The sequence below is a fragment of the Ambystoma mexicanum genome, chromosome 10 (genome assembly GCF_040938575.1).
Source record: "Ambystoma mexicanum isolate Mex_15411 chromosome 10, UKY_AmexF1_1, whole genome shotgun sequence".
Taxonomy (NCBI): Eukaryota; Metazoa; Chordata; class Amphibia; order Caudata; family Ambystomatidae; genus Ambystoma; species Ambystoma mexicanum.
Window position 1 is genome coordinate 1,501,913,964 of NC_090932.1, and position 144,179 is coordinate 1,502,058,142.

Consider the following 144,179-nt stretch of genomic DNA (forward strand, 5'->3'; position numbering starts at 1 on the left):
GAGAATCTGGGTTTCCTAATAAATTGGGAAAAGTCCAATATAATCCCTGTACAGTCAATAGAATTTCTGGGTTTCATTGTGGACTCGTTACAGGGAACTCTCAGTTTACCTATTGTCAAGGTGAACGACATCAAGAAACAACTGAGACATACTCTAGCGAGAGGCAAGATGTCGTTGAGGGACATAGCGAGATTGGTGGGCCGACTAGCCGCATCAATTCAATCGATTTTCCCCGGGCCTCTGAATTACAGGGCACTCCAGAGGTTGAAGATATCTCACCTCAGGAGGGGCGTTTCTTACGAATCAAGAGTGAATATTTCACAGGATGTGAGAGAGGAGCTAGAATGGTGGCTCATTCATATGGATGCATGGAACGGGAGAGCCATATTTGGCTCATCCCCGGACCTCATTATCGAGTCCGACGCCAGCAGATGGGGCTGGGGAGCCAGATGTGGGAACGTGTCCACAGGTGGCAGGTGGTCGGACCAGGAGACGAGACTCCACATAAACTGCCTAGAGTTGTTGGCAGGGTCCTTTGCAGTGAGATGCTGGACTCAGGAGAAAGCACATTGTTGCGTCCTACTGACGATGGACAATGTCTCCGCAGTCAGATACATCAACAGACTGGGGGGGACGAGGTTCAAGTTATTGGCGGAATTGGCAAAAGAATTTTGGGAACTCTGTCTAGAGAGGAGAGTTTCGGTGACGGCGGAGTATCTGCCGGGACAGATGAACGAGGTGGCCGATTGGAACTCGAGATACCTCAGAGACGCCAGCGATTGGAAGCTGGACAAGGTAGTGTTCCAAGAAATTATGACACGGTGGGGTCCTTGTCAGGTCGATCTGTTTGCTTCGAGGTTGAACAGACAGCTTCCTCGGTTCTTCAGCTGGAGGCCGGATCCAGAAGCGGAAGCGACAGACGCCTTCCTACAACCCTGGGAACATCAGAGAAATTATGCGTTCCCTCCCTTTTCAATGATAGCGAGGACGCTGGCACAGGTGAGACGTCAAAAAGCATCCATAATTCTAATCACGCCAGACTGGAAGGGACAGGCGTGGTTTCCCAGTTTGTTAGAACTGACATACCACAACCCAGTACTTCTACCAGACACAGAATTTATCATTCGAGATCCCAGAGGGGGCAGTCATCCACTGGTGAGATTAGGAGGACTCAAGTTAGTGGCTTGGGCGATTTCAGGAGATCTTGGGCTAGGCCAGGTTTATCGAATGAAGCTGAAAACATCATTAATAAATCATGGGCCCCAGGGACTCACAAAGCTTATAGATCAGCATGGGATAAATGGTATAGCTGGTGTATGGAAAGGGATATTCATCCCGATAGAACAGATGTGGTACATGTAACCAATTGTTTAGCTCAGATGGCTGCGCAGGGCAAGGCTTACAGAATGATCAATACAGCTAGGTCAGCAATATCTGCGGGACACCCTAGAGTAGAGGGTAGAGCGATTGGAGAACACCCGTTGATTTGTAGATTGTTAAGGGGAATAAAGATGTTGAGACCACCTAGTGTTAAATATAACCAGTTGTGGGATGTAGATAAAGTTTTGAAACTGTTTTTATCTTGGCCAGATAATCAAGACTTATCCCGGAAAGCGATTTCCGGCAAATTATCTATGCTTTTATGTCTGCTGGCATTTAAGAGATCTTCTGATGTGAGAGTGTTGGAGATTGACAGGAAGAGTATATCTCCGAATAGAGTGACTTTTCTTATAACTAAAAGGACCAAAACAGGTTTGAGATCTATTTCCTATGAATCTTTTCCGGATCAACCAAAATTGTGTCCAGTCAGGTGTATAGAAGTTTACGAGGATATGACGAGGGAGGTTAGACCTCCAGGTGTGTCGCAATTGTTGATGGAGATTTGCAAACCCTATAAAGCAGTGGTACCGGCCACTATCGCTAGATGGCTTAGATGGGTGATGGTTCAAGCGGGCATAGATGTTGAGAGATATGGCGCCCATTCAGCTAGAGGAGCGATGGCGACTAAAGCTTATAACATAGGAGCTAGGATAGAAGATATTATGAGAGCTGCAGATTGGTCGAATGAGTCGACATTTAAAACTTTCTATTTTAAACCCATGGAAAGTGCGTCATCGTTGGTGGTAAGTAAGCTTTGAACAAGCATAATCCGAGCCTCCGGTCTTGACATAGAATTCAGATTTTCCACACATTCGTTACAGAAAGTCATAATTCTATTAAAGACACGGAGGCGAAGGATTATCCCACCCTACCAATCGTATGAGATGTAATTGATATGCATGTTATTTGTTTATTGGTTGTTGGTTGTTGGGAACATGTGGTCAGTTTAAGGACCTATAGGGATGGACTACAAAATCCGAAAAACCTCATGGTTATTGTAGTTTTTTCTTGGCTTTTGTATGCTATTGTACATGTTGTTTTTCTTTGCTGCTGACAGTAAAGATGAAGAGATAAGCATAATCCTTCGCCTCCGTGTCTTTAATAGAATTATGACTTTCTGTAACGAATGTGTGGAAAATCTGAATTAGCCTACCTTAAATGCCTAGTATGAGCAGTGCTTTAAGTGGAATAGGAAATGGAGGAGGGCCTCTGGAAAGCGGGCGTGTTCAAGTTGTGTTTGGCATAGCATAAAGGAAGGACAGGTGACGTAAGCAAGGGCCACCTGTCCCAAACAAACAATACATTTTCAGGCCCTGCAAAAATGTATTTTGGGCCAGCCAACATGGTCGCAAGTGGGTTGTTTGCATCCAGTCTACAAACTGTAAATAAAACCTTCGAAATATCTGTAGAAAGAATTACTTTCTGACTCTGGATGTAAGAAGTTCAATCACTGATTAAATAACCTTCATTCTGTAAATAAATGAGCCAGACCCAGTGTGCTTAATAGCTATTCTTAAGTGCTCATTTATGGTTTACGACCCCCTGCTGTCCACGTGATAATCTGTAGCTACCGCCTGTCCCATGATATTATTTCACTATTAAAGCCCTTCAAGGAAGGGCTAACAATATACATACATTCCCTAGGGAGGCAGCAGTCTTCTCAAAGGTTCTTTTGGTCCAAAACAGACCTCAAGGTGTTAACTCATCCCTGACATCTTCATCCGGCTCTGAAATCACCCAGGAGAGCAGCCGTGAGAAAGGAGAGAACAGATAGGACCAATGTAAATTACTTGCTGCTTTGCATAGATTAGAGAGAACTTTGGGAACATGAGAACAAACTCAAGTTTATATATAAACCCAAGAACTACTTGACACAAGAGCCCTCAAACGTTCCGCATCATCCAAATGGCAATCTTGCCCTTTGGACGCCACACAAGAAGCTTATAAAATGATTGCCAAACAATACATAAAGGCCACCTCAGTAGCCAAAGCCTCCGCATTCAACCATAGGATTATCAATGCAAAATCACATTCTAAAGTACTGTTTGCTATTTTTAAAGAACTTGTCATACCGCCAACCTCCACACAACAAACAGTGAAAGACAAGGAGTGGTGTAACAACATTCAACATGCCATGCTAGACAAAATAAGTACCCTCCAGGAAAAAAATTAAGGGTCACCTAAATGCCCTGTCCAAGATCACCAATCCTGACACCATGCCTTACAGGCACGGAGCCAATACCAAACGACACAATGAATAATAACCTCATGCCCTTTGCCTTCAAAGATATAACCGAGGCAGAAGTCTTACACATCATGAGACACATTAAGCCCTCTCTCTGCAAGGGTGACATTTGCCCAGCCAGCCCGATCAAAGACTGTGCAGAGACTTTACCTCTGTTTCTCACAGCCTACATCAACGCCTCCTTTGCCTTTGGCATCATCCCACCTTCCCTCAAGGAATCATGGGTCAGACCGTTGCTAAAAAAAACAACCTTAGATCCAGACTCCCCCAACAACTATAGGCCAATCACCACCATGACTTTCTTGCTAAAAATCGTAGATAAAGCGGCATATCTTCAAATTCAGTCCTACCTGGAATCACACAACATTCTGGTAAAAAGGCAACCTGGCTTCCGTCCATGTCATGGTACAGAGTCAGCCTTGCTAGACCTAAAGAATCATCTATTGGAAACAATGGCTAGAGGCAAGCCTGCCCATCTCCTGGATCTGTCTGCCGCCTTCAACCTGGTTGACCACAAGATCCTATGCAGAATATCTCACAGGGGCTGCCCATTTCTCCCACTAAACTACAGCCTGGAACATCTCCTTCTTGGAAGGTTGAGCCATGAGGGTCTTTTCTGATCAGGCCTCGGCCACTCCCTCCCCCATTGACTGTGGAGTTCCCCAAGGTTCATGCACCTCCCCCACCCTCTACAATCTCTTCAGACTACCTCACTTTAATGACTTAGATGAAAACGGTATTGCCTTTACTGACTTAGCCTATGATATGCAAATTCTCCTCCCTCTATTACGAGCAAGACCTCAACACTCTTAGGGAGACGTATGCACTCATCCAAGCTTGGATGGCGGCTAGCGGTTTATGCCTCAATGGGGACAAAACAGAGATCCTATTCGTAGGCCCCAAGGAAATTCTGAACAGACTTGACAGCCAATACAGCAGCTTCAGCATTGAGAATACTGTAATCACGGTCTCTATTGCAGTTAAAACCTTGGGCGTATACCTTGACTCCATCCTATCAATGAAACGTGAAGTCAGCGCCATCTCATCCTCATCAGCTCTCACAATCAAAATCATTAATGCAGTTAAACCTTATCTCTCGGTCAATAATTGCCTCAATATAGCCAGAGCCACCATAGGTGCAAGGCTGGACTACTGCAATGTCCTTCTCTTAGGCACCTCATCCAAAAACCTGAACAAACTACAAACAACACAAAACAACGCGCTCAGAGCGTCTCTCAGCATTTCTAGGAGGGAGCACATCTCTCAGGCCAGATGTGATGCCCACTGGCTACCGGTCAAGGAGCGCATACTGTTTAAGACCCTCGCCATCACCCACAGATGCCTCTCTCAGTCCGACCCCCTACCTGTCAGAACGAATTCACCATGTGCCCGGAGACAGACCTAAACGGGAAAAATACTCACACCAACTATCAGTACCGACCTTCAAAAGAGCCAAAGCTGGTGGCGTCAGCTTCTTGGTGCTAGCAGCAAGAAACTGGAATGGACTACCACTCAGCCTTAGAAAGGAAACCTCTTTCACCATGCTCAGAAAAGCATTGAAAACTAAGCTGTTCAACTAGATTATACATTAAGTAGTCCTCTGTAATTATGGAACATACCTACCTGTATTACTGCATTGAATAACCTTGTAATGTTACGTTTAATCTTCATTCAAGTGAATCCTCTGTAACAGATCCACAATGCCTTGGGGCCGCTGAGCGCGTTATACATTCAAATAAATAAATAAATAAATATCTGTGTCAATGATTCAAGCCGGCAATCCTTCGGAGCACATAATGCGCACTGGCCTTTCTGTTTTGTTTCATTCATGATAACACCCAACCGGTAAAGTGGTGGCAAAATGCAGGTCATATAAACACATTTGGAGAGCATTGCCCTTTGAGAGTTAGGGGCTGGCTGTCCTGCTTTAGCAGGCAGGTGACTTTGGCTTCCCCGCATGATGTTCTCTCATGGTCGTGTTCATTTCCTCCCTCCCGCACACTCAGGCTCTTAGCTAAACTCGTGCTGGGTGATACTTTTGAGGGACTGAGGGAGTCTCCGCTCGAGGACATAAACTCGTGCCGGGTGATACTTTTGGGGAACTAAGGGAGCCTCTGCTCGAGGACATAAACTCGTGCCGGGTGATACTTTTGGGGGACTGAGGGAGCTTCCGCTTGAGGACACATTTGGGAGACTGCCGGGGCTCACTGCCCACTTAAAGCCCTGGGTATGAGCACTTCCCCTATAGGTTCTTTGATGTAGAGTGCAGAAGAGTCTCGGAGCACAAGAGCTGAACTTTCAATGGTTCAAAGGAGCCCTGCTCAGCCAGATGCTGTCATAGAGTACTAATTTCCCACACTCTTTACTTGTCCTAGTCACCTGCATTGAAAAAGTGTGTGACTGCATGTACCAGAACCCTTAGAGACTTTAATGAGAATTAACCGGCCACACCTGAAAAGGAAAAGGAAAACAGCCTCCCTGATGATAGAGTCAAGAAAACGTTTGGAGGAGAAGACTAACTGTTGATTTAGCAGGTAAATATGACTGGGAACCAGAGTGCGCGCCTCATCTCCATTTTTTACTCTTTACTCGTCACGTGTGACTTATAAGGATCTTTGGATCCCAGATGTGGGTGTTAAGCTCTCAAGCCCTTGCATGCAATGTGATTCACTGATGAGCCGAAGCAGATCTGTTGAGCCTCTTCCACAGACTGGAGCAAATCCATTGTGTCCACTAAATCAGAGGGCGGTCATGGAGTATAGCCGGTGTGTGCGTTGGTGGCAGTAGGACAGTGATGTAGCATGATTCATGTTCCTCCAGTGCTTTTCATTGGCAGGTTGGACCATGTCCATAGCGCCCATTACATTTCGATGGGAAGTTGGAACAGGTCCATCGAATCCATTAGATCTTAAGTGTGAGTTGGAGTATCTTCGTTGGGCTTAATGCTTTAAGTTGGACCAGGTCCATCCTGTCCATTATATTTCAATGGGGGAGGGAGTGGGTGGATGGGGGCTGAAGCGGTGCTCTACTGCCAAAAGCATTTCAGTAGAGAGTCGGAGCAGAACTATTGTGCCAACAGCCTTTCACTGGAGTGGGAGGCATGGAATGGATGAGAGCACAGGTCTTGACAGGTGCCTTTCAACGAAGACTTGCAGCTTAACTCTTGTGACTGATGCAATTAAATGGGGTCTTAGGGCAACGTTTTGTTGCTGATATGGTGCAGAGGTTTTGGCCCCCAATGTGTTTGAATTTATTGAGGATACAGCTGATCGGCGCAAAGCTCTTTTGTCGAAGGCACTTAATTGGGGGTTGCAGCTAATATGTGGGACCCAATGCACTGAACTGGTGATGGCAGGTAGGTTCCTATAATCATTGCACTGGAATAGATAGAGTCAGGCATGTCAAGTCTCCGGGCACAACAGGAGGACGCAGGCTTCCACAGTCTAGCAATGGAAGGGGCAGGTACCTATTGCCAGAGACCGTGCATACGCCACTTCAACAGAGCCAGAGACAGTGTGCTCTTTTCCCTCAGTAGACCAGACCCCACCCACGAGACCATTAACTCATGGCCTACAGCAAGCTGCTTTGGGACCGGTCTACGGGTTAGACAACGTGTGGCTCTCCATCTGTTTTGAACTGCTTATCCCATAATCCACATTTATTGACTACACTGAGGAGGGCTGATGGAAGTTCTAGTCCAAAACATCCGGAGAGCCAAAGGTTGCAGACCCCTGGGCTAGAGTAATGACTGAGTTTCATTAATCTCAGTTGTTGAAAACGGTGCAGCTCTGATTCCTGTAGAAAGAATAGCTGCCCCCATCAAGACGCTGACTTACCCTTTTCATTCACAGCTAAAGGCAAATTGGGAGTAAGAAGTAAACCGAGGCCCTGAGAGAGCAGCCATGATACCCACAAGAGAGAGGCAGGTGAGGGGGCGGTCCTCAGGAAGAGAGGCAGAAATCTTTGGGGAGAGCATGACTCTGATATTTGCTCATAGTCTGGTCTCCGTGGGGAGCTACACAAATGGAATCTAGATCGATGTAAATGTGAGCACTAAACACTGAAAATGTATCAATGAAATGTGACAGTATTTGTTACCAGAACCACTAAATCCACCAATGGAGGGCCTTCATCTGAGCTCGTGATAAAAAGCTCGTGGCAATGCGACATTCTCCCCTCCAGTTTCCAGCACCATCATTCTGAGGTGGGTGGAAATATCGGAGGGGAGATGACATGCATTCCAGCAGCAAAAGCTGCTAAAATAACACGTGGTGGGGGAAACATGTGCTCCAGTGGCATTGCAAGCATATCTATCTATCTATCTATCTATCTATCTATCTATCTATCTATCTATCTATCTATCTATCGGTCATGGTTTTTGTATAGCGCAAAATCGCCCATAGGCCTCAGTGCACTCACAGAGACAAACAACAGAAAACATATAGACTGCTACTACAGCAGGTGGGTGGAACGCAGAGAACGTTTGCATATTTCTAGTTTTCTCCGTCATCAAACAGGTGTGTCTTGAGTTGTTTCTTTAAAACAGTAAGGGGACACACTATTCTTAACAAGAGGGGACATGGAGTTCCAGATCATAGGTGCACAAAAGGCAAAGTTTGTGCCACTTACTCTTTTAAGATTTTGTCGCGGTTGATATAAGTCATGATTGTCGTTTGAGCGGAGGTCTCTTCTAAGAGGTACCTTCATTATTTCTTTGACGAGATAGTTGGGCGCGGTACCAGCTAGGCATTTATAGACTATGACACTGCACTTGAATTTGATCCTTTGTTGGACTGGAACCCAATGCATCTTTCTCTTGGCTGCTGACATTTTTTCACGTCAGCTCAGTCCATGAAATGCCTTTTTAATTTTAAATGTTCTATATTGGGCGTTCAGTTTCTTATTTTCTGGGGAGTACTGAGTATCAAAAGTTCGGTTTTAGCTTCGTTGAGTGCGAGGGAGTTTGTTGCCATCCATTTTTGGATGGTGCTAAACACCTCTTTAACTCTTTGCGCATCCTTTTCATAGATTCCTGACAGTTCAAATACCAACTGGGTGTCGTTGGCGTAGTTAGTAAACCGGACACCCAAGGTTTGTAGCATCTCGCACAAAAGTTTTGAGAAAATATTAAAGAGCAGTGGGGACAAACATGAACCCTGCGGGACGCCACAGTTTAGCAAGGTTTTGAGGGACGAGAAATTTCCCTTTGCCACTGCAGCCATCCTTGGACCCAAAAAGGATTTGAACCACTTTGCTGCATGTGGGGAGCATCTGCCGACTGTTGTCAGCCTCTCCGCCAGGTGGTCGGGGTCTATAAAATTGAATGCCGAGGAGCAGGGGTGTTGCTAGGTCTGGAAAAGACCCGGTACTACGCTAATGTCGGCACTGTTGGGACTAGGGCCTAGCTAGCCTTTGGGTTGTAGCTCCTGAGAGTCTATTCAGGGCTACAAACAAAAGACCAGGGGCTATAGCCCGCTTAGCCCTTCCCCTAGCAACTCCTCTGCCGAGGAGAGATCAAGCAACAGACGTACGGCAGTTTTATCTCAATCAATGATTCAATGATACTAACAATATTGGCCTAGAGATCTAAGAGGGTTGTCTCCATGCCATGTTTTGCTTGAAAACCGGATTGTTCACTGGCCAATATGTTATTCATTTCTACAAACTTTTGGTATTGAAGGTACGCAATCCTGTCAATAATTTAGAGCAAGAATGGCACGTTCGTAATAGGCCTAAAATTACCATGAACTGAAGGATCCAAGTTATCCTTTTTAATAAGTGGGGTAATCCATGCCTCTTTAAGGTTTACTGGGACATATGCCTCTTCAAAGGACTGGTTCACAAATTGAACCACCCAGGGTGCTAAGGTCTCCGCAAAGTCCTTAAATAGTTTAGCGGGGAAAATATTCCCCTTACAGGAAGAAGGCCTTAATTTATGAATAACCTCCAGTACTTTTGTCACAGAAACTTTTTCAAAAGTTAAAGATTCCAGAGAGCCACTCTCGGTGGTAGGCACGGCATAGGGCATCTTCTTGGTGTCAGAAAATAAAATGTTCTGGTCTTCGATGGCCTGTTGGTGTTTGTTGTTTTTTTTGGAAAAACCATCATGTATTGCTTGACACCAAGCATTACTCTCTTGTGGTAGGTAACTAGCTGTTTTTTTTTTACTTCTTGGAAGATTGAAAATGTTTCTTTGGATTTTGACTTAGCTTGTTGAATTCTCTTGTCAATATTTTCTGCCTTTGCTTGGAAGATGGTCAGCTTATAGGCCTTTGCGGCCGGTTTATAGTTTGCAATTGAGACCGCTGATGGGTCTTTTCTCCAGAGACGCTCAGCTTTGTGCTTGGTTCTTCTAGCTTCTAAGATATCACTCGAGAACCATTTATTTAAGTTAGTAGATTTGTTTTTTTTCTGATTTAAGTGGAGCCAGCACATCAAAAGCTTGATTAGTTGCTTTTCGAAATGACTCAGTGAAGTTATCAAGGGACGTATGGTGTTGTAACGATGGCAGGAGAGGACAAACCTTCTCCTTGAATGCCTCACTAGTTACTCCCATACAATTCTGCCAAGACCCCAGAGGCTTGCTCCTTTCTGGTCATGGCATCTGTATGGAGGAAGTGTGGCATATAAAGGTAATCAGGTCGTGATCAGACCAAAGATTCTAAAATTGACGTGACTGTTATTTCCTGGTTTTTAACCATGATCCAGTCAAGTATATTGCCGGCAGTATGGGTGGCGTTTGTTTGTTTGTTTTATTTATTTATTTCTAATGCGCCCCAAACCCTGTGGTAACACAGCGCAGCAATAAGAAGATGCAAGGCTTACATAGTTTCAGAATAGTTGGCAGTATAACATCAAAAATGGACAGGAAAAGTTACATACAAAGTAAGAGGGTTTCAGAAAAATATGAATCAATTATATACACTTCCAGCTATAATTTACAATGATGGGCAGCGTTAGCATGATGTAGGTAATTGTAACAATCGAGCTAGCCTTCAGTCTGGTTGAGATAGGTGATAAAACTCTTTCTAAAATGTGGATAGGGTTGGTCAACTCTCAACTCGTGGGGCAGGGAGTTCCACAGTTTGGCAGCCTTCACAGGGAAGCTGTTACCACCAATCTTGGTAAGTCTAAATCTCGGTACCACAAGGCAGTTTGTATTACTAAATCTTGTTGGCCTGTTGGAGGTTCTTCTCATCAGTTTGTCTGTTAGATACCTAGGGGCAGCATTGTTTAGAGCTTTATGTGTCAAGGTAGCGGTTTTTAGCTGTATTTTGTTATGGGTGGAGAGCCATTTGTATTGGTGTCTGATCGGGGCCATGTGTAATCTTTTGTTAATGCCTAGTGCAGCTCTTAGTGTATTATTTTGCAGGATTTGTAATCTCTGGATGATAGCTTTGTTAGCGCCACTGTAGAGAGCATTACAATAGTCTAACCTAGAGAGAATTAATACTCTAGCCAGGATGACGCACCTGTCATTGGAGAGGAACCGCTTACCAGCTCTGATCAGCTTGCATGTGTAGGCTGTGGTCGAGGCCAGAGATTTCACTTGTTTATCGAAGGACATAGTTGAGTCCAGGTAAAAGCACAGAGTTTATACTTCCTTGGATACTCTAATGATATTTCCATCAATCGTGAAAGATGAGTATTCATGACCTAGTTTAGTTATGTTTGAGGGGGTACCTAGAATTATCAGCTCTGTTTTATCATCATTCAGGCAGAGGCCGTGAATGGCCATCCATGCCTGAATGATGAGATAGACCCTATTCACCAACGCCAAGTCCTTGTCATGATCCCCAGAAAGCGGGAGGAGAATCTGTGTATCATCTGCATAGTTAGTGTATGTGATGCCCAGAAGGTCCAGATCATCGAAGAAAGGTTTGGTGAAAATGTTGTAAAGAGTAGGAGAGATGCATGAGCCCTGAGGTACGCCACACAGGATCGGGGTGGGGTCTGCGCTGCTGATGGGGAGAACACTCACATGGTTCTATCACTCAGGAATGATTCTATCCATTTGATAGACTCCATGGAGAAGTGGGCTGCTGATTCCAGGTGCCTGCAGAGGACCTTGTGATCCACCAGGTCAAATGCAGCTGAGAGATCAAGTAATAACAGCAATGCTGTCTTCCCTTATCTCTCAGCTCATCAATCTGTGTTTTCAGATCAATCAAGGCAGTTTTAGTCCCATGTAAAGGGAAGAAGCCTGATTGTCTGGTCCCTAGGAGCTTGTGCAACTCAAGGTATTTTTGAATTTGAATATAAACAACTTTTTCCAGTATTTTAAGTAGAAAAGGTACCGTCGTGATGGGGCGGTAGTTCGTAGCAATGAGTGGATCTAATGTTTGCTTCTTTAGGAGTGGGAGGACCCAGGATTGTTTTAAGTATGCCAGGATGGTGCCCGAGGAGAATGAAGCATTGATCAGTTTAGAAATAAATGGAGAGAGGTCTCTGGCAGCATCTTTTATGATATGTGCTGGACAGATATCTCCTTTGCAGTTGGTTGGTTTGAGGGATAAAATGTTTTTTTCTATCTCTAAGACAGATGTTTTAGTGAAGTGGAATCTATTATTCTGGGCAGTAGTCAAATCGCTTGGTGGGAGATAGTTAGCAGGCTGAGATAAGTTCAGAGCGTTTTTCTTAAGTTCTATTTTGTTTTGGAGGGTGTTTATTTTATTGGTTAGTGCCTGTTGAATGTCAGAGCACCAGGTCTTGTTTTTGTTGCATACGTCAGGTATGGGGATTGGGGATTCTAGTTCTTTTAGTATAGTAAATAATTCTTTCATACTTGAGTTAGATTTGGCAATGCGTTCATCGTACGAATTTCGTTTTGCCAGGCAGACTTCATTTCTATAGTGTGCTGAGGTAGTAGTTATCTTATTTTTATTCTCACTGGAAGGACATAGTCTCCAGGCAGTTTCAAACTTTCTTTTCATTAGACATAAGTGCTTTAATTGTGGAGTGAACCCCTTGTTGAGGTGGGCTTTGGCTTTAATGGTTCTTAGTTTGAATGAGGCAATTTTATCCAGTGTGGAAAGCATGATTTTGTTATATTCCTGCACCAGAGTGCTTGGGTCTAGAATGTCGGGCAGAGAGTTTAAGGTAGGAAGGATAGCAGGAATCACATTGTCCACTGTGATGTTCTTTTTACTTCTGGTTAGACAGGGTGGTACTTTTTGTAAGGTCATATGTTGAGGTCTGGTAGTTGATAATGTGAAGAAAACAAGTGAGTGTGTCAGTCCATGGTTGTGGTGTGATAGAGGTGATAGTACCTGTACAATTGTAATCTGCAACCCAGTCCAAGGTTCTACCCTTAATGTGGGTTGGTTTGTTTACTTTTTGCGACAAGCCAAGTGCGCTAAGGGAGTTGGCTATTTCCAGGGCATGCTTCTCTGTTGGATCATTGAATCCTAAGTTAAAGTCACCTAGCAGCAGTAGTTGGGAGGTGGATTTGAGGTTGTTGGCGAGTATACTATGCAAGTCCTCCTCAAATGTCCCGAGGGGAGCAGGAGGTCTGTAGATTAGGTGCATAGTAAGTGATTGGGAGTTATTTAGAAGGAGTTTAGCAGAGAGGATTTCACATGATTGCAAGGTTTGGTGGGGGACTAATCTCAATAATAGTCTCTCTCTAGATATGATGGCTAGTCCACCACCTCTGGATCCGTCTCTATCTTGTCTGGAGATAGTGTAACCGTCTGGGATAGCTAGCATGAGCAGGGGTCCTGCGGCATTATGTAGCCAGGACTCTGTTATGGCGAGGAAGTCCAAACTACCTTCTGTAATTAGGTCAGCTATATCTATAGCATAGGCCACCAGGGATCTTGCATTTAAAAGGGGTCCTTTGAGGGGGTGATCGTCTATTTTGGCTGAAATTTGGAGTGGAGTATGGGTCTTTTGAACCCTCGGTTTGTTAATGGGAGTCATGGTCTGATTCGCAGTATCGCAGTGAGCAGATGGGGGAATAAGCCGGTTAGTGCTATTGAAGTTTGTACTAGGGTGATAATTTGATTTCTTTGTTTTCTTGCTACTAACTGTTTGAAATTAATGGATTCAAGTGACGATTTAAGATTCTACGCCATTAAATCGGATGGATTAGTGTCCCAAAGGTTAAAATCTCTGAGAATAACAAACACAGAGTTATCTTTAAAGGAATTACCAATGCTAGCCATGGCAATTCTTTCAACCTCAAGCAAGGGCATACACACATTACTCAGAGGTTCACATGGGATTCTCCCGCTTAGATATGATTGTGGTCTCGGGCACACTTATGCCCAAAGTGACGGACATAGAAATTGGAACAAGATTCCTTTGGGATCATGCTCCGGTGGTTCTACATCTGTAACCTGTGACTGTGGCACTGGAGGGGCGGAAACCGTGGCGTTTGAATCTCTTCATACTAAAAGATCCAATGGTGATGGCTCACATGAAGGACACCCTGAGATATTACTTTAGAGAAAATGATACAGAGGGAGCAAACAGGGGAATGGTATGGGACACACGTAAGGCGGCCATGAGGGGAGAATTCATTGCGCAGATGACGGCATACATGAGAGGGAAAGAGCAGGTGAGACTGGCACTTCAAAAGGAGGTCAAAGAAGCAGAAGGACTACATAAGGATAAAGGGTCAAAGAGGGCGAGGAGGGCACTAATGAAGTTCAGAGCCAAACTAGAAGCACATTTGGTGGATAGATCAGCGCAATTAATGATTCAGACCAAACAAACATATCATGTAAAAGGGGACGGGGCGAATAGATTCCTGGCTGCGAAGCTCAGAAAACTGCAGCTGAAGAATGGGGAAGGGAAATTGGAAAGAGAGGAGGGGAAAAAGCTGCAAACCATCCACGATTTCTACTCTAGGGCTTTAGCTGGGGAGGGATTAAGGGAAGCGAACCAAAGGGAATTTTTGAAGGGCCTCTATATGCCGCAGTTGTCAGAGGCGGATAGAATGACACTAGAGGCCCCCTTTACTGAGGAGGAAACGAGTAGGGCGGTAAGCTTGTTAGTTAGGAACAAAGCTCAAGGTCCAGATGGGTTTGGGAATGAATACTATAAAACATTTCAGCCCATTGTGACGGGCTCCTTGACCAGATTATTTAACCATATAAGGAACACAGGGGAAGTGTCAGGGGACACTGGCCCCTCCATGACCATACTACTAAAGCTAGAAAAGGACCCCACTCTGTGCTCTAGTTACCGCCCAATCTCCCTCTTCAATGGCATTGCTAAACTATACACGAAAATTATCTCCCTCAGACTGATGAGTATACTACCCAAAATTATCCACTCAAACCAGGCAGAGTGCATAATGGGCAGACACACTCAAAATAACACCCGTAGGGCAGTGAATGTGTTAGAATAGGGAAGAAGAACGGGGCAGACATTTTCAGTTCTGGCGTTGGATACCACAAGAGCGTTTGACTGCATGGAATGGAAGTACCTTAAACTCCCGCTAGAGCAGCTGGGGTGTGGGGAAACCTTTACACAGATGGTCCTGGCCAATTTGCAGACCCCCTCCATGAAACTCCAAGTGAATGGGAGAAGCTCGGAATCCATTACTATTCGGAGGGGTAACCGACAAGGGTGCCTGCTCTCACCCTTGGTATTTGCAATGGCCATGAAGCCTCTGGCACAAGCTAACAGGGTGGATCCAGCAATAAAGGGAGTAGTGGTGAAAGGGACAGAACACAAAGTGGCATTGTATGGCGACGATGTTTTAATGTTCCTGAGAGACACTGGGAGCACACTACCAAAGGTGCTGGCTCTCATGGGGAACTTCGTTGGGGTCTCTGGGTTCGGCATCAATTTTGTGAAGTCCAGGGCACTCAACGTCATGGAGGACCAAGCAAATGTATTGAGGTGGCGCGAGTCTTACCCACTGGTATGAGAGCGGGATCACCTGGAATACCTGGGGGTCAAATTGACCCCACGCACAAGGGGATCTTTGATATTAACGTCCCAGGCCTCCTGGGAAACCCTAGGGTGGACTTAAAGAGATGGGACCTGCAGGACTTATCCTGGTTTGCAAGAATTATGGAGGTCAAAATGACACTACTAACCAGATTTCTATACGTCGTGATTGCCCTCCCGTTGTGGATTCCACCCAGACAGATAGCACGGCTACAGAAAGAGATATCTCAGTTTGTCCCGTTACCTCACGGCAGTTCAGTTAGCAACAATGCTATACTGGTCCTCACAAGACACAGAGAGAGGGTGGTGCGTGTTGGAACAACAGGCAGCAGACATTCCACTGGGGTGGATAGGGTTTCTAAAAGTTAAATCAAGAGAACCTGGGGGACGCCTGCTAGAATCCACAAGTACCACTCTCCGCTATTGGGATAAAGCACTGGGGGCAAAAAAAACCAGACCTGGGAGGGGCCCCTCACTCCAATGAGCTACAATAAACAGTTCACTCCGGGAAGTGCTCTGGGTTTCTGGGCAAATTGGGAGGGTGGTACCACCCTGACCTTAAAAGATTTCTTTCGGGGCGGAGCCCCTTTGCAGTTCGAAGTGTGCAAAACCAAATTTTCCCTTCCGGAATGTGAAAGGTTCCACTATGCGCAAATCATGCATTGGGTCACATCCAAAGAGTGCAGAGAGGCGGCCAATAGAATCACAGTGGGTCTGGAACTTACAATGAATTAGGGGTCCCAGGCAAGGGCATCTCAAGACTGTGCCGGCTCCTGGACGGGGTGGAGATGGAGGACAAATGACCATATATGGGTAGATGGGAACAGGACCTGGGAATATCCATCTCAGAAGAGGAATAGGGGCAGATTTGGGGATGGACGCAGAAAAACTCCAGATGCTCCATGTTAAAGGAGTCAATTAATTGAATTGAATTAATTGAATTGAATTGATTGTTTATTTGTATACCGCCTATACACAATGGGCCTCATTAAGAGTCCGGCAGTAACCGAGCCAGTAAAACCGCTGGTTACCGCCGGACTCGTATTACCATTCCGCCTCCATGACTCCCGGAAATACCAGGGCATTACGACCCTGGTGTCCCGGGAATTCCGGAGGCGGAATTCGGTTAATCCTCATTCCCATTGAGTCCCATAGGACTCATTGGGAATGGGGAAGTCGAAACACCGGCACCATCTCCTGATGGTGCCGGTGTTTCCACGTCCGCCTGCAGGCGGGCGGTGTTAAGCCCACCAGGTCAGACCTGGCGGGAACATCACCTCCCGCCTGCAGGAGTCGGGATCGGGCGGTCTGGAATTAACAGTGGCGGCGGGTTTACCGCCACTGTTATTTCCGGACTGCCCGACCTGTAATGAGGCCCAATGTCTTTATATTTACAGTCGGCATATAAAATATACATGCAATGGTATATGACCCCACAGAGGCTGTATATGGTGAATCCGGACATCTCAAGGGATTTCTGGAGGGGATGTGGGTAGGTGGGGGACATGGGGCACATATGGTGGGCATGTCCAAAGGCAAAAATCTTTTGGAAGGAGATTCTGAATCACATCAGGGAGATTTTGGGGGTGCAGCTACCAATGTGTCCAAAGGTGATCTTGTTGGGGGCAGTAGCGGAGGGCCTATATTATGCAAGTGGGGCAAGGGCCACACTAATTACTCACAAGCTTATTGCAGCACGGATAATGTTGGCACATAACTGGAAATCAGAGCATGGCCCAATATTAGCAATACGGTGGGTCAGAATGTGGGGCATCACGGCCATGAAAAAAGTGTTTGCGTTGGCAATGGGTAAATACCATAGCTTTGTAAAACTATAGCTCCGATTCCACGAATTTGTAGCGAAAGAGACAACCAATTCCACAAACCAGCCATACTCAGGAACGTTTCGGTGCTGTGAACTAAAAAGGAGCTGATTTGAACGTCAGGAAGGGTACCCTTGGAAAGACAGGCGATGGACTAAGCCTGATCCTTAGAGTGCAATGTGAGAACTACTGGACAATGGGCCTCATTAGGACCCAGGCGGTAAGGGGTTTACGGCAGCGTAAACAGCGCCGACCCTTACCGCCTGATTCCGAGGTCCCTTAGCACCATGGCGGATTTAACACCTGCTTTTAGCAGGTGTTAAAATCCATGGCGCTAAGGGACCATGTTGTTAATTACGCCACCGTAATTTACGGTGGCGTAATTAACGCCTTCCCCACTCCCATTATGCCCTATGGGGCAAAAATGGGAATGGGGAAGGGTAAATGGGGATTGGGGACTTACCGCCCCGCCAACCACGGAATGGGGCGGTAAGTCCGCCAACCACCATGGCGTAAACGTAGTTTACGCCATGGTGGTAAAGGTACCACCCAGGCGGTAACTTACCGCCTGGGTCGTAATGAGGGCCAATGGCTTGTAAACGTACCACCAATGTTAAAGTTTGTTGGGGAGTTGGGAAAACAGGGGAGGGGGAATTGCGAGGGTGTCGAGGGGGAGAAAAACCGGCACCAAAAACTTGACTTTGAGTGGTATTGTATGCATGAATACATTACATGTTGGTGATCACTTCAAAACAAAATAAAGCTTGTTAAAAAAATATATGAATAACGTAGAAACATTGGAAAAATTATTATTGTCTTGTACAAGTATCATTAATAGGAGATTGTATTATTTCTTACATTTTGGATATTCACAAAATGCAGTTTCAGTAGATTCCTTGTGGGTTAGGATATTGTCCGGAATTCAAATTTCTTTGCCCTTAGCTGCAATAAGATTTGTGTATAAATTATTTCAAACAGAGAGTGTAAATAATTTTAACAAAGGATAAGATATAGATTTAAAATGTATGAATTTATAATTATTGTAGATAGTACATGAAGTGTAGTTTCATTGGTTTTAGGAAATAATGATTGTTATGTATTGTTTGTATAACATATACAAGTGTGAAAGGTTTAATATATAACCAAAGCACAAATAAATACATAAAAGTTAGTAGAGGTAGGAGATATGATTTGAAGGGGGTTAGAAGCGTATACTGTGGTAAAAAGGAAAATGAAAAATACCAGCTTAGAGAGGGAGCTCACTGATGAAGGAATAGAGGAAACAACCAGAGGAGACATATACATGGGATTAAGTACAGGAGATTCTAGAGGAGAAAATATCATAAGGAAAGTCCAGATATTAAAAGAGGAGAGAAATGTTGTGAGGAGGAGGATGGAGACCACTGAAGGGTGGAAAGAAATTAGGAATTCAAAGACAGACAACAGCAAGGGATACAAGGAAGGGTTGAAAACGTAGAGAGGGAGAGAAGCATAGGCACACAGGGAAAAGACAATGAAAACATAGGGAGGAGAATCAACACAAATTCTAAGAGGAAAGACGAGGAAGGAGACCTGCATCCTAGACACAGAAGACAGGGAGGTCCTAAAGGGCCCTGTGGATGCATGAACAGACACGGCAGATCAAGGGCTGTGGGGAGCCCAGGCAGAGGCATGGGGAGAAAGTAGAATGAAGGGGCACCCTTCTCTACCAAACCTCATCAGGGCGTACTAAATCCTCATAGAAATATCGATGTGGTGTACCCCCTGGCGGGAAGTTGTGGGTGGTCTGCAATAAGACTTTCCTACAAAAAACACCTAGGAAACAGCAGACAGGAGGACCTTGCATGCATCAGGCTGTGCAAGAGTCATGGGTCAGCATTTGGAGAAAATCTCCAACTCCAGCTAAAGGCCAGAGGGTGCAGTGCCGCCTGCTCCCAATCAGACCCCGAGAGGAGCGGAGACATCCTCCTTCAGAAGTAAACCTTTTCATTTGAACTTTTTAAGTACATCTTTTGAATTGGATTTCTACACTGTACTATTCCGCCCATCTCTGTGCCCATTAAGGGGCCGACCCAAGTGTGGTCTATGCATTGGAGCCAAAGCGGTAAGAGTTAATAGAAGTGGTGGCAGAGACCTTCAGAAATTGGAAAATGCAGTTTCCCAAAGGCTTATCATTCGTGCGGGAGATTTTAATGTTGACTGTGTCCAAAAACAACCAAATCATTTGAGGAATGGAAAGAAAGGATTTGTGAGGCTTAGGGCAAGGTAATGGAGGAGGGCATTAGTAGAGTTTGATCTTACCCCTCTAGTGTTGAAGATGGAGAGGATCAGATTTCGTGGACTAATGGATGCCTTAGTAGCTGTATCGACTTCATCTTTATTGACCCCTGAATCATTAGATATAACCTGGAACTGGAAACGAGGCCTACAACTGCAGGTGACCATGTAAAATGCTGTATATGAAGTGTTCGGGCCCCAAGCAAAACCTAGTGATAGTCTGATCCATAATCCTATGGTTTATTTGCAGGGGAATAGGCTGTGGTGGTCAGCAGCCAACATTCAAAAATGTAACGTGAAACTGGGCCGATCCAGCCTAAGTGGAAAAGACATTTTGAGGAAATGTAATGGGGACCTGGGAAGATGCAGGTTTTATTTGGCCATATGGATTATAGGCCTGTGATTAAGAGTAATCACCTGACTAAGACAGGTCCAAGGTTTGATTACAGAATAGCCAAAGGGAAACAACAAGAGCTTAACGCGCTAGTGTCGGAAATAAAAAGAAGCCTTTCAATAACTTGGAGGGAGAAAACTAAAACTATAGCAGCTGCAAGGCCAAGATGTAAGATGTGGCTGAAGGTGCATAGATTTCTAGTGAACAATGCAGGTTGGAAATATATAAATCTTTTAGGAAACATGATACACAGACATTTTGGCACCTTATACGTAGCCAAGGGGCAGACAATTTGGCCAAGTAGATTTCTGGTATTTCAGAGGAGCAATTGGGCCTCTTTATAGAGAACTTGTGCTGGCGGGAGGCGGAACCTAGCATGATGGAGGAACCAAAGTCTATGTCCAACACATTGGTAAGTGTGCACATAAGGGAGGCTGATTTAGTGTCTAGTATTGCTAAGTCCAAGGATTCCAGGGCCACTGGCCCCGAAGGACATTGCAATATGGTTCTATAGGGTGACCCAAAATGTTGGGCCCTGCTTCCCCAACACTTATATTTGCAGATATGTGTAACCGGGAGCATTCCTGGCTTTTGAAAAGCTCAATCTTAATTCCAGTCCACAAGAAAGGGTCGCATAACCAACCTTTAAACTATAGGCTCCTAGCAATGTTGGACTGTAGTTCCAAGATATTTGCAAACTTATTGCTAGATTTGCTACCTTTGTGGTTAAGAAGAAGGGTTTGCAGAGTATTCAGCAGACAGGATTAAGAAGGGTCTGTGGGACCACCCATTCAATCTGGGTCATCATAACCCCGATATCGGATTTACAGCGTTATCCGGGAACAGTGTTATATTTGTGCTTTATTGACTACTCGGCCGCTTTTGATAGCATGATAAGATCTAAACTCTGGGAAAAGCTGGCAGGGTGGGGTATAGACCCGTCGCTCGTGTACTTCATCAAGGCACTATATAATGATACTCAGGTCAGGGTTAGGCTGTCCCAGAAGCGGGCCTTATCAGGACATTTTTCTACAAACCGAGGGTTAAAACAGGGCTGCCCATTAGCAACCCCTGATTTTTAATCTCTATGTATCAGAGTTACTCTCGCCACTGGAGGCCTTCAATAATCACGCACCGCGGTACGGCAATGAATGTATTTCTTGCCTGACCTACGCGGATGACACACTGATCCAAGCCCGCACAGCAGTGGGCCTCCAGCGTTCACTGAATGCCCTATATATTTTTGACAATGACCATGGCCTAACGCCATTAAAACTATGGCGTGTGGGAAAGGGGTGTATGGAGCGCCAACATTCACTTGGAAGCTAGGTGGGGCCAAGTTAGAGCAGATAACCGAATGTAAATATCTTTGCATCTGTATAATAGCCACTATATTGCCTTCATAGTTAGCAGATAGTACTTTGCACAATGTCTGGCAAAAGTGGCTCCCAATGAAATAAATCATTGATGACTATGGGGGTCGCTCCATCGATGCAAAAATTATTGCCTATAGGACCTCAATCATCCCGGGCATATTATATGCCATTACATGCCATATTATATGCCCTGGAGGTTTTCCCGGAAAGGACGATCACCTGGCTCCCAAAGTGAGAAGCAAACATTTTTTTGTTGTTATTGAGCCTTCTCAGCTTTCCAGTAGGGGGAGCTATAAGGAGTACCTCCCCTTCTATCTCTCTGGAAAATGTTGGCTTGCAGGTTCTGGGCCAAAATGCACTCTTGCTGCCTGGGCGAAGATACCTTGTTAAATCGGGCAACCACTCACTCTAGAAGAGTCTCCACAAGTGTATGGTATAGGGATTTGGAGGCAATGGTGAAGTCCCATTTATTTGAAATTGGTGTGATTTGTCGTATCCTATAAAGCTCTGTTTACCTGCTCTAATCAGATTGATCCTTTCTGTCTGATTGTACTTTCTCCCTGTTTAGGAAAATATGGGTGTTTGGGCGGGACTCCCTAGGGGAGACCGACTGTGTAGACTTTGCAACAAACAGATAGAGACCCCACGACATATCCTCACTCTATGCGCTGCACTTAGTATGGAGTATGAAAAAGCATATAGTAAGTTCATACTCCGCTCTCCGGACCAATTCTGGAGTACGATTTTTGGAGCTGAGTCACTGGTGACAGCCGCCGCAGTCTACCATACATGGCAATTAGTAGCCAATAAATTGTCACTCTAATCATAAGGATTTTAAATTTAGTACATTTTTACGTTGTGTGATTAGTATGGAAAGTTTTATTTTTGGGGACCCGATGAAGTTTTAATAACAGGGAAAATTAAATGTATTTTAATTAATTTTGTGGTATGAAATTGTGATATGTATTTATGGATTATAAATGTTGATATAGTGTAAAAGGTCACTGATATGAAACCAAATGCACTTAATAAAAATAATAATAAAAAAGGAATTTGAACTTGTATCTTTTGTTTGAGACTTTTTGGAACTTTACAACACTTTGTTTTGCACCCTCCACCTTGCTGGGATTATTTGAGTGGTTTTGGAGCTTGATGGGAGGGACCATTACTTTTGCAGAACCCCTTTGAAGTAACAGGAGACGATCCTGGTTTGCTGAGATACTGGCCCCCTCCATCATCTCTTGTCCTGACACTTGGAAACACGAATATTTTGCTTACTGAGTTATGTCATTATATGTACGCAGTCTACTTTGGTTTGTACATGGAAAGGGTAATACAATGCTTTAAAACAAGACTTTTGCGTCTTATTCAAGCTTTAGAGAACATGATGGTAAATCGTACATGTACTATGGCTGCTTTACCACAAATGGTCTTAGAAGAGAAAAGCAGAATGGTAATTAGGATTACCAAATCACCAGAAGGGCGCCTTTGGATTTGAATTTCTATTTGGGATGTCCAATAAGACTGAATATGATACGAACGTCCTGAATGATGGCACCAGTCACCCAGGCAGAGACTGGATGGCGGAGAAGAGTAGAGCCAGTGTGCTGGTCGGAAGGCAAATAACGTGCAGAATCTCAAGATGTTATTTTCCTCCCAGGAAGCAAATACTTTCCCTAGCCACCAACTTTAACCAGCAAGAGTTACAGTGGGCTACGGAGTTCAACAAAGATGACTCTGGTCTTGGGAACCTTCAAAGAGAGATGAAGATGGAAGGAAGTGGAAAGAAGCCCCCCTGGACTAACATATTCAGGAGAGAGAGGACGCTCTCGGAAGGAAAAAAACAGAAGGAATTAGGTTCAGGTGTTCCACTATAGCCAGAGTAGCCCTACTGTCTTGCCTTTCCCTATCAGAGGAGGAGCCTAAAGGGTGTAGCATTATCTCACGACTCCCTAAGGAACTTCCTAAGTGTCCTAAGTGGGCAGTATGATCACGCAGCCTCCCTTTCTTCTGGGTGACAGTCTTCAACTTTAGTCTTCATAAGGGCTATATGTACACCCCCTTTTCATTGTCCAATTCCCTCCAGCCAGCCATGCGGTCACTGTGGTCATTTGTATTCTTGTATTCTGGTTCTTTTCAATCCTTGTTGAGTTACTGTTCAAACAGGGTTGGGGGAGTGTCCCTGGGTCTCTCTTATTCCTGTGCAGTCTCTTGCTAGTTCCGATCCCGTTTCTACTACCCAACTCCACCACTGTAGCCCGTCTGAAGCTTCTGCAGTAGGATTGGAGTCGCTCGTTTGGCTACTGAATGGCAAGGAATAGTTAATTTCATTTTGGCCAACACGTTTGTACCTCCAGTTCTGTGGCGGGTGTTATCCGTTGGGCCCAAGTGCATTGCACCAACCAGAGAAAAACAGCAAGTGTATACTTGTTGTTTTTCTCTGGTTGGTGCTGCTTCCTGGGAACCTGAAAGATCAAACGGAAACACCTGGCCAGGCATTGGAACAAGTGAACAGGTACCAAGGTAGAGACATGGCTCTATGCATACCGGATAGCCGGGATGGCGGGGTCGCTCTAAACTCCCCTGCACCACCTCTGGGGTAGGTATGACTCTGGTGTTGCCCTGGCATGCCACCTACACCAGGTTGAGAGAGGTCTTGGAGCACGCAAGAGGAGGTCGAAAGATACAAATAGCCCTGGGAATGCCCTGTGAGGGAAATGGGTGCAAGAAAGCTTTTTAGTGGAGGTGAGAAAAAAGAGTGAGAAAAGGTAAGAGCGGCATAACACTCGAAGAGACAAAAAGAGAATGTAAATAAGGTAACTCAGAATGGAGAGATGGGTGCAAGAAAAGACAAACAAAGCAGCAGTCGGAAATTGTATAAGGAAGGCCAGAGCATGCAGAATGAGATGTACCAGAGGAATGAAAAGCCAGAATCACACATAGAAAAAAAAAGAAGTTAGGAGTGGAGGGGAGTGGGCAGATTATTGCAGGTTCTGAAGGAAGGAGAGGAGACATGAGATAGAGGGGAGAAGAGAAGCAGTTGTGAAGGGAAGCAGAGAGGTACTCAAAGGGAGCACCTGTTCAACCTGCGCCGCCGACGGTTGTGGCAGAGTGGTTTCCAGAATTCTGAGGGGAAACCCTAAGGTCCCCTGAGATCTGGAGGAACGTGATCCAAGACTGGAAAAACCTGAAACAAATCCGGGCCTCATGAGTCTGGCAGATGGGGAGGTCCCCCTGAAGAGAGAACCCAGCATCCTAACTACGGTGAGGACAACAGAGACTCAAACCAAACACGGAAGAAGTGCAGGGGGCACTTTAAGCTCCACTGGCTGTGACATTTGTTTCACCGCTGGGCGGTGGAGCCTCGGTGAAGCGATGGGTGGAATTACAGATGGACTATGGTCCGCAAATAAGTTGGAAGTGCTCATTTTTAATTCCTTCTGAAGATTCCCAATACTCTCATGAAATCCAACCAAAGCCATGGCTTCATTTGTGTTGTAAAGTAAACTTGGTTGGACGCACATTTATTGAGCCGGGAGTTGTTTATCTTCCCCTGGCTGTGCCAAGACATACTTTTCATGCACGGCCTGTGAAGGTTTGCTGCAGACAAAATAAATGGCTTTCAAAAAATGTAGATGAAGAATTCATGTTTGTCCTTGCCTTGTCCAGCTGCCAAACGCAACATCTGCTTGTTGTTAGCCTTTTAACTGACAGTTTCTTTTGCAGAATAAAAAAGTGAAAAATCTGCTAGCAACATAGCAATCAAATATACTTTATGAAGGAAAAAGAATAAATAACGTCGCTGCGGCCTTCTGAACTGCACTTGCTACACAACTACTTTAAGGCATGAACTGATGCTGCTGGAGTTGCAAAGGCTCCCAGGCCTGTTTTTGGGCCTGCTCCAGCTCAAGCAGGAAATGAGGGGTGTGTTGCAAAACTGCTGCAATCTGGCCACCAGGGTCTCTACTAGAATTGAGTTGGAGACCAAATAGCTGTTTGGTGGCCATAACTCAGGAGCCGTTATAGATAGAGACTTCTGCTCTACTCTTGTGTCGTTATTACTGGTGTTACGCAAAATGTAAAGAGTAATAGTTCGCACTAGTTTAAACCTACCTGATCTTGCATTGCATACTAATGTTGTAACTACCTATGTATGAATTCATTCAACCACCTGTATTCTGTCACTAAGAATCTCTACTGTTGGGCTGCTTTCCATGTAACCATGAACCAAGTCTACTTACAATCTCCTGCAACAGAACAGTGCCTGGATGCCTCTGGGCTGTAGCGCGCTCTACAAATCCAACAAAATAAATAATAGGAATCTTATTTTGCTGTAGCACGCACCAGAAAATACACAACAATATGGGTTTTGTCTATCATTGTAATATAGTATAATTAAATTATTTTCCAACTCATCAATTCATCAGCCAGAGGGTTGAAGGACTGAGTCATCTCTGACTGTATTCACATCACTGATCTACTGGTTGCATCCATATCCGCAGCAGGTCTATATATCCAGTCAAGATGGGAAATACTCCATAATGTCACCCTCATTTGTGTGCCTCCGCAGTCACTGCGACTTTGGGGGCGGACAAAATACCAACTCCCATTACTACCCCCAAAAAGAGTGGTGGTTGCAGGGGTGTCCCCCACTCTCATTGGGGGCAGTAACAGGAGTCGGGGTCTGCGGGGGTGTCCTCCGCGAACCATCGCGGTAAACGGGGGACAACAAAGTTACAAAATAAAATAATAAAACAGCACCTGTGGCGTCAGCTTCGACCCACGCAAGTGGGAGGAACCGACGCTGCAGGGATGGCAGGGAGTCGGCGGCGCACACAGAAGTGTGCTGTCGTGAAGGTAAGTGGGGTGGGTGGTGGGGTTGGGGTAGGGTGAGGGAGGTGGGTAAAGTGATCTATTTGATCACTACGCCGCGCCGTAAATGGCGTCGTCATTGTTGTCACGCAGTTACGTGCGGTGCAGTGATCACATAGATCTGTCAGATGTGTTCCCACGACTATTGAAAGGGTAATGGGAAGGAATATGATATTGATAAACCACAAATGTATACTATACCAGTTTAATCCACGTCCCTGTTTCTGTGTAGTTAAACAGCTCAGTGAGTCAAAGGCTCAGAAGCAGGCATTGGTGCCTTTTACTCTTCTGAAAAGGATTAAATGAGTACCACCGAGTTGGGAAAGCTCTTCTAATATTGCAGCAAGAAACAATTCAAGATAGAAATGTGGAACGTGTTGGGTAACAACTCAGTGGCACGCATTTATTAGCACACATTTTCCACTCAAAGACAAATTGGAATGCGTGCATGACACATTTCAGACATGGGGATTTATTAGATTCCCATACACTGAAAGGAATAGCAGTATGTTTGAGAGCAATCCAATCCTCATCGGCAGCCAGACCTAATCAGTTAGCAAATGCCACATTGAAACTGAATCCAGCATGGTGGGCTGATAAACTTACACCATTACATAGGAAGTATCTCCTGTCTAGAGCATCTCAGCCTCCTAGGAAGTCAAATCATTAAAGCGTGTATATATACACAAATGTTTATCGAGTTGAACCAGACTTGTATTGGTTGATTTCTTTGATAGAGGTGCTGAAAAAGCCTTCTGAAAAATGTTACATTTGAAACATATGGTCTGGGTGGAGAAGCACAGACTTCTTCTAATTCTTATTCAGACAGGATACTTCCAACATTGATCAATTTCCTGTCATCGTTATGTGCTTTCATAGTTAGTCACACAACATTCCCAAGGACAACAGCAGCAAATTGACATATCATTTGTGGATTACTCGTAAGCATTTGAACTGTTAAGAGAAATATTATAAGGCAAACACTGAAATAGACACACACATTATCATTGCTAATTAAATTCCATACAGATCCTTCCTTCCTTTCCAATTTGAAAGAAAAAGAAAAAAGGAAAAGAAAAGAAACTGAGAGACAGCAGGGACAGGGAACCCTGCGGGGGTTCTTCCTCGTCGCCATTGTTATATAGGGGCCTGCTATGGGCATCCAGCAGGCCCCCATGGGTGCAATGTGGCATCTGTACCTTAGAGGCCCAGTGCCTCTGGGGCTTGCCGGGGGACACCCGGTCTAAGTGGGGGCAGGGCGGGCCATACCCATGACCATGCGGACCCTTGCCACCTTTCTGGCTCGAGGGTCCCACAGCATCATGGCCTGCAAACCCATGCTTACACGGTGTGGGCCTGCAGGCCTAAATGAGAGATGGACTTAGTCATTCCTCTTTGGGAGTCTGCAGCCGTTCTGATGCACATGCCTGCAGTGGCTCCTTTTATTAGCTTTGCCCATGGCACAGTATTAGCCCATGTTAAAAGGGCAATACACATGGGAGGGACACATTGCCTTAAAGGGGCAACACACTTGGGAGGGTCACACACCATACTCCCTAGGGACAACCGTATCAACACTCTTACTCAACAAATTATACATGTATATCTGCCCCTCAAACGGTCAAACATGTGAGTGAAAAGCGAAGTGTTATCACTGTACATGATGTTGCTGCTTTTGTGCTACAACCAACTGCAGGTAACTGCACTCGCGCTCGGTGCCGGGTTGGTGGTCTTATCCACATTCTCCTCGATTCCAAACAAAGCTTGTCAGGCCTCAAATTGACAATGCCAGACTCTAAAGTGACACTTTTCCAACACTAGATCTGTGCAACAGGGGTGTTTCTACGTCTGGAAAAGATCTGGGGCTACGATAATGTCGGGACACGAGGCTAGCTAGTCTTTTGGTTGTAGCCCATGAGCTTAATGATCCGGGGCTACAACCAAAAGACCCTGGGCTATAGCCCCAGATAACTGCAGTCACCACGGGGACAGTGGTCTTATCCACATACATGGCAACATTCTGAACCACCTAGGCATAGCTCTCAAACATTTGTGTTGCAAAGACGGGTGAAATCACCTGATTTTGTTTTTGGCAGATGAGAGCCCATTGGAATGAATGGATGTGCAGGAGGCCTGTCGGGTGAGTCAGTCCTTTACAAAGCGTGTGAGTTGAGAGCTATGCCTAGAAGGTAGATTTTGTCTGAAAAATCGGGAGACAAAATTGTGGCCATAGGAATGCATTGGGCAAAGATTTATTTTCGGCGGGAGAACGTGAAAAATAACAATATTTTTCACAGAAAAATCGGGCGTCTCCCGCCTAAATCGAGAGGTTTGGCATGTATGTATCCACTTCCTACTAGCTTCGGGCCGAAACACACCAGGCCACAAAACGACAACACTAGGCTCCAAGTGATGCCTTTACAACTCTTTATCCGTGCATGTAACTGCACTCCGCGAGCCGAGTTCTAGAATTCGAAGTGGGTTAACCTTAAAAATCAGGTACTGATCAATATCTTAGTGGCCCTTAACATTAAGCCAGATGACGGGTACTCATTTTTGTTTGAAAATATAAAATGTAATTAATTGTAGTGTTATGGTTTGTAAATCAAAAGAGGTGATGGCTGGAAGGTTTAGAATGAATCTTAACCTCTGGCATTGCTCTGGGCAACCTTCCAGACCATCGTTCGCCTGCCAACCCATTACAGAAGGGGACAGACCATATGCAAATCAGGCTTGGCCGCACCCCCAAAGGGGTAGTCCAGCCTGAACTGCTAGGTCACATCCCTTCTGCACAAGACCACAAGCATCCCCAGACATGTTTCAGCCTTGTTGGGCCTCATCAGTGAGGAGTAGTTTAGGTCTCTAGGCCCAGCAGGCACGGGACCCACCTCTGGGCATACCCGTCCCACTCGGGGTGACAAGAGCAAATCAAAAGAGGTGATGGCTGGAAGGTTTAGAACCAAGCCTGATTTGCATATGGTCTTTCCCCTTCTGTAATGGCTTGGCAGGCGAAGAATGATGGTCTGGAGGGTGCCCAGAGCAATGCCAGTGGTTAAGATTCATTCTAAACCTTCCAGCCATCACCTCTTTGTTTTTGCTTTGTCACCCCGAGTGGGACAGGTATACCCAGACGTGGGTCCCGTGCCTGCTGGGCCTAGAGACCCAAGCTACTCCTCACTGATGAGGCCCAACAAGGCCGAAACATGTTTGGGGATGCTTGTGGTCTTGTGCAGAAGGGATGTGACCTAGCAGTTCGGGCTGGACTGCCCCTTTTGGGGTGGGACCAAGCCTGATTTGCATATGGTCTTTCCCCTTCTGTAATGGCTTGGCAGGCTAAGAATGATGGTCTGGAGGGTGCCCAGAGCAATGCCAGTGGTTAAGATTCATTCTAAACCTTCCAGCCATCACCTCTTTGTTTTTGCTGTGTTATGGTATGTGAAAAACAAAGAGTCTTCTTGTCCTGAACCTGAGGCTGTGATCTGATTTCATTTCGAAAAGTAGCCCTTAGTGCTTTGTGTGTGAAAAATACATTCTGCTAAATACATTACATTGCATACATGCCAACCAGGGGCGTTGCTAGATCTGGAAAACATCCGGACCACGCTAATATTGGGACTGTCCGGACTGAGGGTTAGCTAGTCTTTTAGTTTTTAACCCTTAAGCTTTTATCTGGGGCTATAACCAAAAGACACAGGGCTATAGCCCCCTCTAGGAACACCTCTGATGCCAACCCTCCCGTTTTAGCCTGGAGACTCCTACCTTTTCAATTACAAATATTGCATTTTTTACCTTTCTCCCACCAATTAAAATTAATATTGCAAGCCTATGGGAAAATTAATTTCTCACATTTTCCTTAACAAAATCTTCCTCCCACGGGCGCCGTAATGATAGCATATTCATAGATTCCGAAACTGGGGCGTTGTAACACGCCCCTCCTTCTGACCTTGCTGCACCTCTCATTGGTACCCTGCAAGTACTAGGTACAGACCACCAAACGTGCATTCCCAAGTCAAAGTGAGCCATTTGGCTATGTCATAGCTCTCAGCCATTTTTGTTTCAAAGGCGGGTGAAATCACCCGATTTTGTTTTTGGCGGGTGAGACGCCCATTCTTAGGGGGTGAGTCAGCCCTTTACAAGGCGGGTGACACCCGCCAAAAGCGTGTGAGTTGAGAGCTATGGCTAATTTATATAGCCAAATGGCTCACTTTGAACAAAGGTTCCGAGGCGAGATGCCCATAGCCTTTATACATCTCGCCTCGGAACCATTGTTATCCGCAGCTGTTTGCAGGGGGACATTAAAGAAGAACGTACAGCTTGGAAAGAAAGCTAGTTCTCGCTTAAATAACAATTTTACTCGAAAGGCTATCTGAGCTGTGACTGCCGTACGGCGAGAGCTGCGCGAGTACGCCGCCGAAACAGGTGCATTTATTCCACTTTCACATCCGTCAATGCACATAGAATATTGTTTGTAGGCTAGCAAATGGTGCGCAGACGAACTAGAAACCTTGAGGGTAAAATACACATGGAGGGAATGGGTTTCAGCGCAGACGGCTGTAAGTAGGCATCCTGTGCATGCGCATTGGTGGCACAGAGTGTGCAGTTTCTCCTCCGAGTTCGTAGTGTTTGTTGCATGCCTGCCTACATTTGAAAATCAAAAATCCCGAGATTTATGCCCCGCCCACAGTCACACACAACTCCGCCCATTTTCACATGGCCCTGCCCACGTGTCAGGTAAACTCTGTTGTAATGTGATGTGATGTCAGAAATTTGCAGTTAAAATTGAAATATGCATATTTCATTAAATTGCCTTTTCACAACCACCCAAATTGCCTAGGACAAAAGGCATTCGCCTTCCATAAAATCAACACGTTAAATTGTGCACATGAGCGCCAAGGGACCACTATGGTGGTGATAGTGCGCGATACAAATGTCCTTTAACATTAACATGTAAACTGCAAGCACCAATACAAAGGTTTTCCCTGAATTTTGCAGTACTGAAATTGGACATTAGTTAACCTTAGTTGTTTTTCATCATGTTATTTAATGCAGTGGTGAGGTGTCCAGCCTGCAAACCTGATGGCTGTGGTTCAATGGTAACCTGGGCAAAAAGAACGAAAGCAAAAGAAACGCGTTCGTATTGAAAGTCAGCAAAAAAGAATGAAAGGTGAAGCAAAATAAATGCGCGTTATTTTGCTTCACCTGCATTCTTTTTGCCAATGTGCTGGAAGCATTAATCATTGCTGCAGAGACAGAGCCACACTCGGGCAGGGAACCGTGGTGGCGAAGTCCTGCAAGGATTTTAAAAAAAGCAATCAGTGAAAGCTGCCCCCACCCCAACAACAGGTTCATAGGAGGCACATACGCGCCGTTTCCGGGTCGGGCAAACCTCTACCCGATTGGCTACCGGCAGAAGTCTTTGGCAGCCAATCGAGTGGAGGATCTGACAGACCGGAAAGAACACCAAAATTCCTGAGATTCCGGGGTCTTCCCCGCAGACCCGAGAAATGATTAAAATTCCTGAGTCTCTGGGAAAAATCTGGAGGTTAGGCAGGTATGGTTTGTTGTTGACCCATAACAGTCATATTAGAGCCAGTATGAACAAATTCTCCAGTAAAAAATGATAAGGCTTCAATGTTTAAATGCAAAACCTTATGGAGGTGTAACCGGCATCCCACGATGCTCCACGTGGTCCTGCATTTACATGCTTATTCAGTCCTGTTATTTGTTCTTTTGTATTCTCGAACTTGTGGTCCTGGTTTTCTAATAGGAGCAACACTACAAGTCCCAGAATGCAAAGGGAAAGACTAGGACTGGATGAGTATCTCAAAAATGACATGGGTCATGTGTTTTGGCTTCTATGGTAGTTTATGTTGAGGCTATCCTAGGTATTATTACAGAATGTTTTTAGGTTCAGAAGAGGCTACTGGCCAGAATATCTCCTTTTTCTGACACATGCTTTAATTTAAAACACTAATGATCATACATGCTAACATGCCCATTCCACAGATATCCAATTTCCTGTCGCGTGCTTTAATTTAACACTCTAATGAGCATACGTGCTAACATGGCCTTTCCATTGGAGAGATGGTATTCTAGTTCGGCTTTTTATTTGCATTCCATAATTTGTAGTCCTGGAATTATGATGGTGTAGGGGGGCATGCAGAGCTACTATTCAGTCCCAGAATGCAAGAGGAAAACCAGAACTGAAGTAGATTCAGCTGAATAGAAGGGGCATGTTGGCATGTATGCTAATGATTGGATTACTTACTGATAATCTTTTGCTTCTAGTCCTACTCTTACTCGTCACAGTACTTACCTACAAGGCACCAGCTCCCCCGGAACAGGGTATTTTCCAACTCCCTTTAGTCCTACCTGATCTCAATGTAGGTACATAACCCTCAGGTTCTCAGAGTTTAATATGTTGAATCATGGGCCCTTCCACTCTGGGAGGGTTAGGCGTGTCGTAAATACTGTGAGGAGGGAGAGTAGAACTCTGATTAATGAAGATTACCAGTAAGTAATTCAGATGTTCAACACTAACGTTATAGAAAGTCATAATTCTATTAAAGACACAAAAGGATTATGCTTTTCTAAACGTTACTTCCTCGAGCAGCATAAATAAATAAAACCAGATATTACAATAACAAAACAAAAAAAATAACATAGCCCAACAAGTTTGAGTCTTTGGTATTCTATACAAAGATTGGTGTGCAGATACATGTGACTTCTTTTACCCTATCTCATGTCCTTACAAGTCCTTAACTGTGTAAACTCTATGATCTCTTTCTCTTTCTTTTGCTGGTCATAATCCTTAACCTTTGCGCCCCTACCGTTGACGCCAACTGATGTTGATCTTCTACACACTATCTCAAGAACCTGCCGGCCTGTCATCTGCATTTGTACCTACAAAATAAACCATACTTTAATAAACTGATCCAATCCGGGTTGGCAATTGTTTCAAATCAGTGCATTACGGTATACATAAGTCATCAACACATATACCAAGCAATACATTCACGATAGGGTGGGATAATCCTTCACCTCCGTGTCTTCAACAGAATTATGACTTTCTATAACGTTAGTGTTGAAAATCTGGATTTTATGTCAAGACCGGAGGCTCGATTTTATTTTTTTATTTATTTATTTATTTATTTATTTATTTATTTTTTTGCTTGTTCAAAGTTTACCTACCACCAACCTTGCAATCCGCTCAATTGGTTTGAAATAAAAACATTTGAAAGTCGACTCTTTCGACCAATCAGCCGCCTTCACAATATCCTCCAGCCGTGTTCCTGCACTGTATGCTTTAGAGGTCATTGCCCCCTCACTGAGTGCTCCCCCTACATTTCCACATCAATACCTGTCTGTTGCATTACCCATCTCGCTAGGGTAGCTGGGGTTACCGCCCCAAAGGGCTTATGTAATGCTATGAGCAATTGCCTCACCCCTGTGGGCCCAAGGCTCTCCGTCATGGTCTCATAAACTGTCAGACATCTGACTGGACAAAGCTTAGGCTGATCTGGAAAAGCACTATATGATACTGTCCTCAAACCCGTCTTTGTTCTTTTCGTCACTGAGAATGTCACCCCTATTGCCGATTCTGTCTTCATGATAATCTCCAACGCGCTCACATCTGAGACTCTCTTTCACAATATTGGGCATAGAATAGTTGTTGGTTTGGCTGCAAGGGCCTTTCTGGATAGTTCAGAAATATCAGGCCAGCCTGTAATCAGCCTCAACACTTTATTAACATCCCATACTTGCGTGTAATTGTGATTTGGAGGCCTTAGCAATTTTATGCCTTCCAGCAACCTGCATATCAATGGTTGCTCCCCTACCTTAATTCTCTCTACACGCGGGTGCCCCGTTTAAATCGATGATCTTGCTGTGTTTATTGCCCTATAAACTTTCCTTTGTGCTGCTAGTTGTGCTAGAAAGTTGGCTAAGTGCACCCCATCTGTTCTAGAGGAATGCACGTTCCTTTCCACACACCAGCTATGTCACAGTGTCCATGTTGATCTATAAGCCTTCCTTGTCCCCGGGGCCCATGACTCTTCAGTGATGCGTTCAGCTTCTCCCGAAAGTCCTGGCCTAACCAAGGATCCCCAGAAATTGCCCACGCCATCAGGTTGAGATTGCCTGCTTGCACCAACGGGTGTTTGATCCCTGTGGGCCCCAATAATCAACTCCCTCTTCGGGAGACTTATTGGTTTGTCATAGGCCATCTCTAACAGAATGGGAAACCAAGCTTGTCCCCTCCAATCTGGTATCAACACCAGCGTAGCCTTCTGCCTCTTTGCTTGTGCTAGTGTTCTCGGTATCACCGAGGATGGTGGGAAGGCATACGCTCTGTCCGGCCCCCAGGGCTGGAAAAACGCATCTGTCGCCTCTGCTTCTGGATCCCGTCTCCAACTGAAGAAACGAGGAAACTGTCTGTTCAGCCTCGAAACTAACAAATCTGTCCGACACAGGGCCTACCGTGTCTTCAATATGTGGAATACCTCCACATCCAGCTGCCAATCGCTGGCATCTCTTAGGTATCTGGAATTAAGTCCACAACTTTGTTCTTCAGTCCTGGAAGATACTCTGCTGTCACTGATATGTTTGTCTGTTTAAATACGAAAAGTCCTTTGTTAGCTCCGCCAGGATTCTGGACCTTGTTTCTCCTAGTCGGTTGATATATCTGATTGCGGATACGTTGTTAATTTTGTGGAAAACACAACAGTGGACTCCCTCCTGGATCCAGCATTTCACTGCAAAGGACGGCACCAGTAACTCTAGGCAGTTGATGTGGAGATCGAGTTCCTGACCCGACCATCTGCCTCCCGTCGTCATTTCTCCGCAATGGGCACCCCAGCCCCATCAGCTGGCATCGGATTCTATTACCAGGTCCGGGGATGAGCCAAATATTGCTCTCCCATTCCAGGCTTCCATATGGGGAACCACCACTCCAACTCCACTCTCGCTTCCTGCAAGGTCGGAATTTGTTGTTCGTACGACAGACCTCTCCTGAGATGCTTAGTTTTTGCCTCTGCAGGGCTCTGTAATGGAGTGGGCCTGGGAAAATGGTCTGAATCGATGATGGCAAATGCCCCAGCAGTCTGGCTAGTTCCTGTAGTGATATCGTCTCTTTCGATAGGGTGGTCTTGATCTCATTTTTGATCATGTTCACCTTGTCCAATGGTAAACTGAGATCCCCCTGGTTCCTGTCTACTACGAACACCTAGAAACTTTGTGGCTTGCTCCAGGTGTAACGGAGACTTCTCCCAATGCACTTGGAAGCCCAGTTGTTGTAGCAGGTTGATTCTTGTTGTCACCTGATCCGAAGCATGTCTTTGTCCTGGCACATTAGACGTGTCGTCCAGGTATATAATCAGACACATCCCTTGTTCTCTCAGTCGGCTTACCACCAGCTTCATCAGTTTTGTGAAGCACCACAGCGCAGAAGCCAGCCCGAACGGCAGACATGTGAATCACATATCTGACATTCCCAGAGGAAACACAGGACTCTTCGGTGCACCTTTGCAATGGGTACTGTCAGATACGTTCTTGGCATCCTTCCTGTCCTCTGGGGTCATCATTAATGTCTACCTAAATGGCACTGTCATTACCCAGGGCTCTTAGCCCAACCTCCTCCTTCTTTATAGGCATCTTACGTCTCTCATCAACTTCCTTCCTTCTCCTGCCACTCCTCTTTCTGCCACCCCTATGCCACCTCCGAAGGGTGTACCCCACTCCTTTACCCCTCCCCGGAAGACCTTCAAAAGTGGCAACCTGCTCCACTTAGCTACCCTCAACTCTCACTCTGCCGTCAAACACTACTCTGACATCTCCCACCTCCTTAAAGGCATCAACCTAGAGGTTCTCACTCACCCAGTGGCGGTTCACTGCCAGCTCTGTCACAGGTTTGACACTCCTCCCTGAGGGGGCGAGATCCTCTCTAAGCCCAGGCCTAACAGGCCCAGAGGCAGAATTGCCCTGATCTTCCTGAGTGGGTCCCTGCTACTATCATAACCACTCAGGCCTACTCCTCTTTCGAATGCCTTGTCTGCAGGCTTGGTGTCTCTCTTGGCCTCTCTCTGACTCTGGCCACCATCTACAGGCCTCGTGGCCAGGTCTCCCACTTCCTCTCAGAATGGGCTGACCTCACCTTTTCTCTCCTTGCATCCTCCTCCTCCAAGCTTCTCCTCAGAGACTTCAATATTCACCTTATCTCCCCTGATGCAGCCTCTGGCTCTTCCACAACCTCTGTGACTCTTTCCATCTCCATTCACACCTTGGATGCTCTCATCTCTTCAGACATCCTCCTCTCCAACCCTCTCATTACTCCTCTCTCCTGGTCTGATCATGCTCTCCTATCCTCTCACATGGACCTCCTCGGTCCACGGTCTAAGCCCCCACCCGCACTGCCAGCCTCCTTAGTCATTCAACCTATGAAGTGAGTGTCAGTTGCCACTTTTGCCGCCACTTTCATCCCCCCTTCTTCTGCGTCTGACTCTCACTCTGACACAGCCCTTACCAATCTTCAACTCCCCATCTCCAACAATCTGGACATCCTTGCCCCTGTCATGAGGATCTGCATGAAACCTGCCTCCAAGTGCAACTCCTGGTACGACTCCAACCTGGCCTCTTTGAAATGCAAGTGCAGGGCAGCTGAGCGTAAAGTGGCAGGCTCCAAGCACATCCTCTGACAAACTGGCCTGCCGCCCGCTCCATAGGCAATACAGACTTTCTATTTGCTCGAAGAAGAGGGCCTATATCATAGCCAGTATCTCTGCGGCCACTTACAACACAGCTGAACCTTTCAAAATCTGCGAGGAACTCGCCAACCCTAATGCAATCTTCACTTCTCCTAAGCCCTCCCTGGCCCTGTGCACTTCTCCAGCCTCTCGCGTCATTTGTAAAACTCAGTACATGTCCTCACTCTACTCTACTTCTCACTCTTCTTCCTCACCCGCTGTCTGACCTCCCTTGGCCCCCCTCCGCTCTCCCCTCCTACTCTCCGTTTGTTCTCCCATAGCACCTGATGAAGCTTCTAGACAAGTCTGCTCTATGAAAGTCTCATCCAAACAGGTGCCCCTCTGCTCCTGCAGAACCATCAAGGACAACTCTGTCTCCCTTGCTCCAGCCTTGACTGATTTCTGCAATCACTCATTTGCCACTGGATATTTCAACTCACTACTCAAGCACTCCCTTGAGCACCCTCTCCCCAAAAAGCCTTCTGCCGACTCATCTTGTCTGGCAAACGACCACCCGTTCTCCATTACTCCCTTCCGGGGCTAACTCTTGGAGAAGCTGGCTATCTCCCAGCTTATCCACCACACGGAATCTGTTGGTTGTCTCCACGACCACCAGTCTGGCTTCAGAGCTGCCAGAGGCACGGAAACTGCTGTCCTGAAAACCTGTGAAAACTTGCTTTCTGAATCGGTTCGAGCTCTCCTTCCGTTCTCACCCTTCTTGATCTTTCCTCTGCTGGTTTTCTCCACGACCAGCAGTCTGGCTTCAGAGCTGCCAGAGGCATGTAAACTGCTCTCCTGAAAACCTGTGAAGACATGCTCTCTAATCTCGATTCCAGCTCTCCTTCCATTCTCACCCTTCTTGATCTTTCCTCTGCCTTTGATACAGTCAGTCATTCCACCTTGATAAATTGGTTCTGTTGTACCTTTGTTGATTATGGGCCATCTTTTTAGCCAATAACATTTTTGAGTGAACTATCCCTTTTAAGCTTCACTACACTGGCTTTTGCTCATATGCTATGGGGAAACTGACACGTCCTTCAGGCTGTCAGTACTGGGAAACATTGTTTACCTTCGTCGTGTTACTCTGTTACTACTTTTGGTTACTTTGTATCACTTGTGGTAACTTTTATCATTGTGCAAAGCAGCATACGCTGCAGTACAATGGGGTACACTTTTTGTTTCGCCCTAGACTAACACTCAGATGAGTTTTGGTTCCTCTAGGTGTGCTAAAAGGATAGGCTGGTGGCAGTAGTTACTTTTTCACACTTTTGGGGATTTTTCGTTTTAGCTTTACCGCGTTTACCGCCTAACTGTGGCTACTGGTCAAACATGGCCGCGCCAAGAGATTTTTAGCTTGTCCTTTTGCCATCTTGTTCTTTAGCCTTGTATCCTTATAAGGACTTCCAGTGCCCGGGAAAGCAAGCCACAAACTGGTTTCATTGTGTTTGAGTCATATGTTTGAGTGTTCCTGATTGTACCACTGCTGAGGTGTGTGTGGGCTAGACCTGCCATTGGCTAGTGAGGACTGCTGCTTTTACCTGGCTTTTAGGATAAGAAGAGGACCCCTGCACCCATTCCTTAGAGATCCTGGAGAAACCTGAAGGAGCCAAGAAGCCTATCCAGCTGTGAGACCTGCGAAGAAACCGCAGACATGACTGAAGGAGCCCTGGCAACCAAATTCTGCTGCTGTCTTGGAGGAGCCCTGTCTTGCTGAAGATCTTTAGCAGTCCTGCAAAGGAGCTGTGACCCTTGGAGTGGAGGGAACATCCTTTCCTGACGTCTGCTTGGTACCCTGCAAAGGAGAGCCTTCGGAAGTGCCCCAGAACCTTCTGGCTGACCAGCTCTGAATTTGGGCTACCATGCTGCCGGCTTCTTCGTTTCGAGTTTCGAGCTGGAATTTGGGGGATCCTCAGCTGGCTCTACGAGACTAACCTCTGTGAAATGTTGGCATCCTAGCATCAAGGGGACCCGAGATAGGAGAGAAAGTCCCACCGCGGCAGTTGATGAGTCCCTTGGCTTTGCCGTGCTCCGGTGACCACCACCCGAAATCGCTAACCTGACCTGAGTCCAGTCCTGAGAGGGATCCTGCATCGGGTTTTGCTGCATTCTTCCATCAGGAGTTCCATCAAAGGTCCCTGCATCAGTGAAAGACACCAACCGGAGATCAGCTAGAAATTGCAACCTCGGACACTCTTCCCTTGTCCTGCCAAGTCTGGGGAAGAATCGGAGTACGGGGGGGGGTAGTTACAGAGTTTCTTCCCTATCCCTATACTCTCATTATAAGTCAGTGGGCGTATAATAAACTTCTAACACTTTTGGCTTTGCCATTACTTGCTTGCGCAACACTTCTGAAAGTTGGGGCTACTTCTTTTAGCTAGTTTAACTTGTACTCTAAACATAAGAAGCCTTCACTCGTCCTCAGAGACCCTACCTCCTTTTTTTCCTGCTTCAAAGATTCTGCGGAACTGTCATGTCCCCTGTCGTGAAACCCCGTTCTTACAAACCTGGGTCCCCCTTAGGTACCCACCAATTCCCCTCTAGATCCCAAATACCTTAACATACCCGACGGCAGCAAGACCCGTCACACCCAGAAGATGAGAGGCCTGAATGGCAACCCGGGATCCTTGCGACCCTTCCTCCACTGGCAATTATCATGGCGTTCTCCTACGTTGTACCGTGTACATCGGCAGTACTTGGGTGCGCGTAGGTCCCCGTGTCATGTAGTCAGGAAGTAGGGATTCCCGTTATCAACACGGAACATGTGACGCGGACCATGCGCCACGTGACTCAAAGTCATGTGACTGATCCTTGAAGTTAAAAGGATCGGGTTAACACACAAACAACGCTTCACAGCTGCTTCTTGCGAGTACTGTTTGGCGTTTCGTTATTTTGGATTTCTACAGCTACTTTGACCACAGAAAGTTGTACGGACTTCTTTGCCTCTCCTTGGATTTGCCGCACTGTTTGTCTTTTCTGGTACTTCCGACCCTTGGCTCCGTTACCTGCTTATTGATTTGGATTCCCCTGAAACTGACTTCACCTCCTGGCTCCTGACCTCGGATTGTTTATCGGACTGCCTACGGATCTACCTGTTTATGCACTCTGATCATTGTTCCTCTCTGCTGGCTCAGGTGTTTACACTTCATCCAGAGTGCTACTCAAGTTCTTACTTATCTTCTGCTGCCGCCGGTTATCTGCAGACCCCCGCCCCATTTATTTCGCCCAGGGCGTCCGTCCATCTTCAGTTGGTAAGCCTTCTTATGTTCCTTCCCTGCTGCTCTGATTGGTACTGCATTGCCATTGTCTGATATAATCATTGCTTGCCTTGTAGTGGTCGGGGGGTCCTTCTGGCGTTCCTGGTTCCAGTCTGATGGCACTCTACATCTGTGGCCTCAAGGATTGCAGGGGCAGTTATCTTGCTGTCTTCCCGTGTGGTACTTGGGGATGGAGGTTCTATAATCTGCACGACCATCAAGTCAGAACAGGAACTTTAACCTGAACTATTGGGCAAAATGCCCCAGATGACTTATGGCTGGACAATTTAAGCTAAGGGTCATTCTCTGTGGACCTTGAGTGCATAATACTAATCTTACCTTTCCTTTGCAGGAGTTTGTATTGAATATTATGCCCTTTAGTACGTGAATTTATTTATGTTGCTATGCTTATCAGTGTTGTGTGATAACTCTACTTGCCAGTAGTCATTTTTCTATAATGTGTTTTGGCCAATAAATAATTGTATTTTTATACATCCTGTCTAAGTGTAATCTGTGAATCCCATTGTGTGACCTCATTGTGGACTCCTTACAAGCTCACCACCTCTGAAGAACTGCCTGTCACTGCTACCCAAACTGGTTTAGCTACAGCTCCCCAGAGTTGTCCCTGTCGCAAAACAGCTTGGCCTTCTGCACATCTGTCCACCAGGCCAGAGTATAGAAAATCAGCCCTGCAGTGCACTGCTAGCAATCTCTGCCTTAATGCCAGTAAGACAGAGATCCTGCTCATTGGGGCCCCTGTTCCATCTTTCCCTCCACACTATGGCCGCCTTCCATAAGCCCCCTCTCCTGACCCTCCTGTGGGGCAAAAAACATTGGTGCCATCTTCGACTCCGCTCTCTCCTTCTCGTCTCACATCACTGACCTTGCCAAGAAGGCCCACTTTCAGCTGCACCTCCTCGAAGGTATTCTACCTTTCCTCACCTTCCCCCCCAGAAACTCAATGTCTCCAGAGTTCTGGTCCTCTCCATGCTGGACTAGTGCAACAGCCTCTTCCTCAATCTGCCGAACTCCTCCCTTTGCCCCCTTCAATTAATCCAGAACAGGACTGCAAGACTTATCCTTCGCCTCCAGCCCAGGGACCGCACCTCTCCTGCCCTAAAATCTCTCCATGCCTCCCGGTTGTTGCGAGGTTCAAGTCCAAGACCCTCTGCATCATCCACAAGGCTTTCTGGGGCCTGTGAACCCCTCTACATCCAACTCTCTCTCCCTAAATACCTCCCTGCTAGAGCCCTTAAGTCGTCTAGAACTAACTCTGCATTTCAGGCACTTTTCCAACCCGAGAGAAAGGGTGGGTGGGGGGTGGGGGAATAGATCTCTCTCTTCTGCTGGTGCCTCCCTCTGGAATGGCCTCGCTGCCCCTATCAGACTTGAGCTGGATTTCCTTAAGCTTCAGAAGGTTCTCAAGGCCTTCCTTTTCTCTTCTTCCTTCCCTCTCCCCTCCCTTGCTAAATTCTCCATTTGCCTCTTGACTTGCTGCCTGGTTCCTTCTCAGTCTTACAGGGCACCAGGCCCCCCTATTCCAGTCTACCCCTGCACTTGGTCTCCCCTAGCCCCTTAACCTACCCTTGCCCTTTTAGACCCCTCTCCGTGCACTCGGCTGGCTGTGCCAGCATCCTTGTAGCCCTTCCAGCCCCTTACCTCGCACTTAGCCCGTGGACCTTCCATCCCTGAAATCTGTTTTCTCCTGGCTCTGTCCACCTGGCACTTGCTTTTTCTCTCAGGCACACAAAGACCAAACCACCCCCCTCCGCCCCGACACCCCCCCCCTCCCCTGCACTTCTCTTTACTGCACTTGCACGATCCAAATGTCACAATGCCTAGTAGGGCGTTTTTTTTGTTTTGTCCTCCCTGTTCCTCCACTCTCTTGTCTTGTTGCGCCTCGAAACACATTGTGTATAGATGTATTACAAGTGCCCATTAAATAAAAAACAATAAATAAATTAATATGTGTCTCTGAGATCTATTCTGGCAAGCCAGTCCCCCTGTTGTAGAATGTCCCTTAAGAGATGCATACCCTCCATTTTGAAGTGTGTGTACACTATGAATCTGTTCAAGTCTCTGAGGTTGATTACAGGCAACGGCCTCGGCTTGGGATCTGCGTGAATTTTCCGTCGTGGAAAAGTCTGCGACGGAAAAGTTTGCATGAGAAATGTACGAACCACAAAAGGTTTGTACATTTCCCATGTGAACATACATTAAAAACCCCTACAAACTCGCACACATACCCCCACCCTACTTACCTTTGAAGATGCGCTGAGTCCCTGCGGCGCCAGTTCCCTTTCACTTCCGTGATCAGGAACCGGCGCTGCAGGGTCCTTTTTCTTTTTTATTTCTCGGGTGTGCTGCAGGGGTGTCCCCCACAACACCCCGCTCACTATACTGTATAGCATAGTGGGTGGGGTATTGCGGGGGACACCCCTGCAGCCCCCGGCTTTTTTTCTTTTTTTTTTTCATTTGGACGGGGGCTGCAGGGATGTCCCCCACAACCCCTGCTCACTGTAGTGAGCAGGGTGTTGCGGGGGACACCTTCCCAGCCCCAGGTCCGACCCCACCGAAACACCTAAACACATACCACGAAAGTTTGAACTTTTGGTAGTTAGAACTTTTTGTGGTGTGTGTTTTAGGTCTTTTGGTGGGGTTGGACTTTTATAGTCGGTCCTTTTGTACAATACCTCACCTTGCGCTTGCCCTTCACCAGAAACATATTGCTATTAACCCATCTCCAGTGTCTAACGTCTGAACAATAGCTTTATTTCCGCCCAGTTCTTCTATTTCTGCGTCTAGTTAGCACAGATCTTTGCTGAATATAACGGGCCTTGGACGCCTTGTTTGCGCTGGTAGCTGATAAAAATCTATATGAAACCCTTGGACAGTGTCCAGCATCCAGGGATCCCCAGATATTAACCTTCAGTTTTAAAGGCGCTCCACGATTCTCCCGCCTACTGCAGGTATGTTAATGTCTCTTGGCTGCAACCGCTGCGCTGCGCTTGCCCTCACCTGTGTTACTATACTGTTGATGCTCGGCGTGACGCCAGCCACTTCCTCTGCCTCTTCCCTTCAAGGGGCAAAACGGACAGAAAATAGTCTTTTACAACTCGTGCTCCAAGCCAGTGTTCATTGTTCTGCAGCACTTTTGCAGTCCTCAACTGGATACACTTTCCCCACCATCAGCCAGGCAGACTTGAGATTTCCAGGAGTACGAGGGGCATTATTTGGATCAAAGAAGAGGAGAAGCAGAGGGAAACGCAGCAAGATCGACAGACTCAATTGACATGGAATTGACAGCAGGGGTTTACGATTTTGCCAATACTCTGGCCACACAAACATGTCTGTGCCTGTTCCCCTAGTCCTGACATTTAGATGCTGGCTTGCTATGTCCTTCCACAAAGGTCTGTGTGCAACCATTTTCCGCATCCTGTCCATAGCTTTTATCTCTAACAGAGCTTCCGAGCATCCTTTGGGCTGGATACAGGTTTCTTCATCCTAACCAGAGGGTGCGTCCCCACACAGATTAAAAGCATTCTTTAGGTCCTATCCTGGACAGCTAGTATACTACCAAATAGATTTGAAGCATCCTTTAGGATGGACACTCGTTGCTGCTAAATGAATTCTGCAAGTAAAGTGCTTGTCACAGACATCTTGGTACAACTTGCAGTCAAACGTTCCTATGTCACAAAGGCCAATTCAGCCCTATCAGTGATTGAGCCCTATTGTTAAAGCACTTAAAAGCGGAAGGAATCGGGTACAGGTCAATTATACAGTTTTCTTTTCTGTAGGGTACCTCAGGGCACCATCACTTCCCCATGGTGGTCTAACACATACCTCAGACCCCTGGACGGCTGGATGGAAACCTTTATGAACACTATCCAAATGTAGGTGGATGACTTTTGGATCCTGTTGAATTTATTCTCAGAGTCTGTAGAATATCTCATCCAAAGATGCTGAAAATTACTGTCCCCACCATTATATAAAAAACACAAGATTGCACAATTGATACTTGAATACAGAGAAAACAAAGATCATCCAATTTTAAATGCCAGTCCCAAGTTCCGTACGGTTTAGATTTCCAATCTCCTTGGAATCTCTTTATCATGCATTCTACAGATGAACCTTGTATGCCAAAACTCTTGTTGCCCGCAACATTTGAATGGGGAAAACTATCCCTTGTCTTGAAATACTTCAGAAGATGGAGCTGACCATGGCTTTGGTTTTGTCAAGAATAGAGTACTGCTATTTGACCTAGTGGATACAACAAGTGCCTTATCCACCACCTTCAAATTGGCTGGGGTAACCTTTGGATGCAATCTCTCTGGCTTCCAGGGCATTTTGTTAGCTCCCTCATTGAAAAATGGATCCTGAACAAGACACTCTACATCGCACATCAAGGCTATTGAATACTGCACCCAACTTGAACTTGAGCATCGCATAAAGGAGACCGTAGACCTGCCACACTGAACCTGCTGGCTAATGCACCGTTAAGAGGAACCGCCATTGAATAAGAACTGTGCCAGTGGTATCTAAAAGCTGGAATAAATGACCTATGGACATAAAGTTAGAACCCATCTTCAAGAGATTCAGAAGAAAACTTAATACCTGGCTGTTTAAATTAGGCCTTTCACCATTACTAAGACTAAACCCCCGATTGGGGGTTTGGTCACTGTTAGGAAAGATTTCCATTTATGGGTAATTTTACCTCCAGTTGTGAATCCCTCCCAAACTTTCTGCTTCTGTCTGACCATCCAAGCCTGACTTTTACCAGTGGAGCCCAACCTTCTGCTGTACTCTGCTGGGCTTTTGCTCATCTTGTTATGGGGAAACTAACATGCACTTAAGGCTGTCAGTTCTGGGAGACTTTGTTTCTCTTAGACTTTACTTTGTTGCCATTGGTTGGTAACTTTTTACCAGGCACAATGTACCTTACAGTACAGTGCGCTGGCGTCTTTTTCATTTTTAAGGCCCTAGTCACCCTCGAAGGATTTTTGGTGAAAAGTGTGCCTTGGACAGAACTGGTGGCAGCAGTTACTTTTAAAGCATTTTTGACTCTTTTCTATGGTCCTAACTGCGTTTACCGCGTTTGGTCCAGGACAGTGGCCAGTGCCTATAATGGACATGCCACAAGGTCCTTTTGTTCTGTCCTTTGGCCATTTTCTCCATTTGCCTTCCCCAGGTCGGGCAGACCCCGGAAATTCCTTATTTGGTCATGCAGACCCCCGCGCAATCCTAAGCTTGTATTTGTATTTGTTTATTTATAACACGCATACCATCAGGCCCAGAGGCATCAGGGCGCAATTTGTACAGGGTTGCAAGAAAGAAACATACAGGCAGGAGATTACATTACAAAATTAAACAATACGAGCATAATAATCATATTAATTACATATATTACATAGGTTACAGTGCAACTGGGAATAACAGAGGATATAACCTAGGGTGAACAAAAAAAGGTTAGCATAGGTAGCAGACCGGAGATGGTGTCAGGGATAAGCGGGCAGAGTAAGTAGGACAGAAATGTCGGGCATGTCTTATTGCTGGTCGAAGAGCCAAGATTTGGTTTTAGTCTTGAAGGTGTTGAACGAGTCTTCGGCTCTGGTGGTAGCAGGGAGGGTGTTCCATAGTTTAGAGGCTAGGACAGGGAAGTTATAGCCTCCCGCTTTTTGAAGCTTAAACCTGGGGATTGTTGGGCAATGAGTCTGAGCAGTTCTTAGTGGTCGGCCAGTAGAGTGGCGCGAAAGCCGACTGTAGAGATAGATCGGGGCCTTGTAGGCTAGGCATTTATGCGTGAGGGCAAGAGTTTTTAGGGAAATTCTCTGCTTCACAGGTAACCACTTTAGGCTAGTTCTGGCTTCTGAGATGTGGTGGTTGCGGGGGATGTTCAAGGCCGCTCGAATGGCATTATTCTAGGTAGTTTGGAGTTTGGACAGGTTCTCTTGGCTAGTGCTTTCACTGGCTTCTGCATGCCTTGTGTGTGTGCGCCCAAGATGTGGGCTGGAGCTGTCTAGGTCCAATGCACATCATGGGTGCTAGGATGTCTGGTGTGCTGGGATGACTGGGACCACTGTGGTCTGTGATTGGTCCAGGGGATGGTTGAATGTGAGCAGATATCCTATTGGTTTCTCTTCATATTGGCACAAAGGAGATTCTGGATAAGAAAAGGCACTCTAAATCTATACCAGGTCGATCTTTTGAGTTCACACCGAAGTTAGTAAAGGAGCCAAGTATCCTGATCTGAAGAATCAGATCTGTGGAACCGCTGGTGACCCACTGGAAGGTTTGGCAACCTGACCCGGCTGTTGCCCCGTCGGAGCCCCTGTTTCTCATCGATCACTGAAGGCCTGTAAGGGCACTTCGACCAATTGAAGTAGTAGGACTGACTACTCTTGGCACCTCCTGCTTAACCTGCAAACAAGCCTCTTTGGAAGTGTTCCTGGACCGCCCAGTGAACTGACCAGCTCGTACAGGACCTTTGCCTAGGAACTGCTGCCGTCTGACTTTGGGAACCGTAAGATCTTGGTAGAAGGCACTCTCCCGCCAAGTTTCGTACACCTAGCATTCCTAGGTCTGGAATTGGGAGAGTCCACCTGAACCCGAGCCTACGCGGAACCTGTGTCACCCCGCTGTGGTGATGAGCTTCGTGGGTGCCTTGCTGCTGTGCCCCCCCCGCCCTCTGCGCCCCAAGACAAGCTGCAGTGGAACTGGCCCAATCCCTTCACCAGAAGCAGAGGAATCGCCACTGTCCCGCCACGGACTGAGGTCCCGGAACGCAGCCCCTGAAAGCCAGAGAGACGCGCAACTGCTGGACTTGAACCTGCAAGCGAACTGGACTTGACTGGCAAAGTTTGGTCCGGAATACGTCGAGGGTCGGTTAGTACTTGCATCATTACCGGTGGCCACTGGCGCATCCATAGACTTTTACGCACAAGTGTCCCCCAAGGGCCACTCTCCTTTGTTAGGGTAGCCTGTGCTACCTTCCTATTCCAGATTCCTGGAAACCGCTCTGCCCTCTTGTGGAGACCCTCCTTGAATAGTGGAACTCTATTCTTCATCGCCTTGCCCCCCCCCCCTTGCTGCGACACAACAGCCCCTTGAAGGGACCTCTTCTGTACTTTAACGCACGGTTGAATGCTGCCGCGCCGAACGTTCTTTTGAGCACAAGGCTTCACACTTCGTAGGGATTGGACTGCCTATTAGTTAGGGTTGAAATTCTTGAAGAATTGCCTAAAGTATATTTGCACTGTCTGACCCCGTTCTGTTACAAATTGTGGATCAGCCCTTTTTTAATATTTCTTTAGGCCAATAGTTACTGTCTATACGTTTCCTAGTATAGTGTTGTGTTGGTATTATTAATATTGCTGTGGTTTCACTTTGTGTTTGATTTAAAAGCCATTCAATAAATATACATGTATTTTGTTTATATATACACCTGACTGAGAGTAATTTGTGGTGTCATTTGCTGTTTGTGCTCTTTGTGGACTTTTCGATCACCCCTAACCCTCCTGAGACCTAGTGTTGACTGCCGCCAATGCTACCTTTATTGGTCTGGCTTGTCCAGAAGGTTACCCTGTTCCAAGAAACTAGGTTGGCCTTCTGAACCTCTGCCCACCAGGTTAGAGCTCAGAAATCCATCTTAACAGTCGCACCTCACAGGCTGTACACTATTAACAACAAATGGTCCTTGTTTTCCCAGCCAACTGTGGGAGCATCGGTCTTGGAAAGCTTTGGAGACATTCAGGTGTATGAAAACCCGTTAATGTAAAAATAAATTGATCATTTATTGTAACTTAGTGATGTGCTGTCCATATTGAATGGACTTTTTTGCACTGTAAATTTAGGAGATGTATTCTCCCACCCTACTCTCCTTCATTTGCAACCCCCTTCTTCCCTGCTTTTTGAAGACGTATATTGCAATTTGGCACATTATGAAAATACAAAAAATAAAATATATAAAGATTACCCTCACAGTTTTAAATCGAATATGGTACTCTTTTGAGAATTCAAGCACCATTCCTGTTTCACGATACAAGTACCCCACCAGTGTGACAGTTTCAATTGTACAATCCCTGTAAACTCCCAGTTTTGCATTCCTAGTGCACTCTATTTTTGCACATTCATATTGTGCATTTCCAGTTTGCTAATCCAGTACACTTTTCAATTTCAGTCAAGTTTTTATAAAAATGGGGACTTATAATCAAAATAAACAATGCAGTCAACTAATTAAAAACACTAAAGACCCACCACAGTGAGAGAAACACTGAGAATGCAGACTTGCGATAAGAAATAGCACTCTGGGTTGATAAGCAGGAGTGTTCAGGCAAAAGGATTTCAGCAGCACTGTCAATGTTCAAGAATATATCTTTAAAAAGGCAGCAAAACAGGGCTTAAAAGTCACTATGGTCCTTTATGGCATGTTCAAGGTTGCTTGGAGGCCTAAGCCAGGGTCTCAGGAGCAAGGCAAGTCTTTTGTTCTGTACTTCGAGTCCAGGAAGTTGTCTGGCACCTACAGGGGGGACCTTCACCTCCAGTGAGCAGGATCTTGGTTCCAGTGTACAGGCAGCCGAGAGGCCTTGGTGTACAGCAGTGTCACCCCAAATGTGCCCTTGGGATATTTAGGGTTCAGTGCTTGCCTCCTCCGTGGAAGCTTCTATCATCTCCTTTAGGGTAGAGGACTTTGGAATAGACTGCATCCCCAACACAGTTCTCGACTAATCCTTCTTTCAGAGTTCAAATATGAATCGACTAAGGGCAGGTGTCCTTCTGCCTATAAAGCCAAAATGTTACAGGGGTTTGGTCCAGAGCAAGCCTGTTGTCAGGGGTCCAGTACAGGCTCCTGTAACAAGTGTCCTTTGCCTTCTCTCATCTCCCAAAGTCCTTTATCTGAAGGAAATGAGTGGGGACCGGAAGTTGTAGAAAGCCCTAGCAGAAACCAAGATGGTGAAACCCCTCTCCCAGCCTACCTATCTCCTCTTACAACTCTAACTCCACCCCTTACTATTTCTGCTGACTTCAAAGGGACTCCAGGGATAAGCACCCTAGTGTGAGTGGTCTAATGTCAGGACTGCTTTAAAGCACTGGTTCCCAGTGGATCACTGGGGAGGGCTCTTGTGCTCTGGGCGGAAGGTAGTTGGTCTTTCTCTGGAGAATCAAAGAGGTAGGTTCCTGGGCATTGTCTCACATGGCAGTTGTGGAGAGAGCCAAGCCGGAGAGATAATAGACATTAGCCCTGTCATAGCTGCAGCACTGCTCACCAAGCTGACACTAATATTATATCAAATGTTATGGCTGTCTAATTGTGTGACCTCAGTAGCCACATGCCATATTCAGGCATGACATATTTACCATTTTAATATGCCACTAGGATGGCTAGGGTACACAATTATTATGTTTTGATCAGATGTGGGAAAAATTAAAAAGCCACCCCTGTCTGTTGGATCTTTGTGCTCCAGCAGTGAATTGATATTGATAGTTTATTTGTATAGCACCTATACACAACTTGTTTCAAAGCGCTTCAAACCAGGGGAGGGAGCAAGGGAAAAATACAATAACATTCTTACAAGGCCTTGGGGCATTAAGAATGGGAATCTTGCTAGGCCTGATGACATTTCAGATAGTGCAAAAGCTATGACACTGATTAAAGGAAGGGAGAGGGGGGCGGGTGGAACAGAGAAGCAACTATTGTACTAGGCCTGATGACATTTCTAATAGTGCAAGGAGAATGACAATAGGTAACGGAAAGGGAGGGAGGGGGGACGAAGGAGAGGAGCAGACCAGCAACTATTGTACTAGGCCTGGCAGCATTTCTAATAGTGCAAGGGCAATGACAATAGGTAATGGAAAGGGAGGGAGGGGGGTGAAGGAGAGTAGCAGACCAGCAACTATTGTACTAGGCCTGACGGCATTTCTAATAGTGCAAGGGGAATGACAATAGGTAAGGGAAAGGGGGGGAGGGGGCCGGGGGAGAGGAACAGAACAACTATCATACTAGGCCTGACAACATTTATGATAAAGCAAGTTCATAGAGTATGGGGGAAGGGAAGAGGCATGGGAGAGAAGGTACAGACAAGGGAGAGGAAGAGAAGACTGAGGAACAGTGAATGAGGAGAAAAAGAAGCAAAGCTCGCGTAATACAGTGTTGTAGAGAAACGGACCGATGGAGTGAGCACCGCCAAGATGCAGAGATCAAAACTGAACACCTTATGTTGCAGGGTCCAGCAAGTGCAAGTCGAGATTCAAAGTCGTTGAAGGGCACAACAAGGATCAGGCCACCAAGATTGCGTGATGTTTCAAGAAGTCCAGTAAGAAAACTACGAGAATCAAGATGGGTGAACCAACATGAATAAAAAGTCAATTGAAAGCATCAGCAACAAGACTGTGATGGTACCAACATAATTTGGCAATCAGACTCTCACTGCGGGCAGGGCGAGAATGTTGAAGCGTAGGAGGAATTGAAGTGAGGGATGCTTTGAGAGGGGAGATCGCCAGTTAGGCATACAGGCACATACATACCCCGGGGGAGAGCAAAATACAAGAATCAGGCATACAGGCACATACATTCCTAGGGGGGGCAGCAGAGTACAAGAGTCAGAGAATTCAAGGAATCCAAGTGACCTTTGAACCTGATCTGCTGCCACTGCAAAAGTCACATGAGTGCGTGCAGTATAATTTTTGATTGGAGCATTATTAAAGGAGGGTCTGATTAGCAGATCCCGCTTTTAAAAACAGAGTTTAAAAACAGTTATCTGCATCATTTTATTACTAAAAATCAATTTGCACCCTCACACATGGCATTCTGTCACAAACCCCAGATACAAAAATGAGAAAGTTATACTATAACAGCTATTCATATTTATTTAAATAACAGGGATTTCAATTCCAATCAAAAATGGCTCACAATGACTAATTTACAGACGCAGGAGGCATTCCCCTGAACAGTCTCTGTACAATTGCACAAAGATGAGAACAAGTGGTGAGACCGTTTATAAGGGTGTGATCAAATTGGCGCTTAGGCCAGGGACACAACAAAAATGACTTCTAAAGGTAACATTAACCTACAGAAGCAAATGCTGCAAACTAAAGAGGAGTACTGTACAAGTATACAAAATTACATTACTCCGCAGCACTGAAGGGAGTGGTGCGCTCAGCAAGGGTGGGTGGGTGAGGGGGTACTAGGGAGCTCCCTCTAAGGCCACTTTGCTAAGTTTACACAGAGCTTTGATTATATCCACAGTCAGGCTGGCTTTAAGTGTGGTGAACAATGGTTTCCAATGGAGCTGGGTCGAGTAGGGAGAAAGAGTGGAAGCTACCTGGGTACAGGCCTAACCCGTGATGGTGAGATGAACACTGGAATTGGGTTGAGGGGCTTCTTGCAGGGGATTCAGAGGGATGTCAGTCACGGGTCTAGTGGTGCAGGGACTGGGCTGCATTGATATACCGTTTGCGGCAGGTCTAGCTGGTTTTACAGTACAAGAGAGGCTGCATGGATTATTTATTAATTATGTTGTATGTCTACCCAGTGTAAGGAGATGGTGATGTACTATGTTGTGTATTATGATCGTGTTAATTCCTTTTTCTGCCTGTTATGTCTTTCCTCATTTACCGTGTACAATAGCCTGCTAGCATGTCCTTTCCTGAAGCCCTACAAGCTTTTAGGCATACCTTAAAAGGAAGGGGCAGGCTTTAAAATAAAGCTGGCAGACTCTCATAGTACTTGGATAATATGGGGCACATGTCAGATACAAACCTAACAAAATGAAAATCCAATACATTTCTTTTTACCATATGATGGGTTTCAAACCCAGTAAGCATGATTGCTCAAATGCATCCCTCAGGCTTCTGAGCCCCCCCCACCCAATATCTAACAAAAGTATATATTTTTCAAATAGCTTTTAAAGTTTGATGGCTCGCAGCCACTCTAAGAAAAGGTCGAGAACTAGGAGCAAGAGCGAATCAAGAAGCCGAACAGGGAAAAAAGAAAAGAAAAAACGGAAGAGAAGTTCAAGCAGCAGTGACACCAGCAGCAGCCCTTCCCGAAAGCGCAAACATGCCTCGCCAAAGCACCGGCGCAGTTCAGCACACCGTAGAAAAGAAGGTAAGACCAGTCAAAGAGCTGGGGATGGGAAGGGATTGTAAAGTAGGAAGCAACTTCAGGGCTGTGTAAGTGTTATAAGTGCAAGGATATTGGAATTCTGTCCAAAAGGGCCAGGTCCACTGCATGTACACAGAATAGCATCTCAATAAATATTAATGGAATATCGCTAAATCAGAGTTACTTCAATAAACAGTGGGTATTGTGAGGGTGCAGTAGTGAGATGTCGACACACAGGTGGCATATTTGCTGCTACAGACTTTTATTCACATGAAAATAGGGTTGGGGAAAGGCCTCACTAGCACTAACGCTAAGATGGGTTTCCCTGCCTCAACACAAATCTCAAATGGGTCCGTCAGGATGCCACTATTAAAAAAATAAAAAAATAAAAAAAGGTCTACCATTGTGTCAAAACCCTAACTCTAGCCCTCTCGCTAGCAACTCAATATAAGGTGCAAAGGGATTGTCGTCTCAGCAGGTATTTCATAGTTTGTTTCCAAGTTCAAACCACAAAGCTCCAAAAGGTGCAAAAACAAACATAGTTCCACAGGAGCCAAGAGGATGTCTTCCTTCTCTTGACTTCTCGCAATGTTCACTAGTCCCGTGGGAATAACTACCTTCCCTTGGCTGCCTTTCCACTTCCTTCAATAGCCAAGATAATGTCTTCCTTCTCTTAGCTTTGCCACAATGTTCACAAATCCCTGGGGTCAGCTCCCTTCCCCAGGTTTTTCTTCCTTTGAACAGCCAACCAAGTTCACTTTTCTCTCCGCTACTGTGATTATGAAGAGGAGTAAAAAATCGTCCTCCTTATATGGGTGTAAGTCCCAGATTCGCCTGGTTTCAGCAGTTCTCTTTCCAGGTACACTTGGTGTACTCGCCTGCCAAGTACTACCTATTGCACAGCCAACCTGGTCCAGCTTCTCCCAGGCACTGTGACTATGAGGATGCGCAACCAATGTATTTCTGTTATGGCTGCAAGTCCCAGACCCGCCTGTCTTCGGTACTTCTCCTTCTAGGTAGGCTTGGTTTACTCTTCTGCCAAGCACTAACATATATTATCATAGATGTGAAAGTTTCTTCAATATTGCCTTCAGGGTCCCAGACCCTAGGTTCGGGGTATGTCTCCCGCTCCTCTGTTTGCCACCACTTTCTATGCTTCTCAGGGTCACAGACCCTAGGTTTGTGGTATTTCTCCCCTTTCTCCTTTGCCACCACCTTTTCTGTTTCTCAAGGTACCAGACCCTAGATTTAGGATATTTTTCACCCTTCTCTGCTTGCCACCACCTTCTGTGGTTCCAGCATCTTTCTACCACTCCGCATGCCTGTTTTACTGGTTTGTGAAGGAGTCTGCCTTATTCCAGCTTCCTGCGCCAGCCGCGGGTCTCGTGGTGCTTGGGGGGGGGGGGGGGGGCTTTGTTTGGTCTGTGGCGGCTCTGCAGCACCAACTGACCTTCTGGAAACCGTTGTGCTTCCCAAGCCTCAGGACCACCTGTCGCCTGCATCCACCAGCCTGCCGTCCTTACCGCTGTGTCAGAACTGCCTCCAAGCTCTCGGCTTCCTCCTGGGCATGCCGGCTTTCTCACATCTCTGGCAGACATAGTGTCTTTACTTGTGGCTCATCCAGGGATGACTGTTCTTCTCCGGAAGCCCTTCTTTCCTTTTTATTCCCAAGCGAAGTTCGGCTAGATATAATAGGCTGTTCTGATTACTGTGGTTCCGCTGGGGCTCTCCTGCACTCTGCACATCTTCTTCGTCTCAGTACATTTCTTTAAGATGCCATAACTGTTCTTTTTCGTCTCTGTACTGTTTAGGGGAGGACACAGTTCTACCTTGCTCACATACCTAAAGTATGAGTGATTTCAGAATTCTGGAGAGGGTAAGAGGGTGAAGGAGTTGGGGCAGTGGTAGAAACATATTGTGTCTCTCCTAGGGTGTCATTCCTTATCCCATGAGGTTTTTCCCCTCCCCCTGTTATCCTCCCACAGTGCACCACCCCTAGGGGGATTATTGGACAGTGGCTGCACCGCCTTGGCAACATAAGAAGGGTCCTCCCCCATAGGAGAAAGGACGACATTCAAGGATTTGTCATGGTATTGTGAAGACCAGGTGGGATTGGGGTTTTTGTGCTCTCAATTTCCTGACTTGAAACCCCCTGCATGAGAACACCTTATTTCTCTTGTTCTGCCCCTAGAATTCCCCCCCTATTCAATTCATCCCTTCTCCTCTTCTATAATAGCACATTTAGTACTTTGAAATGCCCTCAGTGTGGAATAAGTGCTATACAAGAGAACAATGTAACATTTATTTATTTATTGTTTGCTTGTTAGGTACTTCTACAACAAGAAAATACTGTTTCAAAGCACCCACAGGGTAGGGAGGGAGCAAGGTTGGGAAATACTTTAAAACACAATATTAAAGAGCAGGAATGGGGGTGGGGTATAAGGGACGAACCTACTATGCCTTGTGAGTATTCGGAATGTGCAAGTGCAGCAAGGAAGAGGGGGTAAATGCTGGGGAGTCCGAGCTCGTGGGTGAGCCACAGATAAAGTGCTACGAATGTTCTACACGGACTGGAGCCACGAGAGGTGTAAGAGCGTACCTCCAGGGCGGAGGGTGTGCAGATGCAAGTGCTGTGGATAGACAGGAGCTGGGAAGATTGGTGTGGGAGGTCGGGGCCCGAGGATGTATATGGAACGTCATGGTCTAGAGGGAGAGTATTTAGTGAGATAAAGTTGAAGATAGTGTGGTCCCCGGGCCCAGACAGCCTTGTGGATGATGCAGAGTGATTTTAATCTGTGCAGCAACCGGGAGCCAGTGAAGACTTTTAAGTGCAGGAGAGATCCGGTCCCTGGGCTCAAGGCCAAGGATACGTCTTGCTGCCCTATTCTGGATTAGCTGGAGGGGTTGCAGAATGGAAGATGGAAGATTCAGGAGGAGGCTATTGTAGTAGTCAAGCCTAGAGAGGACCAGGGCTTGGGTCAAATTGAGCCTCTGAGGGAAAGTGAGAAAAGGTAAAATTCCTTTATGAAGGAAGAGCTGAAGGTGGGACTTCTTGGCAATCTCCGGAGTGTCAGGGAGGAAGATGACTCCAAGGTTTCTGGCTTCAGTTGAAGGCGCAGGGGGAGAGCCCAAGGAGGAAAGCCAGAGTGAGGGGAAGAAGTAGAGAGCAGGGGTCCCGATGGCAAGTATTTCTGTTTTACAGACGTTGAGGCAGAGATTGTTGGAGGCACACCAGCACTGGATGGCAGATAGGCAGTCAGGGATGATGGAGGGTGCAAGAGGGTCAGCAAGGAGTTTGAAAAAGAGCTGTGTGTCATCTGTGTAACACTGGAAGTTGGAGGAGAAGGAGGCAGGAGGTGAGCAAGGAGAGCAGGGTAGATGTAAAAGAGCCAGGGGGAGATTATAGAGCCCTGGGGGACGCCACAGGTGGAGAGGGAGAGGAGAGGGTGCCCAGGATGACTTGGGAAGAGTTGTTAGTGAGGAAAGAGGTCAGCCAGTCCAGTTTCCATTCTGAGATTCCAAGGGTATCGTGGAGCCTTTGTACGAGGATGGAATGCTTTACTGTGTCACAAGCAGAGGAGAGATCGAGAAGGATAAGGACAGCTGGGGAGTTGAGTACAGAGATGCAAGCAGTTCTTCACGGGTGTTCAGAAGAGCGGTTTCCTCACCTCTGGATTTCGGAAATCCAGATTGATTGTCGTGGAGACCCCCAACAAGTTCAGTGTGTGAGTTGAGTTGGGGAAAGTCCAGCTTCGCAAGCAGCTTCCCTAGGAAGGGGGTGATGGAAATAGGGCGGTAGCTGGCATGGCAAGTATTGTCTGAAGATGTTTTTTTCAGGAGTGGGCGCACAAGCAAGTGATTAAGGGAGGAGGGGAAAGATCCAGTGGCAAAAGAGTGATTGCAGAAATCAGCGAGTGCAGGGGCAAGAGAGCTGATGTTATCCTTGATGGTCTTGGATGAGCAAGGGGAGACCTGTTTAGAAGGGACCTTCGTGGAGCGGACAACTCGGGTAACTTCTTCAGGTGTGACGGGGGAGAAGGAGGAAAGGGCGGGAGGGTGAGGGAGCGGGGGATGGAGGTGAAGGGTGTGGGATGGGTTGTGAGGGAGTGTAGAAAGGGTGGTCAGGATGTCCTTGTTTTGGTGTCAAAAGTGCGAGGCCAGTGCATTGCAGAGGGCCTGGGAAGGAGAAGGGTAGGAGTAGACTGGGAAAGGGTTGGCTAGTTCCTTGCAGATCTTGAAAAGTTCAGTCGTGTTGTTAGAAGCGCCAGAGACCCGTGCCTGTATGTGGACTCTTTTCTTTGCACGGATGGCGAGTCTGTATTGCCTTTGGAGCAGGCGGCAGGCCAGTTTGTCAAGGATGAGCCTGAGGTTAGCCACTTCCGTTCTACCGCCCTGCACTTTTGTTTCAGGGCTGCAAGTTCAGTGTCATACCAGGTGTTACGCTTGGAGGCAGGTTTCAGGCAGATCATCATGACTGGGCAAGAATATCAAGAGTGTTGGTGATGGACAGGTGGAGGTTGCTGAGGGCAGAGTCTGAGGTAGAGTCGGAGGTGGGGGATGAGTGGGGTGAAGGTGGAGGCGAAGGCAGCCAGTCACTCGTTTCGTCGGATGGATGTTGGAGGTTGGTGGGATATTAGGAGGGGGCAGTCAGGGGGCCAAAGGGACCCAGGTGGGCACCAAGGAGAGAAAGAGAGAAGGGGAGAGAGAGAGAGCGAGATATATATATATAGTGAGAGAGATGCAGAGGTCCGTGAAAAGAATGAATGCCGAGTCAAGGGAGCAGACGTCGGCCTATTCATAAAGGAACAGGGTGGTGGCATCTGGATGCTGGTAAATGGTAGTAGTGGTCAGGGTGGAGATGGGAGAGATGACCAACCTGCAACCCAGGCTTTCAAAGGAAGAATAGGACTGGGTAGGTAAGATGGAAGCAGGAACCCACTTGGTGAACATTAATGCAACCCCCCTGCCAGTGCAGCATGGTCGAGGCTTGGAGATGATCTTGAAGGCGTCAGGGAGGAGGGAGTCAAAGGCTGTGACTGAGCTAACCTTGAACCAAGTCTCGATAAGAGCGAGAATGTCGAGGTCAATGTCTTCAAGAAGGAGACAGATGTCAAAGGAGTGTTTGTTGGCTGCGCAGGCATTAAGAGTTGCCAGGTGGAGAAGTTCTGCGCCTTTTGAAGGTTTTCTGAGGTGGAGTACAGGGGTGTGGTACACCAGTAAGAGGAGGGAGGGAGAGAGTAGATGGGGGAGATGTAGGAGAAGGAAGGAAGTTAATGATAGAAGGCAGGATCTGTCAAAGAGAAGGAGGTTGGATTGTGCACCCTGAACCAGGATGGTGCCAGTGTGATTGAAATTAACAAAGCAACGTGAGGATGAGAAACCGGCTAAGAGGACTTCCCACTTGGTGCCACCGTTAATGGAAGAGCATGTGGGATAGAGAGTAAAAATGAGATGGGGGGGGGTGGGGTGGTCCATAGATCTGGAGAGGCGAAAGAGATGAGGATCTCAGTGAAAACCTCTCTAGAGGAAGCGCTGACATGGGTGTCTGCAATGGGAAGTCCAGAGTTTGCGCTCAAGATGTCATTTTTTCTGTTTTTTCCTACCGAACTTTGAGAGAGAAGGGGGGGGGGATAGGTGATAGTGTAGCAGTTAGAGAATATAGGAGAAATGGAGAGAGCCATAGGTCGGCAGAGGTTTAGACAAGGAATGAAGGAGGAGTGGCTGCACAGCACAGTTCTAGCTAAACTCACCAGGAGGCATAGTAGATGAGGTCGGAAAATAATAAGTGCAAACCAGAAGGAATAGAATTGCATCAGAAGTGGTACAGAAATGTATGAATTATACACACCTAAATTCGATTTTAAAATGGAGATAGCAAAATGATGTAAAACCGATGGTGCACAGATCTAATGCTAAACACAAATGGGAGTTGCAAGTGCAGTGAGTAGTTAGTTCAGATGGGAATGGAAGAGGTGAAAGGCACAGTAGACGCTTCAGGAAAGTTAGTGTTGGAGGTTAGCCAAACTCACTTTCATGTCTGCAGGGATCGTGGATAGAGTAAGATCCAATGACAGAGGGAGCAAGCAGTCCAGTAATAAGTCAGGAGGCCGGCTCATAGTTTGAGCAGGGAATCAGAGGCCCTCCTTGGCCCGGACAGGCACAGACAGGGCCCTTAGGTAAGGTCCTTTAGTGGTGGGCCGCCTTTGCCTGCCAGTCTGCTGTTGGCTGGATAGTATAGTAATCGGCCAATCTGGCTGTCTGAGCCTGTAGACAAAGGGCTGCACTCAACCATGGCAGCATTAGGGAGAATGTTCATTTCTGTGCTAATTTCTTCCCACCGTAGAGACCGCCAGCTCTTTTTCTGGACTTGGGACCTTTTAGTTTTAACTCCAGAGTGAGTGGGCCTTTTTCGCACTCCCTCTTGTGTTTTTCCCTAATTAGGAGTTTGTTTTCACAGTTTCACAGAGTCTGACAAACATCATAGGCATCTGCTTTTTGTATAGTGACACGCAGCACCTTCAGTGCAGTGTCACTGAGAAGTCCTTTGGATTTCTCTTAAGGTTTAAATACCTTTTCTTGGGTGACTACTGTTCCCAAGAATAGTAAGGTGAAATTGATCTTACTTACCTTTTTTCCTTTTCTAGGTCCAGCACACACATCTTATGTGGAGTGCTGGGGGAGGGGAGGGTTACTTAGTAGCCCCTTATCCTACTTTCTCATGTAACGTTTATTTGTTACCCTCACTACTTTAAATGGCTGGTGGCAGTGGTTTAATGTTTACTACCAGCGCGCTCTTTTACCGCAGGCTAAACCCTTGGCTGCAGTACAGCACCCACAGTTGTCAATTTTCTCAAAATGGCCCCTGCCTTCTTTTTTCGCCATTTTCTGTTTGTGCGGTATTTCTTAGCTTTTACTCTATGCGCTGAGACAGGTTTGAGCCTTTTGTGTGTTTTGCCTTTTGCCCGCCCCTGGCCCCAGTGTGTCTGGAAGGGCAGGAACTGAGGGAGGTTCCCGAAACTCCCCTGTTCTTTGCCTCTAGGAGTGCCTGAACGAAAAGTCCTGATTGGCTGGTTGGCTGTCCTGAACATTAGTTTTGCATCAGTGCTGTTTGCGATACACAGAAGCACTGAAGAACCACCTAATCGAAGGAAACCCGTAGCGACGAAGTCCTTTCCATAGTACTGCCGCTGGAGTCCTCCAGACGTCCTCCCTCTTGTCCCCACGACTGAGGCTCAGAAACCAGGGTCTGCTTGGCTGTAGCAAGACGGAATCCAGCTGGACCACTTTCTTCAAACCACAGGTACTTGTCGGGCTTGGGGTACTTACCTTCTTGCCTTAGTTGCGCTTTCTCACTTGAGAATTGCACTTGCTTAACTTTCTGAGTTGATTTCAACTTCCCTTTGCACAGGCTTAACAGCTTGTGTGCATTCAGTGATTTTCTTTGAACTCTCTGACTTTGTGGAAGACTTTATCCAAAAAGTGCATCAGAACTATAGATTTTGTCCAATTGACTTTAGCTGTCCTGGCTCCCAAAAGGCACCTTTCTGAATCCATTGACTTTGGCATTGCTTGTCCTACATAGGTTGTAATTACCTTATCTGCTGGGAAAGGCTTACCTAGATTTCAATGGAGGATTCCAACAGTCTTACTCTAATAAGAAAGTATGTTCTAACCTTTCTATTTTTTCTTAAACCTTCCTTCCTGAAACTCAGAGTATAAGATTATACTGGTGTTCTATATAAATGCAATACTATCCTTGTTATTGAAGTCACTTCAGGGTGACTTAGCATAATGTATTATCATATCCAAAGAGTATCCAGCAACTTTATTGACTGTTGAAAAGTTATTCCAAAGTTTGCTTGACTGTTACAAACAATTGGCTTTTTAAAGGATGCTTAACTAAAACTTGATGTGTAAATAAATATATAGTTATAACCGTAACCTTGAGGGTGTAAGTGTTACTTGGTTACTTGTATGGACTGATTTCATCTGTACAGCTCTACAGCTCACATTTACTCCTCTTGAGATAGGTCTGGCTGCTCAGTCACACTACCAACTTGTGTAGTACCGACCTATACCAAAAGGTGGGTTATCCAAGACCAAGAAAATAAGTGGTTTGCAGGCTCACACAGTGTGACTGCACCAATTATTACCTAACAGCTGCCATCTTTAGGCGTTGAGGAGGCCAATTCGGGCAAATAGGATTGTAAATGAAATTAAATGACATTGCGCCCAAAAACAAAGCGCATGGCAGCAAATTTAGATAAAATTAGAGGTGCTTTGCAGAGATGGTAATGCGATATTTTAGGAAGTTGCAAAAGTGGCTCGCCCACCTGCTAGAGTGGGCGAGCGTGCTGCAAATGCACATTGTGCAAGCGCCAACTCACCCTTTCATCGAAGGTGGTGAGGGGGGTGCCTGCAGATAGGAGGGCTCCTTCTTTCTTACTATGTCCTGGGAGATATACATCATATATATGTATATTTTCAGGTTCTTTTATTAGCATCCTGAATTCAGACCCGTTGCTGGTGCTTGGAAAAGCTTGGGGTAGATCTTAAGCTGTTGCATCTGAAACATGTAACGAGCACAAGTTATTTTCAAGGGTAGGTGCAGAATTAATACTATGGAAGAAAGGAATATTAATTCATTCATTTTGTCATTTGTACAGCACCTTTCATGATAACTATGGTCCCAACGTGCTGTTGGTTGAACGCCTTCAGAGGGACCGGAGTCCATATTTGGGAGAGGTTGTGAGGTGCTATTATGCTGGGTGCAATTCAGCCATTAAAGTTATGTGGGGGTGGCCAAGACCCTGATAGTCACCCATGTCTGAATGGTGTGTGGGTGGGCACAACTGCGGTGAACTATGAACTGAAACAGGGATGTGTTATGTTTAAGGAGATAGAGAATTATGTGGGAAGCTACAGTTGGAATGTTTGTCCTGAAAGGTAGGTTCATTCTAATGGCAGAGGTGTTGTGCAGTAGTGTCTGTATTATATGTGTGTGCAGGGTGTGTGGAATGATCCTGCGCCTTCTGCTAAGTTACGATGGTGGAGTGTGCGAGGGGAGAAAATGGGTTAGCTTTACAAACAAGTGTCTACAGCCTGGGTTCCAACCATGCACCAAGAGCAGTGCTATGTTTCACAGACGATCTAAGTTTTACATTAATACAAAATATGGCTATCTAGCACAGAAGGTCCGAAATTTAAGATATGGCTATCTTACACAATTAGGCTAAATGCAAAATATGGCTGAAGTGACGGTGAATACGAAACCAGCGGGGTTGCAGTAAGGGGGGACATGAAAGGGATGACACTAAAGTAGAGATCGGGGGTGGGGGAGAGGTGGAGGGGACAGTGAGTGAGAAGTCGGAGGGTTTTATATTGTAGTTTTTATAGCTTAAATACGGGTTGTCCAACCATAAAAAGGTAGAAACAAAATTGAAGAATAGCAGATTAAGACTTCTGCAAATTGGAATGTCTGAAGCAATGCAGAGGTTAACTGGCAAATGTCTGCTTCACATTGATATCCGGTCTTAAGCTAAATACAAAAACCTCTCTATGTTGAAACCTCAACGTGAACGTTTCACCAAAAATAAACTTGCATGAACTTAATAGCTCAATGGCAGTATATCGACACAAAAGGGGGTCAAACAATCATCTTCCAAATGGTCTCCGGTCTGGAGTTATGCCTTATGGTGGGTTGGCTATTTCGTTCCATGTTGATAGAATGGGATGGAGATATCAAGTGCATGTTGAGATCATTGCTGGGGAGATTTTTATGGCAAGGTTAATCAAATGAGATTTATGGTGCAAAGATTTACTCTGAGCAGTCTCGTCATACCTCGGTCAACCCTTCAGTTGGCTACTTTAAAAAGTTATTTGGGGCTGTTACTTCTATGGTGGATGGCAATCTGGTTATACTTGCTTTGGTCGACCCTTTAGTGGGCTAATCTAAAGGCGTATTTGGGTAACATTTCTCATGTGGTGCATGGCAATCCGATTATAGACTAGACTAGATTAATTTGGCAGGAATAGCTCTTCAGGGGGACATCCGAAAGAACAGTAAGGTTTGCATCACATCACATTTTATTTATCTTTTCTTCCTAATTGATGGTTCTTGTTAGTAGGTTCATATCTTGCTTGGATGAACAGTGAAGCAGCCAGGACCTACACTGTGTCTGCAATTAGGAGGTCACCAGACTGGGCTGTGGCAGCATCGTTTAGCATTCCTTTTCTGGTCCACAATGTCATATGCCCCAGTTACATCACCCGACTAAAGGGAATTGATACTCCGGGGCTTGCCCATGAAAGGGTTTAAGGTGCAAAGGCACAGCCTCTTTTTGATGCATTGCCATTCCCCTAAAGATCTCTCCACCCCTACCTATTGCGTGGTTTTCAACTTTTTAATATAGTAGATCATTTGAAGGGTATGCAGTGACAAATCCTGCAATGAGAAATGTTTGACATATTTATCTGCATAGTTTGACAATTATTTTATTTGTTCATACTTTTGGACGGTTGGGTCGGTGTGATGGGAATCCAGATCATTTGTATGATATCTTAGTGTCATAGTTTGGGTGATTTGCGATCTTACTTTTCTTTTTCATGGTTCTGGGTGATGGAGATCAGTGCCTGGGGCCCTGCATGCCGGTTCCCATGTCAAGGGTTGCGGTGAAGTCCTAGTACTTTGGGAGCTAGCCTCATGTGTACAACAATTTGCTGACTCTCCTATCGGAACAATACCTTTGCCAGATAGACCTACATTTTCCCATATCATGTGAATATTTCCAGGCCATGCAAAGTTCTTCCGGGTCATTAACGCTGTTCTCACATGTTTGATTTGATGCCCCCATTAATCTGGAAGGACCTCAAGACCCTCCTCTTCAAGGAATGGCTCCTCTCCAGCACCTCTGTCTACCCTCAACTCCCAGCCCTACCTGAGAATGGGTGATCTGCTTCCCATTGCTGCCTCAGCTGGTTGCTTGTAGACCCCCTGCTGCCAAATTGCCTGCCTCCCCTGTTATTTGCACCCCGCTTACCTCTGCTTCCTTCACCGTGTTCTTCCCCTATGATTGTAAAGTTGCTTCCCGAAACTAGGTTTGTGTTCAATGAATATAATAATATAAAAAGTATGAAACCTTAATAATTATTTATTTAGGTATATGTCACTTTTGTACATCAAGGTATGTGTTGCAATATATTAGGTGGTTTAGCCAGTATCTACTTACGTGGACCGAACAACCTCTTGCTGCTTATCCAATGCAAAGGCAAAGCATGCTTTTCAGACACAATTTAAATACCTCTTTCATGCTGAAATAGCTTTGTGCGCCATTTCAAGTTATGACATCAATCAATAGGTTTCTTTGGATAAAATGCATGAACCCCGTACATGCAACCATCCATCACCTGGGGGGGGGGGAATCAATCTCAGGAATGACATGTACACAAATGAGCAAAAGCGCAACGAGCCCCACAATTTAGGTAGATATCTGACAATATAGCAAATCATTAATCGGATATGGTGGTGGGAGGAGTGCACAGTGCCCCCAGCCTGATGCAAGTTTAATCTAAAAGAGATGCGCATGGGGGGGGGGGGTACCCCTTTCTCACTGATGAATCACCAATCTTTAGAAAGTTCTCTGGGAACCTCCTGTAGCCTCAAATCTAAACAAAGGTCCATGAACAGGCTGTGAAGGAAACCACAAGTGCCTGATTCAACAACCGCCCAATGGATCCAGCTGTTGCCATAGAGGGAGCACCCAGTGCAAACCGGAAATGGACTGGGAATGTTTCTAACTGCAGCTGAGCCATGGCCGCATCTGCTACCCTGTGTGGGAACCTTCAGCCCAAAACGGAAACCTGCAAGTAATGAAACAGGCCATCATTTCGCTTTAGCAGTAAATAAAGCTAGGTACTTAGTCATGTGAGTCGAAATGGAATGGAGAGGTTGGCGGGTGCAAAAGGAAACGGTAGCTGAACATTTCAGTAATGTCCAGGAATAGGAATGTGTATATGGTGAACACATCACATGCTTAGTTATGGGCAAGAATAATGTATTGGATGCAAAAGAGAGGGGCATGCATCACTAGCGGAGGCACACCTCTGCGTTCAGTTCCATTAAAATGCTGAGTGCTACTTTCCTCATGTTTTCTTATGTGTCTAGGGAAAAAGAGCAAAAGGAGGAAAAAGCAACAGGAGTCATCATCGTCCTCTTCAGAATCTTCTTCATCTTCTGAGACATCATCTTCCACATCCTCGTCATCATCAAGTTCCTCTTCTGATGATTCAAAGGACAACCACTCGGGGTCACAGAGGCGAAAGCATCACCAAAAGAAGAAGACAAAGACATATGATAAAAAGGGTAAAAAGAAAAAGACTAAAAAGAAGGAAAAAAAGGAGTCCTTTAGAGAAAGCGTTGGGATAGTCCAGTGTCAGCTTGGCCCTGACCTCCCAGGACCCTCACTAGACCAGTGGCAAAAGGATGCCCTCGAGGACACTGGCCCAGGTAAGCCATCATTCTTTTCTTTTAAAATCACATTTCAGGTCAGATTATTTTTTAGTTTTGTTTAGCGTATATACACAATAAAAACACAGTAGGTCTTTTGTACCTATCATCACGGTAAAGCAGACGATCATGAATTCTGTTTATTTATTGTTGTTTGTAATGCATCAATGCCATTTAGGGATTACTTCACAGCTTTCGAGAAAGATGAGCATTCGACATAGACAGCCTAGCGGGCGAGGCAAAGAGTTTTGAATTTGACTGGGGAGAAACAGGTAGCCAGTAAAGTCGGGCAAGCGCTGGTTAGGTATTATCTGGATTAAAGTTGTAGATCACCCCTGTGGCTATGTTTCTGTATGGATTGAAGTTTTGCAGCAGAGGTCTGAGCGAAGCCAGAGTAGCAGGAGTTGGCATATATGGATTGGAGTTTTGCAGCAGAGGTCTGAGCAAGGCCAGAGTAGCAGGAGTTGGCATATTCAGACTGGGAACTGGTGATGGCTTTCCGTGGAGAATCGCTGTGTGGGGAAGAGGTGTATTCTGTGATTTTATGAGCCAATTTCAGCAGGGAATGGTAGAACTTTACAAGATTATTTATCTAGTTGTGCAATGCGAGTTTGTTGCCAAAGAGAACATCTAAGTTATGCACAGAATTAGGAGTGATAATAGGCCCCCCATTTAGAAGGCCAGGCGATTTGAGGCCAACAAAGGGTGTGCAGGTCCAAGGAAGAGCTTTTGCTTTTGTCTCCTACTGAAGGTCATCCAGACTTGTATAATGATGGGGAGGGTGGCGTAGGGAGATATTTGGTAAAGGGATAACTAGCTCTCTCTGGCCATTTGGTGAGTGCGGCAACATGTATGTTTTGAAAAGTAGAGCTCTAAGACTGAGTTGTAAATAGCTATTAAGGAATGATTTTAACTAAGGCAGAGCTAGACCAGAGACTCAGAACAAGTCCGGCAGATGATTGAAGGGGATTGAATGGTTGATAGTGTGAAAAATTGCTGACATATCCAGGATGGTGAATAGGACTGGTCTATCGGCACCACGTTCTTAAAGGTTAACTTCTATTATACGATATGGCATTTGTAATGCACCTATACACAAGGAGCGACGAGGCAAGGAAGGGGGAACGGAGGGAGGACAGTAACAACGGTCTTAGTAGGCCAAGTGACATTGAGATTGCGAAGTACAGGGGAGTGGGGAGGTGAAAAGTGCCAAGGGAAAGGGGAGGGGCAGTGTTGTACATGGGATCAAAACAATAACGAGAAGTGCGGCCAGCAGGTGGCAGGTGCAAGGGTAAGTGCAGACAGCCGGTATCCAAAAGTACAGGTAGGGGGGACTGTAGGGTTACAGATACAGACCCAAGCGCAAGTGTTGCCGGGAGGCAGTGCAGGAGTGCAACTGGTGGCGGGGGGACCTGGGCCCGAGAACAGAGGGTAGCCAGGTGACCAGTGCAGTTTCAGTTTCAGCCAGGAATTCAGCTGGGGAGAAGAGGGGAGAAAGAAGAAGCAAAGAGGAAGGTCTTGAGGTGCTTCCAGAACCAGAGATGGTACTCCACAATTTTCAGAGAGGCAGGGAGGCTGTTCCAGAGGGAGGCCCCAGCCGAAGAAAGAGGTCTACCACCAACCCGTTGCTTGGAGAAGCGACTGACCCTGAGGGAGTTGGAGGTGGAGGAGCGAAGAGCTCGAATAGGAAGATATTTACGAAGAGAGAGTTAGAGGTATTGAGGACCCAGGCCCCAGAAGGCCTTGTGGACAATGAAGAGGGTTTTGAACTTAATCCTTGCAGCCACTGGGAGCCAATGTAGAGATTTCAGTGCTGGAGAGATGCGATCCCTGGGCTTGAGGCCAAGGACAAGTCTTGCAGTCCTGTTCTGGATGAGTTGCAGAGGGCGGAGAGTAGAAGCAGGCAGATTTAGAAAGAGGCTGTTGCAGTAGTCTAGCCTAGAGAGAACCAGTGCTCGAGAGACACTGAGCTTCTGGGGGAAGGAGAGGAAAGGAAGAATACCTCTGAGGAGGTGCAGTTGTTAGTTTTACTTCTTGAGATGTAGGAGAAAAGGAGAGTGTGTAGTCGAAGATGACCTCAAGGTTCTTAGTCTCACAGGTGGGAGCAGGAAGAGGGCCAAGGGAAACCGGCCAGAGAGTGACAGGAAAGGAGGGTGCAGGTGCGCCGATGAGGAGAATCTCTGTCTTGCTGGCATTAAGGCAGAGACCATTTGCGGCACACCACTCCAGGATAGCAGACAGTCAGAGATAGTAGAAGAGGTGGCAGAGAGGAGCCTGAAAACGAGCTGAGTGTCATCCGCGTAGCACTGAAAGTTGGAGCAGAACGCAGCAGTGCGGTGGGCAAGAGGTGCCAGGTCAGGTATTGGTTGAATAGCCAGGGAGAGATGTTGGACCCCTGGGGAACACCACAGGTAGAGAGTGAGCTAGAGCAAAGGAAGTACCCAAGTTGGACCTGGGAGGGTCGATCAGAGAGGAACGAAGTCAGCCAGGCCATGGCCTGATCGGTGATACCCAGGTCATCACAGAGACGATTGAGCAGAATGGCATGGTTGACCGTGTCAAAGGCAGAAGATAGATCGAGTAAGGTCAGAACAGAGGAGATTAGAATCAAGGTTAGAGAGCAGGTCTTCACTGATGTTCAGGAGAGTAGTTTCCATACTGCTGGCTGCTCTGAAGCCAGACTGATGGTCATGGAGACAACCAACAGATTCAGTGTGAAGATTAAGCTAGGAGATGGCTAGCTTTTCCAGGAGTTTGCCCAGGAAAGGAGTGATGGAGATCGGGCGATAGTTAGCTGGGCAGGAGGGGTCGGCTGAGGGTTTCTTGAGAAGAGGGTGCACAAGAGAGTGCTTCAGGGGGGAAGGGAAGGCTACAGTGGTGATTGCAGAAGTCGGCCAGGGCAGGACCGAGGGTGTCGATGTGGTCCTTGACGGTTTTGGAAGAACAGGGAAGAACCTGTTTTGACAAGACTTTCATAGATTTGACTTATCTAGAAACCTTGTCAGGGGAGAACAGGACAGGAAGAGAAAGAGGAGGGGAGGTGGCCACGGGAGGGCTGTAGGTAGAAGGGAGGAGAGGGTGGACAGGATGTCCTGGGTTTTAGAGATGAAATGAGACACTAGGGCCATGCAGGAGGCCTTGGAGGAGACGGGAGAGGTAGAGACTGCAGCGGGATTGGCCAGCTCCTTGCAGATTTTAAAGAGTTCGGCCGAGTTGTTAGATGCTGCATAGACGCCGGTTTGGATGTGGGCTCTCTTGTTGGTGCGGACAGCGAGCCGGTATTGCCTTTGGAGCAGGCGGCAGGCCACTTTGTTAGAGGATGCGCAAGCTGCTAGCCATTTCCTTTCAGCCACCCTGCACTTGCGTTTAAGGGTGACGAGGTCAGAGTCATACCAGGAGTTGCACTTGGCTTTGGGCTTCAAGCGGATCCTCATGACGGGGGCAAGAACCTCAAGAGTATCAGAGATAGAAGAGTGGAGCATGGAAAGGGCTGTGTCGGGATGTGAGTCAGCCAGAGGAGGAGGATGGGGAGAGAAAGTGGCAACGAAAGCCTCAACTGACACACGCTTCATGGATCGGATGACCGAGAAGGTAGGTGGCAGTGATGGAGTTGGCTTGGCCTGAGGGGTAGAGAGGGAGAGATGGGAGGAAAGAAGAAAGGTATCACTCCAGGAGAGAGGAGCGGTGAGGGGTGGATAGAGAGGGGGAGGTCTGAGGAGATCTGAACATCCAGAGTGTGCCCTGCAGAGTGAGTCGGGCCAGAGGGGAGAATAGAAAGAGAGAGAGTGAGTTGCAGAGGTCGCGAAAGAGTCCAGAGGAAGGACAGGAAGCATCCAGGTGGATGTTAAAGTTTCCAAGAAGGAGAAGTTGAGTAGTTGAGGTCAGGAGGAATGAGGAGAGGTCTGCCTACTCAGAGAGGAAGGAGGTGATCTGTCCAGTTGGCAAATGGATAGTAGCCATGGTAAGAGAGTGGCCGGGAGAGAGAACGCCCGCAGACAAGGCATTCAAAAGAGGAGTAGGAATGGCAGAGGCAGGAATCCACACCGGGAAGATCAAGGCTACATCGCTCCGGAACGGTTGGATCTAGGCACGGAGAGGGTCTTGTAGCCATCAGGTAAGAGAGTGTCAATGCTTGTGACAGAGCTGGCCGTGAACCATGTCTCGGTGAGACCAAGGACATCGAGATCAAGTTCTTCTAGGAGGCGTCAGATGTCGGAGTATTTGACAGCTGAGTGAGAGTTGAGAGTGGCCATATGGAGAAGGTTTCCAACCTTGAAAGACTTCCGGGGAGGGGTACAAATCAGAGGTATGCCCTGCGGAGGTGTAGAAGGAGCCCGAGGGGGGGCAGAAGAGGAAGGAGGAGAGGGCAAGGTAGCCAAGGAGGAGGCAGCGGGGGAAGGCAAGGAAGCCGAAGAAGGGAGAGAAGGGACAGCAGGAGAAGAAAGGAAATTGATGAGGCGCGGGAAGTGTCTATCAAAGAGGAGAAGATTGGCCTGAGGGCCTTGGACCAAGACGGTTCCATTCAGGTAAACATTAATGATGACCTTAGAGGAGTGGAAGGGGGCCAGGAGGGCCTCCCACTGGGTGCCACCAGAGAGGAAGAGAAAGGAGAGAGCACAGAGACCATATGAAGAGTTCATAGGTCTGGCAAGTGAACGACAAAGAGGATGTCGGTGAGGGTCTGTCTGGAGGAAGCACTGGTATAGGTGTCGGCGATAGGGAGGCCTGGTTTGGAGACCAGAATATCCTTTTTAAACTTCTTCCTACCAGACTTAGTGAGGAGAGTAGGATAGTCGATATAGAAGCAGTTTGAAAAGATAGGGGAAACGGAGCGCACCATAGAGTAGGTGGGGGAAGAGGGGTGGAGGGGAAAGGTGGGGGGGGACACAAGGAGGGATGCAAGCAGACGAGACAGAAAGGGACAAGGCAATAGTGGACGATTGACGAAGTAGAGAAGCGCTCAAATGGAAGAGCAGGCAGAAAACAAGGCAGTCCGGTAAGAAAATCGGGTTATCAGGGCATCAGGAACAGAGCAGTCATTAAAAAGAGAACCTAGAGGAGGGTGGAGCACAGCAGAACATAGAACAATATACAAAAGAACAAAGCAGTCGACAAATGTAAACCTAGAAGAAGGAAGAATGCAGCAGAACACAAAGCAATACAATGCAAAACAGGGCAGTCAATGAGGGAGAGCAAAGGGAGCGCGTGGGTGCAGGAGGCTGACATTTAACAGAGCTCATTTAGTCTGAACCTGGTTCGGTATGTGTCGATGAAGTTGCAGCTCATGGACCAGTTATGGGGCTCCTTGATGGTCCGTTTACACAAGATCCTGCCTCTGTGTAGGAGGTTTGGGATGGGCCGGTAGCTAGAAGGGAGTAAAGGGTCAAGTAATGGCTTCTTGTAGATCAGCACTGCTATGCCGTACTTTACTCGGTGTAGGGAGCAATCCTACTGAAATAGTCAATTGTGTGTTAAGCAAGAGAAATGGAGGTATGTAGTGTCTAACAGGATGTCCTGATGGCATCCAAGATGTCTTCAGCAGGAAAAGGTCTGAAAGCGGTGAAGTGGCATGACAGTTGGGGAAATGTTGTTCATTGCAAATAGGAAAACCTAGATGTAGGGTTTCAGATCTTCGGAGAGTATGAATTTTGAGGGCTGCATGTAACCTTCACGTCATAGGTTTCAAACCAGACGGGGCAGCCTCCCATTTTTCACTCTCCAAAGACTGATAAAATTGAGTACCGTTGAGTTGGATAATAACATCTGTCTGGTGTGTTCGTCTAAACAGTTTAAGGAAACCTGTATTAAATTCCAAGTTACTATTATTATGTTTTTATTATTTTTATCAGAAATGCATTGCCTCCCCTTTGTGCAAATCTGTTTGGTCCATCTGGTCTTTTATGGCCTTGTCGCTGAATATCTGCAGAGGACATTCTGTCCACTTCTGTGTCGTGTACTTAGCCGTGATCATGAGACTTGCGACTGATTGGGACAGTTTGGTTTGACATCTTGTAGCTATTTCACGACACAATACACATGTTTATCTTGTTAGCCACAGAGGCGACTTGTGATCTTTTAAAAAGGCAGGATGAGAAATGCCCGCTATGAATTGCATGTGAATTTTGATGGAGTTTTGGATTGGTTCGGTGCAAGAAAACGTATGAAAAATTGGCCACACATTGCTTTTTACAGCATAAGTATGAAAATAAATAGCTACCGATTTGTAGGTTTTTCATGAATTTCTATTGCGAATATAATAGGAGTACCACCAAACACAGCACCTCTGCAACAGAGAACAGGTACAGCAGTGGCAGCAGCAGAGCTAGCTTCCTTTGCACATAGAACAGAGGCAGCACGGAGAGCCAATCCGGCGTCCCTCACGAGGAACATGCAATACACCCTTAACCTGACAAGTGCAGCAGGTACAGCATTGGCAGCAGCAGAGCTAGCTTCCTTTGCACATAGAACGGAGGCAGCACAGAGAGCCAATCCGACTTCCCTCACGAGGAACATGCAATACACCCTTAACCTGACACGTGCAGCAGGTACAACATTGGCAGCAGCAGAGCTAGCTTCCTTTGCACATAGAACAGAGGCAGCACTGAGAGCCAATCCGACTTCCCTCACGAGGAACATGCAATACACCCTTAACCTGACACGTGCAGCAGGTACAACATTGGCAGCAGCAGAGCTAGCTTCCTTTGCACATAGAACAGAGGCAGCACTGAGAGCCAATCCGACTTCCCTCACGAGGAACATGCAATACACCCTTAACCTGACACGTGCAGCAGGTACAACATTGGCAGCAGCAGAGCTAGCTTCCTTTGCACATAGAACAGAGGCAGCACTGAGAGCCAATCCGACTTCCCTCACGAGGAACATGCAATACACCCTTAACCTGACACGTGCAGCAGGTACAGCATTGGCAGCAGCAGAGCTAGCTTCCTTTGCACATAGAACGGAGGCAGCACGGAGAGCCAATCCGGCGTCCCTCACGAGGAACATGCAATACACCCTTAACCTGACACGTGCAGCAGGTACAGCATTGGCAGCAGCTTCCTTCATACCAAAGTGGCTCATCACCACAGCAGGCTTTTACATACCTCACACTCGAAGGAAATGACAGCAGCTGGGTCCTCCTCACACACCAGTCAAGCTAGCCTTTCACAGCATGACCCACTTTCCACACACAGAACAAGCATCTCTCATAATGCGCAGGTATGGAATGTGCCACGGTATTGAAAACCTCATCAGAGAATGGGACCGTATGAGCGGCGGCAGTGGGGATCTCGCCTCACACAGAACAAGTCCAGTCCGTATGGCCTTCAGCAGGGCACGCTTTCCTGACATAGTACACTTTGGGGATTAGGTTTCCTCACATAGGACATATATTTGATTGCAGCTAAGCACTACAACATGGGTGCCAATACCGGATTATCACTACAGGGGCTGTCAAATATCCCCTCTCAAATAAGCGCAAGCAACTGAGCGATGAAAGAAATTCTGGCCCCACAGCTGAGGAAGTGGAGAGGAGATTTCACCCGAGACACTAATGAGATGTTGAAACGGTGCGTTCTACCATATTTCTAAAAAGGATTGACATGCACTACGGAACAAATGCAATATTTCATCACTTCAGACATCAAGTTAGACAATGAGTTGTGAGAAGAGTAAATACAAAATAGAGCAATCTGTGTGTGGCCCTCCATCAGGGGACACAAAGATAAAAATATGTGTCCATGTGCAATTACACAGTCATTTACAATATATGTGCTATTAACCATTGTAATGCATCATTTATTTTACTTTGACAAAACCACGACTCACAAGTTCTGTTGCCTTAAGGGGTGAAAGGCGCACATTGAGCAACACTGTTGAACCCTCTGAGCAGGACCTTATTGATGGAAGACACAGAGGGTCATTACAAGTTTGGTGGTATCGTGCCAGTATTACCGGTGAGATACCACCAAACGGACTTACCATTAGCGGCTCTCGGTCTGCTGGAATTACCGACAGATTCCGAGTGCCAGTAAGGTAAGTAATTCCCCATTCCATGGAGTCCCATAGGATTCCATGGAGACTATTCCGGCATTTGTTTGCTGGTGGGGGCAGGATTTATCTCCAGCTCTCGGTTGGAGGTAAATCCGTGTCTCCCCCTGCAAACTTGTGTTTTGATGACTTTAGTAAAAAATGGAGGTGCAAAGACAGCTGTAGGCATTAAATGCAGTGCAGTCATCTGACCAGCACTCAAAGGATTCTTTTTTTCCAGAGCGATTAGAGCACAAGCGTTTTTTCAAATGAACATTGTACTAGTTTAGAGCAAAGGTGCAGTGCTTTGCTTTGAAAGTGAATAATCTGCACCATGCATTGCAGTAGCACTAAGCAGAACACTGTGTTATTGTTATATCTGGTAAGATATTATTTTTGCCTTCATCAATGGTTTTAAGGTGTGTGCCTTTCACATACACAAATCTAGCAAGAGAATACCATGAGAATACCATGAGACACATTACGGGTCTGGCGGTAACCCTGCCGGTGCTAACGGTGGGATGCTGCCGGACCTGTAATAATTTACCGGCGCCTGACTTCCCAGTGCCACCGGCTCATTACAAGTCTGGCTGCCCCAGAAGCCAGGCGCCAGCAAATTGTTAGTCCCCATTCCCATATGGGAGTGGGGAAACGGGAGCACCGGCACCGTTAGCAACCCATGAAGAGTGTGCCTCCCATGGCCGCTGCGCCCGGCAGGGTCAGACCAACCAGGCACAGTGGCCACGGCAGGCAGACACAGAGTTTGCAGATCCGGAAACAAGGATACCGTTGATCTTACCGGCACCCTTGTTTCCTGACCGGCAAGATCCTAATGAGGCCCAATGTGCACATGCACACCTGCACACTGTTTCCCAGTAAAGAGCAGCTCATAAATTGTTAGTAACTGTACAAAAGTTCAAGAGGCACAGTGGCACTGTTAACAGACTTCCATTCTTTCCCCTGTGTAATCGGGTGTCTACCATGTTATCATCAATGGAGTAAGTGCTAAGTATTCTCTAAATAAGTGACAATTTGATATCATTTTACATTTCCTTTCACTAGAAAGTCCCAGTTCCGACATCTTTTTCAAATGTTGTCAAATACTGGTTGGCGCATACCAAATCACTTACATCCGCTACGAATAATACATCTTAAAAAGTGAAGAAAGTTCTTTCATTTTTTTGCAAAAATGTAATCTCAATAATAGAGATCGCTCTTACCTATGAAACCAAATTCAAACAACTGATCTGATTTGATGCATTTATAATGTGCAATCGACCCGGGAAGAAGGAACTGCATCTAGGTGCAGATGTTGCAAAAAATGATCACTCGGGACAGATGATTTAGGAAAAAAAGTAAGTTTTCTGATCCTTGAGGACTCAGTTGACCTGAGTGTCATTAGAAGAGTATTCCAGAAGTGCGGACCGGCAACCGAAATGCGCCTGTCGCCAGTGGTGACCAGGCAAGCGGAAGGAACACAAAAAAGATATTGGTGGTAGGACCAAAGGGAGTGTAGATGACGGCAATGCTGAATTCTATTTTCAAGACAAGATGGAGCCAGCCCATGGATATACTTAAAGACCAGGGAAAGAAGCTTAAACATGACTCTCTGCCTGACCAGTAACCATTGAAGGAAACTGTGCAAGAGGATTTAGGAACTTTTAAGAGCAAGGTGAATTCTACATTCCCGGCAACTTGTAAATGCCAAAGTTGTTTTTCTGGGATGGCTACTAAGATGGCATTAGAGTAATCGAATTTTGGATGAATCTGTGCTTCCACCATTATTTGATGATAGTCAGCAGGAATTAATGGGAGGGCATAATGGATAAACCGAAGACGATAATATATCTGTTTCGCAGTCAGGATTGGCCTGCCAATGGAACAGCACATTTATTACCTTGGTAACAAAAGAGGAAGGGAGACCCAATAATGCAGGGGGGATACAGAACTCAAAGTGTTGTTCAATAGATGTTTAGGCCCAAGTCAATTTAGTTCAGTCTCAGAAAGGTTAAGTTGCAATTTATTGTAAAGTCTTTGTTGAAAATATTATTTACAAATTTGATGACGACTTGGTTCCTACATTGATGCTTTACAAATATTTCTATATTTACATTTTAATGTGGTTTCTAAAACTCTTTTCGCTCTGAGGAAGCAGAATTGTCTTGTGAAACGTATTAGGGAGACAATCCCCTCGTGTTTTTAATATTTATATATGTACGCATTTCTGTATATGCTTTGTAATTGTATATTGTGAGCTAGTCTTTACTGTTTCAAGTTGTGCGTGCAATATTTTGGGTTCTTAGGACCTTCTAATCTTGTCTATTTAAAGGAATTGTTAGATGTTGTGCTACTATTGAGGAATACATTTGTATATCATTTTTTAGCATTTCTTGTATGGAAATATTTTTCCGTACAGACTTGGCTATTCCCAGTTTTTGATGGGTTAAGGGAATAGCGCTATTTTGCATGAAGGCAATTTGTTGTTAGGCATCCATCTTTTTTTTAACCTCAGAGACACAGTCTACAATAGCTTGAAGAGAGTCAGTAGGACTTTTGATGAGCAAGTAGATTTCGGTGTCATCTGCTGGTAAGCAAGATTACATTGAGAAAGAATGAACATAAGGTGCTGAATGTAAATGTAAAGAGCAGAGGCGACAGGGCGGACTCCAGGGGGTCCCCACAGGTAACTGGAATGGGGTCGGAATAAAAATTCCAATTTCCACCTGTTGAATGCTAAAAGTTCAAAATCACCTTCGGCTCTTTGGGATACCCCTTTAACTTCTAACAACCTGCTTTATAAGATATCAGAACCAATGGTGTTGAATGCAGCAGACTGGTCCTACATGATTAGAAGGGTAAAAGCGCATTGATCAGTATATTTTAAGATGCTGTCTCAGACAGCCACAAGGGCTGTCTCCATGCCATGATCCAACCAAAGCCAGATTGAAATGGATCAAGCACGTGATGATTTTCAACATGTTTTTGCAGTTACAAGGTCAGCATTTCTCCATAATCTTAGCTGGCCAGTGTAGGCCAGCAATGGGCAATGCAAAGAATGTGGGTAACGAGAGGATTTATTTTAGCAGAGGGGTAACCAATGAATGCATGGACCTCGTTGCGAGCACACTAGCAGGCAGCAGATGATGTATGTTAACGAATTGGGTCGGATGAGGCTGGGGTGAGCTCAAAGGTGGCGCTTTTAGGAATTATTTCGAAGATGATGGACTATTTATCCTGTTATAGATGGCTAAGATTATGCTGAAGTAAGTGTATTTTCTCCAGCATGGGTTCTGGCATGGGTTCACATGCTCATAAATATTTCCAGTCGGCAGGCTGGGAATCCTCTGTAAAAGAACAGTTTCACTTTTACTCTAAAACTGTATTTCTCCTCTAACCCAATCACTGTTCTCTGGGTCATACTGCTCCCATCCAATGACTGTCCTCTCCTTAAGCCGCGTCTCTGGCAGCCATTTTCAGATTTTTACTGCACGCTTCAGTGTTGGGAGCCCTCAAGTTGCTCTCCAAGCTATTTGTACGTTTTTTCCAAGTTGTTTCACAGAAAAGTTAGATTTTTGTTTCCACCAGAGCCTGTGTGTTCTTTCTTCATCGGCCGGCAACGGGGACCCGTTGTCTGTGATGTTTTGCGCCCCTCAAGGACGAAGATTCGTCAACGTTTCTGGAAGGCTGTTTTGGGCCTACTTCGTGCCCTCTGACCATAACGGAGGAGGAAAAGGAGGGAAGGCCCTCTTCAGGCCCTGAACCAAATGCGGGCTATGGAACGTCTTCGTAGAGGACAAACATCTGCAGTGTCTTTACTGCCTACACCCGGACCACAAGGAGGTAGAGTGCGAGATATGCCTGGGCTTCTTGTAGAAGACAACGAAAGACTGTCATAGCAGGCTGGCGGCATGGCTCAACTCGACCAAGGCCTCTGCCCCGTGCTCTGAGCAGGTTCATGCCTCACCCATGACAGGCGGTCCGAAGAGCGGTCTCCCTCTGGGAAGAGGTCTACGTCCTTTGAGGTCGCCCCATCAGTGGGGGTCCAAGATGAGGCCAAGAACCGCAAGTCCGATTCCACCAGGTTCATCGCTGATGCAGATCCCAGGTTGGATAGGCTGCGATCAATATCGCCTTCAGCCACCGTAGCCAGCCTGCCATCGAGCTCCTCCTCAGAGATGAAGTCGTCCACCACGGCCAAGTTACGGGAGAACTCAGAAAAGCCTAGGCCGGAAGAAGAGAAGAAGGCCGCACAGCCCAAGCAGGCTCAACCAGCTCAGCCAAATTCCACGTAGGCCACACTGGCGTCACCGGGTGTGACAACCGTGGTGGCGGAAGGTGCCGACCCTGTGCGGGTGGCTCCTACGGCCCAAAGGGTTTCCCTCCCTCCAATGCGCGACACACCACAGAGGCAGCAGTGAAGGCTGCACAACCCTTAGGGAGGAATAAGAGGGCGAGGCGAGGAGGCAACAAAACAGCCCTCCAGGGTTTGGAGTTCAATCGATAAACATCTTATCCACGGATGACGACGATCAAGAGTCCGTCCATACGGTCCACGAGGACTGCGGCACAGGTCCTAGCGATCCATTGTTCCCTTTGCAACCACGGGACATATCCATGGACATTCTGTCTACTCGGCACACGCTGGTGATGGAGATCCAGCAGAGGTTGCCACCGGCACCGGTGGTGCCACAGGCCCCTGACCAGCTTCTGCCTCGGTGCCTCCCCATCCGCGTCCTCCACAATGGCTCGTACAACTCCACCAGCAGACACAGGCAATGCTACGGACACAGCCACTGAAACCGATGAAGATGAGTACTTTGTCGTGGTAGGCGATGAATCACCACTCCTGGACGCCCCTCCTAGAGTCTCTCCACCAGACAAGGTGGGATAATTCCACTAAATGATTTCCAGGACCTCCAAGCTGTACTAGCTGGTGCCTGGAGAAACCAGGAAAGAGGATTTCTTGTATCAGCGGCGAGAGTCCAAGAGGTACCCTTCCTGGACGACATTTGGGAGGAAGGCCTAGCCCTCATGAAGAACCCATACATGGCTCCAACCAAGCGAGGCAGGCTGGAGAAGAAATATAGGGTGCCGGACCCTTGTGTTTAGGGTCACAACTGTCGCCGGACTCTGTAGTGTTGGCTGCTGCAAGGAAACATTTGGCTTACCTAGCTTCATCGTCATCAGTTCTCCCCGGACAGCGAGTGGAAGAAGATGGAAGCCATGGGACAGAGGGTGGTTTACATGGCGGCATCCGTGATCAAGGCTGCCGATGCACTGGCCATTTTAGCCTGATACGACCGGGAGCTTTGGTACAAGCTGGGCCCGATTCTGGAATTCCTTCCCAATGACAATAAGATGGAAGCTCACGCCCTCTTTCTGGAAGAGGAGATGGCATTCGGACCATGTCATTATGGTGGCAGTGGACATTGCCGACACAGGTTACTGGCAGATGGGGAAACTGAGTCTGCCTTCATCGGCAAAGATGGATGAAGGCCACGAATTTACAGCAGGACGTTCAGGCAAACGTACTGGACGTGCGCTTTGACGTGGAAAATCTGTTTGGGAATGTGGTCGAATCCCTCGAAGCCATAAGAAGGATACGGAGACGGCTCTGTCCCTTGGCACTCCTCAACAGCATCGCTTGTCTTCTATTTGCTCGGGTAAATCGAGCAGATCATCCAAAGGTTTCCCTCATACAGACAACCTCCTTGATCCTCCAGGCAGGAAGCCAACAGAGGTCGCTCTCAGGCCTATGGTAGCAGAGGTCAGCGTCGCCCGCAGGGAAGGGCTCCGGTGCCCAAACAGGCCTCAACCAGCCAAGACATCGGGGCCCCACTCATGCACCACCAGTGGGAGGCCAGGGGCACACCTTGGAGTTCAAACGCAGGTGCCAACCTATCCCTCCATTTCCCCGTCAGGAGCTCCACAGCCCTCAGCTCCTGGAAGAAGTTCGAGTCATGTTACGGAAAGGGGCAATGAAGCAGGTTCTCCAGTGACCCCGGGGCTCCGTGGTCTATTCCAGATACTTTCTGGTAAGAGAGAAGACAGGGGGCTGGAGAACCATCCTGGCCGAGGCAGATTTAGTATCCGGGCCTACTCAGCCTGTCAACGTCACCTCCAGTCAAGTTTCTGGTACTTCCGTATTTGCTCGCCAGAGAGGGAGGCACAATGCTTCATCACAACCCAGGATTGCTCAACCTGAAGGCATGGCTCCTGTTGCCTTAGAATTTGGAGGCTATGAGTTGCCAGCAGACTGCAGGGAATTCCTCACCAAAGCAAGGACGTCGTCGACTCTATGCTACAGCCATAAGTGGAAGCGTTTTGCTACATGGTGCCAGTCACAGAAGATTGCCCCTCCTGAGGGTCACAGCTCCACAGATCCTTCCATAGTTGCTATTCCTGGCGGAAACTGGACTGGCTCACACATCCATCAAAGTACACCTGGCAGCCATCTCACGCTACACCAGATCCCCAGGAACATCCTCGCTGTGGTCCCACAGACTTGTCAAAGAGTTCCTCAAGGGGCTTTTCTGTTCTCTCCCGCCGGTGAAGGCTCCTGCTCCGGCATGGGAACTCAACGTGGTTCTGACGAGGCTCATGGGGGCACCCTTTGAACCTATGCATCGAGCCCCGCTCAAGTTTCTCTCGTGGAAAACTGCTTTCCTGTGGCCATCACCTCTGCCAGATGTGTGAGTGAGACCCAGGCCCTGTTCTGCAAGCAGCCATATCCGACTTTCCACAAATCGACGGTGGTGCTGCAGACGCACCCCTCGTTCATGCCAAAGGTTCCATCGGAATTCAACCTCAACAAGCCTTTGATGTTTTCTTCCCGAAACCTTTGTAGCCGGCGGAGAGGACCTTACATTCGCTGGATGTTTCTCGTGCCCTGAAGTTTTACGTGGCACACAAGAAGAGTTTTCGGAAGACTTTACAATTCTTTGTGAACTTTGGACCTTTGAATAATGGGAAGATCTCTTCCAAGGCTTCCATCCCAAGATGCCTTTCCGCCTGCATCATGCACTGTCATCGGCTGGCTAACCAGCCTCTGCCGGGCTGCCGAAGAGTGCACTCCACCAGAACGATCGCTGCGACGACTGCGTTCCTTTCTGGTGTGCCCCTGCTCGACCTCTACAGGGCTGCCACGTGGAGGTCCACGTATACCTTCACAAGGTTTTACTGCGTCGACAAGGTTTCCAGGGAGGAGTCCAGAGTCGGCCAGGCAGTGCCTGTTCGCCTGAGGTGAGTATGTTCCAGGGGTAAGTGTTGATTACGTCTGTTGAGCCTTGCCGCCTCCTGTGGTTGTGTAACGTGGTACTGCTGTATATTCGTTATTCATGAGTATGTGAGTCCATGCCAGACTCCATGCTGGGGAAGGAACAAGTTACTTACCTGTAATTATTGTTCTATAGCATGGGTCTGGCATGGACTCGCATGCAAACCCTCCCTCTGGCCCCTCTGCGGGTCTTCTTGGTCATACTGCCACTTTACGTGCTTACCAAATCTGAAGAAGGCTGCCAGAGACGGGGCTTAGGGAGAGGACGGTCATTGAATGAAGGCAGTATAACCAGGAGGACAGTGATTGATTTAGAGGAGAAATACAGTTTTAGAGTGAAAGTGATGACTGACGACGTGGAATATTCATGAGCATGTGAATCCATGCGAAACCCATGCAAGAGAACAATATTTACAGGTAAGTAACGTGTTCCTTATGAGAGAAAAAAATATTAAAATCATTAGCCCGCTTATTAGATGAAGGAAGATTTGTGGAGGCACACGCAGGATTAGGCATTTTTTGTATTGGATCAAACATCTGTTTTGGTTTATTAGTAGCCCTGTACATTTGTTTCTGGAGATGGACATATTTGACTTTAAAATAGCCTTCCTATACTGTAATAGAGCAGATTTAACCGACTGATGGGACAGGTCATCTCTGTGCTTGCAACAAGTGTTTTATTTTCGGCGGTAATCTTGTTTCGAATTGAAACAGATTACCAATGGTTTGTGTGTTTTTTTTTCTTTGGTTGTGTAGAGAGGGGCAATGCAATTACATACAACAGTAATCACATTAAGCATGTCCATGAAAAAGAAACCCTCACAATGAATATTAGAATGGGGTGAGACTAGGTCAGAGGTGAGCTCTTGCTCTGAAATTTAATTCCAGGCTTTTTTATTACGTTATAGGCCAGAAAAGTAACGCAGTGTGTCAGTATGTTAAGCTAGAGACAGGTCGAAGGAGAATAATCTGACAAAATGGTCATACCATTGAGACAGTTACTACCAGTATCTCTACAGAGAATTACATTGAGGGATTGGCCTCAAAGGTGGGAGTGGGGGCAAACAAATGCCATGTCATGAGCCTGAAGAATCTGGGTTGGATTTATGGTGTCTTGGTTGTCTCAGTCATAACAGATGTCGAAATCACAGAGAAAAAAACGTTTAGAGTAACAAAGCAAGGCATTTGTTGAAGTTATCCAGAAACGTATGTGCCAGGCAGGTGATAACATAAAATAACGTTTAAATGTGCAAAACAGAGAAAGCCAAACATTGAATGAACAAATTTGGGAAAGATCATTGCAATCCAATATAGCAAAATTGGTTACAGTCCAAATTGAATAGTATACCACTGCAATATCCCTTCCTCATGGGTATCATGGTGATCCATTTTATCTGAAAATTATAGGGCACTATCAGTTGGAAGAGTGAGGGGGATTGTGAGAAACTGTAACAGTTTTATAATACTGCACGCTCCAGCCAGGGACTCCTTCCGCTGACAATGAATGTGGGGCACATTAAAAACGCTTTTTATTTTTATTTGAACCCTGGGTTCTTTTTATGAGTAGGCCCCCAACCCGTCTCACACCCACCTTAACAAACATCCCGTGTCGCAATCGACCAGGAACCAGGCTGGTGTGTAAGAGATTTATTAATTTTATGGTTCAACAAAAATCAGAGCAAAATCAAATAATTGGGCAGCGACCACCAGTGTTGTGGCAATACAAATGCAAAGATTCCTACAATACAGTTAATTCAACTCCTAACAAGATGTACAGAAATCTTTAATAGCAAACATAAGCAAAATCTTTTTTTATTTTATAATTAACAATTATTACATTCGTGTTAAGCACTCCCCCCCCCCCCCCCCCAAACTTCAGCTAACTAAATTCTTGGTGGATAGAGTGCAGTGGCAAGGAGTCAGAATGAAGAAGGAAAATCGGATTTAGAATTCAGCCCACCACCCCAGATGGGAGACCAGAAAAGAAATTGAAAACCTTAATAAAGAAGCAAAATGGCATAATCGGATTAACTTGCTACTTGCACAGCAGTTTATCACTGTGATGGCATAGCTAGCTCAGCAAATCACCAATGCAATGTGTACACAGGTAAGAAAATCAATTTTGGGAAACAAACTGAATGCAACAGAAAACACATGCAGCAGAATGGCACCTCTTTTCTACACAGGGCTTTTAATGACAGGCAGCCATAGAAAGGGCTGGGCTGTCAAAATCGAAAATCGGTTTTCAGGACAAGCAACAGAGGAACTTAACAGATATGATTCTGATGGGATTACATTGTGGGTTTTTCTATGGGATGAATGCAAATCAGAATTGGTAGGAAAGCACAATGCACAGTCAAATTTGGCTTTTATTAAACAAAGACTATTTCTGTTGAGACTATATTTTACTGGCTATAATTATTAAAGAAAGGCACTTGACATGAGGTGGTTGATTTTGAATGGCAACCAGCTCACCATGAATCTCTTTATAGGGGAATTAATTGATTTAATTGAAAAATGATACTAGGGATTTAACAGGCTATGGAAGGACTTCTCACAGGAATACACTGACATACATGGGCTCATACAGATTTGTCTTTGGAAAGGTGAACAGATTCTACTGCCAATTTGGGACTTTGAATGGGATTTCAATGAGGTACAAGGGTCAAAAGAACGGGATAGACAATTTGGGGACTGGGTGATGTGATACTTACAATGTAAGCTTGAGTTTGGGGTTCTGGACAGCCAGCGAGGTCTCTGGGCAGCTAGGCCAAGAAAGGTCACTGGGCTCTCCTAGGTTGGGTGCTGGACGGCTAGGCAAGGTCTGGTCACTCTGGACAGCTGAACGGGAGCTGGTCAGCTAGGCAAGGGGTCTGGTCCCTGGGCTCCCCTGAATGGGATCAGCTGCCTCGCCTCCTCTTTCCATTCTGGTCTATGGGCCTAGATCTTTTGGAGTGTGGCTCTCAGTGGCATGTCCCTTGTGTTTGCCTGTCTCCCCCTCATACAGACAAAATTACATCATCAGTATACAATCTTGGGGGGTGGGGGGGGAGTACTCTGGACTTACCCCTCTCCTGGATTGGGGAGGCCTACCAGTGTTCCCTCCTCCCCATGGGCCGATTGGTTCAGGGGAAATGACATCATGTGTGCGTTTGCATTTATGACCTTCCTTTGTCTCTCAAAGTTACTTTTTACCCGAAATGAATTATCGATCAAAGCTTCATATTTATACTAGCCACCACCATACGAAGTAGATATGCAGATTCACTAAGTTACAGAGAATTGGACAGTCCGAACGCAGACTCTGTGCAAGGTTACACCGCCCTTCGGCACATTTTCGTCATTTTCATGAGATACATAATATCTAAAATTCTGCCAATGGCTAAACATATTCCCAATAATGTCTCACACCTTCCCACTTAGTTTCAGATTTGTGCCATTTATAATTCACCCTGAAAAGCATCTTTCACTGCCATTTCAGTTCACCATGTGCTAGAAACATGCACTTAGTCTCTTTCTATGTGTCTAAAAATCAAACGAAAACTGTCCTAATATAACATATATTCAGGTTGCTGGGGAAAATGTCTTAAAATACAAATGTCCTTTACTGTCAATGGGGTAGATTGTCACAGATGTGGGTGGCCCTACTGGTTTCCTTTGTTCGTCCTGGCAAGGCTGCCAGCCAGTCTAGTAGGGCCATGAATCACACTATTGGCCTTTTCATGTGTCCTTGTGGGCCGTTTTACTTCTGGATGCATCTTATCCCACTGTTGGAGGCAGGGCTTTGTCACTGAATTCAGTACCTTGGACAGAAAAACCAGTTCTGCTGGTTTCTGAGTCTTTTCAAGGAGTCCAAATTTTATGGGAACAAATATAATGTACATTAGGTAGCCATGCCACTGCAAACCCCACCCACATATACAATAATGTTTCTGTGCGAGCAATGGCTTTCATTTGACATTTGACATGACATGTTTTTTCCCTTCTTTTAAAGAGCAGATTGACACGTGTGCAGAACTTTTCCTTTCCAGTTGCAAACACGGTTCTGCAGCCTGCAGGATTATGTTTTAATTTATCTTTGGTAGGGCTTTTGCACACACTGTGAGTTCATGGACACGAAAGGATCTTGCAAAAAATTCCTTTGAAATTGACATGGGAACAGAGAGAGAGAGACACGCTATTAATTTCCTTTGTTGTAATTTCGAGTTCATTTCAAAGAAAACAAAAGCTGTGTTCTGTTACAAAAGCTGTGTTGAGTGAAAACAGAATTATTTGCCCTTCAAGTATTTTATCAGTGAAATAATGCCGTTCTTAAGATGTATTGCCTTACTTCTTTGCAATTGCATGAAATACACACGCAGGGCTGTATTTCAATAGAGCGCACAATTTGTAGTGTTTAAATGACAAAAAGAACAAATTGCAATGCCGTTTTGAATGCAGTGTGCAGCCTGTACTCTTCAAATGCCAGAACAGCAAATGTATAACCATTGTGGATGCAGATTATTTTCTTTTGATTTTAAATGAAATAAAGAAAATGCAGCCATTCTTTGGATGGCAGTGTTTAAAGCGACACCTCGGAACGCATAGCCACGGCCACATCGCGAGGAAGCTTTCTTGAACCCAATTCCGAATAGTCTGGCCCACAGTCCTGACTGCCTTCTTCAACTACATTTAACCTGGCACTCTAACTTAGAATGCAACTTCCAGATCGAGTGGACAACTTAAAGGATTTGACTGGCAACTGCAACACTATGAATTCATGCAGTATTAAAGGATTGCTTACCGACACTTAGAGACGGTGTGGCCTGGATCTGCTTACTTGTATTCACAACAAGAAAGTATGGACACATATCTCCCCAAATTGTCCATTCAGAAATATCGATAAAGACTTCACACCTTCTATGACAGTCTTTATTTGGTTAAGTTCTGACAGCTACCATTTTAGCTTGGGCTGGGAGTGTCTCTCGCCCCAACCCCCACATATTTTCCCCTGAAGAAGTTCCTACTACTAACCTAAAGGACTACAGGAACGAAACATGTTGGACTGTTCACAGATACTAATGTGAAGTATTTGCTTTAAGAATAGTATTCCATTGATGCACTTTGGGTACTCCTTGACTAGGGCATCACCATTAGAGACATCCACCAAACAAAATGTCTCTATTTCATGTATCTTGTGTGGTCAGTGTTTGTTTGAAGCTGTATTTTGGACTTATTCAAAAGTGTAGAATTGTGTACAAATCTATATTCACATTTAGTGTCCTATATGTATCCTGAAGATACAGTTCAATTGTGTACTTTGCTCTTTACCAGCCATTCGGCAACCAGCACTTAGCACTTTGCCGTAGAAGCACGAGTCACTTTGAGAGTGTATTTATGTTAGATTTTACATACACAATATTTTGAATTTCTTTGTTATTAAAATTCTATCATTAATTGCATTTACCAATGACGTAAGGTTGTATTCTCCTTAGACTTCCATTCTGCACTGTCTTGTAATCACCTTCTAGTGTGTTTAGTCTAACGATCCAGCAAATTCTATGCCTACACTCACCCTAGGCGGGGGAGCCCCGCTTTTGTTGTGTTTTATAAAACGTCAGGTTTGCTCCCTTAGAACCTACAGTTATACCTGATTTCCCTCCAGTTTTCTTTAGTGTTTAAAGCTCACCACACATGTGCTAAGTAAACGAAAGCACCGACGTCGCTGTAGTCCTGTTAAAATGTGTTTTTTGGTTGTAGGGGAGTTCTGCTAGGGCCTTAAATGTACCCCACAAAACCAAAGGGTGTCTCACCCACTAATCCCCGGGGATCTCTCTCGGGTGGCAGGGCACAGCCATCGCATTTTGGATCCAGACCCTTGGGGTGGACCAGTGCGGGTGAATCACCTGTGTCCAGGGAGTGGGGGGTGAGGGTGAGGCAGCCAGTGACGAGATGCACTATTCCTCCCTTTCCCGTACCCATTATCCCTCCTATTACATAAGATTCTCTGGTGTCCCAACTCTCCCTGCTCCCCTTTCTACACAAACACTGGGCTGAGGAAGAGGGTGACTGAGAGTAATAATGCTTACTCTTACACATCGTATTGGACTTGTCCCGCTAATTGGGTCAGGCAAAGTCAGGCACTTAACTCTAAGTACATACATCTCGAATAAAAGGCGGAACATAGAGACCCACTCTGAGCAAGGTAGAACATGAGTAAGAGCAGAACTCACTTACTGGAGCAGAGCAACAAACCGAGAGCCACAGGTGGAGAACCCCTGGAGATCCCTGCAGGAGGTTATTGCCTCCAAAAGGCCGAATTCCACACAAGAAGGCTGCATTGTGTTTCAAGGATGCCAGCGACGCTCACGGGTGAATGGCAGAGTTGGGGGGGGGCGAGACCAAGCCTGTGGTACTAACCTTGACTCGTAAACTGGAAGACAGTAAAGACCAAAAATAAAAGCACGCAGCTGATGAGTAGGTAAGTGACGAGAGAGAGCGTTGAAGTAACGATAGCTGTAAAGTCAGCGATGCTGAGTAAGTGGTCTGGCGAATGAAAGTAGCCCACTCGAAAGTCTCCATGAAAGGTGAAAGGCTTGTAGCGATAAAGTGAATGAACTGTAAAAGCAAGGTGATTGAAATTGACCCTGAGAATAGGGGAAAGTAAAAAGTTGAACGTTGAACTTTGGGGCCTAATACAGTGAACTACCCTGACCAGGAAGCACTGGGGCAAATAACATAAGAATGTGAATTGAACACTGGAAAGTCGAAGTGGTCCTGCAGAAGTCTGTAGAAAAAACGCCATGCACATTCGAAATTCTGTGACATCCCGAAACGGTCCGAGGCCGACTTAGGGATAACGAAGGTGTAATAAGGTAGGGGAAGGGAACCCCTAAATGAGGTGAAATAAGCTTCGGAAGGGAACACCTGCAAGTGTTTTGTTTTGCTTTGAAAGGTCTGAGCCCGACAGAGGGTACCGACGTGAACTTTGGTGAACTGTGTTTTGAAAATTGGAAAGTAAGAGTTTAATGTGGAAGGCCAGACAGGCCTCGATCCACGTCTTGAACTGTCTGTGTGTTAAGAGCCTGAGCCAGAGTGTGTCATCTTGCCTACAGAGACCGCTTTACCCCGTGCTGTCTAACGTGGGGAGGAGAGCTGACTCAGCCACATTTATTCTATATATTTGAACACTGACTTTCTTTTGCATACATATTCTCCTTTTCACACTTTGCACAAGATATAGGGCAGGCATTAGGTTTGTTAGTATAAGCCATTTTGATTTGACTGACTCAACTAGGACTGGTTTATTATTTGATGGTTGAGACTACTCCCATTTTAGCTATAGGCAAAGTAGGAGTTTCTCCAACCCCATTAAAACTTCATTAAAGGTTTTTACAATTGTAACTTTTGTGTCAGTGTCATACCATGCCTCCCTTACAAGATCCATCATGAAACCAGGTTTCGGTGATGAATACCATGTCCAACATATGTAGTTTGATAAAGACTGCCAATAGCAAGGTACTGCTCATACCCCGGGGGTCTCTCTCGGGTGGCAGGGCACAGCCATCGCCTTTTGGATCCAGACCCTTGGGGTGGACCAGTGCGGGTGAATCACCTGTGTCCAGGGAGTGGGGGGTGAGGGTGAGGCAGCCAGTGACGAGATGCACTATTCCTCCCTTTCCCGTACCCATTATCCCTCCTATTACATAAGATTCTCTGGTGTCCCAACTCTCCCTGCTCCCCTTTCTTGATTTAGTGCTGAACGGATGCAATTCAAGTTTGCTTCTGCTTCTACTCTTATGGGCGCATCAAACATGAGGAGGAGGAACACTGTATATGGGAGAATTAGATCTTGTGAGAACACTTAAGGGTTAATGAGTCATGACCATTATTTAGTTGTCTAAATAACACTGAGGAATATAGCCTTATGTTGGGCACCACCAGGGAAAAAGGAAAGAACCAGATGAATGATAAAAAAGTGAAAAGCAAGTGATCTTACCAAACAATAGGACAAGAGGCAGCGTAATGCGCTGAATACCGGCCTGGCCTGAACAGGCCTAAACGGGCGTCCTGCTGACACATGGGACGCTACAGGCTGTGCAAACAATAGTCATACTAGTCTGATTCATACTATACATTACTTATCACACTCCCACATGCTCTTCTCCATAAAAATGAAATGAATTACAAAATCTTCGTCCACAATTTGACATTGATTTATGGTCACGTTCGTAGGCATCATTGAGATTACACTTTTGTAATAAATTAAACAAATGTCTTCACGTTGTAAGATTTATTATTTGCAGTGGGGTGTGAGTGATTTGCCCTGGGCAAGGCATTTATTTTTGCCAATATTTGGAAAAGATTTTTCATAACTGATCTTATTGTGCATAGTTGTGCTAGATTGCTCTTGACTAAGTGTGTAGCTAGAGGTCACCCCTTTAAATATAAATATAATTTCCAGTTTTGACAGATGAACAAAAATCCCGGATTCAAGCGATGAAGCCAATGACAAAAGAGGAATGGGATGCGAAGCAAAGTGTCATACGGAGAGTGGTAGACCCAGAAACTGGACGAACAAGGTACAGGACATTATGTTTCTCAAAAAATGCCTGCAGAGTTGTCATGTTCGAAATGTATCTTAGTTTGTTAAAGAGATGTATTGAGTTGTGGCTCCGAAACATGTGGGCTGTGTGGCTGTAGGCTTGGAAGGGGCCATGAGAGAAATTGACGAGCACCATCTTTCTATGTGAATGATTCTGTAATGCAATCTGTACTACTGGTGTCTGCCTTTGCTTTCCAGTTGACTACAACTCCCATCAACTCAAGCCAACATCATTCAAAACATCCGTAAAGGCACAGGTTGCATATCCCTGCTGCCCTGTAATTACCTGGGTATGTGGTGCTCAATGATTATTATTTTTTAAAGAGTTAAGTGTTTTAAAAAAATATATATAAAAAATAGGTTGTTTTTCAAACATGCGAGCAAGAGGAGGCCGCCTGATTTTAAAATTAAAAGGAAACCTTTTATTCAAGGTCAGAAGGGGAGTAAGAGTTGGGTGCTCCACTTGGTGCCCCCTCCTCCTGTTATAACATTTGAAAAGAAAATGCAGGACCACGGGCTGGGCCGACATGCATCATAGGAAGGCTGGGCCGACATGCATCATAGGAAGGGTGGGCCGTCATGCATCATAGAAAGGCTGGGCCGACATGCATCATAGGAAGGCTGGGCCGACATGCATCATAGGAAGGGTGGGCCGTCATGCATCATAGAAAGGCTGGGCCGACATGCATCATAGGAAGGGTGGGCCGACATGCATCATAGGAAGGCTGGGCCGTCATGCATCATAGGAAGGCTGGGCCGACATGCATCATAGGAAGGCTGGGCCGACATGCATCATAGGAAGGCTGGGCCGACATGCATCATAGGAAGGGTGGTAGGACAGGACAGGGAGCTATAAAGCAGGAAAGCGGAAAGAAAAGGTCTGCTGCCATAATGTGAACAATGAAATGTACGATAACACAATATTTTGAGAATTACATTTTCAAATGTAAAGGCTTAGCCATGTAAAGTGTACAGAAAGGTGTATTTTAAAACTTTAATTTTTAAGAATTCATTTTCAAACTTCATGTTTTGAAATTAAAGCCATGCACTCATGGCCAGAAGCTATGTACGGGTTGGAGTGTGGCGACAAGTGTCGAGCTATACTTCTGTAGCCTGAACCTTTAGGAGGCGCTGCCCTGCTCACGGGGCTGTCCACCACATACTGGAGTCCCTTAAAAATTAGAAATATCTACAATTGCTGCTGCAAGTCATAAAAATGTACTTTTAGGTGCTGGAATTGGTGCATAATGAATGTCTCATGCGTTCTGTAAGTGCTCATGCAGCGCTTGGAGGGCACACTAAGCTGTCTAATTGAGTTACATAGCTTTGGCAAATAAGTGTCCTATTCCTGTATGAGTCTGTTCCCAAGAGAAGCGAGGTCAGTGAGAATCTAAAGAATGAAATGGACCCCGTTTCACCAGCCGCATCACTTGCTCTGCAGAAAACGTCCGCCTGAAGGAAATGATGCGTGACAAGTCCGCTCCTAAAATAGAACCCTGCCTCTAAAGCACAGGGAACGGCTTCATATGAAGGTCAGTTACCCCAAGGCTTGTGATGAAGACATCATTAAATCGCTGAAGTGTTCGTCACCGTTCCTTCCAGGCCTGAGGGTTGCATTTCCCACAGCTTGTCAGTCTTTTCAGAAAAGATTGCCGCTATCTACAAATGTCAAACATTTTCTCTAATTGCAAGACAAGTTGCTGATATGCTGCTTGATATAAAATAGTAATTTCAAACTAAACTACCAATCTTAAATTGCAATGTCGAGCAATTACAGGTTTGATTCTGCTGTGGCATTCAGGAGGCAAAATGGGAATCGCTAGTTATGTCCGTTTTCACCAGATTGGACTCCCCTTTAAAGCTGTATTATAGTTGCTAATGAACCCTCTACATCAAACTAAGTAACGTTTTTTATCAGTACAGTACAAATTGAGTGTCCTCATCCACACTCATTGTTTGAGATTTAAATACCAGAGATTCAAGATTGTAGCCCACATTGCTAGAACTGAGGATAATAATAAAACTGCTCTGTGATGTGACCTGACAAGACCCCTGCCTGACCTTACTGGTGGATGGTGGGGTCGCCATGCAGGCCGGGTGCTGCCACAATCTAGATGATATTGGGCTCAGGGACATATCAGGGAGGATCCACTGGAAACCACCACCATATCGCATGCGGGGGAGGCAGGGAGTCCTCCCATTGTCATCCTAAAGGTTCCTGAAGGGCAGTCCCGTGGATTCAGTAGCGCCTTTATGCAGAGCTCTCCTCGTGCAGGTGTCACAATCGCATATAAAATGGTGGGGACACGCTTTTGTCCACTTGCACTGTGGAACCACAGGGGGGATGGAGTGGGGCCTGAATTAAGACATGAAGTAGGGCCAGGGTGTGACGTGCAGGCAGAGGACCCGGGATAGGGACAGGGTTAAACAACCCCAAATCCCACATCAAAACTGAAAACCATCCCCAGAGGCAGGTCTCATCAGCCAATCACCATACCAGTTGTATAGAGAGACACATTGGAGTACCCTTATGCCAAAGCGAGGCTCCGAGGCGGGATCAGAGCCGCATAACTGGAGGAGGATGCAGCATAAAACTTTGTCAATATGGAGAAGGCGCTCATTTGGAGATGACTGGCAAAACGAGCTGGAGCATGTGACCGGAGGTAGTAGGAGAGACCCAGAAGGTTGGGATGGGAAGGAGATGGGAGGCTGCGGAGAAAGACCTGGTAGACTGGACATAGGATACCCAAGAGTTGATCAGACACAGCAACATCATGCCTGTCCGATCAACTCCGAATTTCGGGAGGACAATAGACCATCGGAAGCAACGATCTAACCAGGCTGAAATCAGGATGTTACTAAAATCCCAACAGTATGTTGCCAAATTGCATATTAAGGAACACGTTTCCAAAGAATACAATTTGGTAACATAAACAAAAAAGAAAAAATGGTCTGTGGGTGACAAATGTGGGGTAACAGGAATAAAGGAGGAGAAAACCCAGGTATGTGCGGGACTCCTCCCATGAAGGTACAGTCAGAAAGGATTAAACAAAGAATACCATCAATAGACTGCAGTCTGTAGGTTGGAGGTCAGGTGTATTGCTCTCCCCTGGAAAGTGCATGGAACAACCATAAATCACCAATGCAATTATAGAGCAAATACTTCAACCCATAAACAGACAGACACAATAACTCGCAGCCACGCACTCTTTAGAAGATAACCAGCTCTTTACGGCTATTTATTCAAAGATTACAAGTACATCGAAATAACTCATAACACTAACATGGACATAGATCACAGAAGAAGTAAAGAAGTAAAAAAAAAATACATCACCGTGAGCGTAATATAATTCCTCATCTCGTCCAGAAGCGTCTGGAAGACCCCAGGGACAGCCAGGCCGAGAGTGCCACAGCTCACAGTAAGGCCAGACGTAGCGTCCTTCTCTGGCTGAAGTCTCACCTGACCCCCTCTGGGTTTCCGCATATATAGACACTCCACGAAGGGGAGTTAATTCTCGAACCTTCTGAAAATTGCACCTGCGCAGTTGAGGAACAGCCGTCGGTTGGCAGCTGGCTCAATCGAGAGCTCCCCTCAAGAAACACAGGGCCTCCCTGCTCTAAAAACGCGCTCCACGGAGAACAGTAGCAAGCCACAACAACATTAGCTTTCCCAGCAGAAATGGCCTTGACCGCATAGCAGGTTTTGGAAAAGCATTTTTGCCTCAGCACTGTGAATCTAACACTTCAGCAAAATGTGTGCAGCCTTTCACTGCAGTGTGAAGTAAATATCCAACATGGCTCCGAGCGCTCCCAGAATGCATTGCGCGCCCACGCCATTTTGCATCAAGCATAAATCAAGCATAACAATTTCACCCTTTGGATATTTATCTTCCGTAGCCAGGTGACACTGGAACCGGTCTCTGAAACCTACGAAATGTTAAAACTAAATTGGGAATACATTGAATGCAACAACAACAAGCAATTATAATAGACAGTATAATAAAAATGCAAGCAAAAATGTAACAGTTTACCCCCAATATCAGGTATCCATGAAAATAACCAATCCCACCAATTTCTGTTACGATCTTGAGAAATGAGATCCCTCAAACCTCGAATATGAGTTTCGATGGATCGTGAGTGGTCACTTAAATTGAAACAACACATACCTTCAAAGGCATTACACCCTAAATTATGTTTCAGCAATAGATGATCAACAGCAGCTCTGTTCTGCAAAGTTGCTTTTCTAATAACTTGACTATCAAGGAGTAATTCTTATAAAGCTTGCGAAGTATGATTAAGACTTAACTACTAAACACGCTAATTTCATCAAAGATTTGTAACCTCCAGCAGCTAAACCCCAAACACCTACTAATGAAAGGGTTAATGCTAAAACCTCAGCTTCTGATGGCAAATGTACATGTGAATCACAGTCAGGAGATGGCCCTACAGATTCAAAAGTTGACCTTTTGCCTCGAGTTATCGCTGAGTGTAAAGGAAACATCATTAGTCCAAATCGAGTCAAAGCACATGGACCTCCAGAAATGTTAGCTGGAATATAAGTAGATGAAATGTTACCACATGAAAAGAGCCATCCTGTTGGAAGTTTCACATGATTCAAATGACTAGCAGTTATCACTGTATGATTGCAGGACATAGTATTATTTACACTGGTGCATTTGCGTGATACTCGCGAACACAGTCTCCTCTCGAACGTAGTATGATTGTATTGATTGGTCAACTCTATTTGTCTGCATTTACCAATTTCTTGTGCATTACACGTCATCATATAACACAGATCACCGTGGGTTATGTTGTACGTGATCACACGTGTCAAATTTCTCCACTTCTTGTCCGTCTCTTGGCAGAACATACAGTATTCATAAACTGAAAAAGATTATCTAATGTCTGAGTCTTGAACTAAAGAATCATTATGTGTGACGCCGAAGATATGCTTTAAAACTGGAACAGGCGTCGGCACCGCTACTAAACACGTAGTGAAAGCTTCAGCATTGGGCACATCCGTAAAAATAAAATGTCATATATTCAGTACTTGCTGTGCTAGATATATCCACATATATATCCACATATTTTCTTCTTGGGTTATCATAGGAGAGTGTTTCCTCCGTCCTACAAAGGGCTCCTGCACAACTGGCATCAAGGTCGTTTTCACTTTTTCTTGATGTGTTTGTCGCATTTCACAGATCCATGTCTTCGGTCTGGCGGGCTTATCAGCACTGGCATAGGGCTGCTTGGGGACAACATTATTCATCACCATCAGTATCCCCTTGATAACTGGCACAGATGTGACATTTGTTGCTGGTGACAGAAGGCTGTCTAACCCTCCCAAATGGAGTCCATTTAGTGCCACAGTCACACCAACCAGACCCAGGATCTACAAGGCAAACCCAGAAAAGAGATATCAGTGTTGCACACCACTCTCTTAGGTAACATTTGTCTGCGGGTACATATTGCCATTTCTTTCTACCAGGCTCCATTACTAAAAACCACTTGATCTTTGCCTGATGCAATGACATCTGCTGGCACTGGTGGGCCACTTGGCTTTTCCACCCACACTTTTGCACCCGGTACCATGCTGTCTGAAGAGCCAAAACCGCGATCCCCACGGGTAGTTAACACTGTAGGAGGCTCCCCTTTCTTAATCATGGACAACTTAATGGGAATAACTATCAATTGGGCCACTCAATCACCCTTGTGTATTGATAACAACTGATCACCACTATTCATTAGGATGACTTTAATCTCGCCTTGGTAATCAGCATCAATTACCCCTCTCAACACTTGAACTCCCTTCAATGCTAGGCCAGATCTAGGGGCAATCCATCCCATATGCTCTGGGGGAATCTGTACTCCAATTCCGGTTTCAATAACAACTATTCCTCTTGGATCTAATCTGATTTCTTCATTAGAATGCAAGTCTACCCCTGCTGACTCTGGAGTTGCCCGATAGGGAGCTAAAGAACCTGGTGTGATTTCCCAGTATAATAGTGTTTCTCTGACTGAATTGGGTTGAACCTGCAAAGTAGGAGTCATTAATCGCATCAAAGGAGTTTCATGTTCATACACAGGCCTATTGTTCAGCACTTGCACCGCATCAAACACATGATCACGCCAGCCTGCCAAACTGCCGTCTCCAGATTTGTGCAACTGTTCTTTCAGTAACCCATTCATTCGTTCAATTAGCCCTGACGCAGCTGAATGGTAGGGGATGTGGTAGACCCACTCAATGCTCTTTTCCTGACAAAATTCCTGGATTAGTTTGCCTTTGAAATGTGACCCATTGTCACTTTGAATTTACAAAGGCACTCCATAATGTAATATGATCTGATCTAACAACCTGATGGTATTCAATTGGGTTGCACGTTTGCATGGCAAAACCATCAAATATCCCGAGTAGGTATCCACAATAGTGCATGCATACTGACAACCTCTGCTGATTGGTATAGGACCGATATAATCAATCTGCCAAATTTGACCTGGTAATTTTCCTCTTCTCAATGTACCTGGAACAATTTGAGGTATCGGTCTATGTAATTGGTGTTGGCACACGGGACATTGCAAAATAATGTTTTCACTACTTCTAAAGGAAGACCGATGCCTCAAGCTTGTGCCCACCTGATAGTAGCCTTTTCTCCAAGGTGCCCACTTTTCTGATGGGAACATTTGGCCAAACCCTCCATATCATCCTCCCGAGCCTCTGTATCCACTGAGGAAATCTTGGTGTGTTCATCTGCAACAGAATTAAACCAACGTTCTAATGAATCTGTGGCACAATGCGCGTCCACATGATATACAGTGACCCCCACTGAAACTCATATTTCTTGCGTGTCACCTTATAGAGGGGTGCCAATATCTGCCCTAAATGCGGAATGTGCTGTCTCCAAAACCCAAACAGTCCTATAAACTGCTGAGCTTGCTTTTTGTTCGTTGGAGTGGTGAATTCAAGTATTTTCTGTCGAACTTTTGGCACCATTTCTCGATGCCCATGATGCCACTGAATCCCTATAAATATCACTGTTTCAGCTGGACCTTGGATTTTACTCGGACTAATCTCCCACCCTTCCTTTTTCAATCCTTCTATAAGGGCATCTAGATGACTCTGCACGCTATGCTCATCCTTGCCCTGGATCAAAATATCATCAATGTAATGAGAGATTTGTATGTCAGGTTTACACGGTATCTTGTCTAAGTGCTCTGCCACCAGCCTGTGACAGATAGTCGGACTGTGCATGTACCCCATGGGTAGTCTCGTGAAAGTGTACTGACGTCCACCCCACGTAAATGCAAACTGCTCTTGACACTCATCAGCAATTGGCACAGAGAAAAATGCATTGGCTAAATCTATCACTGCATACCAAGTCCTCTCAAACTTTTGGACATTTTCAATCAAAGTAATGTCATCTGAGACTGCGGGCACTAAGGGAGGAGTAGGTTTATTCAACTCCCTGTAATCCACTGCCATCCTCCACGACCCATCTCCTTTTTTAATAGGCCAGAGAGGATTGTTCCATGTGGTGGTGATAGGGCGTAATACACCCGCCTCCACATACTCTTTGATGGTGTCTGAAATTTCCTTGTGCCCCCCAGGAATGCGGTATTGTTTCATTGCTACCCGCTTGGTTGCTATTGGCACTTGCACTGGGGGCATCTTCAATTTGCCTACAGTAATGGGGGTACAAATCAATGCACTCACCCCAAACTGGTACGTTTTACCGCCAAGTCCCAAGGGTAGCCCTTCCAAAATGTCAAAGCCAATTATATACTCGGGTATCGGGACAATCAACACTTGGTATTTCTGCCTCTTTAAATTGCCTATTTTCATCTCCACTTGCGTTTGCACGGCAGGGGTCTCCTTTCATCCTAAACCTGTAATTGTAAACTGTTTGCCTTTAAATTGTGTCGGATTACCATGAATCAAAGAGGCCTCCGCCCTGGTGTCTATCAATGCTTGCACCCCTTGTGTATTTCCTGGCCCCCAAAAAATCTTAACATCAACATGAGGCCGCCTATCCACTTTTATGTGGGCAGACGCTGCCGAAGCTTGGCCGTAGCCCTAGTCAAATTTCGAATGAGTGTGACTTGACTCCGCCTCTAGCATTGCACTCACCACCTTTCTCAAATCAGCGTATGTTGGCTGATACGGGGAAGGTGTCCCCATAGACCCTTCTTCTTGTTCTTCCTCAGGACGAGCGGAAGGTGAGGTGTCCCCCTGTGGTGTGGTGACTACTTGCTTCTTAATCTGTTTATAGCGCTCTTTTGCTGCAAGTCCTCATTTTTTGTATAATTCATACATTACTCTGGTTTCAATGCCATCAATTTCTTCGTGTGGCACACCATCTTTTAACAAAGCTAAAAACATGTCTTTTCGGGACACGCGTGAGTCTCTGCTATCTTGCCTCCTGCCTTCAGTTCTTCTCTCACTACGCCCCTCTCTCTCCCGTGGCTTGTTATCACTCTTGTCCCACTCTCCCAAATCTGCAAGTTGCCGAATGGCATCTGCTACCTCATAGGTAGCCTTGCCCGTCATACCTACGAGCAAAGTCATAATGATACTTTTGTATGCGGGTGGTGCAGTTCTAATCACCATTTTGCGAGTTGAAACTGAGAGCGGCTCGGCTCCCATGTGATCAGGAGCATCTATGTGAATCGCCTCTTTCATAGCATGCTCTCTGACTTTTTGAATTGCTTCTCTCAATGTATACCACTTTGTTTCTTCACTAGGCCAGTCTGTGGTAATGCGGTATTTACGGTTGCATGCTTGGGCTACCAGGTGCAACAAAGACACCTGCGTATTTTGACCATTTGCATCAGGGGGCGGTCCTGCTCTTAAGACCTCCTGTACATTGGTGTCAATTGACAGGGGTAAAAAACGCGGTGAATCAGTAGAATTTACCAACAACCCTGCAGCACCCCCATCTAGCAATCTCACCATCCATGTCAATAAAGCTTCCCCAGATTTTTGCCTCAAACGGGTAATAATTTCCCCAACCTCCTGCTGTGTGTAATCTTCAAAAGTGGTTAAATCCACCATACCACCACCAGGATTCTGCGGGTGTGGTCCGGCTCGCCGCCTTCTACCAGGCTTCGCTGCCACTGTTTTCTGTTTCAACTCTGGTTTGGGGTCAGACTCTTCTGCAGAACTACTTTCTAGACTGGTCGAATCAAAAATATCACCATCCCACTTGTCCGGATCCCAGTCTGCACCATCGGTAGCGATTACAGTTGCCACCTTTCTTTTGTTGACCCCTTCCCGTCTTTTCCTATACTTATAATGAGCTACTCTGACTGCTGACCTCTTGGCCACCGCTTGATATGTGTCTGCCTTATCTTTAAACAGTTTCATTTGAATCTGCTGCATTAACTCAGTCTGCCTCTCTGCAGCCAGCTCTCTTTCTAATCGCAAAACCTCATTTTTTATGTCCAAATTCCTTTGATGTATTTTCCTTTAAGCATGCAAAAGAACCCAACCTCGCCTGCCTAATGCCGCACATTCTTTACCACGTTCTACTGAAACTTGTTGCAAGCATGCATTACGTCAGCCGGATCGGCATCCCCCAATCCTTGATCCCAAGTCTCACTTAAACCGGCACCACATGCCCATGCCTGAGCCAACTTATCATATGGACTCTTACTCCAGCCTGGAATGATAACATCAGAACATTCACCGCCGGCGGGAACACTCTTTTTCCTGAACAAACTATTCATTACTGCATAATGGTACAAAACCTCTTTATATCTATATTTTTTTTCTCTTTTCTCACTGCAATCACTCCCACAAGCACGCACACACCAGCAAGGAAAGAGAGAGAAAAAAAACAGCTTAACACAATTCAACACTCACTGCCAAATTACTTTTGCTTGCAAGATAACCGGCCTATCTACGTTCAAACAGATTCTTGAATATTTGGAACACGTCATCACAAATACCCTGCTCACAGCGCCAAAATGTATTGCTCTCCCCTGAAAAGTGCACGGAACAACCATAAATCACCAATGCAATTATAGAGCAAATACTTACAATAACTCACAGCCATGCACTCTTTAGAAGATAATCAGCTCTTTACGGCTATTTATTCAAAGATTACAAGGACATAGAAATAACTCATAAAACTAACATGGACATGGATCACAGAAGAAGTAAAGAAGTAAAAAAATAAATACATCACTGTGAGCGTAATATAATTCCTCATCTCGTCCAGAAGCGGCTGGAAGACCCCGGGGACAGCCAGGCCGAGAGTGCCACAGCTCACAGTAAGGCCAGACGGAGCGTCCTTCTCTGGCTGAAGTCTCACCTGACCCCCTCTGGGTTTCTGCATATATAGACACTCCACAAAGGGGAGTTAATTCTCGAACCTTCTGGAAATTGCACCTGCGCAGTTGAGGAACAGCCGTTGGTTGCCAGCTGGGTCAATCGAGAGCTCCCCTCAAGGAACACAGAGCCTCCCTGCTCTAAAAACACGCTCCACGGAGAACAGTAGCAAGCCATAACAACATTAGCTTTCCCAGCAGAAATGGCCTTGACCATATGGACCAGGTTTTGGAAAAGCATGTTTGCCTCAGCACTGTGAATCTAACACTTCAGCAAAATGTGTGCAGCCTTTCACTGTGGTGTGAAGTAAATATCCAACATGCCTCCGAGCGCTCCCAGAATGCATTGCGCGCCCGCGCCATTTTGCATCAAGCAAAAATCAAGCATAACATCGGGTCAGCCGCATAGATCAGCTGGGAAGCACAAACTGCAAGGAGAAAATTAGAAAACTGGCCTCTTCGTGCAACTCGCCAGGACTCTGGAATAAATGACCTCCATCACTTAGGTTGGACCTCTCCCTCATGCACTTTGGGGAAATACCGAAGACCCTGATCGTCAAAGCACACCACATTGGAGACCGGCCACTGACTTACTGATAGGCCCTTGCTCTTTATTACCTCTCTCCCTCTTCTTTAACGCTATTCTGCCAATTTTTGTTCAGGACGCATTGCTATATAGCCACTTGTTGTTCAGCATGCCTAGGCATCATTGTTAATGTTCGCTATCAAAATCACGTATGTACAACGTTCATCTCACACATGTTGGCGATGTTGACTGATGGACTTCAAAACAGTTGCCAGGATGGGCGAGGGGTGAAGAACTGGGAGCTTAAATAGACTAGGTTTTGATGCTTCCTCACCTATACCTCCATCCTCCTTAATCCTGTCTTACCCTATATTGGGGCCACACAAGATTACTAGGCTATGATATATCCCCAGGCCATGGGAACACTTGCAACCACAGACATGTGTTGGTCTTGTCTGGTGTTGCTTGTATTCTTTTGGTAGAGACAGCTCCCTTGGGGAAAGGGCCTATCCTGACTTATGGTTGGTCCCCTTACATAATGGGCAAATTGGGGATATTAAAAAATACAATGTAAAATGTCTCCCTAGTGGTTATGATCACGTCAATGATTTCCATCACTTTTTGGTGTTTACAGTATAATAGTACTTTGTGTGATTTCATATAGAAGTGCAATCGAAACATAGGATTTTTCTAAATTGAGTTTCCCAAAATAATTCACTATTTTCAATGCTTGATGAGGTAGTGCCTTGTGCTCCATCACAAAACTCACTTTCATGTTGTGAGAAACCAAAGGTTGTCTCACCTCACCTGCTAGTCCTCAGGGACTTGTCATCCAGGTGGCCAGGACATGGCCATCGCCTTTGGATCCAGACCCTGGGGGTGGACCAGTGCAGGAGGATCACCTGAATGAGGGGTCTTCGGTAAGTGGGGGTGAGGCAACCGGTGGCGGGATGCGATATTCCTCCCTTTCCCGATCCCATTACCCTCCTATTACATAGGATTCTATGGTGTCCCAACTCCCCCCCCCCCCCACACGCCCCTTGCCACACAAACACTGGGCCGAGGAAGAGGGCGACTGAGAGTAATAATGCTAACTCTTAGATATCGTATTGACATGTCACTCTAATTGGGTCAGGCAAAGTCAGGCACTTGACTCTAAGTGCATACATCTGATACCAATTAGCTCTCCTCACACAGATAAAAGGCGGAATATAGAGACCCACTCTGAGCGAGGTGGAACACGAGTAAGAGCAGAACGTCCGGGGCAAAGGCAAACCTACTGGAGCAGTGCAATGGACCGAGGGACGAGGGCCACAGGTGGAGAACCCCAGGAGTTCCCTGCAGGAGGTTGTTGCCTCCAAAAGGCTGCAAAAGACGTGTGGAAAAGGCTGAATCCCACACAAGAAGGCTGCATTGTGTTTCAAGGACACCAGCGACCCTGTCGGGTGAACTGCAGAGTTGGGGAGGCGAGGCAAAGCCTGTGGTACTAACCTTGACTCGTAATCTGGAAGAGAGTAACGACAAGAAAGAAACTAACACAGCCGGTGAGTTGGCAAGCGACGTGAGAGACTGGTGTGTGCTAAAGTAAGATTGAAGTGGCAACATTATATCACACAATTGAAGGCTTGCACGCGTGTGGATGCGATGCGAAGAAAGGCAGACCTGCAAATTACCTTTGAAATGATGATAGCTGTAAAGTCAGCAATACTGTAAAAGCGAGGTGATTGAAATTGACCCTGAGAAAAGGGGAAAGTAAAAAAGTGAACATTAAACTTTGGTGCCTAATACAGTGAACTAGCCAGACCAGGAAGCACTGGGGCAAATAACATAGGAAGGTACATTGAACGCTGGAAAGTCGAAGTGGTCCTGCGGAGGTCTGTAGAAAAAAAAAAAACACGCACTGTCTGCGTGTTAAGAGCCTGAGCCAGAGTGTGTCAACTTGCCTTCAGGGACCGCCTTACCCAGTGCTGTCCAAAGTGCGGAAGAGAACTGACTCAGCCATATTTATTCTTTATATTTGAACACTGACTTTCTTTTGCATACATATTCTCCTGTTCTCCCTTTCTGTACAAGATATAGGGCAGGCATTAAGTTTTGTTAGTATAGGCCATTTTGATTTGACGGATGCAACTAGGACTGTTTTATTTATTATTTGATGGTGGAGACTGCTCCCATCTTAGTTATCGTGCAAAGTAGGAGTTTCTTCAACCCCATTGAAACTTCAATAACGGTCTTAGAAATTGTACCTTTTGTGTCAGTGTCATACATGTGATACCATGCCTCCCTTACAATGTCCACACCAGTATCACAGTTACCTCTTAATTTAGGGTTTTTCTTTTCAATGAAGGACTTGTATAGTGTTGAAGCTCTGTTATCTGGCATTCCATTAACAGTACCACGTTAGTAACCAGCTCCAGCCATTGCCATTAATTATACCATTGCAGTTCATAAAATGTAAGATAACAGAGATTCTGCATGGCAGAGTGCCTGTAAGTGCAACAGGTCTGGAAGCTCTGTTAGCCAACCTTTTATCTCTGTGATCCAGTTCTCTGAGACCGGGAATACTGACATTTAGTTATCAGGCATATTTGGTATTCCGACACCAACAGCCCCTATTAATACCCGATAACTGAGATTGAACTTTATCCATATGTAATAACAGATTTATTCAGCTGTCTATCCATCAGTAGTCGTTTGCCCACCTATGTATCCCACGCATTCATTTAACTTCTGCCATTTCAAAGCATTGTTTCAAAAGCGACACACACTTTTGAGGTGTGTTTTGCAAAGTATATGTATTTTTTGTTGTAGACGTAAGTCACCCTCCAAAACATTTTTCAAGTTCCATGGGTGGACAGTGGAGTTACGATAAGAGTTTGAAGTCCATCGGCCCTCATTATGACGAACCCAGTTTAAGCAATGTGCAAAGGGGCATACAAAGCCACAGGGAGCCTCATCTCCAAATGCAGGTTGGTATGTGAAATATCAAAATGATGCATGCCCTGGACAGGAATCTGTTGTAATAATACATGCACTTAACTGTTACTTCAAGTAGCTGTTCAAAGTATTTTTTGGAATGGCAACACAGTTTTTTAAATGGCTCCTGCTGCCTCAAGGTGATAACCGACTGCCTTTCGATGTATGTCTCTGCTCTAGGCTTATCAAGGGAGATGGAGAAGTTCTCGAGGAGATTGTAAGCCAAGAAAGACACAAAGAAATAAACAAGGTATGTTGCGCCGAGTGACCTAGAATTCCTGTGGTGCAGGGAGCCCTTTACTGAATGCTTTATCACGTGTTTGTCCAAATACAGAGCTAAATTTAGCAAACGGTGTGTTATCCGGCTCTCTATTATCCTGAAAGCTCTATCAACCGTCAGCGGACTCCGTCACTAATAGATGTTTTCTGGATGATAAAATGCCAGCTACAGAAGTGGATGAGTCTGAAAAACAAAGCATCTAGCTAGTCTACCAGTAAGCCTTTTTATGTAGCACTTTTGTTTAATTTACTGGCATCCCTCACCTGCAATGTTCACGTTTTATATTGTTTGATTCTCCTGTGGGTGCAAGATTACAAACCTCCAAATCTGATAAGCACAGTGATCTAATCATTTTCATATGTTGTTTTTCTTATGTGTTCTGTTTTTCCCTCGTTTTAATCAACACAAGTTGTGCAATAAAAACCTAAAATTCAAGAAAATAGCAAATTATTAGCACACAGTAGTTTGATTTTAGCTTATGAAATGGTCATTTCTGAACGTGCGTTTTTTATATATAAGAACCAGTAATGGAGCAATGGTAGCTTTGCCTTTTCCTGTTGATTAGGTAATCATAAAATATTTGTGTAATGTACAGTATCTGATTTTTGGCTGCATACCTACAGGAAGCCAACATTTAGAAAATGATTCCTCCATGATCGATGTTCTAAATGGCCTTTTTTCTTTTTGTAGCAAGCCACCAAGGGGGATGGCCTAACCTTCCAGATGAGATCGGGAATGCTTCAATAGCTACCTGCAAAGCACACACATCCGCAAGACGTTTATGGATATTGCTCACCTTGGCCCTCAGGAATTCCCTCCATGCTTTGCGTAATCATCAGCTGTTCAGTCGAAGGAACCTGTTCTTATCCCGGGGAACACAGGATAGACCTTTCATTGTTAACATACGCCTCAGAAATGTGACAATATGACCTTATCAGACTGTCGTATGCCTTGGCCCATTAGAGTATTTAAGGACTGGTCCGATATTAATAACTGATGAAATCGCTGGAACTCAGTATGCAGATGTGCAGAGTCACCTGCCTATTTATCTCACATTGCAGGCAAGGAAATCGCCTATAAGAATGAACCCCACTGAGAGGGACTCAAACCCAGTAAGTATATCTGAAAGTTCAAACTTGCAGTTAAAAGAGAAGGAAAACCCTTGTAGTATATGTGTAGCTGCAAACATGAGTTCAAATTGCAGTAACAGGAGAATGAGCGTGGATGATATGACTGAAAAGGAAATTACTGTGCATAAAAAGAATAAAAGGGGGCTTGGAAGAAAGGGAAATCCTCACAAAGATTTCTGTGAGACTTCTGTTGCTGGTACCTAAGAAAACTAATAATGGAGTAAATGTACAGGATAATGAGGAAAGAAGAGCTAAGTCGGAGGGGAAAAACAGCGAGATCAAAAAAATAACCAGTCAAACACAAAGAGTAAACACTAAAGAAAGCACAAATGAAAAACAAAGAGGAGGAGCTTGAGTCGTTGGATATGGACAACCAGATGGAAGTTATCTCATTTGTGAAATGGACTATGTAAGGGATAAAGAGTAAGACTCTGACACAGTGGCATTTTTGTTGTTGGTTAAAGATTTATATTAATTAAATAAAAACGAGGTTTGGGGAAATCCTACCTATCCCTGACTCTAGGAGGGGTTTCCCTGTATCAACAGAACTACGGAACGTCTGTGTCAGAATGTCCAAATCAGAGTCCTCTGTCCTGTGTCCAAAATCCTAAGCAGACGCACATGCTAAACTTATTATAACGTGAAGTGGGGATATCTTTTAGCTGAACACTTGCAGCTTCTTTCCAAAGTTCCAAACACAAAGTTCTAAATTGTAAAAGAAACCAATAAAGTTTCACCAGAAAAAGGGGGCCTTCCCTTCTCCTGGATGTCTCAGACTTTTCAACGTCACATTGACATACCCCACAATCTCAAAGGGGGGCGATTCTTCCCCTGAGTTTTCTCCAATTCACACCGTTTATCTAATTCAGACATACGGTTTTCCCCTTGACCTCTGTAGAATTATACTTTTCCACTACCTGAAGGGGTATTATCCTTCCCCTCAAGGGTTTCACAATTCCACAGTTCAGGGTGGGGGGGTGGGGGTCTCTGCTCCTGAACTTTCTCAGCTTTTTTTCACAGTTCACAGTTCACATCAAGTCTAACAATTCACATGCTCTGGGAGTATCTTTCTGCCCCAGAGCTTTCTTAAGGTCAATAATTCCAAGGGGCATTGGTCTTCCCTTGAGTTTCTATATCTTTTCTTCAATAAACAAAGTTTCAAGTGTTATGGGTCTTCCCTTGACTTTCCACACTATCAGAGCAAGTGCCAGCCTTTCCTTGGTTAATCTGGCACACTCTTCTCTTAGCACTTCACTGTTCAAAAGTAACACAATAGGCTCGAGCCCCAGACTTGCCTGCCTGGTATACTGTCATGTCAGGACTTCTTTATCTTTAACTTGGTATAATTGGGTAAGAGCCCCAGACTCGCCTGCCTGGTATACTCTCCTGCCAGGAAGTTCCTTTAGCTGCTTGGCTTCCAAGGCTTCCCCAAAGAGCTGGGAATATGAAGATCATAAAAGGATGCACAAAACCTTCTCCCACTTCTTATCATTCTTATCAACAGTGCCTCGTTCACTATCCTGCCAGGTTACTTTAACATATTGTGTGGGAGTGAGGGGTCGTTTGGGCCCCCCTCACACATTCAGCACGAAATAACCCACTTGCCCATGCATTAGCGAGGGACGCCTCCATTGCCCGTATGCTAACATTAGCATAAGTGGGGCTATTGCGGGATACACTTGACTTCCATTTTGTGTACCCTCGTCTCCATCTCTGGACTAGGCCTCACTTCGATAATACAAAAAGGCTCTCATGGCCCCCACCTTTTTCTCCACTGTCTAAAATCCTCATAAATCCCTTTCTCACGGATGCGCCGGGGATAATTGAAACAAATAATAGAATGTATCATATCACCCTTCCTCTGTGATCACTATCCTATGTGTGAACCGGCCTGAACCATGCCTTGTAGCTCATCCATCTCCACAAAACCTGCTCCTGCTCCCTTACCCCCGCTGTTGGAAAATGACTGCCAATATAACCCTGTGCCCTCCTAAGGTATTCTCTTGATGTACCAGAAGTGTGACCCTGCGGCCCACCCCAAAGTGCCCCCACTAAATGCAGACCTCGGTCATAGTATATTTTGTCCTAAAACGAACAAATGTCGGTGTACCCCCCACTTGCTTTGTTGTGCAAAGACCCACCCCTTCACCCAGGTTATCCTACAGAACAAGACCCCTAAGCCCTGTACCTCATACAAGTCCCAATGAAAGATGATGTAATCACATGTACAATTTATAGGTTTTCAAGATTTACTCAAAGGTATACTAATGATTGTTGTTTATTATATATCTAATGGTAGTTTCTCATGACAGCTTAGTTAATGTCAACTCTACCTCGCCGTGACCTAACCCTCACCCCTCCGGACACAGGGAGCTGGACCTTGTGACGCTCACCCTCCCGCCATCTGGGCAACCTATCCATAAGAAGCAGCGCCTACAACGACATATGTGCCATCACTCCTCAGCCAATCCTGCACTGTTGTAGTACCCTATGTTAGTTGCGTCATTTATGACGCTGCTTTACTTTATAATTCCATGTAACTGTATTTATGTTTGCCTGAGTGCTCTCGAGGCAGCAGAGTTCTCTGGATGTCAACTTTATATAAACATACTAATCTTGCAACATGTTCTCTTAGTCTCATTCCCCACTGGGGTGTGTTGCATTTTATTATTCTGCATTGGTAAAACGGGGATTGAGCCTTTACAGTATTTTCTCCAAGGTCTCAGCCTTCTTAACAGCTTCCAATGGGCCTCATTATGAGTTTGCCTGTAAAAAATCAAAATTACTGGCATGCCGGTGCTAGCGTGTCCATATAGCACCGCTGCCGGAATCTATGGTAGATTCTGAGTCAGCATGCACACTCATTCCGGCATGCCGGAAATGGTAGCACCGGCATGCCTGTAACGGCCCCAAAACCCCTGATACCGGCATCCTTGCTAACGCAGACTCCCACTCCGGCACCGAGGAGTCCGTAATTACTGGTGCTGGTATTACCAGCACCGGAAATAAAGTCATTGCACCGGAACAGGAAATGCACTAATGTGACCATTAGAAAAACACAATCCATTGCAATCCTCAGTCCACATGAGGGTTACTCAAAATCTGAGCACCTACCAACACAGAGGAGCATGTCTGCAAGGGAACCTGGTGTCCGTCGCCGCAAGCCCAGGTTCAGTGAACTTGAAATGAACATGCTGGCTGACACCCTTGTGGAGCACGCAGATGAAGTATTCTGCACAGATCTGTGGCACCAAGTGCACATACGCAAGATTGCCATATGGAAGGATGTTGCCCATAATTTCTCGGCGGTGGGGACAACACACCGGACTGTACGAGACTGCAAGACGAGGTGGGACGACCTACGTCTCGTGTCCGCAACCTCCTTGATGCACAGCGCAGCCAGGGCTTGGCCACAGGAGGGTGAGCACCATCCCCTATCAAACTGCAGGCATGGGAGGAGACGTGCAGCACCGTCCTGCACATGGAGGCCATAGAGGGAGTTGGAGATGCGGAGGCGGGAGGTGCGACATCCGATGATGCCGGTGAGTCTCCCCAAAGTCACATGACACAACTTGTAGCCTCAATGCAAATGGCCAGGTCAATATGTCAAATTTGTGGAACCTGATCCCTGCTGCCATTTCACCCACCGACAACCTTGTTTCACACATGTACAATGTACTTGGCTGCAACCCAAAAACAAACACCACTGACACACCCCACATGTCCCCTGCATTGGCCACACAAGTAGCATCTGCATGCACATAGTCACACATCACCCAGACAATGGCCAGCTGCTGTCGTCACTGCCGTGCAACCACATGGCCAAAGCCACGCCATGTCAAGATGCACACATCAATGACACCTGTTGCACACTTATCACACCCACCATGTCCCTTCGCGCTGAATCACGCTGAACATGTCAAACGGCTCGTGTGGCATGCCTATAACACCCAAACCGGTTAACACCAGTACCCCAGGCAACAGACACTGTGCACTCCATTGGCACACTACAAACATGCACCCACACTGCTTCCCTCACACATTCATGTGTGCACCATGCCATGCCCTTCACCATATCTGTGACAATGCACATGACTCAGAATGTACTAGCATTTATGTCTGTCTGATGGATCCACACCCATTACTAATGCCCTGTCTCACTGTCCCCCACAGGCACATCATCTGACAGCGAAGGGGAACATGCGGGCACAGTCAGCCGCAAGAAATCCACCACCTCGACCCAGGATTCAAGCACATCCACCACAAGACCGGAGCGTGCCACAACACCTTTGGCCCAGTCCCCCCGCCAGCAGGAGACACCTGCTGCTAAGCAGCCCCGCCAGCAGGAGACACCTGCTGTCAAGCAGCCCCGCCAGCAGGACGAACCTGTTTCCTCAGACCCTAGCCAGCAGGATGAACCTGTTTCTCTGGACCCCAGCCAGCAGGATGAACCTGTTTCCCCTGACCACAGCCAGCGGGATGAACCTGTTTCCCGGCCCCCAGCCAGCAGGATGAACCTGTTTCCCCGGCCCCCAGCCAGCAGAATGAACCTGTTTCCCCTGGCAACCAGCCAGCAGGAAGAACCTGTTTCCCCGGCCCCCAGCCAGCAGGAAGAACATGTTTTCCCCAGGCCCCAACCAGCAGGATGAACCTGCACCACCAACCCAAGTATCCGGAGCCCACAGCATTGTGGAGGCCAGTGTGCACGACACACTCAGCGACGGTAGCTATGTGGATGATGCAGTGTTCAGCCCCCCAGACCCTCAGACCCCCCAACCCCAAGCCACAACCGGGACTCTGCCATATACGTGGCATTGAGGGGCGCCTCACCAGGATGGAGGAAAAGCAGCAGGCAATGCATGCATTGGTGCAGCAGTACCTTACTGAGTCTCAACCCACGTGCAAGACCATGCAGGACACCTTATGGAACACTGCACGAATGCTGGGCAGAGCCACAGAGGGGGTGTACTACCTGGCAAGGCGTGTAAGGGAGGGCAATGGGGCCATGTCTTCACTGGTGGAGTCAATCAACCTGTTGGCCCACGCAATTGCGGAACAAAGCCACGTCACTACCTGACTGGCCCCATCCTCAAGCACAACACCGACGAGTTAGATGCAAAGTAGCCCTGTTCGTCGTTCGAGCGGCTCAATCGCTCACCAGAGGGCCACCCCATCCACCTAAAAGGGGGCGTAAATGGGCCATGGTTCTTGTTCATGTGGGGAGGGAGTAGTTGGGGAGGGGGAGTGAGGGTAGTTGGGGAGTGGGTGTGGGATTGTAGTGGTAGGCATTGTCATTCACATCTGTACATAGTTGATCATGTTGCAATACACCTGGTGTTTCAAAGAAACATACCTGGACATTGCTTATTCAGTGTGAGTGCATTTAATCATGTATAGTGTCACGTGCTCAGTGTGATGTGCATGGTGTAGGCCTCTTCGTGCCCCTGCTGTGTGGTTGTCTGATTGGGGTCATGAGCCATGCCATCAGGGGATACTCGGCATCACCTGCATGGGAGCAAGAGAAAGGCTACTTGTGATTTATTTGGTCATTCCATGTTGGCACAGGCTGTACAGTGTTCATTTGATAAGTCAATTATGCATAGGGAATTATAACTGTAACTGTACATGGCATATGTAATTGGCTATGTACCCTGTAAGTGAACTTGGGGCAGATGCATGGGGGAAGGGGGTTAGGTGTAGTTGCTGTCACATGGGCCATTCACTGTGAACCTGTACTCTTACAAATCAAATACAGCTCACAACAATGGGCTCAAATCTCATTAATGTGTTACCGATGAAAGTGGACTATGCCTATACAGTGGCACTGTAAACCAGGGGCGTTGCTAGGGGGTGGCTAAGGGGGCTATAGCCCCTGATCTTTTGGTTGTAGCCCCGGATAGAATCTCAGGAGCTACAGCCAAAAGGCTAGCTAGCCCCCAGTCCCAACAGCTCCGACATCAGCTTAGCCCCGGGTCTTTTCCAGACCTAGCAACTCCCCTGCTGTAAACATTTGCCTCATTTACATTTGTTATACAGTGGTCTTCATGGTATGCAATCTACATCTACAGGACTCCATCTACACTGTTACCCATATGACAAGGTCAGATATCCATTGGTAGTATGTGTGACAGGTAAAGGGTTACGTAACAACATTACGGCTGGGTGGGTGTTTGCATGAATGAATGAAGCTACATTGGATGAGGTCGGCAGCTCGTAATCACATATTGGTGGTAGTCAAGATTTGTAGCACTTTGGTATTTTGGACTTAACGCATTATACTTGAAGGTGTCCCTTAAGGAGGCATGACCGGCATACTGACAGCTGTGTACCTGTGGAATGTGAGTGCACTATTAATTACAGTATGGCAGATAGTTTTCTCTTTGGCTGACCATCATGACTTGTGAATTACTTTACTGTGTTTTTGAATGTCATTCATTGTCACTAATGAGTGGTGCATTGTGGTACATGTGATTTCTGTTTTGTAAAAATCCTAATACATGTACTTATGTGTGCACTGTGTCTGTTAAATGCGTGGAGGCATGGCTGGGAAGGCCTTGCGCTTCGGCATGCTATTACTGTGTTGTAGCAAATTCAAAGCACGCTGTGTTTGGTCATGTTCCATTCTATGTGTGAGGTTTGATGTTGTGCAGGTTGTGGATGATGAGTTTGCTTGGTTTTATTCCTCATCTACCTTAGCCTTCTATTGGCCTATCCAGTCTCTGTGCACTTCAATGGATGCTTGGTAATGGTTACGGGATTTTGCAGGAGTGATGATGGATTCATGCATGCGGTTTGCAAGTCCGCTCTTTTTGCATGTCATGCTGTGCTATGTTTCAACACTCCTCATGGCCCTGTGGTTAGATTCACCCAGCAGCCAGATTGCCTATGCTGTTTACAGCCCCCCCCCCCAATTCATCACTCCTCATGGCCCTGTTGTTAGACTCACCCAGCAGCCAGGTTGCCTATGCTGTTTACTGCCCCCGCCCCCATTTCAACACTCTTCATGGCCCAGTGGTTAGACTAACCCAGCAGCCAGGTTGCCTATGCTGTTTACTGCCCCCCGCCCCCATTTCAACACTCCTCATGGCCCAGTGGTTAGACTAACCCAGCAGCCAGGTTGCCTATGCTGTTTACTGCTCCCCCCACCCCCAATTCAACACTGCTCATGGCCCTGTGGTTAGACTCACCCAGCAGCCAGGTTGCCTATGCTGTTCACTGCCCCCCCCCAATTCAACACTGCTCATGGCCCTGTGGTTAGACTCACCCAGCAGCCAGGTCCGATGTCCAGTTGTCGTGCCATGTAGCGGGACAGCGTGGAGTTGCGCAGCATCATGGAGTCATGTGTGGAGCCTGGGAATCTTGCACAGCAATGTGTGATTATTTTGCATGCATCGCACACCATCTGTACGTTGAGGGTATGGTACAGCTTCCTGTTGGAGTACACTACCTCCATCGCCCACCGGACAACCAGTTCCACATATGTGCCGTCGACCACACCAATTACATTAGGCATGCCTGCAAGTGCATGGAATGCTATTTTTGTTGCATTCACCTCCTCCGCAGTCCGTGGTAAGCTGATGTGGTCGCGTACGTGGGACAGGAGTGCATCTAGCACCTGGGTGAGCACACAGGAGAAACAGGGTTGGGAGATGCCATGCAGCTGACCCACTGTGTGCTGATAAGTGCGTGTGGCAATGAAGTGTAGCACATACACTACCTTCAGCAAGGGGAGATGGCTGTCCAGACATTTATTAGGCTCAGCAGGTCATCATGCATCAGGCCCACTATAGTTGTAGTCCACGTCCAGCAGGTACAGGGTGTGGATCTGAGCGGGGGTGAGATTAAATGGGGTGGCCCTTAGGTGAGGGATTGGTGGTTGCCTGCAGGGTACAACCGGCTGCACATTGGGTATGTGCTGGGCCAGCATGGCCCTCCTTCTCCTCATGCGCCTCTGCTGCATCATCTGGCTCCTGCCTTCTCAATGAGTAGCTGTGCAGACCTGTTCTCCAGCTCCAGTACTGCTAATGCTAATGGTAGCATTGTGGATTTGGAAGGGGTGTGGGGTATGGGAGTGGTCCTTTGCTGCTCTGCCACAGTACATTGCCTCCACATGTGCTGATTGTGAGCACCTGTAGCAGGTTTCTACACACCAGAATCCTCTTAACGCCTGATCCGCGATGCCGGTGTTTCCGGTATCATTGTATCTGTTATTACTGGCATGTACATGCTGGTGGTTGCGTGTCCATGCACCTCTTAATGTGGAGTTACTCCGGCATGCCGGTATCGCTGGCACGGCTGCTGCCTGTTAACGCTGATACCAGCAATGGTGTGGCCGGGCACGGTGGGTCCCTGGCTATGCCGGTAACACCAGCATCGTGATATGGACTACACCGGTCCGGTAAAGGGTGCCGGTACGGAAATAAAAGCAATGCTATTTCTAGACCAGCATTCTTGTAATGAGGCCCAATGTCTTTTTCAATATTTAAGGCAATTCCAGCTTCCTGCTGCAATAGGCACTGCCTTTTTTAAGAGCCGTCTCCTTCTTATACAGTGGGTATCCCAAGCACCACTCTCGCAAGGTGTTAGGGAGAATTCTCTTATAAGGCTAATTTCCCAAACCTAGTGAGTCCCCCAGCAGCTTTGCTGGATTTTTGGGGTTTGTTTTTTTCTCCTAAGAGTGAGACTCTTTTTCCTCCCACTCTTAAGCATGATTTGAGGTACGTCTTTGACTTTTTGTGTGCTTATGGGCTATAGGATCTTTTACTCCATAGGGTATCATCTATTTTTTGGGTATGTGTTACACAGCACCCTCAGTGCAGTAACACAGGGGTGTCATAGTGACCCCCAAACATAGACTCCATACCCTGGGACTGACTGCTGTCTCCCAGGGCATGTAAAGTCACCATTGACTTTACTAGTCCAAAATTGTGAACAGAACCAGTACAAACCATCATATTGTGGAAGTACTGGAAGGGGTTAATTCGATTGCCCCTGGGTCTGTTTCTAAGGGGGCACTGTCCAGTCCCCCCTTGTCGAGTTTCTGGCTGGTAGCAGTGGTTACCACGCAAAATATTCCACCGGAATATTTTCTATGGGATTTTCCCATTGATTTTAAACGCACCACTTTTTGGTGCAATGTTAAAGATACCGCCGGTTTATTTATTTAATATTAAATCACCGGTTGGGTCTTTTTGCCAGAACTCTTTTCTAAAATGGTGTTTGTGTCCGTCTCTGTAACTCTAACCAAGGTCAGGCCCTTTGTTCCACTATTTTGGCGGGCTTCTCCACAGAAGCCCTCCAAATTGTGCCACTCTGGGTTCCACAGGATGTATGGGGAGGGGAATTGGCACCCTGGACTGCGTTGCCTTAGCAACTCAAGTCGCACTCTATTCTGATTGGCCCAGTGGTGAGCCGCGCGGCTCACCACTTAGCATGTTCGAGTGCCAGTTAGGCTGTTGAATGGGGGTTTTTCTGCATAAAAGCAGGGCCTTTGGGACTGGAACTTCAGAAGTCGCCACAGGACCTAAGAATCCGAAGAGGGAAGAAGCTGAGCCATCTGCAACGATGACACCACTGGTGAAGCCCTGCTGAAACAAACTCACCACTTTCCCAACGACAAGAGAAGATCTTCTGCTGGACGAGTCTTCTTCCTCTGAGCTGGTGGGACCAACCGGTTCACCCCTTTCGCCTTCCAAAGACGTCTCTTGGTCGAATCGCCCGTGCCAAGCACCCCGGCGGCAGGATCGCCAAGCTTCACCACTTTGACCGCAAATAAAAGGAACACACCTTTTACCGAAGAACTCTGCGACTGGTTTCATCCCTGTGCAGTGCATCGACTCCACGTTTCCTCCTCGACAAGATCCTCTCTTCCCCTGGTCGAAACAATGAACTGCAACCACTGCCAGGAAGAACTGCCACCGCTGGAGCTTCCTCTCTCTTTAAGGTACTGTGTCCTGCCTGGCCTCCCTTTCTTCGGTTTGCCTAAGGTGACCCTTAAATCCTTGGCTTTCCAACTGGGTTGGCCCCAGACCTTCTAACTTTACCTTCTTGAATCGCCCCAACCTCTTTTGAACATTCTGAAAAGACTTTTAGTGCATTTTAAACCGTGTGAACCTGGGCACATTTCGCTTTGCTCCATTTAAAGTGGGCCTGGCCTATGAACTTTGGCTCTACAGTGTATAATGCCTTTATTCCCTTGCTGAGAACTCCTAAAAGTGTTGGGACTTGTTTTATTTCTATGCTTTGCCTTTTTCTCTCCCTTTAACTGAACTATTGGAGTGCCATCAGGTTACGCGCTCACATCTGTTTTAACAAATCGTGGTGTTTTAACTCTGACTTGTCTAATAGTTATCAAGGGAGGTGTGTATACTTTACCTGACTGTGTGTTAGCTTGCTTTTGATTTAGAGTGCTAGTGTATGTTGCCTAAAGTGTGTTTTAAATAAATAATTATATACTTTTTTATACAAAGCTCTGGTCAGTGTTTGTTTGCTCTACTGTGCTTTTGGCCCTATTTGTGTATACTCTATATACTGCCCTACTCTTCTTGAGAGGAGTCTGACTGCTCAGCCACAGCTACCAGATAAATCTGGGTGGTACAGACTGCTACCAATTGGGTTTACTGCTTAATCCTGTAGTCTTAATCTTTTTGCAGTGTTCCCCAAGGGAACTGCACAGGATTCTGCCTAACACAAGGGAGCACATTTCCCAACCAGTGTCCTGATATCACAACCCTTCACTGCGGGCTCACAGGACTGGTGTGTCTGTTCTTGCTTCACCCAATCTCGTTTCGGGTCTCTCTCTGGCTTCCACTGCTTCGCGTTGTGCAGGCAGCTCTCTCCAGCAACAGTAAAGTGTTTCCTTGGCACTCCGGCTCCCTACACTGGTACGAATCCTTTTTGCTGGCTTCCTGTGTCGCTGTGCCCACTTGCCCCTGGCCCGGACACAGTGGGTCTCATTACGAGGCTGGCGGCCACGGAATGAACGGTGCCGGTAAGGGATCGGCACCGTTCATTCCGGGCCGTCAAATTACGAGTTTGCTTGGTGGTGGCGGAATGCACGTCTGGGCCTGAACAGACGTGCATACCACCACCCGCGAGCAGAACAGGATGCTAACAACGGACCCGTCATTAGAAGGTCCGTTGTTAGCATCCTCCCCATTCCCATTGAGCCCTCTGGGGGCTCGAATGGGAATGGGGATGTACCGGGTCCGGGTCCCGAGAAAAGGGAATTACCGGGCCCGCAAAAGTCAGAATGGCCCGGTAATTCCCTTTTTTTTCGGGATCCGGGCCCGGATACGAGTTTGGAGGCAGCCATGCCACTAAAAACGGCATGGCTACCTCCAAACTCGTAATGAGGCCCAGTCTCCTCTCCGTCTGCTTCTTCTGCCTCGCTCTGCACACCAGCTGCCGCACTCGCTGTCGGCACCAGGAGGAAGTCTCCCATCTTGTTTTCCCTCTTGTATTTTAAATGAGCTTGAGCCAGTCAGGGAGGGAAAAAGCTAGACCAGGCACTGTGGTTCTCATAAGTGCTCTTCATTACTTTTCTTTTTTTTTTTATTTGTTTATAGTTACATAGTAACTTTTACAAAACAATTTCTACAGTTTTATAACGTGATGAAAGCACTTTTTTGACAAAATGATCATCTCTTAGACTTTACAGTGCAAAATTCATGACTTAAGATAATAAACATTAAAACAATAACATTAAAATGTGAAAGTGTTCCCTCCACACTAAGTCTCACTTTTAACCTTGAGTCTTCATGCATATTGTGTAGAATCGACAGCAAGGATGATGGCATTCCTAGGTTGATAAGCTTAGTCCACAAAATTGATCTCTCCACTAGATCAAAAGCAGACGTTAAGTCAATCGACGCAACATAAATTGGGGGATTTCCTATGGTCTATGCCGATTTTTGCATAATGTTAATTAAGAGGCCTCCTGCATCTGTGTTCACATTTTTACTAAAACCAAACTGATTTGGTGGCAGGATGTTGAATTTATCCATCCAGCTTCGAATATGCTCTAGAACAAGGTTTGCGAATATTTTGGAATCAACGTCCAAAAGGGCCATCGGTGCAGCCCTGTCCCCTTTTTTTTATAAATTGGTACTATGTACGACATTCTCCAACTTGTAGGAATTATTCTCGTGTGGAGGATATCTTTGAATAGGAGGAATAACATTTTGGCCCATAGGTTTACATTGTCCTTCATAACACTGTTACAGAGCAGATTCGGCCCCGGAGCCCTGGATGATGATCTTTTAACAATAATTCCTTCAACGTCCTTTACGCCAAAAGAAATATTGCATGCTGCATTTACAATGTGCGACGGGGGACTCCATGCCACCGTAGAGGTGCTATATAGTTTACTTAAGTGACCTTCCCTTTTCTCGGAATTTATGCACACTGTTTGGGCTTTGATCTGCTCTAGCCCACCCTTTTTAACCAAAGCCCAAAATCTCTGTGTATTTACATCTCGTAATGATGTTAACATGTCCTCTGCGTCTCCCTGATAAAGATTTTTACATAAACACCTTACTTTTCTCTTCCATTTATTTTTTGTCAGGGAAATTTCCCTTAATTCCACCTCAGTGTTTGAATGTTTATGACGCTTTTGAACACCACGTATTTCACGGTTTCTCTCCTTCTTGAGGGTTTTCATTTCCTCTGAGAAAACATGTTTGTGTGGCTCTTTCCTTTTTATGTTTTTCTTTATTCCCGCTTTACCTGTGACTACAGACTCTATATAGCTCACAAAGTAGTCATGGGCATACATCTTTTTTGCCCATGAGAGTTGTGAAAGTCTGCCTGGAAGAGCATATTGACTTTCTCAATATTTGTTTTATGCCACAAGATTCTATTCTGTTGGGCGTTGATTGAAACTGAGAAATCATAATTTTGTTCCTCACCCCTGTCCATCTCGATCAATATTACCATTTTAAGCATTTTGTGGTCGCTCTCCTGCTCATCAATTAATTTAAACCCCTGAATGAAGTTAAAGGTCTTGGGGCACACAAAAATATAGTCAATGGTAGAGAGCCACTTTCCATTCGACCATGTGGTTTTATCCATAGAATCCTCCATCAGATTATTTACACATTGCATCCCCCAACCTCCAATAAATTGCGCCCATTGAGCTCGTTGATGGTATTTCCGTGGGTCCCCCCTTTCATGCATCAGCCATCCAGCCCTACCTTCATACCCATCTTCTTCCACACACATTTCCGAATTGAAGTCCCCACACATGATAATATAAAGTTCATTGTTCGTATCCTGGCATTCCTGAATTATTTGGTCGATTGACTAAATGTTGGTCTTTAGATCACTGTCAGGTCGCAAGTATATGTTTATGAGCCAATCAGGGAGGGAAAAAGCTAGACCAGGCACTGTGGCTCTCATAAGTGCTCTTCATTACTCAGGGCTTCTTCCTCATCTCAGTACTTTCATTCACCCAGGATGTAACAGGGCTCTTCTTCATCTCAGTACTATCCAATACTTTCGACTGAGAGCACACCAGAGTTTTGATATGTCATCATTGGACGTTCTGGAGTAACATCACAGTATGCTGTAGGTGCTTGGGGTGCTACATGAGTGTAGACAGTTCCTAAGGGAAAAGGGTCCCTTCTACTCCCATGAGGATAATCTCCCCTCATGTGGTCCTCCCTCAGATAGCCACCCCCAGGGTCAGGATCAGGTAGCTTCTGCCTTTGCCTGGCCACAAGTGGAGAGACTTTCCCCAAGAAAAAAGCAATGACGTCGCCAAATTCATCCCAATTACTATTACATTTGATAATTCTCTGCCTATTAGTAAGAGTAGAGGGGCTACCAGCTGATAAAGTTGAAATAGTAAAAATTTTAACATAATGTTATTGTTGGTAAAATGCTCGGGAGGATAGCTCAGGGGTAACACGCTCGCACCGGTGCAGTCCCTGGGTCCATGCTTAGAAACCTCCTGGGTTTTAAGCGTGTTATAAATAACCAATTATAATTATAAATAAGTCTCACAAACCACTATATAGTTTTCCGATTGTTACACGAGTGAATTATGGAATGGGGATGGTAGCTGTTTTTCATACTCCAGTTCGTATGATCCTAAACAACCAGAATCTTCTAGCACTATTTCCAGCACTTTTTGCAGCTGTACCCCACCTACGAATGATAAATACAACTGATGTGTCGCAAGTGGAGTTCCCGGATGAGGGGAGAACAGACCTGATTGTGTTACACATTCCTTCCAGAATCGTATACAATATGTTGTTATCTGAGGCTGAAACATCACTGTTATTAGGCTACAATATATTTACTTATAATGAAGTGGCACTAGTGCCACAAATATTAGAACCATGTTTATCTGAACAGCATCATACTAGGAAGTCAATAAACCCCAAAGGTGATAACTTACAAATCTGCTGTGATGTATGCATGGGAGGACATCGACATATGTTGCTATCTAGAAATGTAAAACAGAAAAGAGAGGGAACCGCTAAAGTATCCTATTTAGCAAGCACAGCAATACTGTCTTATGGAATACAAGGCGACATAACAATTTTTCAAGTACATCAGTATCATTGCCCAACTTAAAAGATGTTAATATTCTTCTTCTACAGGAGGTATGGCTCCTTGACACCCCTGTGCTCGATGGGTATACAGCTATTTTACAAAGGGCCAGGAAAAGCTCAATAGGTAGACAGTCGGGGATGCGGGTGGAGTTGATAATGGCAGTCAGCTTATGCGGATCTATTGAAGATACATGCTTCGGATCTCTGGTGGTGCAGCCCTCATGGGCAGTATGCCATATGTGAAGTACTACTGTTAAATATTTACTGAAGTCCAGTGAATATGGGAGAACAGGTCATGGCAGAAACAAATACTGATGTATTAATTAAATGCAAGGTGGGGGCATGACTTGTATATGCCCTGATTTAGATGACAACATGGAGAAACTACATATGCACTCCCAATAAAAAAAAATCTAAGTAGTATGAGAGATGTATGTTGGGCAGAATTTATGAATGAACGGAACACGTGGAAGGTAAATGGAAATGTGCATGGGGACATTCAGTCAACATGGTCAAGTGGATTAATGGAATCGACTGTTGACTGTATTTGTGTCAGAGGAGAATTGCCTAGCATTTCGGCGCTGGACTGCCCCTGGGCAGGACAAAGGCTGCTATGCGGGGAAATTTCTTCTCTGTGAAAAGGACAGTCAGCTAAAGACTTGGTAGAGTCTCTCCCAGGGGTTATTCACCCAAGAACGGGTCATTGGGCTGTGTTCGTGCTGGTAGAGAGATTCCCAGACCCCCCTTTTGTTTGCATACATTAACTTTGGGTTTCACCCTAAGTTAACAGGGCAATCCAGACGTGGACCCCTTGCTCACTGTTCTTAGAGAGGCAACAGTTTCACCTCACTGATGATGCCCAACAAGGCTGAAACATGTGTATGGGGTTACTGATGGTACTCTTGTTCAGAGGAGAATTGCCTAGCATTTCGGCGCTGGACTGCCCCTGGGCAGGACAAAGGCTGATATGCGGGGAAATTTCTTCTCTGTGAAAAGGACAGTGAGCTAAAGACTTGGTAGAGTCTCTCCCAGGGGTTATTCACCCAAGAACAGGTCATTGGGCTGTGTTCGTGCTGGCAGAGAGATTCCCAGACCCCCCTTTTGTTTATATTTGTGTCAAAGCCTCCGTGAGTTATACCATCAGTTAAATATAGTAAATACTGATCGATGCAATAATAATAATAATTTGGCATTTATATAGCGCTACGAACCCTCCGGTATCTGAGCGCTGCTTATTATTACCCACGGTGTGTGACCTCGGAAGGATGAAAGGCTGACTTTGGCCCCGCCGGGATTCGAACCTGCGTTAGCAGGCTCTGCACGGATGTCAAAGCGAGCGCTCTGCTCGCTGTGCCACTTGACCAGCTTATGCTGTTTTTGTGCTTACAGTGGAAAGGGTGTTGCCATCACTAGAAGAAATTAAAAATCGGGTGAGACAAGTAAATAGCGCATGTTATCGAATAAAATGGCATCCCTTTACAGTACAAACATATAATAAAAGATTAGCTATGTATCTGAACAGCCTTGGGTGTGATCGAAGGCAATACATCATAAAACCCCTGGGTTACTCAAACTACTTCTTACATTTAAATGATACAAACTCATGGGATTATAATAAAGTAAGAACCCAAAAATGTAAAGAGGACGTACATATATGATCTTGAAGGGTAGAACAAGAAGAGACTGTAGGAAGTTAAGAAACCTACAAGGAAAATCAATTTGCAGTGTAAGAAAGCGAGGCAAGAATGGGGGAATTTATGCTTCAAACAATCAGTCAAAAAAATTCAAAGTTCAAAGTACTTCTGGGAAATGTTTATATACAAAGCTGAATGTATGTTTGTGTGTACGTTTGTCCGGCTATACAAATCCACTCCATTGAACCCACTTCTACCAAATTTTGCATGGATTCCTCTTTTGTCTGGGGAAAGATCCAGTCTATGTTTGGATGCAAAAATCTTATACATAAAAGGTGTGTGTGGGTGTGTGTGTCCCTGTGTCGGGCTATATAAATCCACACCATTGAAGCTACTGCCACCAGATTTTGCATGGATTCCTCATTTGTCTGGGGCAAGATTGTAGTCTATGTTTGGATGCAAAAAATTCAATCCGTATACACCCTAATTTACTGATGCTCACCTCGATTCACTACAGTAGGTACTAGAAGGAGGCAACATTTGGAAAAGTGTCTGAAGCAAAATGTTCAATGTGTTGGTTATTCCTTTGAAATGTATTACTGCTGTATACAGGTCGAGTGTTTATTAAAGCATTTCTAAAGAGAAATCTTTTTTTTTATCACGCCACTCCAAATATGGGGAATGGCAAGGTTACAGTTTACTTAAGTTCATTCACAAGAAGAGAGCACAATCAATCACTCTTTCTTGGACATTTTCTCAAATGTGCTGAAGCTATTGAGTGACTGAAACATGCTGCACAAAAAACAAACATCACTTGGAAAAGCTCCATCTGATGCAAATTTAAAATCACTATCAAGAGCTTCTGAAACACAACAACAAACAGCAGCACGACTTGCCGACCAGAGGACAGGAGCAACTTTCTCCAGGGCACATGAGATGCCAGAGCAAACTGAAGCAAAACTTTCCGACAAGAGTAACATCCTCCAGGGCACATGAGGCACCACTCGATCAGGACACGGGCAACTCACGGTACCCCAGCTAGTTGTTCATAAGGAAATGAACATCAAGCATCATTACAGCTAAATTTCATGTCAATTTTGGGTGCAACACCTAAAGGGGGTTTACGCTCCACTAGGGCATACAATTGAGGCGAGTTCCTTGTATAAATCGAGGCGATTGGTCCTGTAATTTTGATAGTAGTGAAATAACTATGTTGATTTGAGACTGAAGAATTCTGCAGGGACCGGCCCAGATGGACTATCAAATTGGACCTTGGAAGGCCATCCAGGGCTTTGGAAAAGCAACGGTCAACACTTATCCACCAAATAGCTGATGGTGCGAGTGCCTGGGTGAGTCCCTGTGCATGTAACAGCAGACAAAAATGAAGGGGTGCCTGATTATAATCCCTGGTCCCTCAGGCTAAATACTTCAAACAACAACAACAATGGACCACTAGGATAGAGGATGACAGTTCATATGCATTTATCTTTTTACATATACCAATAAATGTCTCAGTCCAAATTCATCTTTCTTTTTATTATTTTGATCATAAAAATGATTCACTAAAATGTTAAGGGACGTTATGGTTAAGTTGCGCTACTAAAAACCTGTGAAATTCACTAAAAAAAACGTAATAAACGTGACATTATGGTTCGAAGTAAAACCAAAAAACCCCTGAAATTCACCAGTTATCGTAGGCTAAGCAACCATAACTGGCCTCACCACTGTGCACTGCTAACACTAACACCCAGGACATCAAAGATGACATCACAAATGTCACTGATGACATCAAATGTCTGGCTCACTCTTTTTTCCTTCACTGATATATTTGGGGCAGTAACAGGCAGGAACTAAAAAGTCACCATACAGTACAAAGTACTATGGCGACAGAACCGATTACATTACATGTGTAACTCATACTTTTTTTTGTTCACTCACATATGTAAGCCAGGTGGCATTCTTCACTGTCAGTCAGGAGTTTAAGAAGGTAAAAGTTCTATATTTGTAGTCCTTACCCTTCTCATTTGTTCTAATAATACTTTCCTTAAGTTACGATTACATCATATCATACATATGCATAGAAGAAGAAATCCAGAAACACAAGAATGTTGTCTGTTCATGAAGTTAATTAGTTCGGGTATGAACATTTTCTATTAAAAGTGCACTTTTTGGTGCATGCTTTACGTTCCCTGTATATGATTATGTTTGTATGCATAGTTCTCTCTATATGTTTTTGTGAGCAATAGTGCAATTATGCAGTAAAGGAAGCATATGTAGATACTTATGTTTCACAGTATGTAAACCTTTGTAAAGGTAGCATTTATCAATGTGGTATGCAACATGGGAAGATTGCAAATATTGCACCTCTGTAGTGCATGCTGCATACAATGCCTACATGTCTTCATGAGTTCATTGATGTACTGAAAGAACTGAGTAATGGAATTATTTTTTTTCAGGAATGCATTGCTTAATGACCTACGTGGCATATCTTAGTTCTTCAATCATCTCTGATACTTTTCTGCCAATGATATAATTACAATTCCTTGTGGAGCCTCTGCATGAAAACTAAATGTACATGTGGTGTCATCAGTGATGTCATCAATGACATTTGTGATGTCATCTTTGATGTCCTGGGTGTTAGTGTTAGCAGTGCACAGTGGTGCGGCCAGTTATGGTTGCTTAGCTTACCATAACTGGTGAATTTAAGTGGTTTTTCAGTTTTACTTCGAACCATAATGTCACGTTTATCACGTTTTTTAGTGAATTTCACAGGTTTTTAGTAGCGCAAATTAACCATAACGTCCCCTTAAAGTTTTTTTTAGTGAGTTTTACAGGTTTTTAGTAGGGCAACTTAAGCATAACGTCCCTTTAACGTTTATTTTACTCAATTTCACAGGTTTTCAGTACAGCAACTTAACCATACCGTCCCTTTTGCAAAGTTTTTTTGCTAAAGATGATCGGTTTATAGTAGTGGCACGTAACCATAATGTAAAGTAACTTCTGACTTATTTACACAACTTACGGAGAATACCACATGACAATATGCTGGTGTACAGCATGGTAACGTGTCCCAGAATCTGTAAACACTTAACAGTAAGATGTTTGCCTCGTGGACAGTGTGGAAGCAGATTTTATATTGATGTAGGAACGTCCACCTGCAACATTTGCCTTGCGCAGCGCCAACACGTATTGGTAGTCAGCCATTAACAATGTAGTACACATTACATACTTTTAGCAAAAGTTCTAGTTATCTGAAAAGGACATCAGCTAAGGCCATCCCTCATTTTTGCACCGTCCACCCCCCATATCACTGTTTGATGCCTCTTTCCTCATTTCCGTTCGCAAATGGCCTTATTAGCTGTCCTGCCAAAAAAGAAAGCCATCCGTTAACAAAGTAAATGTTGCGTTAAGAACCACCTTTCACAGTGTAAATATATATATTTTTTTAAATCGCATACACTCCATGTACTTTATATTTCTCAGTAAAGGACATAGACGCAGTAAGATTTGTCAGTAATAGTATAGATGTGCAAAGCATTAGTGTGTGGTACTGAAAAATAGGATTTCTGGTTATAATCCAGCCCACCGCAGGCGGGCCGGATTACAAAACAAAATCCTTTATCAAGATGGCCACCATCGAAAGGAAAGGTGGTTTTCCATACATGGCCCCTCTTCGCTATCCATGGCAGCCAGCAAAAAGCAAAAGTACGTGCCGAGACGCAGAACCTGTACATAAACATACAGCGATTACAAAACAAAATCCTTTTTCAAGATGGCCTCCATAGAAAGGGAATGCGGTTGTTCCATACATTGCCCCTCTTCGCTTTCCATGACAGCCTCCAAAAAGCAAAAGTATGTGCTGTGACGCAGAACCTGTAAATAAACATACAGCGACGTACAACGTGGTACCTTACATTTTGAAATGCTACACTGGATTTGAAAAGAAAACGTTAACATTTTAGAATTTGTAAAGTAGTTTTATTTAACAAACAACTGTCAGAGACCTTCGGACTAATCCCATTTTCAATTAAATGTAACAATGGTTATCTGTGTCAATACCCAACCTTTAGGAAAAAAATCCAAAAAAGACACAAAGATTGTGGAAAGTAGTACACAAATGGAAGTGGACAAACATGACATTTTATGGAAATATTAGCATTGACAATGGGTACACATAGTGACAGCCTACAAATGCTGAGAATCAGCACTCGCCGTAAGGGTTAAAAAAAAAAACAAAGGGCAACTCAACAGTGAGATGGTAATTCAGTTATGAAGCCAACATGAATGAACAAGCAAGAAAAAAATTACATGTCTTGATGTTACACAAGACCAAAAGAATGTGCAAACTGATACACAAAGCTATGTGGGCAAGCATAACATTTCAAAGAAGAAGAAATAACGGTTAACAAGGGTGACTCTAGTCATAGCCTGCAAACGCGGACAATGTGCACTCTCTGTTATTGGAGAAAAATTACAACTGTGCAAAAAGATAATACTTCAGTTACATTGTCACAATTAGTGTTTGGTAATATAAAATTAAAACGCGGGTCGGTGTAGAGTCGTCAAAATTAAACTTGCATGATCTTGACAGCCTCCATTGTTTTTGGCAAAGTCGGACACCAATGTGTTTGCAACATACAATCTTCGTGAACTAATATTTCATGTTCCTTACAAACGTTTTTAAAACATAACCTTATCAAAAGGTATTTTTTTCCAAGCTTTCATTCCTTGCATAGCTTTTGAAGTTTCCCTTTCGCTCAAGATAAAAAAACAATAGCCCCTCATGGATTGACTTGGATGCGTGGACCTACTGAGCTCGCAACCAAAAAAGCAAATCAACTGACCTTCACTCAGAAGGCAAATACTTTCTGACTTTGCAAAAACATATGTGAATCCAATCATGAGAACCGCTACTCCGATACACCTCCAGAACCACTGTTTCCATCAAACACTCCAGATGGCAGCCTCAGATTTCAAAACGTAGGACGCCAGTCCGACTTCAATATTAATGTGAAAACATTGTAACACACAGACGCAGGCATTGGTTGCGGTACATTGAGCACCAACTTCCACTTTACTGTATGAATTTAGTGGTAAGAAAACACCACTTTGTGAGTTTGCACAGCCACATTCCATCCCTGCCTAATTAAAGCTCACCTTCGGAAACAGTATTTCATAAGTATAACAAGTGCATTGGTGTCTTGTTTTGTATGTGTTACCGGCGATGTCCGTGTACACCAAAACATGAAGAAAAGATGGCGGAGACAGCGAAGAAATTTGATGCACTTCACGCTGTTCCATAACCAATCAGTGAAAACGCCACATGTCCGCGGAAATGACGCTACGGATTAGCCAATCGATTTCTTGTCCGTAGAGCAAACGGGGAGGTGTGACCGCGGAGCGGACATAGGTATCACTAATTTTTTCAGACCTACTTTTTGGTCGTTTTAAAGGAAACTACTGGACGGATTGTCACCAAATTTACAAAAGCACACTTTCGGGACCAAGCCCCTGCCCCTGCCGCAAATTTGCTGCCGCAAATTTGGTGAAAATCTGTCCAGCAGTTTGGCCTGTAGGCGTGCGCAAAGTTTTTCCCCCATTCAGTATATGGGAAAAAAGACGTTTTGGGACCCCCCCTATACCTTTTCCACCCCTAGACCAAACATCACCAAACTTTGCAAGAAAAATTCAGAGTAGCCCATATACTTTTTTTGCAAAGTTCGGCGAGGATCCGTCCAGGGGGAGCTGAGTTATATGCCGCCCAAAAAGGGCTCTTCCTATGGAAACAGCAACTTAACCATAACTACACAGCCACTACAGTGGCTGTGTAATTAATCGCATGTTTTGTAATACATCTTCACAGAAAAAAATCTAAATATTCAAAAATAGCTCTCATACATTAATTCCTACCAATCTAATAGCAGTGCCTGGCAAATGCCTAATACCTATACTCAAAGGAAAACTGTTGGCATTGCCAATGTTTGCTTTTAACATGACTTCAGTGAAGGACATGCAAAGTGCTTCTAAATTGTGTGGCTGAAGGTAGACCTTGGTAAGACATTTTTATTACACCAGTACAGAATGGGTTTACAACTCCAATTAAGTAATTAACTCTCAGAAGACTGCTTTGGAAAAACACAGGCAGGCACATTGAGTGGAAAGTTTGATTGTAAGGCTTGAATAAAGCAGGCTCAAAGCGTTCCCAATGCGAGGTGTTTTGGGCGGGGAGGGTCAGGAACTTGGTGGGAAAGCCCATAAGGATAATAACCAAACACCTACATGTTCTGTGTCCCTCATATGCCATTTAACCCTATCTGTACTCTAATGCAATATTTTTGTCTTGTAGGTGCCGCAAGCAACATTCAATACTTATAAAAATATTTTTTTTGTTGGCATTTCACAAATTAACATAACCCCCCCTCACCCCTGCCCATCCCTCGCTCCCTCCCCCTTCCCTCTATCAGCTGTTCCTTTATTAATAAGTTGCACCAGTAAGAGATCCAGAATTATTACCATGCATTAAAGAGGCCTTAGGCAATATCCGAAATCTGATTGTTTTGGGGGCACAGTTGAATCCGATGATCATCATTCAACTATTCCAATAGTTTACCCCAATCTGTCCTGAACCTTCGGTCCTCCCCCTGTAGATTATAAGAAACCCATTCCATGGCTAAGATATGCCATAGTTTATGTAGCCACTCGTGATAGGTGGGGGCAACCTCTTTCTTCCAACTCCGAGCAATCACAATTAGGGCTGCTAAAGTCAAAACCATACATGCCTTTTTATGTGCCCTTCCTGTGGAGCCATGTCTTTTGAACAAAGGCCTAGAAGACACTCCAATGCACCCACGGGTGTATTTGGCCCTAACATCACCTGCATTGTCATGCATACTTGGCCCAAAAATAATTTCAAAGCTGGACAGGACCACCAGTTGTGGAGCCAATCCCCTGCTCCTTGCACTCCAGCGATGTCTCTGTATACATTTCTCTGATCGTCTCCAGAGTATAAGGCCATTAAGTGAGGATTTTGGACCACATTTCCCGTAGTTGAATGGATTGAGTTAACTTCAGGATATTTTACCAAAGTGTCTCCCATTCCTCTTCAGATATTTGGGGATCTAAGGTACCTTTCCACTTGCCCATGTATGACCACTTTTCCCAGGGAACCCCTTCCGGGATCAAAGCATAAAATGAAGAGATAAGATGTGTGTTCACTGTGTGCGACAAGATATATTTCTCAATGCAGGGATCTGTCTACTGGCAGATGACTTATTGAAGGGGTGCATAACCCAATGCCAAAGCTGATAATAACACAGCCAATCCCTTTCTGTAAGGTCAAAGGATTGTTTACATTGCTCAAACGTTTTAATTTCATGGCCAAGCAATACTTCGTTAAACCTTAAAGAACTTGGCTCTCTCCATTTCCCAAAAGCACTCTCCTCCATCCCGGCCGTGAACTGGTGATTCTCAAACATTGGTGTAATATGACCCAGAATAGTTGAAATATGCTTCTGCTTTACCACTTCATCCCATACCTCGCCCACGAGTGTGGTTATTCGCTAAGCCTTCATACTAGGAGGATGTTCATCCCTAGTGAGCCATAAAACCTCACCTAATGGACCTCCCACCACTGCTCTATCCATAGCAACCCAATGCTTACTATCTTCTCCTGAGAGCCATTGTTTAAAGTACCCTCAATTGGTCCGCCCAATACAAACATCTAAAATCAGGAACGGCCATACCGCCCCTATTCCTTGGGGCCATTAAGGTCTGCAAGGCCAGCCACAGTCTTTTATGTTGACATATAAATGCACATAGAAGGCGATTAAGTGAATCCTAGCGATAGAGACCAGTAAAGGTTTGAAGTGATAGAGAACGTGTGGTAGGGTCACCATTTTTAGAGGAGCCATACGCCCCAGCCACGATATATGTATAGGGATCCACCATTACATGTCCACTCTCAGGGTATTAAGCAGCTGAGGATAGTTTGCCTTGTAAGCGTTTCCACAGATTTCGTGATGTGAATCGCTAAACATTACATTTTTGTGTCCCTTGATAGTGTGAGCTTGAGTATCTTGGATTTATGTGGATTGACTTTTAATCCCGAAACTAACCCGAATAATGCAAGTTCCAAGGCGATCACCAGTAAGGATTCTGCAGGGTCTGATATAGCCAACAACGTATCATCGGTAAATGCCATTATTTTGTGTTCGACCCCCCCAAAATGAACCCCTTTAATGCCCAGTGCTTCCCATATATGCTGCAGGAAAGGTTCCAAATTAATCACATAAAACAAGGGAGACCACGGCACCCTTGCTTAGTTCACCTCTCTAATCGGATCGGACCCGACAGCTATTCATTGACGGTCAGGCGGAGGGTTGGAGTTTGATAATTTGCTTGTATCCTATGAAGATAGCGTTCGCCAAACCCCCATTTTCTTCCTTGTTTGAAAAAGAAAGGGCCATTCTACTCAGTCAAATTCCTTTTTGGCATCTAATGCGAGACGTACGATTGGAATTCTGCGCCTTTCTGCCTTCTCTATTAGATGACATACCCTCCTTCTATTATCAAACGTTTTGGCATCGCTTAATGAACATTGGTCGGGCCATATTAATATATGAAGTCTATCCTCCAATTGAGAGGCTAATATCTTAGTATATATTTTAGCATGAATGTTGATTAGCACTATTGGGCGATATGACCCGTAATTGTGTCGGGTCTTTGCCTGCTTTCTGGAATACCACCAGTTTGGCCTCATCCATTGAAGCTGTAATGTGCCCTGTTCTTTCGAAGGAATTATCCAATCTTGCTAAGTGGGGAGCCAGATTCTCTGATATTTCGCTGGGGCCTGCAGCCTTGTTCAGGGGAAGTTTTCTTACAGCTGCACTAACTTCCTCCTCAGCAATGTTCTCCTCTAGATCTTCCCTGTCTGGTCTAGGCACCTTCGGAAAGCATACATCCACCAGCTAGGCATTCAGCAGGCCATCCCAGGGACTATCGGATGAATACAGAGTGCCATAGAACCGTTCAAAACACCCTATAATTCCCTCTGTATCTGTAACATTTTCCCCTTCACTAATTTTTAGAATCATTTGGGTGGCCGTCCTCTGGCTTGGTGCTAATAACCTACCCAGTCTATTCCCCTTTACATTATGTTGTTTAGCTCTAAGTAGGGTCCTTTCTGCCTTTTTCACCCTTAATTCAAGCTATCCTCTAACTGCTCTATAAGTTTTCACAATATCCCTCGTAGGATAATTACCAATTTTCGGCATAATATTCTGTGTCTCCAAGTCCTCCTCCAGACACCGACTCATCTTTTCCCTCAGGGCTTTACGTGGGATTAGTTTCCCCCTGATTACTGCTTTGAAGGCATCCCACCGTATCCCTGGGGAGGTATCCGCCATCGAATTTTCCCCAAAATAGGCATCAATTCTCTCCTCAACTCCCCCGACAAAACCTTCGGTAATACCCACGTTTTTTAGTGAATTTCACAGGTTTTTAGTAGCGCAAATTAACCATAACGTCCCCTTAAAGTTTTTTTTAGTGAGTTTTACAGGTTTTTAGTAGGGCAACTTAAGCATAACGTCCCTTTAACGTTTATTTTACTCAATTTCACAGGTTTTCAGTACAGCAACTTAACCATACCGTCCCTTTTGCAAAGTTTTTTTGCTAAAGATGATCGGTTTATAGTAGTGGCACGTAACCATAATGTAAAGTAACTTCTGACTTATTTACACAACTTACGGAGAATACCACATGACAATATGCTGGTGTACAGCATGGTAACGTGTCCCAGAATCTGTAAACACTTAACAGTAAGATGTTTGCCTCGTGGACAGTGTGGAAGCAGATTTTATATTGATGTAGGAACGTCCACCTGCAACATTTGCCTTGCGCAGCGCCAACACGTATTGGTAGTCAGCCATTAACAATGTAGTACACATTACATACTTTTAGCAAAAGTTCTAGTTATCTGAAAAGGACATCAGCTAAGGCCATCCCTCATTTTTGCACCGTCCACCCCCCATATCACTGTTTGATGCCTCTTTCCTCATTTCCGTTCGCAAATGGCCTTATTAGCTGTCCTGCCAAAAAAGAAAGCCATCCGTTAACAAAGTAAATGTTGCGTTAAGAACCACCTTTCACAGTGTAAATATATATATTTTTTTAAATCGCATACACTCCATGTACTTTATATTTCTCAGTAAAGGACATAGACGCAGTAAGATTTGTCAGTAATAGTATAGATGTGCAAAGCATTAGTGTGTGGTACTGAAAAATAGGATTTCTGGTTATAATCCAGCCCACCGCAGGCGGGCCGGATTACAAAACAAAATCCTTTATCAAGATGGCCACCATCGAAAGGAAAGGTGGTTTTCCATACATGGCCCCTCTTCGCTATCCATGGCAGCCAGCAAAAAGCAAAAGTACGTGCCGAGACGCAGAACCTGTACATAAACATACAGCGATTACAAAACAAAATCCTTTTTCAAGATGGCCTCCATAGAAAGGGAATGCGGTTGTTCCATACATTGCCCCTCTTCGCTTTCCATGACAGCCTCCAAAAAGCAAAAGTATGTGCTGTGACGCAGAACCTGTAAATAAACATACAGCGACGTACAACGTGGTACCTTACATTTTGAAATGCTACACTGGATTTGAAAAGAAAACGTTAACATTTTAGAATTTGTAAAGTAGTTTTATTTAACAAACAACTGTCAGAGACCTTCGGACTAATCCCATTTTCAATTAAATGTAACAATGGTTATCTGTGTCAATACCCAACCTTTAGGAAAAAAATCCAAAAAAGACACAAAGATTGTGGAAAGTAGTACACAAATGGAAGTGGACAAACATGACATTTTATGGAAATATTAGCATTGACAATGGGTACACATAGTGACAGCCTACAAATGCCGAGAATCAGCACTCGCCGTAAGGGTTAAAAAAAAAAACAAAGGGCAACTCAACAGTGAGATGGTAATTCAGTTATGAAGCCAACATGAATGAACAAGCAAGAAAAAAATTACATGTCTTGATGTTACACAAGACCAAAAGAATGTGCAAACTGATACACAAAGCTATGTGGGCAAGCATAACATTTCAAAGAAGAAGAAATAACGGTTAACAAGGGTGACTCTAGTCATAGCCTGCAAACGCGGACAATGTGCACTCTCTGTTATTGGAGAAAAATTACAACTGTGCAAAAAGATAATACTTCAGTTACATTGTCACAATTAGTGTTTGGTAATATAAAATTAAAACGCGGGTCGGTGTAGAGTCGTCAAAATTAAACTTGCATGATCTTGACAGCCTCCATTGTTTTTGGCAAAGTCGGACACCAATGTGTTTGCAACATACAATCTTCGTGAACTAATATTTCATGTTCCTTACAAACGTTTTTAAAACATAACCTTATCAAAAGGTATTTTTTTCCAAGCTTTCATTCCTTGCATAGCTTTTGAAGTTTCCCTTTCGCTCAAGATAAAAAAACAATAGCCCCTCATGGATTGACTTGGATGCGTGGACCTACTGAGCTCGCAACCAAAAAAGCAAATCAACTGACCTTCACTCAGAAGGCAAATACTTTCTGACTTTGCAAAAACATATGTGAATCCAATCATGAGAACCGCTACTCCGATACACCTCCAGAACCACTGTTTCCATCAAACACTCCAGATGGCAGCCTCAGATTTCAAAACGTAGGACGCCAGTCCGACTTCAATATTAATGTGAAAACATTGTAACACACAGACGCAGGCATTGGTTGCGGTACATTGAGCACCAACTTCCACTTTACTGTATGAATTTAGTGGTAAGAAAACACCACTTTGTGAGTTTGCACAGCCACATTCCATCCCTGCCTAATTAAAGCTCACCTTCGGAAACAGTATTTCATAAGTATAACAAGTGCATTGGTGTCTTGTTTTGTATGTGTTACCGGCGATGTCCGTGTACACCAAAACATGAAGAAAAGATGGCGGAGACAGCGAAGAAATTTGATGCACTTCACGCTGTTCCATAACCAATCAGTGAAAACGCCACATGTCCGCGGAAATGACGCTACGGATTAGCCAATCGATTTCTTGTCCGTAGAGCAAACGGGGAGGTGTGACCGCGGAGCGGACATAGGTATCACTAATTTTTTCAGACCTACTTTTTGGTCGTTTTAAAGGAAACTACTGGACGGATTGTCACCAAATTTACAAAAGCACACTTTCGGGACCAAGCCCCTGCCCCTGCCGCAAATTTGCTGCCGCAAATTTGGTGAAAATCTGTCCAGCAGTTTGGCCTGTAGGCGTGCGCAAAGTTTTTCCCCCATTCAGTATATGGGAAAAAAGACGTTTTGGGACCCCCCCTATACCTTTTCCACCCCTAGACCAAACATCACCAAACTTTGCAAGAAAAATTCAGAGTAGCCCATATACTTTTTTTGCAAAGTTCGGCGAGGATCCGTCCAGGGGGAGCTGAGTTATATGCCGCCCAAAAAGGGCTCTTCCTATGGAAACAGCAACTTAACCATAACTACACAGCCACTACAGTGGCTGTGTAATTAATCGCATGTTTTGTAATACATCTTCACAGAAAAAAATCTAAATATTCAAAAATAGCTCTCATACATTAATTCCTACCAATCTAATAGCAGTGCCTGGCAAATGCCTAATACCTATACTCAAAGGAAAACTGTTGGCATTGCCAATGTTTGCTTTTAACATGACTTCAGTGAAGGACATGCAAAGTGCTTCTAAATTGTGTGGCTGAAGGTAGACCTTGGTAAGACATTTTTATTACACCAGTACAGAATGGGTTTACAACTCCAATTAAGTAATTAACTCTCAGAAGACTGCTTTGGAAAAACACAGGCAGGCACATTGAGTGGAAAGTTTGATTGTAAGGCTTGAATAAAGCAGGCTCAAAGCGTTCCCAATGCGAGGTGTTTTGGGCGGGGAGGGTCAGGAACTTGGTGGGAAAGCCCATAAGGATAATAACCAAACACCTACATGTTCTGTGTCCCTCATATGCCATTTAACCCTATCTGTACTCTAATGCAATATTTTTGTCTTGTAGGTGCCGCAAGCAACATACAATACTTATAAAAATATTTTTTTTGTTGGCATTTCACAAATTAACATAACCCCCCCTCACCCCTGCCCATCCCTCGCTCCCTCCCCCTTCCCTCTATCAGCTGTTCCTTTATTAATAAGTTGCACCAGTAAGAGATCCAGAATTATTACCATGCATTAAAGAGGCCTTAGGCAATATCCGAAATCTGATTGTTTTGGGGGCACAGTTGAATCCGATGATCATCATTCAACTATTCCAATAGTTTACCCCAATCTGTCCTGAACCTTCGGTCCTCCCCCTGTAGATTATAAGAAACCCATTCCATGGCTAAGATATGCCATAGTTTATGTAGCCACTCGTGATAGGTGGGGGCAACCTCTTTCTTCCAACTCCGAGCAATCACAATTAGGGCTGCTAAAGTCAAAACCATACATGCCTTTTTATGTGCCCTTCCTGTGGAGCCATGTCTTTTGAACAAAGGCCTAGAAGACACTCCAATGCACCCACGGGTGTATTTGGCCCTAACATCACCTGCATTGTCATGCATACTTGGCCCAAAAATAATTTCAAAGCTGGACAGGACCACCAGTTGTGGAGCCAATCCCCTGCTCCTTGCACTCCAGCGATGTCTCTGTATACATTTCTCTGATCGTCTCCAGAGTATAAGGCCATTAAGTGAGGATTTTGGACCACATTTCCCGTAGTTGAATGGATTGAGTTAACTTCAGGATATTTTACCAAAGTGTCTCCCATTCCTCTTCAGATATTTGGGGATCTAAGGTACCTTTCCACTTGCCCATGTATGACCACTTTTCCCAGGGAACCCCTTCCGGGATCAAAGCATAAAATGAAGAGATAAGATGTGTGTTCACTGTGTGCGACAAGATATATTTCTCAATGCAGGGATCTGTCTACTGGCAGATGACTTATTGAAGGGGTGCATAACCCAATGCCAAAGCTGATAATAACACAGCCAATCCCTTTCTGTAAGGTCAAAGGATTGTTTACATTGCTCAAACGTTTTAATTTCATGGCCAAGCAATACTTCGTTAAACCTTAAAGAACTTGGCTCTCTCCATTTCCCAAAAGCACTCTCCTCCATCCCGGCCGTGAACTGGTGATTCTCAAACATTGGTGTAATATGACCCAGAATAGTTGAAATATGCTTCTGCTTTACCACTTCATCCCATACCTCGCCCACGAGTGTGGTTATTCGCTAAGCCTTCATACTAGGAGGATGTTCATCCCTAGTGAGCCATAAAACCTCACCTAATGGACCTCCCACCACTGCTCTATCCATAGCAACCCAATGCTTACTATCTTCTCCTGAGAGCCATTGTTTAAAGTACCCTCAATTGGTCCGCCCAATACAAACATCTAAAATCAGGAACGGCCATACCGCCCCTATTCCTTGGGACCATTAAGGTCTGCAAGGCCAGCCACAGTCTTTTATGTTGACATATAAATGCACATAGAAGGCGATTAAGTGAATCCTAGCGATAGAGACCAGTAAAGGTTTGAAGTGATAGAGAACGTGTGGTAGGGTCACCATTTTTAGAGGAGCCATACGCCCCAGCCACGATATATGTATAGGGATCCACCATTACATGTCCACTCTCAGGGTATTAAGCAGCTGAGGATAGTTTGCCTTGTAAGCGTTTCCACAGATTTCGTGATGTGAATCGCTAAACATTACATTTTTGTGTCCCTTGATAGTGTGAGCTTGAGTATCTTGGATTTATGTGGATTGACTTTTAATCCCGAAACTAACCCGAATAATGCAAGTTCCAAGGCGATCACCAGTAAGGATTCTGCAGGGTCTGATATAGCCAACAACGTATCATCGGTAAATGCCATTATTTTGTGTTCGACCCCCCCAAAATGAACCCCTTTCATGCCCAGTGCTTCCCATATATGCTGCAGGAAAGGTTCCAAATTAATCACATAAAACAAGGGAGACCACGGCACCCTTGCTTAGTTCACCTCTCTAATCGGATCGGACCCGACAGCTATTCATTGACGGTCAGGCGGAGGGTTGGAGTTTGATAATTTGCTTGTATCCTATGAAGATAGCGTTCGCCAAACCCCCATTTTCTTCCTTGTTTGAAAAAGAAAGGGCCATTCTACTCAGTCAAATTCCTTTTTGGCATCTAATGCGAGACGTACGATTGGAATTCTGCGCCTTTCTGCCTTCTCTATTAGATGACATACCCTCCTTCTATTATCAAACGTTTTGGCATCGCTTAATGAACATTGGTCGGGCCATATTAATATATGAAGTCTATCCTCCAATTGAGAGGCTAATATCTTAGTATATATTTTAGCATGAATGTTGATTAGCACTATTGGGCGATATGACCCGTAATTGTGTCGGGTCTTTGCCTGCTTTCTGGAATACCACCAGTTTGGCCTCATCCATTGAAGCTGTAATGTGCCCTGTTCTTTCGAAGGAATTATCCAATCTTGCTAAGTGGGGAGCCAGATTCTCTGATATTTCGCTGGGGCCTGCAGCCTTGTTCAGGGGAAGTTTTCTTACAGCTGCACTAACTTCCTCCTCAGCAATGTTCTCCTCTAGATCTTCCCTGTCTGGTCTAGGCACCTTCGGAAAGCATACATCCACCAGCTAGGCATTCAGCAGGCCATCCCAGGGACTATCGGATGAATACAGAGTGCCATAGAACCGTTCAAAACACCCTATAATTCCCTCTGTATCTGTAACATTTTCCCCTTCACTAATTTTTAGAATCATTTGGGTGGCCGTCCTCTGGCTTGGTGCTAATAACCTACCCAGTCTATTCCCCTTTACATTATGTTGTTTAGCTCTAAGTAGGGTCCTTTCTGCCTTTTTCACCCTTAATTCAAGCTATCCTCTAACTGCTCTATAAGTTTTCACAATATCCCTCGTAGGATAATTACCAATTTTCGGCATAATATTCTGTGTCTCCAAGTCCTCCTCCAGACACCGACTCATCTTTTCCCTCAGGGCTTTACGTGGGATTAGTTTCCCCCTGATTACTGCTTTGAAGGCATCCCACCGTATCCCTGGGGAGGTATCCGCCATCGAATTTTCCCCAAAATAGGCATCAATTCTCTCCTCAACTCCCCCGACAAAACCTTCGGTAATACCCACGTTTTTTAGTGAATTTCACAGGTTTTTAGTAGCGCAAATTAACCATAACGTCCCCTTAAAGTTTTTTTTAGTGAGTTTTACAGGTTTTTAGTAGGGCAACTTAAGCATAACGTCCCTTTAACGTTTATTTTACTCAATTTCACAGGTTTTCAGTACAGCAACTTAACCATACCGTCCCTTTTGCAAAGTTTTTTTGCTAAAGATGATCGGTTTATAGTAGTGGCACGTAACCATAATGTAAAGTAACTTCTGACTTATTTACACAACTTACGGAGAATACCACATGACAATATGCTGGTGTACAGCATGGTAACGTGTCCCAGAATCTGTAAACACTTAACAGTAAGATGTTTGCCTCGTGGACAGTGTGGAAGCAGATTTTATATTGATGTAGGAACGTCCACCTGCAACATTTGCCTTGCGCAGCGCCAACACGTATTGGTAGTCAGCCATTAACAATGTAGTACACATTACATACTTTTAGCAAAAGTTCTAGTTATCTGAAAAGGACATCAGCTAAGGCCATCCCTCATTTTTGCACCGTCCACCCCCCATATCACTGTTTGATGCCTCTTTCCTCATTTCCGTTCGCAAATGGCCTTATTAGCTGTCCTGCCAAAAAAGAAAGCCATCCGTTAACAAAGTAAATGTTGCGTTAAGAACCACCTTTCACAGTGTAAATATATATATTTTTTTAAATCGCATACACTCCATGTACTTTATATTTCTCAGTAAAGGACATAGACGCAGTAAGATTTGTCAGTAATAGTATAGATGTGCAAAGCATTAGTGTGTGGTACTGAAAAATAGGATTTCTGGTTATAATCCAGCCCACCGCAGGCGGGCCGGATTACAAAACAAAATCCTTTATCAAGATGGCCACCATCGAAAGGAAAGGTGGTTTTCCATACATGGCCCCTCTTCGCTATCCATGGCAGCCAGCAAAAAGCAAAAGTACGTGCCGAGACGCAGAACCTGTACATAAACATACAGCGATTACAAAACAAAATCCTTTTTCAAGATGGCCTCCATAGAAAGGGAATGCGGTTGTTCCATACATTGCCCCTCTTCGCTTTCCATGACAGCCTCCAAAAAGCAAAAGTATGTGCTGTGACGCAGAACCTGTAAATAAACATACAGCGACGTACAACGTGGTACCTTACATTTTGAAATGCTACACTGGATTTGAAAAGAAAACGTTAACATTTTAGAATTTGTAAAGTAGTTTTATTTAACAAACAACTGTCAGAGACCTTCGGACTAATCCCATTTTCAATTAAATGTAACAATGGTTATCTGTGTCAATACCCAACCTTTAGGAAAAAAATCCAAAAAAGACACAAAGATTGTGGAAAGTAGTACACAAATGGAAGTGGACAAACATGACATTTTATGGAAATATTAGCATTGACAATGGGTACACATAGTGACAGCCTACAAATGCCGAGAATCAGCACTCGCCGTAAGGGTTAAAAAAAAAAACAAAGGGCAACTCAACAGTGAGATGGTAATTCAGTTATGAAGCCAACATGAATGAACAAGCAAGAAAAAAATTACATGTCTTGATGTTACACAAGACCAAAAGAATGTGCAAACTGATACACAAAGCTATGTGGGCAAGCATAACATTTCAAAGAAGAAGAAATAACGGTTAACAAGGGTGACTCTAGTCATAGCCTGCAAACGCGGACAATGTGCACTCTCTGTTATTGGAGAAAAATTACAACTGTGCAAAAAGATAATACTTCAGTTACATTGTCACAATTAGTGTTTGGTAATATAAAATTAAAACGCGGGTCGGTGTAGAGTCGTCAAAATTAAACTTGCATGATCTTGACAGCCTCCATTGTTTTTGGCAAAGTCGGACACCAATGTGTTTGCAACATACAATCTTCGTGAACTAATATTTCATGTTCCTTACAAACGTTTTTAAAACATAACCTTATCAAAAGGTATTTTTTTCCAAGCTTTCATTCCTTGCATAGCTTTTGAAGTTTCCCTTTCGCTCAAGATAAAAAAACAATAGCCCCTCATGGATTGACTTGGATGCGTGGACCTACTGAGCTCGCAACCAAAAAAGCAAATCAACTGACCTTCACTCAGAAGGCAAATACTTTCTGACTTTGCAAAAACATATGTGAATCCAATCATGAGAAACGCTACTCCAATACACCTCCAGAACCACTGTTTCCATCAAACACTCCAGATGGCAGCCTCAGATTTCAAAACGTAGGACGCCAGTCCGACTTCAATATTAATGTGAAAACATTGTAACACACAGACGCAGGCATTGGTTGCGGTACATTGAGCACCAACTTCCACTTTACTGTATGAATTTAGTGGTAAGAAAACACCACTTTGTGAGTTTGCACAGCCACATTCCATCCCTGCCTAATTAAAGCTCACCTTCGGAAACAGTATTTCATAAGTATAACAAGTGCATTGGTGTCTTGTTTTGTATGTGTTACCGGCGATGTCCGTGTACACCAAAACATGAAGAAAAGATGGCGGAGACAGCGAAGAAATTTGATGCACTTCACGCTGTTCCATAACCAATCAGTGAAAACGCCACATGTCCGCGGAAATGACGCTACGGATTAGCCAATCGATTTCTTGTCCGTAGAGCAAACGGGGAGGTGTGACCGCGGAGCGGACATAGGTATCACTAATTTTTTCAGACCTACTTTTTGGTCGTTTTAAAGGAAACTACTGGACGGATTGTCACCAAATTTACAAAAGCACACTTTCGGGACCAAGCCCCTGCCGCAAATTTGCTGCCGCAAATTTGGTGAAAATCTGTCCAGCAGTTTGGCCTGTAGGCGTGCGCAAAGTTTTTCCCCCATTCAGTATATGGGAAAAAAGACGTTTTGGGACCCCCCCTATACCTTTTCCACCCCTAGACCAAACATCACCAAACTTTGCAAGAAAAATTCAGAGTAGCCCATATACTTTTTTTGCAAAGTTCGGCGAGGATCCGTCCAGGGGGAGCTGAGTTATATGCCGCCCAAAAAGGGCTCTTCCTATGGAAACAGCAACTTAACCATAACTACACAGCCACTACAGTGGCTGTGTAATTAATCGCATGTTTTGTAATACATCTTCACAGAAAAAAATCTAAATATTCAAAAATAGCTCTCATACATTAATTCCTACCAATCTAATAGCAGTGCCTGGCAAATGCCTAATACCTATACTCAAAGGAAAACTGTTGGCATTGCCAATGTTTGCTTTTAACATGACTTCAGTGAAGGACATGCAAAGTGCTTCTAAATTGTGTGGCTGAAGGTAGACCTTGGTAAGACATTTTTATTACACCAGTACAGAATGGGTTTACAACTCCAATTAAGTAATTAACTCTCAGAAGACTGCTTTGGAAAAACACAGGCAGGCACATTGAGTGGAAAGTTTGATTGTAAGGCTTGAATAAAGCAGGCTCAAAGCGTTCCCAATGCGAGGTGTTTTGGGCGGGGAGGGTCAGGAACTTGGTGGGAAAGCCCATAAGGATAATAACCAAACACCTACATGTTCTGTGTCCCTCATATGCCATTTAACCCTATCTGTACTCTAATGCAATATTTTTGTCTTGTAGGTGCCGCAAGCAACATACAATACTTATAAAAATATTTTTTTTGTTGGCATTTCACAAATTAACATAACCCCCCCTCACCCCTGCCCATCCCTCGCTCCCTCCCCCTTCCCTCTATCAGCTGTTCCTTTATTAATAAGTTGCACCAGTAAGAGATCCAGAATTATTACCATGCATTAAAGAGGCCTTAGGCAATATCCGAAATCTGATTGTTTTGGGGGCACAGTTGAATCCGATGATCATCATTCAACTATTCCAATAGTTTACCCCAATCTGTCCTGAACCTTCGGTCCTCCCCCTGTAGATTATAAGAAACCCATTCCATGGCTAAGATATGCCATAGTTTATGTAGCCACTCGTGATAGGTGGGGGCAACCTCTTTCTTCCAACTCCGAGCAATCACAATTAGGGCTGCTAAAGTCAAAACCATACATGCCTTTTTATGTGCCCTTCCTGTGGAGCCATGTCTTTTGAACAAAGGCCTAGAAGACACTCCAATGCACCCACGGGTGTATTTGGCCCTAACATCACCTGCATTGTCATGCATACTTGGCCCAAAAATAATTTCAAAGCTGGACAGGACCACCAGTTGTGGAGCCAATCCCCTGCTCCTTGCACTCCAGCGATGTCTCTGTATACATTTCTCTGATCGTCTCCAGAGTATAAGGCCATTAAGTGAGGATTTTGGACCACATTTCCCGTAGTTGAATGGATTGAGTTAACTTCAGGATATTTTACCAAAGTGTCTCCCATTCCTCTTCAGATATTTGGGGATCTAAGGTACCTTTCCACTTGCCCATGTATGACCACTTTTCCCAGGGAACCCCTTCCGGGATCAAAGCATAAAATGAAGAGATAAGATGTGTGTTCACTGTGTGTGACAAGATATATTTCTCAATGCAGGGATCTGTCTACTGGCAGATGACTTATTGAAGGGGTGCATAACCCAATGCCAAAGCTGATAACAACACAGCCAATCCCTTTCTGTAAGGTCAAAGGATTGTTTACATTGCTCAAACGTTTTAATTTCATGGCCAAGCAATACTTCGTTAAACCTTAAAGAACTTGGCTCTCTCCATTTCCCAAAAGCACTCTCCTCCATCCCGGCCGTGAACTGGTGATTCTCAAACATTGGTGTAATATGACCCAGAATAGTTGAAATATGCTTCTGCTTTACCACTTCATCCCATACCTCGCCCACGAGTGTGGTTATTCGCTAAGCCTTCATACTAGGAGGATGTTCATCCCTAGTGAGCCATAAAACCTCACCTAATGGACCTCCCACCACTGCTCTATCCATAGCAACCCAATGCTTACTATCTTCTCCTGAGAGCCATTGTTTAAAGTACCCTCAATTGGTCCGCCCAATACAAACATCTAAAATCAGGAACGGCCATACCGCCCCTATTCCTTGGGGCCATTAAGGTCTGCAAGGCCAGCCACAGTCTTTTATGTTGACATATAAATGCACATAGAAGGCGATTAAGTGAATCCTAGCGATAGAGACCAGTAAAGGTTTGAAGTGATAGAGAACGTGTGGTAGGGTCACCATTTTTAGAGGAGCCATACGCCCCAGCCACGATATATGTATAGGGATCCACCATTACATGTCCACTCTCAGGGTATTAAGCAGCTGAGGATAGTTTGCCTTGTAAGCGTTTCCACAGATTTCGTGATGTGAATCGCTAAACATTACATTTTTGTGTCCCTTGATAGTGTGAGCTTGAGTATCTTGGATTTATGTGGATTGACTTTTAATCCCGAAACTAACCCGAATAATGCAAGTTCCAAGGCGATCACCAGTAAGGATTCTGCAGGGTCTGATATAGCCAACAACGTATCATCGGTAAATGCCATTATTTTGTGTTCGACCCCCCCAAAATGAACCCCTTTCATGCCCAGTGCTTCCCATATATGCTGCAGGAAAGGTTCCAAATTAATCACATAAAACAAGGGAGACCACGGCACCCTTGCTTAGTTCACCTCTCTAATCGGATCGGACCCGACAGCTATTCATTGACGGTCAGGCGGAGGGTTGGAGTTTGATAATTTGCTTGTATCCTATGAAGATAGCGTTCGCCAAACCCCCATTTTCTTCCTTGTTTGAAAAAGAAAGGGCCATTCTACTCAGTCAAATTCCTTTTTGGCATCTAATGCGAGACGTACGATTGGAATTCTGCGCCTTTCTGCCTTCTCTATTAGATGACATACCCTCCTTCTATTATCAAACGTTTTGGCATCGCTTAATGAACATTGGTCGGGCCATATTAATATATGAAGTCTATCCTCCAATTGAGAGGCTAATATCTTAGTATATATTTTAGCATGAATGTTGATTAGCACTATTGGGCGATATGACCCGTAATTGTGTCGGGTCTTTGCCTGCTTTCTGGAATACCACCAGTTTGGCCTCATCCATTGAAGCTGTAATGTGCCCTGTTCTTTCGAAGGAATTATCCAATCTTGCTAAGTGGGGAGCCAGATTCTCTGATATTTCGCTGGGGCCTGCAGCCTTGTTCAGGGGAAGTTTTCTTACAGCTGCACTAACTTCCTCCTCAGCAATGTTCTCCTCTAGATCTTCCCTGTCTGGTCTAGGCACCTTCGGAAAGCATACATCCACCAGCTAGGCATTCAGCAGGCCATCCCAGGGACTATCGGATGAATACAGAGTGCCATAGAACCGTTCAAAACACCCTATAATTCCCTCTGTATCTGTAACATTTTCCCCTTCACTAATTTTTAGAATCATTTGGGTGGCCGTCCTGTGGCTTGGTGCTAATAACCTACCCAGTCTATTCCCCTTTACATTATGTTGTTTAGCTCTAAGTAGGGTCCTTTCTGCCTTTTTCACCCTTAATTCAAGCTATCCTCTAACTGCTCTATAAGTTTTCACAATATCCCTCGTAGGATAATTACCAATTTTCGGCATAATATTCTGTGTCTCCAAGTCCTCCTCCAGACACCGACTCATCTTTTCCCTCAGGGCTTTACGTGGGATTAGTTTCCCCCTGATTACTGCTTTGAAGGCATCCCACCGTATCCCTGGGGAGATATCCGCCATCGAATTTTCCCCAAAATAGGCATCAATTCTCTCCTCAACTCCCCCGACAAAACCTTCGGTAATACCCATTGCCCAAGCCCCCAACTACGAGATGTCATGGTCAATATCGCGCTCATGGGTGCATGATCAGATAGCACGACCGACCCCTCAGAAACTTCCCTGATTCGTCCTGCCAATCTGGCTGATACCCAAATATAATCTATACGCGACTGTGTTTTATGAACATTTGAGTAGAACATGAATCCCACCTCCTTACTCCTATTAACTCGCCACACATCCACTAACCCAGTGTGAATTTGTCTTTAAGTTGTTGTGATGTTGTGCCCCGAGGCGTGTTTTCCACTTGGCTACTGTCAATATAAGCCTCCCATATTATGTTGAAATCTCCTGTCAATATGACATGCCCCTCAGCTATATTTTCGAGTACCGCCAATGTTGCCTTCAGAAAACCTTCCTGTCCAGAATTCGGTGCGTACACCGTAGCTACAGTAAATACCTCCCTCTGAACGCAAAGTTTAACAAATAAGTATCTCCCCTGTTTATCACTCGCAGAATTCAAAATCACCATGCCAGGATTGTTTCTAAACCCCTGCGTTTTTCTCATTCGTGTTAGTCTGAAAAATCTGTGGATACTCTTGTAGTTTTAACACGCAATTTGTCTTTCCTACAAATGTGGCTTTCTTGGAGCGCGTGAAAATCTGGTTTCTCGCACCTCAGGAAGGATCCCAACTTGCATTGCTTTGCTGGGGAGTGTAGCCCTCAAATGTTGTACGTGATTACTTTAAAACCCATGGTGAATACCTGGCCTAACCAGTCCCATTCCCCTCTGCTGACCCCTTCCCACTAATCCCTGTAGGGCTCCCCCACTATAAACATAAACTTTGCTGCCTTTGAAGCAGGTTGCACCTATTAGGACCATTGAGTCTCGTATTATCTTGCCCGCCACCCCCTGCCATACCTTATTTATCCAGCTGATCGCCCTCCCAAACCCCCCCATCCACCAACTTCACCCTTCTATTCCCTCCCCAAAAAATGGACCCAGGCCAGTACATGGGTCCTAGTGACAACCAACGAGAAACCCCGACCATGAACGGGTAAACTACCCGGGACCAACCAACTGCGGAGAGTGCTCTATCCCTCTCCAAGAGAT

The 144,179-nt window shown here is 45.4% G+C and overlaps 2 protein-coding genes across 5 annotated transcripts; both read left to right on the forward strand.

Annotated features, from left to right (window-relative positions):
* The first annotated feature begins 30,515 nt into the window (after positions 1 to 30,515).
* Positions 30,516 to 104,512, forward strand: ARL6IP4 (ARF like GTPase 6 interacting protein 4). Of its 4 annotated transcripts, XM_069619645.1 has the most exons (7): positions 30,565 to 30,690; positions 50,485 to 50,656; positions 52,162 to 52,367; positions 64,528 to 64,869; positions 88,617 to 88,734; positions 102,766 to 102,835; positions 103,556 to 104,512. In XM_069619645.1, the coding sequence occupies exons 3-7, from the start codon at positions 52,175 to 52,177 to the stop codon at positions 103,610 to 103,612; spliced, it is 780 nt and encodes a 259-aa protein (XP_069475746.1). In that variant the 5' UTR covers positions 30,565 to 30,690; positions 50,485 to 50,656; positions 52,162 to 52,174; the 3' UTR covers positions 103,613 to 104,512. The 4 variants fall into 4 exon arrangements, with proteins under 4 accessions (XP_069475745.1, XP_069475746.1, XP_069475748.1 ...); XM_069619644.1 differs by lacking the exon at positions 50,485 to 50,656 and having other exon boundaries at positions 30,516 to 30,690; XM_069619647.1 differs by lacking the exons at positions 50,485 to 50,656; positions 103,556 to 104,512 and adding an exon at positions 102,920 to 103,358.
* A 2,219-nt stretch (positions 104,513 to 106,731) lies between these two features.
* LOC138492481 (serine/arginine repetitive matrix protein 1-like) lies at positions 106,732 to 109,208 on the forward strand. Its single transcript, XM_069619648.1, has 2 exons — positions 106,732 to 107,537; positions 108,169 to 109,208. The coding sequence occupies exons 1-2, from the start codon at positions 107,477 to 107,479 to the stop codon at positions 108,642 to 108,644; spliced, it is 537 nt and encodes a 178-aa protein (XP_069475749.1). The 5' UTR covers positions 106,732 to 107,476; the 3' UTR covers positions 108,645 to 109,208.
* The last annotated feature ends 34,971 nt before the right edge of the window (positions 109,209 to 144,179 follow it).

Coding starts and splice junctions, on each gene's coding strand:
- LOC138492481 (XM_069619648.1), top strand. CDS start 107,477: ATGGAGGCCATAGAGGGAGTTGGAGATGCGGAGGCGGGAGGTGCGACA. Junction 107,538..108,168: donor TGCGACATCCGATGATGCCG/GTGAGTCTCCCC, acceptor TGTCCCCCACAG/GCACATCATCTGACAGCGAA.
- ARL6IP4 (XM_069619644.1), top strand. CDS start 52,175: ATGGCTCGCAGCCACTCTAAGAAAAGGTCGAGAACTAGGAGCAAGAGC. Junction 52,368..64,527: donor AGCACACCGTAGAAAAGAAG/GTAAGACCAGTC, acceptor TTATGTGTCTAG/GGAAAAAGAGCAAAAGGAGG. Junction 88,735..102,765: donor CCAGAAACTGGACGAACAAG/GTACAGGACATT, acceptor TCTCTGCTCTAG/GCTTATCAAGGGAGATGGAG.